This window comes from Drosophila santomea, chromosome 3R, assembly GCF_016746245.2.
Source record: "Drosophila santomea strain STO CAGO 1482 chromosome 3R, Prin_Dsan_1.1, whole genome shotgun sequence".
NCBI lineage: Eukaryota > Metazoa > Arthropoda > Insecta > Diptera > Drosophilidae > Drosophila > Drosophila santomea.
Genome location: NC_053019.2, coordinates 7,529,336 through 7,661,808, shown reverse-complemented (window position 1 = coordinate 7,661,808; position 132,473 = coordinate 7,529,336). Strand labels below are relative to the sequence as shown.

Below are 132,473 nucleotides of genomic sequence, written 5' to 3'. Positions count from 1 at the left end.
GAAAAAAGCGTTTCCGACCATATAATGTATATATATTCTTGATCAGGATCAATAGCCGAGTTGATCTGGCTGTGTCCCTCTGTCTGTCTGTCCTTCCGTTGAACGTCGAGATCTCAGAATTTATAAAAGCTAGAAGGTTGATATTAGGCACGTAGACTCTAGATTTGCAAAAAAACTTTTTGCCATGCCCACTCTAACGCCCACAAACCGCCACCATCTGTCAAGCCGACACTTTTAAAAATGTTTTGTAATTTTTTCATTTTTTTATTTGTATTGTAAATTTCTCACGATTTGCCAAAAAATCTTTTTGCCACGCCCACTCTAACGCCCACAAACCGCTAAAAGCTCTCAGTGCTCTCCTTCGCACTTCCACTAGCTGAGTAACGGGTAGCAGATAGTCGGGGAACTCGACTATAGCTTTCTCTCTTGTTTTATTATACTTACAACTATTTAAAACGGTGTCTTTCATAATGTATTTTCTCTTAATACAATAAAACGAATCTTTTTTAAACTTCAACCGTTCTCAAAACTAAGAAAGCATCTTAGTAAAGTAATCTTGCAAGCATATTTCAATTATTGTTGATGCTTGTCCCGCCAGCTAATGAAAAGTCTTTCGTTATTCTGAAAATGAGAGCGACTGCGAGGAAATCTCTGGTCGGTTTATTTTAAATGGGCCGTAAAAGATAATTTTAATTTTTAATCAAACATATGCACTGCAAAGCCCGCACCGAAGAGGGCCAGCATCCACCGCAGATTTTCGTGTCAAAGAGGCCGACGAAAAACATGTGAGGATGCATATGCATCCTCGGATTCAGCGGATGGCACCGCTCGACGTAGCACATCTTGAGAGGTAGAGAGCCACTACCACCGCCTCCGCATCGGCGGTATTTAGCCTTAGCTATATCACGCATTATACTCGCATGTTCACGGCCATGGCACAGCCAAGCTAAATTCCTAAAAGAAGAAAAGCTTTCATTATATTAGACAAGGTGTGAAAAAACTTTTAACAGCGCGTAAGCTAGTACTAGATCTCCAAAATTGATAGTCTAATAGTTAAAATGGTTTTATTCTTTTTTAGAAATGGTTACTATTAGGTTACGATTTTACCGCCTTTGTACACTTGCAGCGGGAATTTGTATTTCCGTAAAAAACCTACGTAAAAAACAAACAAAAAGGGGAAAAGAAATAAAGAAAACCCAAAACTGATAAATAGTTGGAATGTTCCAAAACTACAAGAAATTCATCGTTTAATTTAACCTTTATTCATTCATTTTATTATTTTCTTTGACTACGTGTGTTTTTATTAAATATATGTTATATACTCTTGTTCAAAGGGAAGGGATTGGTAGGAGTTATTGTAATTTCAAATAGGAAATATTCTAGTTTGATATTTTCGAATATTTTAACGTCCTTTATCTACATAAGACTATTAAACATGCTTATATCAAAGACAACAACCAAAACTGCTGCCCATATAGACACTGCTTGCGAGAACTGCTTGATACTTTGTTGCTGCTATAAGGCAACATGTATATAAGCACCAGCAACATTTTCTTAGAAACTAAAGGATATCTTCAGAATATGTAAAATGTTCTTTTCGCTCTGGATTATTTCAACTTTCAACTTAAAAATGTTGCGTAATATTCCTAAAATGTTGTTAAATTGTTAAAATATTGAAGGCTTCTCCCTTAGTATCTTCTATGTAGTAATCAGCTCTCCCGTTCAAGTATAATAATCAAGGCCATTGAACGTATTTCTAAACAATACTTATTTTAAACATACAGAAACCGGTGGACTCTCGGACTAAACTTCAAAGATATCCGACATTTTAGTTTGGTTTTGCGTGAGCGTGAACCGACTAAAGTTTTGTATGGCGCCTCTCTACAGTTGTTCCTCAATTAAACTTTCCCGTGGCCAATGCTCGCTTTCCCCTTAATTTCCCCTGCATGGCAGACACACAAAGCGAAGTCTGAGTAAACATGGCGCAAGTAAACAAAAATATCTGGAAGACACAATTATACGCACGCAATTCGTCAATCAGAACCACATTTTTCTTTTATTTGCTCGACGGTCATTAAAAGCCACAGCAACCTGAGAATGGGTGAACAAATGTAATAAAAGTGCCGCAAGGCGTGCTTCTTTTTTGCTTCGAGCCTGAAGTCTAGGGGAAATAACTTTTATTGTGTTTGGGATTGCTTTGTTCCGAGCTGAGGGCTTTCCTGGGCAATTATAATTCTGTTAGATTGAGTTGCTCACTCTGCATTTTTCTGCTGCAGTCCGAATCGCTTGAATGCCGATATACGTGCACAAAAGGTAAACTAATTAATTGATTAATGGCCGCGATCACACGCCTTATCTCGCGAATTAATATTATTCAATTTTAAACTGACTTAAAGTCGTTTTCACCACAACTAAGAGTTGTCGCTCTATAATGGCGCTCATTAATTCTCCCCGGCCCCAACAAAGTAAAAGAGGGCTATAGAGAAAGAAAGAGAGAACAGTCAGCAAGATCCTTTTGAGATCTTTATCGCCTCACCGATCCCTCTTACCATCGATAGTCCCCGAATGAATCAGTTGCCGCTTGTCACATGCGCCCAAGTCGGGCCTCAGATAATACCAATTGATCGCATAACTCAAATCTCGGCTCTCGGACTCCGAAACCACCATCCTGGTCACATGAGTCCCACAATTAATTGAGCTGTTAAATGTAAGTCTCGGAGAAACGAAAGGGAAAAATTAAAATTGACATCCCAATTAATATTTGGCTCGTTTGCATGTCGGGATCCAGAATACTCGGAACCATTTACTGGTTCTACAGGTTTTTCCATCCTCCGAATCCCGCCAAAGACTCTGTCTTTCTGGCAACCGAATCGATTACAATCAGCTATGTAGGTGTGGATATTTCAATTTCATTCTCAGCTTACTCCTTTATTGATAAACTTCAGATCACAAAGGCAAATGAGACAATAGGTCTATTAAGTGTATTTATTATTTTATGCATTTTAATTCATCGTTAAATGAATTGCAAAAGAAAAATTGCATTTTATTTAGTGAATTGAAATTGCTTAATGCATATAACTCCCCATTATACATGTCCCAATATAATTTTAGGCAAAAATTAATTTTGAATAATAAAATAACATACGCAAACTAAAATGCTTGCAAAGAGATAACATCATAGGAAATTTAATTAGATGATAGTATTCCCCCCGTTTGCTGAATGTATCTCATAGATTAAAACATTTTAATTACACGCATCGCTTGGTGGGTTTCTGGGTTTTCCCAGCTTGCTGACTGATATGGATTTGTTCCACGCAACGTTCAGGGGATCAAATATGTATAATGAAAACTTCAACGCCATCGAGGGTTCCTTACCTCTAAAGGAATGCTGCCAGAGTTTGGCTGGGCTTTGGGCCAGTCGTCATCGCCGTCATCCACCAAGATGGTAGGCATTTAAGACCGACACAAGCACACAGACGGGGCCAGTCCGAGAGTATCCTTTTCGCTTCTTTTACTGACTCGGCCTCCCTTCAGGGGCGTAGTGCATGATAAATGCCGGGGAATTCGTCAATGTCAAAATCAGACTGTTACAAAGCAGCCACGGCGTCCGCAGCTCTCCGAAGGGAATGAAATGGGGCAGGGGCAGGATCCGGAGCTGGAGCAGGAGCAGGAGCTAAAAATGCGTTCAGGATGCGGGCAGGAGCATCGCAAGCAACGACAGCCGCTCGGCAAACTGCCGCTGCGTATCCGGAATGCCATTTCAATATTATGCATTCAATATACCTTATATATCTGTAACATTTTGGCCTTTACATGGGTTTGCAATTTCTGAGCACCAAATAAGAAGTCACACTGCAACCAAAAACAAAGTTCAATTGCACTAATATATTAACAATTTAGTTAATAAAATATTTGATTTTAACGATGCCCTAATTTTATCATATTTATCATATATATATTCTATTTCTATAAATTATTCTATTTATTATGCATTTTTGTAGTTCGACATAAAAAATTTGATAAAAACGAATGAAAATGGTTCATTCATTCTCACAGTGCGCTAAGACAGCCCCGAACATGCGTATATGCAGGCCATGCAAATGCCAATGCAAAATGATCTAGCGGAAATTATGCTGACTAATTGCAGGTGATTAATCAGCTCCTGGCGCCCACACACAACAACAATGGCAATGTGAGGCGGCGTGTGCAGTCGTGGCTGTTGAGTAACTGGCTAGAATTGAATTTGATATGCTCCATTGGCACCTTACCTCACGTTAGCCCGAGTCGGGATAAAGTAATTAAATAACTCAGTGGTGCAAAAGTGTTTTCTATTTGTATTTTTAATTTGACATGCCAACCAAGCGGGGTTGCACTATAAGACAACGGAAAATTGATGCCGTGCTAAGTGAAAATTAATAAATGTAATAGAGCACCAGTAATCCGTTGTATAATTTGAATAGTATGCTAATTTTTCCCTTTAAGTTACTAACTATTCTAAGCACAAAGCTATTTTCTATTCGTAGCAAATATGTATGCTTTTGTTTTTATTTTTAATGTTATTTTTTGTCCTAAGCTCGAGCATTAAAGTTCATCTCAATATTAAACAAATTTCCACATTAGCACAAAAAGTAAATACTTTGTTCGGGCAGAGCGGACAAAAAACGAAATAAGCATGTCTATTGGCGAGTATTTTGACAAATTGCCCGATTGGACATTGAAACATTTTATCTGCCATGTCGTCGATGCCAATGGGAGCAGTGATGCGGGAGGAGGGTGGATTGTGGGCGGTGGTTTATGGGTGGGTGGCCTGCGAAGTGGGTGAGATCTGACAGGGGATGGGCTATGGGCGATGTGCGATGGGCATTCGTTGGGTCAGTGCGTGGCATTTTGGTCATTTATATGAACACTCGTCCTTTTTCATTGCCAGTTGGTGTCCCTGCCTTGTTCCCCCAACAGCGCCTTCTCCCTTACTTCCCCGACCTCTCGCTATCTCTGTCTGGGCACATGTGTGGACCTTCCAAACTCCAAACCAAACTCAACCGAACCGATCCAGAAGGGCCGCCTTTGGGAGCACATCATGGCGAATGACAGATTAGCAAAGTCCCAATGGACATTTGTAACCAAACGGAAAGTCGAGTGTGGGCGGTATGTACACTGAAAAAAATGTACTTTTATTGGGATAATGTTTATAATTAGGTCATCAAAATCAGCTTTCTATATAAAAGCAACCCATCAACCACTTATTTAAGAAACATGACACAAAACTCTTAATGAAAACAAACAAATATTATAAGATCTCATTTGTAGACTTAATTGAATAATCTAAATAAGTTTGTTGTAGGAATATAAATTGTAAAAAATGTTATCATTACAATATATACATATAATAATTAACCAAGGAATGTGTACATATTTTATTTAGAATCCTACTTGAGTTGATATTCATTTAATTCAAGAGATGCCGAAGCACATTTAAAGTGTGTACACTCTAAAGTGTATTATGCATTTTGTCCGAGTGTCGACGGGTGGGATTATTTAGGGCGGTTGATCCGAGTGTAATTTAAATTGCCAGCCTGGCCAGAACGCAGCGCTTTTGACCGCTGCCCACCTTGAGGTCCCCGGAGACGCTCGCCGGTGGACGGCTCTTATCGGCCGTGATTACTTTCTAATCCGTGGCAGCATCAGAGGCAGTCGCTCCGCCGTTGACACAAACAAATGGCCAACAGGCAGTGGACGTCGGAATGACAGGGCACATCAAACGAGCCAGAGTGAAAGGTATTAATTGCCGAACGGAGTCCAGGTAGGCTGAAAGGACTTGCGGTGGGTGAGAGTGTTTTTAATGTGAAAACAATTTCAGCAAATCCAAACTGACTCAAAAGAAACTGCCGCCAAGCGCACAGGTACACGTGGAAATTGTTCTTCTCTTATTATGACCAAAGTGGCCATAATTATTTTGATGTTGCTTTGTAATTAGTGTTCGATCGGCTGAATGAATGACCGAGCAGGGGAGGAAATCCAGGCGGCGAAAGGGAAAGTGAATAATTGCATTTCATGCGTGGCTGCCTCAACAAGGAAATTACGCACTCATATCCCGTGTATCGAAAAGTGAAATTCGTTTGGGAACAACTAATTGCAGTCATTCGGTGCACTTGCAAAGTGGCAAAATGGCCGACTTGAATGTAATGGCCGAAGAAAATCGTTGTACTTGACACAAGGCAACGACTGAAATTTATGTTATAGAGCTGTGTTATAGAGCGTGTTATAGAGCGAGTTTAAAGTAGAAAATCTTATGATTTACACTTTTAACGGACAACATTTCTTTATAATATCATTATGTACTTAATTTCAAACAATTTAACACTTTTTTTTCTTCATTAGTTTTGAAAGTATGGATAAAAACGACATAAATTGTGATGTTCAGTAAAAAGGCAGCTCAACTTTCTTTTATTACAAAATTATTGAATATACTCTTACTTTACTCAATATAATTTAATTTTTATATATAAAGTGTGGTAAACAACCCACGATATTTAAAAAAAGCCTTTTTAAAAATAAATACATAGCATTGGCTGAGTCTCCTCCCACACGAATCCACATAGGACCTGAGAACATCTGCCTAAATTGAATCCACCAAAATGTATATGGTGCCTAGGCCAAGGAGATCTCCTTCCATTTGAATGCGTATCTCGTTCGGCGGTTGAATAATACTAGCAACTCCCGTTGACGAGCACAACAAATTGCATTGCAACGTCTCATACTATCAATGTCGGCAATATGTCAAATATAACAGCAGTCAGGTGAGGGGCCTCCGGGGGATATAGGCAGACTGCGTGAGTGGCAGCCACGCGATGCCAAAAAGTAAAAATATCGAAATGGGAGATGAGAGATGAGGGATGAGGGATGCAGAAGCTGCGACGCAATGGCAGAGGCATAAAAATTCATTTTGAAAACTTTTGTACCCGACACGCGCTCCCGCATCCCAGGCACAAATTAATAATGACGCCAACGACGACGACGGGGCGACGAGGCTACATGGATATGAACCTGGATGCAGTCGGGAGGGCGGCAGATTGCACCTAAGATGAAAATATTCTTAACTTAGATATTCGTGTACTTACTTCTGTACTTACCTTCAAAATTAAATTCTAGTTGCATTTCGTTTTTTACTGTTCTTGGTACTACAACATTTATATTTAATTATAATTTTATAATAATGCAAATAATACTTCCATAATTTTGCCTTCAATCTGTTCTTTAAGTTTATTATACAACACAAAAGTGTAATATATGCAATTAAATCTGTAAATGTTTCAATTTTGAAACTAATTTTGATACTTGGACCATTTATCATTGAACTTGAAGTTTCTAGGGAATTCATACTTTTCCTCATTAACTGATCATATACCAATATATCATGGACTATTTTCTTTATGTACAGGTCCGTGTCACGCAGTCATACCTTTCAAATATTTAAATGCGTTTCTGACATCAAAGAGCAAGTGAATCACTGTCTGATTTTTGCCATTGGTTTGTTTGAGTGACAGCTCGCTCTTAAGGAAGCTTTGAAGTGGAACCTGGGCAACCGTTTAAGATATAATTAAATGTGTGCACAAAAAAATTGGTTAAGAATAAATGGAAGTGAAATCTGTTTTCAATATTCAAATGCCAGGGGCAAATGCCAAACAAATGACAAACACAATTCCCCATTATATGGAAAATGTGTTAACAGAGAAATCAGAGAAATTGACAGAAAAAAAAACAAACAAATGAGGGTCGAACGATGGAAAGAATCAAAACTTTGCCCACTGACAAACCTCTCAACTCATTGACATTGGAAGCAACAACGGTCAAACAAAACCAGTTCACACAGAAATTAGATTAATTTGGGTAATTTGAAGTTTCGTTGTAATGAGTTTGGTCAGTCATTTGGCTTTGTTGTCTTTATTTTCAGCGTCCTCGACTTCGTTAACAATTTCCCTGTCCCCCCGCCCAGTGAAAATACATCAGTAGAGCAGGCTCTACCCAAAGTTTTATTCATCTAAAAATGTTTGTCATAGCGCCGCCTTAGATGCTGCTGCTTTATATTTATTTGTCTGCCTGAAATGTTGGAGTTCCCCATTTTTTGAGTGCTCGAGCGACATTAGTTCCGCATTCAGGGACTCGATTCTCGACTGCAGTTGCATCTCCTTCTCCGTGATATCTGGGGAGTCGCGGGGAGTCACAGTATTTTCGGCGGGGAGGAGCGAACGTGTTTCTTATTATTTTTCGCTGATTAATCGATTGTCGGCTGCGTGTCGCTGGGTCTCCCTGCCTCCATATGTCATCCCGACTGCAGCGCCCAGTGATTCAGACACTTGTCACTGGAAAAATGTAAACATGAAATGCATTTATGTAGAAATGTAAAAAATATCTGCGCGAAATACAAACATCCCCCGTCATCTGGGGGAGGATGCAAAGTTGCTGTGGGTAAAAAATGGGTTGACATGGCGCGTCTCAGTTGAGAGACCCGCTCGGACTGGATTGGAGTAAGAAAAATGAAAATCTTTAATATTACCGAATATTTTCGGAGAAAATAATTGAATCGTGTCAAGCAGCCACCAAAGAATTTAATAGTTTGTACTAGTATATAGCTTACAAAATAAATATAAATACTATTATTTGTGTTTTACACGTAATATTCCTTAGCATTTTAATTCTGCTTTTGTTCTCAAGACTAAAAAGTTTTGTTGTGAATTAAATAAATCTCGCCGTTTTGAACACAAGATATTTCACATCTAATAGTGATCTAAATTCGTGTTAGTCGTATTCCCAGTTCCTTTGCCAGGTAAACCCAAAAGCTTGAAATTGAGAAAATAAAAGCAATTCCCAAATGTTACATTTTTGCCAGGAGCAGGCCGCAATTTGAGCCGCATGGATTGGATTTCTTTAAGCCCTTGGCATTGGCCTGCTCATTGTTTTCCGAGTGGCGTGGCTCCGGTTCCCAGTTCCCAGTTCCCAATTCCTGGTTCCCAGCCCCTTCTCCGTACTCTGCCCTCCCTGTTGGCTCTGTGGAGCATATACACACCAACTCCCTTGGCTTCAGATCCCGGCTGTCGGCCCGGTCTTCTGGGCTGCTTTTGATGATGATGGCATTTCCTTTGGTAGTTGCGTACGTCATAGATTAATGGCAGCAATCCATCAAAATCACTCGATGGACACGACGAACAACCGAAAATTCGGAAGAAGCAGCAAGTCCGTGCAGCAGCTCTACAGGAGCAAGTGAGATGGGCAATAGGGGTGAAAGGGAGGGGATGGTTTGCCAGCTTGCCAGTCAAAAAAAGGCACACAATTTGGGTTTTTGTTTACGGCGTTCTTGTGCTTTTATTCTTCCCAACTCCTGGACTGTACTGTGCATTTTTTATTAGGCTTTCCGACCACCAAAGCTTGTATTGGCTTTAAAGATAAATAGGCATAAGTAGCATATTTTTTCAGAAATATTGAACACTAAACTACATAGATTTTAAATATATAGGCGAGGATTCCATAAGTTACTATAGACAGCACATAGAAACATTTACATCCAGTGCTTATAAATAGTCTTTGCAACTGAAACTTGGACCACAAATCACGAGATATTAGTCAATTTCGTAATTTCATGATTGATATAGTCGCGCTCAGTAAAATAGTACGACTTATTCGTGGTGTGGAGTGGTTGACCCTATATCCTTCTGGATTTAAATCAAGGCGACAAAGTGCATCGCCCATGGGATGACTTCGTGATCAATCAATTGCCGGAAGAGCTGGCATCTCGCGGCAAGGTCCAATGACAGCACTTCTATGAATAGATCTCGGATCCCAGACCATCACTAACACACTTACCAACTAGATCGAGGCACACCACTTAGCATGAATCCGGAATTAGTCAGCTAAGGCATCGACATCCCCCGAAGTTACTTGAGCTCGGCCATGCTGGAGAAGAAAATCGGGAAAGTGGGAAATTCTGGGGAGCACTGTCGTTTGCTTGCCACGTTCAATTAACATCAAAAGTGTGACTGCGACACGTCCTCGATGCTCGGCGTGATCACTGTGCCCCTCTGCCTCTTTATTCCCAGACATCTGGGAGTTTTATTCAAAACTCTTGTCTCCTGGCGACGGCAGTATCGGAAACTGATTAATAACCATTGTCGGACCCGGTCGGCATTCCCTAAGTGTGAGTTCATATTTCCCGATCTTAGTTCTCCTCCTGTACTTTGTGTACTTTGTTTCGATCTGCGCGGGTTTTGTTTTCTCATTAGGCAGCTTCCCACCAGAACACGATAAGGGAACACATAGGCCTAAGTAAGGAACCAAGTTATTTAAAGAAATATAGGAATATTCATTTGATTATTCATCTTAGTATTTATATTGTTTAATAATATAAGTAGTTGTTTACTGTATATGTGCCAATACTTAGGTTTTTTAATTTATTGAAATAGTATTTCGTAGTTCGTATAATAGTTTAGTTGGGGGTTTAATAAGCGTCTTTCTTATGAGTCTCTTGATATCGACTATCATCTATTGTCAAACCAAAGACATTATAATAACAAGATGCGTAACGGCCATAAATTGGTTTTGCACTATGCAGCCACTTTTTTGGTGACGCTCTCTTGCTCTCTTTTCGCTCGCCTAAAATCGAAAGCGTTATCTTGCTTGTATGAGTAAAAACAATAAAGGAGATCGTGTGGTTGTGTGCGTGCTTATGCTAGAAGACGATTTTAGGGCCGAAATCAATTTTGATTTAAGAAACAAATTTGATTAATGTTTTGGTCAATTTCGATTCGTAACTCTTATGGTTTGAAAGAAGTTTTTTATACCCGTTACTCGTAGAGCATTTCATACCACCCATAATTGCGCGCTTTTTTAAAAATATCAAAATAAAATATAAAAAAATAATTTAAGTGAATCTTATTACATTTAAAAAATAAATATTTCATAAAAATAATTCATAATCTAAAATATTATTTATAAAATAAATAAACATATGAAAACTTTTTATTGCAAAATTGATCTTATTGATGCACGAAGTGCGGACATAAGCAGCGAAGAATCATTGTCGTCTTATATTTTTCACACGTCGCACGCTGAATACTCTAATAAAAACTATGCATATTATTATGTACATAGATTGTGCTATTATTATTTCTATGTTAAATTTAAATAATTGTTATGTTAAGGCAATGCAAAACTATAGTTTTTAAGTGGTGGCAATTTATAAAAAATAATATAGATTTAAAGTCTAAGAACTTCTAAAATGAAGGGCATATTTTGTCATTTTTACAATACATGTGCATACGTGTGCACCAATACAGTGGTCAGCTGTCGCTGTATGCGTACAAGAGAGCTGCTGGCTCTAGAGCTCTCCGCTCTCTGGCTTTTGAACAAAATTTCGAGAGAGCCTGGAGCCACTTGAAAAGCCACCACGAAAAAATCGTGTGCAAAAAAATCGTATGGCGTTACGCATCTTGTTATTCTAATGTCTTTGGTCAAACCTATTCCCGCAAAACTAGTTATACCCGTTACTCGTAGAGTAAAAGGGTATACTAGATTCGTTGAAAAGTATGTAACAGGCAGAAGGAAGCGTTTCCGACCATATAAAGTATATATATTCTTGATCAGGATCAATAGTCGAGTCGATCTGGCCATGTCCGTCTGTCCGTCCGTCTGTCTGTCCGTCTGTCCGTCTGTCTGTCTGTCCGTCCGTATGAACGCTGAGATCTCAGGAACTACAAAAGCTAGAAAGTTTAGATTGGGCATACAGACTCCAGAGACATAGACGCAGCGCAAGTTTGTCGATTCATGTTGCCACGCCCACTCTAACGCCCACAAACCGCCCAATACTGCCACGCCCACACTTTTGAAAAATGTTTTGATATTTTTTCATTTTTGTATTGGTCTTGTAAATTTCTATCAATTTGCCAAAAACCGTTTTGCCACGCCCACTCTAACGCCCACAAACCGCCCAAAGCTGCCACGCCCACACTTTTGAAAAATGTTTAGATATTTTTTCATTTTTGTATTAGTCGTCTAAATTTCTATCGATTTTCCAAAAAACTTTTTGCCACGCCCACTCTAACGCCCACAAACCTGCACTTCTACTAGCTGAGTAACGGGTATCAGATAGTCGGGGAACTCGACTATAGCGTTCTCTCTTGTTTTACAAATTATTTTCAGAGTATTAAGTGTGTAACTTCCAAGCAACGCAAGATGAATTACAAATTTTGCAGAATTTAAACATTTGTCCTTCTATCTGTTTTGAGAATAAGTCTTAGTATAAGTGTATAATATCAAACATAGATAAGTTACTAAACAAATTTACATTTTTTCAAGTTCTTATGATCGATTTGGAAATATTGTGGGTGATTTTTAATAAATCAAGGAATACATTTGTTCCAAAGTTCTTAAATATTATACTCGAAGCTCATAAATTCCATATAATTGTTTTTTAAGTGCCGCACAAATTACATAATCACATCCAAAGAAAAGCCAAGGGCCTGGGAGTCGGATTCAGAATCGAGTTCAGAATTGGCTGGCTTCTTTTGGGTGTGGGCATGTTTTTCTGCGCTGGCCCTTTGCGATTATTCGTCTATTTTGGTTGATTAATGCTTTTATCACCGCATCGAGTTCATTCAGTGCCGGCAGTGCTTAATCTGAATGCCATCGTCAACTGATGGCAGGGCATTAGTTTTCCCGGGGCGTCCACAAGGGGAGGGGAATCATCTGGGGCTAGCCAGCGGAAGTTTCATTATAGTCGCCCAAAGAAGGAAATGAAACGAATTCCCGCTCCTGCGAAGCGCTGAAATCGATGCGTATCTCAAGCGATGATTTGCGGTGTGTGTGAGTTGAAAGTTTGTGAAAACCATAAAATAATTAGCACTTGATTATTATTCGGGGAGCGATGACTGGACGAAAGTTTGGCAACTTCGCTTAAGTGCCGACATGGGTGACATCGACTTAATTTGCTTGCCAGCTCCTCTGAAAACTATTTCACTGCAATCTAAAAACAGATTTGGACTTTGCGCTGTCAGCAGCAGAAAATTCAGCATTTCAGCAGCTGAGATTTTGGGGCGTTGTGGGATGCAAATTTCTGCGCAGCAAGATGGATGCACACGTTAATTTATCAAAAATATCCACACCCTTCGAAGTGTTTTTCCGCGTCGCCTTTGTTCTTTCTAATAAACCTAAGTGCAACTTGCAAGTCGCGACAAAAGAAGCCAAGACAAAAGCAGCGAGCATAAAAAATTAACGTCAAACAAAGAAAATCCACCATTATTATGTGCCACGCACACTTATACAAATGCGAATGGGGGAAAAGCGGTTTACATTGCTTTACGGGGGCGGATCAAAACGTTTTTGCTACAGGTATATAAAATCAGTTGCTCTATATACTTTTTAAAACTTTGAATAAAAAGATTACACAAAATGTTTAATATTGGCAGATGCTCTGCCTTGATGCGCAATACGGATATTTTGTTTTGGTCACATTAGATCCCCGGTTCTTTTCAAAACTTCTAAAACCACCCAAGAAGGAACAAAGCGTAAAAAAATCCGCTTTTCATCCCCACAAGGATATTCTTTTCGGGAAACCATAGTTCTCTGTTACTTTTTTTCTCCGGGAAAACAAGGGTGACATGATGGACAGACGTCGACGGTTTTCATCAGCGGTCGTCATCTTGTGTCATCGTCAGACGGGGACTTGTACACCGAAAAAAAAAGTGGTACCTTATAATTTACCGAATAAGACATCGGTTAATCCATGAAATGTTTTTGGTTTGATAGTCAATGGGAAAACCAGCTAGTCAATGTATACTAATATACCAATATGTAAATAAATAATTTAGCATAATAAATGTTTATGTTTTCGAAATATTTTTTCCCGGTGTCACGGCTTCTGCAGATACTCACGCACACACAATTGTGCGTATGGCGGCCATTGGCATTGGCATCATGGTGGTGCTCCGGTGGTGCCATGGTGGTGGTGCTGTTGCGATGGTGGTGGTGGTGGTGGTGGCAGTTGTGCGTATTTTTGTGTCACATTCCAATCTATATCAATCTTGTGTTTGCAATGACGGATGGCATTTGTCAATGTCAGACATTTTCGTTTTCCATTTGAGCCTCTAATGGCATGCCCGTCTGCAAAGGCAAAAAGCCGGAAAAGGAACGCGAGCTGGGTCCTGTGTGTTCTGATCCTGTTCAGTTATGCCCTGGGCCTCGAAGTCACTCAGCCACTTGCCAAAGTCGTCGCCCACGCCCAAACCGCCCAAACCGCCCACACCGCTCACCCCGCCCAGCACATTCACCACCCAAACACCCTCGACGCATGAGTTTGACGAATGTAATGTCAAATATTTTCCTTAGCTTCCCTCTACATTTTTTTATTAAAGGCATTTTCGGAGAATTAGAATTGGCTTCTCTGGGTGCGTCCCCGAAGCAATGGGGTAATTCTTTGGTGTTGGGGGTTGTTGTGTTTGCTCCCCTCTTCCCAGAACTATGTGTCTTTGCGAGTCAGCGTGTTTGTACCGGAAATCAGTTAATGTGTTTGCATAAAGTGCTTTCGATTCACAAATATTTGCATTCTTATGGGAATTCCAACTCTCGTAGCTGGGGAACGTATTCAGAAAAGTTAAAATATTATGAAAGGATTTGGAATTTTAAAAAAACCAAAGAGGGACTACTTCAAAGGCAATTTTCTTTCTCCCTAAAAATACGTAATTAGAAGGTGTGTACTGAAATATACATTTCTTAGTCTTACTTACTTTGATAGTATTCTGCATCTTATATTATATTAATATTATAACATTTATTCATTTATTCATTTGAAAGTCTTATTAAACAATTAAGAGAATATAAAATGATTCCCTAGTCTCCTCAATGTTGCATGTTATGTTTCGCCTTCAACCAAAAGAAGGCTCGTAAAAATTGTATACCAAGCAAATCTTCATTACACGTCACCTCTTGAAAGGAGTTACTCGCAACTGATTGGAAAACCATTAATCACAGAGCTAAATGTTTAATTTAGCAGGTCGGGCAGGACAGCCGCCGTCAAAACAAACACTCGACATCATTCAACATTAAGTAATGATAAAACAAGACCTGCGTGTCCCTATAAAATATGAAGAACAACTGAAACAATGATGAGGTTGAGCTGAGTAAACAGAAACCACCCGCCAATGTGTCAGCAAGCAAAGGGAAACATTCCAAGCCATGCCAAACCAAACCAAACCAAACCAAACCAAAACCAAAATAAAGCGAACCGAGGAGCCGCCGTTTTGTTGAACATCATTAATTACAAAATACAACGAGCAGAGTGGTCAGAATTAATGAATGCTTATGAGATGCCACTGCAAAGATGTGCTAAACGCACGTCCAGCCCAGGAAATACGGTTCCAGTCCGGTTCAGACCCATTCCAAGGATCCGTTTCGATCCGTGAGCAGTCGGACGCAACGGAAATTAATGGACTTGCCCGAAATTAAAACCGAAAAACAAAACCGAAATGCATAAACAATTGAAAAGTGTGTCGACGCACGACGAAATGATTGGGTGGGTTATAGAACTCCCATATCGAGGTACCGTGTTGTCTGCCTCGTTAGAGACTTTCTGTATCCTTTAACAGCACTTTGGTAGACTCCATGTCGACTTTGCGTTTGTTTGATCACCTCGAGTGGAGCGGAGCCGGCAAGTGGAAGTGGAGTTGGGTGATTGATGAAGCCCAAACGCGAATTTCACACCCAGCCCGATATCGCATACAAATCGAATTAAAGACGGAGCCCAACGATGGCTAATAAATTTCCACCGAATATTGATAAATGACTCGCCGACCAGCAATGCAAATCTACAACCGAAGAAACCGCACAGTTCCTACCACAATTAAATAGGTGTTTATAGTTTTGGAGGTTTGAATATGTGATGATGGAACAAAGCTATATTAAAAATGCATGATTTTGATTGGATGTAACTAAAAGAATTACGAATAAGAAAGTTCTAATTTTGTTGGCAGTGCCAGCTTGGTTTCGCCAAGTGTAGCGGGATCGAGAGCCTATAAATAGAAGGCTCTGATAAATGATGTGCCGAAGAACGGCTTCGAGTGACGGGGGCAATTATACGAGGAGCCAGCTGAGGCCCAAATGACAGGTCGATTGAGTTAACGTTAACGCTAAACGCTAACGCCTGCCGACTTGGGAGCCGCCAAGTAGATGAGCGAAAGGGAGGAGCTGCTGCAGCGGCTACCAGCTAAATCTGTGGCTATTTCTGTAGCAGTGTTCGCCTCGATCGGCCCACGATCGATCGCCAATCATTAATAATCCATTGAAACAAGGTCTTATGGCAGAAGTGGAGATGGCAGTCTTTTGTGGAGAAACTCGAACCAGGGCCAAACAGGTGTGCCTTGCCCATCTTCTGCACTACACTTCCCCTCAACTCTCTGCTGTCCGGGTATCGTGGGCTTTCGAAATCGATCATCGTCACGCCGCCGCTCGAGTCGATTAAACTGAGCGAATTTTCATTACCAGAATTCATTTATTTCGCTCAGGAAAATTATAATTAAATATCCCGTTGATTGTGTTGGCTGATCGGTTTTTGTTTTCGTTGTGCGGCTTCCAATTTAGTGCCTTGGCTACAATTAGAGTGGACTAGAACGGCCAGAAAGGCGAGGACCACACACACGCACAGTAATAGAGATTGTTCGGGGGAATGAGACAAAGTGGAATGTGGAATCGAAATTAGAATTAAAATCTTATAGCAACCTAAGAAATATCTTGCCATTACTTTCCAAATATTCTAACTACGTTAGTATATTTCGAATGCAAAATATATAATATTTATTGCTTCACAGTGAGAATTGTATTTAAATTCCATTTGAAATGGAAAATGGAATGGAATAAAAATGTTCTTGGACAAACTATTATAAAAAAGATGCAATTTTGAGTGACTCCTTAAAATCTCACATTTTACTTTATTTCTAAGTACGGTGTGTGTGTACTCAGATATTTTACAAGCTTAAAAGCTTTAAACGGTTATAAGCAATAGAATATAAAAACTAAAAAAAATATTTACCTTAATTTCTTAATTTTTTTGTTTTTGAGTCTAATATAAACTAAAAACTGTTTTTAAAATAGGCAACCTGTGTAAAGATATTTTTTTGTTCCTAATTGTAAAATTGTCTAAACAGTTTATTTCAAGCCACTATTTTATAAATGCTAAGATATTTTCCTAACTTACAGTCGGAGTAGAGAGAATCCTGGGCTGTACCGATTGAAGCGGCGATGAGATGGAAACTGATCTACTGCTTTCGGCACATCCCATTCTCATCACCATTTGGCGTATCTACACCCATTCGCATCTGGCCCGCCAAAGTCAAAAGTCATAGGCCATAAATCACAGACAGACAGTGGGCCACAAAAGATAAAGTCAAAACACAAAACAAACAGACACCCAATATTCTGCCCACGCGGTGAAAGGATGTGTGCCAAGTGAAGTTTTATGACGGTCAGTGTCCTTCGACAATTGACGTTTTGAAGGACATAGACTACCTTGGAGAAGGATTACAAAGGATTGCCGAACCAGCGAACGGACAATATTTGCATATCAATTTGCCACGCATCCAGAAAATGTCAAGGACATTCTATTCGAACACAATGGGTGAAATGGGTGAGAGTAAGTCGGGTCGTAAGGGTGTCAAAGGTTAAGGGAAGGCGAACGGAGAAAGGAGAAAGGAGAGCGGTACCATAAATAGGACTGCTGCAATTGAAGGACATGTGTTGACGGGGTTTTCAAGAAGCGTTTTAGGTTCCCTTGTGCCTACACTCAGATAAATTGCCCGCAATTTGGTCATTGTATTTGGGCCATGCACCGACTGTTAATGCAAATGGGAGAGGGTTGGGGAAACTTACTTTCGTGCCGTATAAAATGGTTGCACATTTGCATAATTATGGTAATTATCAATATATATTCATTAGTGTGAGACTGATGCTTAACTTTAATTCGCTTTTAATTAGCCCCATAACAATTACGCTCGACCAGTTTCGGAGGCAACACTTTGTTTCAATGAGTTTTGAAACGCATACATTTACATATTTAATATTCGTAAAGTTTAAAAGAACTAAAAAAGTCTGTACCTCGGATGAATTCACATGCGCCGTAAGTAATATAGTTAAAGCTAAATGCACATAAAAGATTTTTATTTTTAGTTTTAAAACACACGAAATGAATAATGTCCATCGCAATTATCTCGCTTATCTAACTAACTCAGTAGCCTTTGTCTTAGGCCACCGGGTAACTTTTTGATTTATTAATTTTCCTTTTCGATTCAGTGGACTTTATGCAAATCACACGGATTTGTTTCGTAATTAAATTTAAAACGAAGCAATCGGAGAAGAGACAGAGAACCCAAATCAGCCATTGACCTCATGCAGCTGGAAAATCAGTGGGAAAACTGGTTTTCCAACTCATTTCAGCTTGGTCAGTCCGGCGAACAGGCCATACATTTTCTACCTGTCAATAGATGTGCGCTACCTTAATGGCATCCAAAAGATAAACCTGATTTTGTGGGCCCTTGCTTTCTACCTTCTCCCTTTCCAAAATGGCTGACCCGAGAATGTTGAATGCACTTGCCGACCGCCACTTAAAAGGCAGTTTTCCATAATCGCTCGAATTATTTAGCAACAAAAAATAAAAATTACTCGGCGAATTAGGGCCAAAAACACGCACTAAATGGGGAGTGGAGTGGAGTGAACTGGAGTGTTGCCTTTACTGTGGGTAATGGTTGTGTCAACAGCAACCGAACTGCTCCAAGCCTGCCGATGAAGTCATTAAAATTTCACCCTTATTATGGCTTTTAAAGTGATTGCAAAATGAGCTGGAGAGAGGAGGTTCGCCGATGAAACGTCTTCATTAAACATGCATCAAATTTACGATTAAGTAAAAAGTGCACGCACATTTTCCGTATGAAATATTCAACCTGCCTTCCTTTATTTTTCCCTTTTCCTCTTCTGGCTCTGCGGAAGGTGCAAGGAAGCAATTTCCTGTAATTGCCACCATTCTTGTTAATCACGCTTGTATAGACCATACAAGTATACAAGTATAAGAGGAAGGCAGCACATCCAGAAGCATCCAAGGGGCATCCAAGTGCAACAGGCTAAGTCGTTTTCTCTCCGCTGTCTTCTAAATTCGCGATTAAATATTTATGAGCTGCTCAGAATGCACACACCTGAACTCAGGCGGGTTATTTCTGTTTCGGATGGAGCTCCGACAGACAGACAAGAACCATAATTAGGGTCCTGATTGAGAAGATAGCCATACTTCCGTTACACGACTCCAATCGAACGCTTTAGCAGCTCCAAATAGTATGAAATTATTCTAAAGTGGGCCATCAAAAAATCACTCATGCATCATTTATGTTTTTACGCCAAAAATATCTTATAAATTCGAATGAAAATGCTTTAAAACGTTTTACATTCTGATCTAATCATTTAAACTTGATTGCTGCCAGAGCAAAAAAACACATATTATTTAGGTCAATTTATATAGCTCCCATGTTATTGGAAGTACTGCCGTTCATAACATGTAGCTTGGAAATTGCTTTAAAGGGCAAACAAAGAGAAAATGCATATTTTCAGAAGCACTTAAGTCAAAAGTTTTACATTTATCAAGTTTATGCTTCGACTTTTACCACAATTTGTTCATATGCAGGCACACAATCAAGCGACTTCCTTTGGTGGCGCTCAAAAGCGTTGCTATTAATTGCTCCAATCAAGAGATGCCTTTTTCTTTGGCTAATCCCCGTTTTGGCTCGGCTTGGGCTTTGGCTTTGGCATACACAATTTCACACCACAATTTGCCACAATTAACGAACGATCGGCAATTAAAGTTGCATTACCAGTGACGGGCCTCGAGTTTCGAGCGGCACCTGCGGATTGGCTGGCTGCATGGATAATGAATTCCATGCCTCGTCCGATTCACCAGCCATCAGGCCATATATGTACATATGCAGTGGATCGTGATTGCCTCTGATTGCTGCTGCAGCATCAAAAACGAGTTAAGGCCACCGCCAAGTATTCGGTGGACTTTTCGCAGTTTCTAATGATGATGATGGAGCAGATGGCCTCGTGGGATGTCCTCAAACTCGCAGTTCAGCAAAAAACTGACTGGAGGTCAAATGTACGCACATTTGGCCTAAAGATCAGTTCATCTAAAGGTTTTGAAGAAAACTCAAGGAATTTGATTGAAATAATGTGCGAAATATTATGCTCTTAGGCGATACAAAATTTGTAATTTGCAGATGTCTTACCTCACAAATTTGTTTGAGCGCTTTAAAGCGATTACATTTAGTTTTCCCATCTCGGCAACCACATGTTGCTGCACCCACTTAGCATATTAAAAAGTAAGTTAACCCCGCAGCAAATCTCGCAACTCCTTTTGCAGGCAGCTAAGATTTATGGAATTTAATTTCCTGAGCTGCCTTCCCGGCTGCCCGGCCAACCGTGGAAAGTGGAGCCTTGTAGGGTTCTGTGGGATTTTGCGAGGGTGTCAGCAGTGTAAACAAGGATACAAGGATGCAACGGATGCGTGGCCATGTGAAGAGTGACACGTAATATTCGCCACAACCACAGGCTGCTGCTGTTTTTGCCTTTGCTGCTGCTGCTGCGGTCGGCACATCTGCAGTCGGCGCACATGGAAAAGCGATGGAAAACGGAAAATGAGGAATGGCACCGCCACCGACCAGGACGACCCAATAACATTAGCCAACGGCAGTAGCAATATTGCCAACTGTTACCTAGGCACAGGATCACAGGGAGGGGTTGGCCCTCGCCAGGAGACAGTGAAAGTGAAAGTGCGCCTAGCCAGGTCGCGATGGCAGGCAAATTTCATGCACCATTGCGTGACAGGCAGCGACTCAGCGTGGGAGGAGGGGTAACGTGTGCCTGCAAGCGGCGGGGTATCGCTTATACACTGCCAAAAACGGGGACATGCTTAAATGGTAGAATGGAATTGAAAACTCTAAACTTTGTGAAAAGAATTATTTGTATATTTTGATAAACAAAGTTGTTGCGCGCTTCTAAAGCTAGTTTATACCAAACTGTAATTCTGCCACACGTTCAAATAAATTAATATTTTAAAATCTTCTTCTAATGAAATAAAAAATGTTTATGTTTTATTTGTAACGTATATTCACATTCTGGTTAAGAAAACATTTAATTGTGGCAAGTGGGAATTCAAAACGCCCGTCGTTGTCCTTGTTGCTGTCCTCTCCTCGTTAATGCCACACATAAAAAGGGAAAAGAGTCGCAAGCAGGAAGAAAGGGCAGGGCAGGGCTGGGCAGAGCAAGGCGGAGCTGGCAAATAATATATGAGTGCACTCACTCAAACTGACTAAATTCCCTGTCCCACTCGCCTGGTTTTCTTCGGGCTCCCCGCCCCAACATCACTGCCCCACCAAAAAAGCCGAACTGAACTGAACGGAACTGAACGGAACCGAACCGAAAAATGTTTGCTCTTGATCGATTGCCGTTGAACCGTAGCGGAGGCAACGCACGCGTAACAAATGCAATCCTCCTTAAAAGCAGAAATGTGTCACACGTTGGCGATACACTCCGCCCACGGCGGAGTCCCCTTGCTGGAAAGACGTCCAATAATGGCTGAATCCTTTCTGTGCAACTCCTTGACTGCGTCACCCTTTCCCAGTTTTTTTCGCCCCCATTGTCGCCGTTGTTACTGATGTGTACTGGCAGATCCTTTTGTTGCCTTTTTACTATAAACTTTTTGTTCTCCGCTTTTGTTCCAGAAGCTTTCTCCTCGGCTTCTTCTGCTTCTGCAGAAAACAAAGATAAATTGGTTAATTTCCCCCACCCCGCACAGTCAGACATCAATCGAAGTTCCTGCCTCCATCTCGCTCCCTCGGATGCTATCTCCCTCACTCTGGTAATGGACTTGACTGAGCTTACGCAATATTCTATTTCCCTGGATATTTTTTCAGTTTGTTTCCCACTGTGTCCCCTATTTTTGGACGCTTGAAAAGGACACAGAATTCGTTGTCCCATAGTTAGTTTAATCAGGTAGAAACATATCCCAAGATGCTATTTTCTAGGTTTTCTTATTAAGAGAAAATGGAATATATCTCTAAGATCGTTTAATGTAAATGTATATTGAATAAAACTACTTGAATTAAAATCAAAAGGCGCCATATTTTAATTTCTTAAAGTAGTTTCTATAAAGTGAAGCAGAACCCAAACCATTTTCCATGACATATTTTCTGAAAATAACTCATTTCCCCTCTTCCTATTTTAATCATAATGCATTGACTCGTAAATGGGAGTCAAGTCGGTGATAATTAAAAGTCAATGTCGTAGCACACAGGCAGATACTTATCAATGAGGTGCAAGTTTGCGAGATGTATTACAATCCATAATCGTTGCCAGTTACGATGGCAATTCGTCACTCAGTTTGAAGAAAAACAGTAGAACAAGTTGAGGAAAAGCGAAGAGTGTTATCAGGGTCAATGGTCAGGGGTGTAATATGGATATCTCTTCAAATAGAATTCTCAGGTACCTCATTTCTGTACGCCCCTATCCCCATCCATAAAGGAAGAATTTCCGAAATCAGCTACTGTCGGATTTCCTGGTTCTTGTGAATCTGCTCCAGAACTCCTTGATCGACGTCCCACCTCCTAGAACAAAAACAGGGCAAGGAAAAAGACAGAAAGCGAAACGAAAACTGAAATACGGCTGCATCATTAAATTTAATATGATACTCATTTAATGAAATTGTTGCCGATTTGTTTTGAAAATACACGCGCTTGCTTTGCTCTCCGGTTTTTTCCCTTTCCCCCAGGAAGCCCCTCCCTCAGCTCCTTTGGGCTTGACGCCTCCTCCGAAGAAATAGGGTGGGGGCGGTGAGCTTGTGTCCCCTTCCCCTCCACACCTTAAGGCCAGGCTTTGGCATCAGAAACAGTTTCAGTTCTTGTTTCGGTTCCACTCTCGTGCCAAATGCGGGCGCCGTTTGGGGGTGGGGGTGTTCTGAGAGAGTGCAATATTGCGAACATGGACCGATAATGACGACAACGTCATAGCCATTGACGCCGACGTGGGTTCGAATGGAAGTATGCACTGGCCGCAGGCTGAGGACGGGTGAAGAAGGCTACAAGGAATAGGTACACCGCCGGTGAGGAATGTCCCTTTTCCTTACTAAAAGTATATTTTATTTTAGATTTAGATTTTTAAATTAAGAAACTTAAAAGTGTGCCAATGCAATAAATTGAATACATTTAAAATGGAACATCGTAATAGCGGAGTACATACTAAGTGTTATTTTGAAATCTTATATTTCAAAAACCTGTACTTCACAACACTTATTTCAAAATTGTTTTAACCCTTCCAAATTAAAAGTCGCATTGAATTGAACTGTAATACCATTGAATATGTTTTTATTCCATTTACATAATTATAAATTATTATGAAAAAACCCTTTTAGAAACGAATAAGTGTTTATTATCTTAGTGGCTACACGTTAATGCTAAAGCCAGCTAAGCCAGCTAAGCCAGCTCCTACTGTTCGAATTTCGATACGGGTTTCTCTCAGTGCGTTTTGGGATCGTAGTTAGTGGCAAAAATCATTCTAATGACAGCAAAACGCAAAAAGCTCTGAAAGTGTTAAGTGGCTGCTCATTAAACTTTATGTACTGACTTGCTCTTCGCCGGCTGTTCGGTTCGGTTTGGATCCGTTCAGCCCGGTCCGCTCCTGTCCCGCTCCTCGAAGTGTGATTGTGTGGAGTGTGTGTGGGGAGGAGGTTGGTACTCGGGGATGGACCTTAAACGATTGCCCGACCAGCGTCATTAGCACTTTTAACCGCATATTACATTTAGTAAAGCCTTGATTAATGTGCTCGCACATCATTTTTGTGCATTTGACCAGCTCCAAGTTCCGGCTTCCGTATACGAATCGGTATCTGGGGCTCCCAACGAACGGTCTTTCTTTTGAAAATCGTATCTTTCAATGAGTCGCAGAGACAAATGACACGTGATTTTATTTGATTTACTTACATCTGCAGCTCAATTTTCAGTTTGGCTTCTGGAGAGTCGAGTATCTCGTTCTCCCGCTTTTTGTCGCTGGCCTTTCTTATGGCCAACAGTTCCAGTTCCAGATACAGTTACAGATACAGTTCCCTGCTTCTTCATTCGGCCCATTATCCGAAATGATTCGATCATTAGCGACGTCGTTCCTGGTCGCAGTCCGGATTGTTGTGTTCTTTTGGCATTACGGATAATTACTGGAATGTTGTGACAACATCTTCCTGCTTTGTCTTCAAATTAGTTAATTTTAATGGCCAGATATATCGCAAAATAAGATTGAGACATATAGGGAAATGTTGTAGGCGAAATGCTTTATTACTTCTTCGTTTTATGAGCCTAACAGTTGAGAGCGATAATTGAAGTTGAAATCTGAGCCAGAGGTTTTCATTTTGTAAAAGGAAATGTGTTCCCAAAGGAATTATATAAAAATTTAAATATGTTTTAATAATGAAAATATGTGTAATTTGTTTCTTTTAATTTTTGATTTATTTTTTTTAAACAATAACACAGTTTTAGTCTTCTTATTTAATTTAGAATTCAGGTAATTGGGATAATTCTTAGAACGCACACAGCTATTTAATATTAATAATTAATTATTATTAATAAGGTGCAGTTGCAACATTGCAATAAAATGCAATGCAAGCAGGAAAAATACATTTAAATTACCTTCTTTAAAATAAAAAATGTCGTTTATTATTTGAAATGTTTCTGAACTTAAGTTGGCATTTATAAATATATGCATTATTTTCAGTTTTATAGTTTTGTGATATAAAACAATCAAGGTTGCCTTTAAAATGGAAATTTTTTCCTTTATAAAAAATTTAATAACATATTCATTAATATAACTTTAATCATACTTAAATAAATGCATAAATAAGTAAGCATAAAAGAATTAATAATTTAATATCGAAAACTTACAATACATTTTTTTTTATCATTATTTTAATACGAGGGCTTTTTTGTGAACAATTCAAATAAAATTCATAGCGTTTAAAAATATTTGAAATATGGAATTCTACGATAACAACAAACGAATCTTATCGAACTATATTACCATTCATTTTATAAAGAATGAAAAACGTTAATTGTAAAAACATCCTTGCTAAGAAAACTATAAAATACTTTAAAAATTCAGCATCTGCATTCACTTGGCGGTTTTCATTTCCGCTCCGCCGACGGCAAGTGCACGCCGACTCTGTCGGATCGCAAGCAACCATTTGCCCCAAAGCCAATACATTCTACTCACACTAGCACTCGCACTAGCACTCACACTAGCACTCACACTAGCACTCACACTAGCACAACAACAACAGACACTGCAATAGGAGCTGTCAAAACGGCGGCCATATTGAAAGTCAGTCAAGTATTTCGAAACTCGGAGGGGCGGAGCCAATCGACGCGCATGCGCATGGGTCAAGTGCGCGTGTGAGCGAGGCGACAAGTGTGTGCGTAGAGTGCGTCGCATGCTGAGCGGCCATGCCACCGTTATTTCTGTATCGCTGTGTTTTTGATGGTGTGGACTAGAGCGCCTTGCCTTCGACATCGCAATCGCATGCGCGTCGCACGGCTGAGAAGGAGGAACTGCACAGGTCCGCTCGAGGGTCCGGGTTTCAGGTCCGGCAACGAGGTCTCGAAATCGAAATCGAATTCGAATTCGAAGTCGAACTTTCGCTGGTGTGGGTGCGCTCTCTCCAGGTGTCTGTCAGTGTATTGGTGGTAGGCTGTGCTGGTATTGGTGCGATCTCCGAATTTTCATCTTCGAATGACTTTCGAACTCGATTCAAAACCAGACTTGGATTCGGTGTTCGGTTTGGTCCCATAACTGGTTTGCTCTGGGCCCAGTTTACCTGCCTTTCATTCGGGTATGTCTGCATCTGTATCCGTCTCTTTGCATCTGTGAATGTGCCAAGTCCAAATGCGACTCCAATTTCGCGGGATAACCACTGCAGTCGGTTAGGCGGTTGCCCGAATCGCTTTTGGGGAGGTAATATTCTATTAGGAGCTCATTTGGCTGATTGCCATCCAGGATGTGTAATGGCTTTTTTGCACAATTGAATTCGGCACTGAGAAGCAAGCAAATGAAGTTTGTTCTCCACTTCTAATTATCGAGCAGTCGCCCTTTCATTGATTTATGGGAATTGATGGATCGAGAGATGGATCGATGGATCGATGGCCGATCGGTTGATGGATTGTGTGAACCCGGTCTTCAAGCACTTGTTCGCTCGCATCACATCGTATCGCGCTGTCTTCATTATTAGCTCGAGTGGATTTCTGACATCTTGCTTTGTTTCCTACAAATTCTCAACCGGTCTCAATTTTCTTTCCGTAATTAATGATTTATCTTAGTTTTCTTGAAGTGTTGTCTTAATTCCAGCGAAGTGATTATTGATAGTTTCTCCATGGCGCTCACTCGATCCAAAAGTGTGAGATGTCTCAAGTGTCTTAGTATCCATCTCGGGTTGCCCCTAGGCAAATGGTTCTATTAACGAATGTTGCAGTTTGCTTGTTCGTAGATGGCGGAGGTCACGGGTAGATTATTAGCTTTTTACATCTATATTTTTACCTCCCGATATTAATGGTCGTTTTAAGATATAGTTATAGTAATATAGTAATGGAATTCTTAATGATGAAAAAACAACACTCTGTATATTATTTCTATTTTAGCTATCTATATTATGTGGTGGTACCATGCTTCCCGTTTCGACTTATATAGAAAAGCTTTTGGGAAAATTTCACGCAGATAACTTAAGAACTGACATAAAAATTGCGTCGAAACGGAAAATATCTACCCTGCTGCGTTCCAAACATCTGTCTGAAGTGTATACCCTCTGGAAGGGTATACAAATAGAAATGGGTTCTAGCAAAATAAAAATACAAAATTTTTTGTTATGCAGATAAGAGTTCGATATAGAAAAATCAATTTTAATAAAATATCTTAACAATTCGACTAACTATATTTTAAAAATAATTATATTTATAAAATTATAAGTAAAAAGTAAATTACTAGTAAAAAATCTTTTATTCGGTTTTACAATGGTTCAATTATTTTCTATTTTATAAGAATTGTTTGATAGATTTTGTTCAAATAAACAACAAACTAACATTATTTTGTAGATGCTCTCGCAAATTATGTTTTTGCTCAATCAGTATGGATAATTTGGCAGAAATTAGAAAACTGCCTCGAAAATATCTTTGTAATAAGCCATTCAAATCATTATCACACCCCATCGAATATGAGACTCACGACATAAGTGTGTACTATTTAAGATCCATATCTCTTCACTCAGTGGACTAGGTAGGATTCATAATGAAATTCTATTTGAGCGCCAAGTAGGAACCATTTTAATTAACTTCAGCAGACCGAAAACCAAATAGAAACTCAAACTTGTCAGAAATTTGTGGGAAATATGTGTTCCCTCGATGTTGCTGATTCGGCCATGGAAATGCCATATTCACATTCGCATCCGTGAGTCCAAATTGGCAGCTGCTCAAATCGGTGGCTATTTATGTCATCTAGGGATGCGTTGTCATTGCCTTGAACACCTCTGTGAGAAAGCTGACATCTCTTCCGCCAGCAGCCGCATACAAGGATGCCTGCTGGGCATTTTCCACACTGAAAATTCTGCCTAAATTATTCATGTTATTCTGTGACATAAGCGTGAGCACATTCACTGAATTTCGCGATTACAAATGGCTGGCGATTACGGCAACAATGAAATTTCAATTTGTTTGAGCTCCTGACTGGCTCAAAGATCGGGTTGAGTCAACCTGAAGTGAGTTTATGCGGGTGGAGCAGCTGCTGATCGTGGTCTTCGGGTCCGGGGCTCAGGTGTCTGGGTTGGCCATTGGTCAGTGCTTTGTTAATGCCAATTGATTAATCGCTTATTATGATGTCAGATTAATAAGATCGTTTCAAAAATGGTCCGCAGTCGAGGCCTGCAAAAAAAAAATGTTTAGTGACTTTAACCACGTGAAAATGATATATCAATTCAGTGCTTACCCTCTGACGTAATCAGTGGCCTTAGAAAATCTCCATTCATGCGATTAGTGTACAATAAAGATCCCTGGGGATATACAAAAATTATTAGTTTAATACAAAATAATTAAATTAAAAAACTTACCTTCGCTCTTAGGAGCTCCAGACAACTAGGATTCACTAAAATAACCCATCCTAATAATAGACGCCTCGTAATAAATTTTTAAATACTATATTTTTATTATAAATATTACAAATAAAAACAAAATCTCATTTGTAATTTAATTATAATATTCTTTATGCTTTTCGCTTTGCAGCCCTTCCACTGCGTTCTCCGTTCACTTCTTCACACTAACGTTTAAATTTTATTTACAACAAATTGTTTAGCTTCCACATTTCGTTCCAATTTCGCACAAATGCTTGGGTTTATTTAATGTTTTAGTTTGTTTCAAATATATATATTGTATTCAACGCTTTCAAATTTTGTTTCTTGTGAATTTCTACTTTCTATATATTTTTTTCTTTTCTTTTTTTTTAATAATTTTCATAATTGAAACTTAAATAATTAGTTTCTTACAGAATGAGGCCGAAAGTTACGTATCTGGATTGAGTTGAATTTTGCTCTCAAGGTTGTTTAGCCAATACTTCGCTAAGTTTTTTCAGATTTATCTTGACTATTCTGTTCTATTGCAAATCACAAATCCTTTCACCTGGGATTGGATTGGGAATTGGGCTGGGAAGGGAAATGGGATTTCTGGGGAATTTACAAACGAAACACTCTATAAAGTTACATGTTTTGTATTAGGCTTGTTAAATATATATATCTACATATAAACATATCATACTTTATAGTTTTTCATTCCGTTCTCCTTTTTTTCTCCTTCGTTCCTTTGACTTTGGTATATGGATTTCCACAGATGGCGTGGAAAATGAGTTTAAGTTACGTACACATACATTAATATAGTTGTTAGGCAAATATTCATATATAAATCGTTCGGTTGCTCTTTCAAAATGGGTTCCCTAATTTCTCGTATAATAATGCATTTTAATTTACTACTTTACAGGGGTTTCGTTAGAATTCATTGTTTATACATTTATTTTGTGTTCCTCTGTTAACAATTTTTATTTCTCTTCTTCACTTGCCAATTGATATTTTTTTTAATTCGGTATACTTTATATCCTTTTCGACCTAATTCGATTTTTGTTTTTTGCAAGAACTAAAGATTGCACAAGAAATTACATACAAAAGAAAGTACAGAGATAATGGGTATTTAAACCAAAAAAAAAGAGGAACTCTCCAATCGGTTAAGCTTAAATATCCAGTTGCGAGTTTTCTAAAGTTGAATTGCCGTAGAAATTTACATACATCTTTTTTAGGTTGGCCAATCTTTTGCTATTTATTTTCATTTATAAGCTTCTGCCAGTTTATGGGTTTTACTTGTATTATATGTGCAAAACGTTTAGTTTACTTTAAGCAACGCTCTTTCGTGGTTTTGGTTTTTTTTTGTCTAAAAGTGCGACATTCACCTAGATCAAAGTTTTCTGTTATCATGTTCAGAGCTATTTAAAATGTATAGGTTTCACGAACTATCATGCAATGGATTGTGATGCCATTTGTTTTTTTTTTTTATTTTTATTGGATTTTACTTTATATTTTTGCGCTAGGATTGCTACAAACATTGATTTAGTTTAATCTTTATGTTTTAGGCTTAGGTTTTATGCTGGGGTGTATGTATAAGTTATTCGTACAGTACTTATGACGCGTAGAACTAATGTTGTAGTATATATGCTTCATATATAGTTATTTATATATTACTCCTTGCCTTCAGCTTTACTTGGTATCATTTAAAGTTATTCATATATTTATGTGTATATATACGCATTATAGTTAAATATAGCTTATTTAGATCTGAGGTCACATGAGTTGGTTTTGTTTGAGTTTTACGCTTTACTTGTATCTTTATCGTAATCGCTATCTTTACGTTTATCTTATTTCGCTTTCTCCACTTGCCTTTCGTGTACAATTAAATAATAAGTAGAAAATAATAACAATTAACTAAGTTGTAGGTAGAGTTCTCAGCTCTTCTCTTTGTTTAGTTTAGTTTAGTTTAGGTTTGTTCACGCGAAGTTCAACGGATTGGATAGTTAATAGATAGTCCTCAGGGATCGAAGTAAATTCATTGCGCTCTCCAAACTAACGTAAATTTTATTTAGATAGAAATTTCATTTAACTGGGTAGACTCCGTCGATCCTACTGCGGACTGTTGGGTGGCGTTATCTCGTCGCCTTCTCCTCCGGATCCCGGCTCGCCCTTCGTCTTGTTCTCCTTCTTCCACTTCATGCGCCGATTCTGGAACCAAATCTTTATCTGGCGCTCCGTGAGACACAGGGCGTGGGCGATCTCGATCCTCCGTCGACGGGTCAAATAGCGATTAAAGTGAAACTCCTTCTCCAGTTCTAGAGTCTGGTACCGGGTGTACGTCTGCCTTCCGCGTTTGCGTTCTGTTGGTTCCAAGTAAATAAAACAATTTTCACAATTAAAATCAATGCAATGCATGACCGGCCACCAAATCAACGACAACAAATTCTACAATATCTACAGGTCCACTATAGTGCATACGACAACCAGAGCTGGAGTAAATGTATATATACTTATTTATTTATTGTTGTCTTGTATTTTTTTGTTCTTTTTTTCTCCCGGAGAATCGGACGAGGGATCAGGGAATGGGTAACCCAAAACCACATGAAGCGAGGCGCTGCGACTCTGAAACTGAGGCTGATTAAAAGACAACCTTACCGAATTCGGATATTTGTACTTGTCAAAAAAAAAGAGAAAAAAAAAACAGAGCCTACAACAGGTCTGTGGTGAGAGGTAGGAGGCCGAAGAGGTGTCTCCGATAGGAACTCCGGGTTTGATTTTCAAGCCATACCCTTTTTAGAGGTATAAAGACTATAAGGGGCATTCAGAAAACACTTATGAAAGTATAGCATAATCATAAACCGTTTGTAGGTTTCGTGTAATTTTAATTGGATTAGTATACCTAGGTTTTTTGTACTAATTAAATTTATATGTTATAAATTCTATATAAATTATTTTATTTTATTTTAGCTTGGAGCAATCATCGTTCGTTTATGCCCGAATTTCGGTTTTACTTGTGGATTAAACTCGGCGGAGATTTCATGGGCATCAAGCGGCGAGCAGACAAGGTAACTAATTATGCCCCAATGCGGTCTGTCCGTCGTTCATCTGCCCGTCCGTCCTTCTGTCCGTAAAGCAGAGAGGTATCATGCCGCTGATTCAGGCAAGTGCAGTTTCACCTTCGAGTCCCGCTTCAGCCCCCCGAGCTTCTCCCCTTTGGACGGTAGCTGAGCATAACTGTAAAATAATTCGGCATAATTACGAAGGCTGCCCCTCCTCCTCGAAAGAGCTCCATTTTGAAAGCAACCAACCAAATGAGTTCGGCGCCTAATGACACTAACTATAATTATAATTTCGGTAATGACAAAAAAAAGAGCTTCGTGAAAATGTCGGGAAAAAATATGTCAAATATAATACGCAGCAGCAAATATTATAATTGTCAATGGCGAAGGTAGGTAATTGAAATGGGTTGCTAGCGTGAGAAGCCATTATTCGGGTGGAGTTTTCCCGCCCGCCTATCGACTGCTTTTCCTGAGATGGTTTTTTGGGCTTGGAAAATGCCCGGCCGGAAATTGAAAGGCGACCACAGCACAGCAGCATTGGCATTGCGGTGGCTTTTGAACAACCACGCCAAGCGGCAATCAGTTGAAGCCACTTCACCCCAAAAACGCAGCCCCCGAGGTGGGCAGTCTTAACTATTTTTTAATAACATCTTCAGCATTTGTCTTGCTCAACTCGCTCGACCAATTTTTTCTATTTTAATATTTTATTTTTTTTTTGTGTCTTCCATCTCGGGCTCGAGGTCATTACATCATAAGCTTTTTTATGTATTTTTTCTTTCGTTTTTTTTTTTGTATTTTATGCGGCAACCATTAAGGCGCGCGGATCCAAATCATGTAGAACAGGGGGCGGAGGTGGTGATGTACACAGGGGACCAGCACAGCGGTGGTCAGAGCAGCTACCTTCTTTTAAATGACACGGCTGATGCCATGTCTATAACCCGAGGCGTTCGCATTTAATCATCATCATTTAGACGAGTCGCTGTGCCGGCAAAAAATCTTGAAAGATTTGTGGCAAAAAGCGTGCGTGGTCATCCCCCTCGCCATCCGCATCCATCCTTGCAGTCCGCGAAGAATCCACGAGGCGAAGTCCAAAGAGTTGAGTATTAGGTGCGGATTAAGAGCGGAATAAATGGGTTGGACTTTCCCCCCAGATGATAGATAGCAAATGGGAGGAGGTACAAGGGCGTATGATATTGGAAAGTATATAGTATACATATATGCAACCAAATATTTAATGTATATTTTATTTTAAACATAATCGAATACCAAGGCTTGCAATTATCACTCACTTTCCAAATCAAATACACTTCACTTGCGTCAGCCCATTACCATTCCTGTGCTTCCCATCTGATTACTATCTTATTCTCCAGCGGTACACGTTCAGCACATGACCATTTCCATTTCCATTTCCATTTTCATTACCATTTGCATTTCCACACCCTTTCGACGTACAGAAGCTTTTGCTAATAATTAGCAACACAAAGCTGTACGCCTGCCCCTCATGCATTGCAAATAAATGATTATTTTAATTGAAGAAAACACCTACAAGTTATGCACACAAGACGTGCATCTCGCCGGAAAACTAAATACACTCGAGGGGCGGAGATTATGTCTGGCAATGTCTGTGCATTGGCAATTTAAGAGCGGGCGCTCTCAGAAATTTGTTTTTAATGATATATAATATTTCCATCACTCAGAATACAAGAAGAAACATTTGTATAAAAAAAAGTAAGGAAGAACCATGAAATACTTGTTTTTCTATATACTTTTAAGGCGAGTGGTGATCAGTTAGGGCGCCCCTTTTTTCTGGGCAGGAGCTTCGAACTCAGCGCTGAGAAATTATTATAAACGCATTAATGGCGCTTTGGGAAGGGAAGCCAAGGGCAGGGGAAAGTGGAACCCGAGGTGGAGGTATCAACAACAGAAATATAATAAAGGTGAAACAATTAATATGAGGAGTAGCGATATATGTGAAGTAGCAACGTCAAACCTCAGAGGTTCTCCGCTCCCCTGCCACGCCCCCGCCCCGCTGTCCCTCCCCCTCCTCACCCCCCCTCAGACGGCTCATACATCTAAAGTGGCTGAGTGGTTGACTGGCGTACCGAGTGGACCGAGAGCATTAATGCTTTTTGATATGAAAGCGTATTGTAATTAAATTGCGATTAGGCCACCATTTTAACCATTTTACTCGTTTATTACACTGCTCCGGCTCCATAATGGATTTTATTTCATTTGCTTCCCCCTTCCCCCTGCCCCTCCGTCGTCCACCAACCGGGCACACACAATTACATTAGCGGCAGCTATTGGCTGTACGTGTGTCGGTTAACGTTTAAAGGAAATCATTAAAATAATTGCTAACAACATTTTATGGAATTCGTTGAAGCAGGAAAAATTAAAAAGCATTATTTAATAGCTGAAAAAATTCTATTTTATAATGCCCGCAGTGAATTATTATATTGGCACGGATTGCTTTTTCATCACACACGCGCTACGCTGTGCGGAACTATAAAAACGGCCAGCATCGTGCGAGAAAGTGGAAAAAATGCAACAAAAAATTCTAGGGGAAAATTCAGGAAAATAAGGGGACTCTTGGCCTCGTTATTTAATATGTAATAAATGTTAAATGGATTGGTGTTTTTTCTATTACTGTGAACTTAGAAGATAGAAGATATTTCCAATAATTGCTTATTTTGCATCCAGTTTCCATTCGTAAACAGACAAAATGGAATGGAATTACTGCTAATAACCTCCAAATAGATGACTTGGCCCCAGGTTAAGGCTATATCCATTCGCAACTGCAGTTGGGTGGTCGCTGCAGCACTGGCAGTTATCTTGGCCAAAAACACACTCGTCATGCAACAAATACAAAATGCATTTAGCAGCAAGCAAAACGAAACTTAAACAAGTACAAGCCGTCGAGCAAAAAAAGCTCACATCAAATGCGAGTAAATGTTTTTTTAATTGCGGAAATTACAGACAAACGCAAGCCGCCGCAACAAAGCTGGAAAATTATTATTATTTATGATCGTAAGTTGATAAATTTTTCATTCAGCTGAAGAGTGTTCGTGTGTGGCATTTTGTAAAAAACAAGACGAATACCGGTGCTTGATGTCACTTTATTCTCCCCGCTGTTCTGGTCCGAATCTGCCAACTCATTCGATGACTTTGTGCCAACTAAACAGAGGGGTTAAGGGAGGGGGCTTCGGCGAAAAATTGAAGTGGGTGCTGCGTTCCAGCGAAAAAGTTTTCCTCCAATTTGATTGTTTTGCATATTTGACGTATTTTTTCCGTCGCTAACTTTTCACTTGATGTTTTTTCACAACCTTCGGGGAGTTTGCCCAAAAGGAGCAGGAATAAATTCATCCCAAAATCCTTCTGAGGTTTGATGTCATCTATTTCACTTTTTCCCTTTTTTAATTAAGTTCAAGAATTTTTGTTTTTATTTTTCGAGGTAAGAGCAACAATTAAATATTGCCATTGACCATTTGATTATTTGTATGGCAGTCTTTTTTAATTTCCATCTGGATGCCCTTTTACATCTGGTTATATTCTCAGGAGACCCGACAACGTTTTTAATTTGGGACTTGTTAAGCACTTAAGAGGGTTAAAAATCGACGAAAGTTGATAAAAAATGGAGTCCAAAATCAAAGAAGAGAGGAACTAAAAGGATCGCCAAGGAGTTGACTTGGGGCTTATAAATGCATTCATTTCAAGGAAATGTGTAGGGGGACCTCAAACTTTATTTAGTTATCGTTTAAACAAAAGCAAAACGTGAACTGGAGGGGAAACGAAAAACTATGCGCGCCATCTGATTGTTGTTGCGGGCTATTCTTTTTTCGGCCGCTCCGCTTTCTTACCACCGTTTCGGTATCCTACACTTAGAAAAGTGATGGTCAAAACTAAAATATATTGTACTCAAACTGGGTAAAAATGCGTTTCTTACTTATTTACTATATTATTTACTATAAATAAAGCAAATGCGCAGTTCAAGAAAGAGTTCGGAAAACAAAAGATGCGCTTTTCCCAGTGCATGCCCTCCATTCCCCCATTTTGGATGCTCACTGGGGCCATGGCTACCCATGTCAAAACATTTGACAGCTGACTAAAACACGCTATGCGAGAAACGCGAGAGAGAGCAGGCATTCAGTCAGGCTTATACTTATATCAAGTATCCCTGAGCAGCTGAAACTTCCTTCTCTCTCTCCCTCTCTCCCTCTCTCTCTCCCTCGCTTGCCATCCCGCTCTCTCTAATGGCCGCTGGCCGGCAGCCATTGAAACATGTGGCTGACACTGACGACGTCAGGATGTTGGGGCGGAAACTGGAGAGGATGCCCTTGTTCAATAGGAATTAGGCTAGTGGGCCTGGGTAATCGTAATCACAACTATGATGAAAGCAAATAGGAATGCAACTCAGTTTCAATCGAGTTATTTAAAAAAATATAAGGCATTATCACAAGCGGAACTAAAACTTCTAAGATGCGCAAACATTTAAAAATCATTTTATCATTAGTACAGCCTAATTTTCTAAGTTTCAAAACTCTTTTGTAATGATTTATAGTTGCTGTATTGATTTAATTAATTATTAATCGTTGTATTATGTAGTATATATTTTCTACAAGTTTGGTTTACATATATGTATACGAGTCTTAAAAACAATTTTACTTTCGAAAATGTACTTAAATGGTAATTTTCCCTAATTGAAATAATTGCAAGGGCTTCACCTTCGGGACCTGCCGTCCTTTCTCCCAGTCCAGTGCATAACCTCAATTAATATTTCATAACTAGTTAGGATATGCCTGCATTCCTATTCCGCCATCAGATACATTTTAAAAGGAATCGAAACGCCGAACCGCGACCGCAGGAGGCCCAAGAGCTTCCTCACTTCATTGCTGCATGAATAATATTCGTAATTTGTCAAAAGGTTGGCCAAATCCCAAAATACAAAAACAGCAGCGGCCCCAAACAGAACAGAACAGAACAGAAGATGAAGAAAAAATGGAATGCGAAAACAGAGCTGCGATTGAGCCACATTCGGGATGGCCCCGAATGCCTCTCCCATGTCCAAAACTGACCCATCTCCGAGTGCTGGGCCCCCAAGGACCTTTGGCGAGCTGTTGCCATTATTTTTCGCTCCTCAGCTGGCCACAAAGCCAGGGGCGTGCGCGGCGGCGGGGGCGGGGTCGTGGAGAAAGGGGATGGTTCTGCCAAAATAAAAGCGAAATTTCCTCTTCGCATTTGCTGCGCTTTATTAAACTTTTCCACCCAGTGCTACAGAATGTTGGAAATCCCCAAAGTTCCTGTGTCATTTTTTGTGCTCCACGTTGCTCAAATTTTTTGACAGACCCTGTCAGAGCAGAGGGGTGAGTTTTTCTATATGTATGCGAATATATTTAGAAAAAATCTTCACGCACTTGGCAAATTATCTTTTGATCCGGCCGCTTAAATTGCCAGCGGCACAAAAAAGGTGATGGTGTAGTGATTGCAACTACGAAATAGCTGGTATCCTGTGTTTTTTAATCCTAAGTAGGATATATTTCCGCCAAGTAGTTTTGGCTTAAAATCATACAAATATAAGCTAGTAGAAATATAAGATAAAAATTTAAATATAAGATAATTGCATAATAAATGATATTAAAGAAGAATACAGCCTTCCACAGCTACAACGGAACTTCGGTATAGGGTATGTATGGCAGAGGAAAATACGTTAACACAATTTCACTTTGGGTGGACACATCTAAGCCGGGCCAATCGTCTGCCTAAGTAGTTGTCCTCCGTCCTCCGTCCGCCGCCCACTGTCGCTCTCGTGCCATCGAAAAGTAGTTTGCGCGCAAATCCTCAAGTTAAGCAAAACTCTCCAGGACATTAAGTGCAGCGCCAACAGACAACAAAGTCCAAGGATGGAAAAGTTCGCCCTCCGCTCCGTGGAACCCGGCAAATGCCAAACGGATGATGGCCGGGATCAACGTTTTACCAAAGCCAGAGCAAAAGTTTTTCCAGCAGACAACGTGCAACTTTTTGGCCAGCGAGAAGTTCTTTTCATTGTCTTGAACCCCACTCACTGACAGCTTTCAGGGGCAGAGGAGTGGAAACTGTCGCTTATAATGCGCACAATGAAGTGCACTTTTCCCGCTCGTCCTGGCCAGAATTGAAAAGTGCTCAGCTTTGGCTCTGCTGGCATAAATATTTCCATTTTGTGTAAGCGAGAGATTTCCCCGGCAATCTCAGTGAATCACAATGAGCGCTTCTGACAGCGGCAATAAAAAATGCATTTACTCGACAGCAACTACACCAAACTTTAGGTACCCAATAAATGCACTGTTGCCAATTTAAATGGTCAATCTTACTCGCTCTATAGGTTAAAACTTCCTTTTTTAAATATTATTAATTATTCAATTTAGCACATGGTAAAAATGACCACAAACACTATTTCACTCTTTGAATAATCTACGAGATTTAAGGGGTATTTGCTGTATGTGTGGAAATGAAAGCAAAGGAGGCCAGCCAAACACTTGTTGCAAAAATTTGTTGACTGTCGCTTTAATTTATGACCCAAAACTCCAGCATCAAAAGGACTTGGCTTGGAGTGCAAGTTGCCTCCTCTACTCGCAGCGAATTATCAAATAGAAGAAAGACAAAAAAGGGGAAAGAGGCGGAAATCGAGCTGAACTTGGTAAATATCCAAACAACATTAGGTCGGGAAAGCCGACTGAAGGGCCACAGAGTTTCCAGGTCCCATTGTGCTGAATGCCATCATGAGTTACAACTTAATTGAAACGAAGCTTCGTTTCCCCACACTTTTTTTAGCATCGGAAGACGCGGAGCAGACTCTTCTCGCCTTGCCCAGTCACGATCGGAACCTTTGTGGCACCTTTATCTTTTTATTTGTTGCCTAATGCACGCTTGAAAAATGTCCAGGCGTTAAGTAGTTGCAATCGTGTTACAGTGGAGTTGGGAATTGGGCGAAATATATAGGAATTTTATATAGAAACTAATGGATTTTGCTGGCTACACAGGGGCTTTCTAAACTGATAACGGATAGGCATCTAACTGGAAAGTTAACCAGTTGCTCTCAGTACGGAAAGGTATATTTAAAATGTGTGTATGGTATCCATACACTCAAAATGTAATTATTATTATATCAGGTTCATTTTTCAAAATAAATGAATGAATACAAAGTCCAGGGGTAACTGAAACTTTAACCCAGACCAACCCTAGCCAATCCCTCAACGTAGATCTGATCCATTTCGCCAGGCGCCTGAGGCCGTTGGGCAATCTTCGATTATTTGTCCCACTGTCTCCGAGTTTTTATGGGCTATGCAAAATGCAAAATGCAGCGAGCACGGAGGAGGAGGAAGCGCAGCGCAGGCGAGGCAAAAACCTAAGCAGAAATAAACTCGTATGCATTTAATCATCGTAACTTAAGCCCGGGATCATGTTGTGGCACAGTGAGAATGCCGCAGTTGCCGCCGCGGGAGATGCAGACCGAGCTTTGGGCCAACTCCAGCTTTAATTCTCCAGGCTCCTTCCCCCTCATCCTCTCTGACCGCTTAATTTTTAATAAAAAAAGAAAGAGAAGCAAAAAGTCCAGAAAGGAGTGTATAATAAGAGAAAAGAGGGGAAAACTTCATGTCACCGCGGAGCCTGCCTTCCATCGCGTTATTTTTTGAGGCGCGTTCTTTTTATTTTTTGCACCGCCGCGCAGGATGAGGGAGGGGATTAAGACGACGAAGTGGCCACTGCGGAGTGGTGCTATGAATGGAGCCTCGGCGTGTTCTGGAGATTAATAAATTGATGGCATCCATTGCACATAACGTGTAACTAATGGCGCTCATCAATTCTGCTTTACATCTCAATCTGGCTTTGGCGAAAAAATACAGCCGGCTACAAACAAAAAACCACAAAAGCATCTAGAGTACTGGGTACGGGTAGAACTCCTTGGACTCCGCAATGACCGGGACAAGCGAGCAGGTCGGCTGGAGGGCGAGGAAAAGGAAAAGGAACCGACCACTTGAGGCCTGCTTTCACTTTCTCCGGGGAAAGTGGCGTGCCAATGAAATTCTATATTTGGAAAGGACTCGCCTGCCTGTCTTTACACCTATTTTGCTGGAAAGGCGGGCACCCACATCCCCACTTATGCAACATCCTCTAAGCCCAGAGCAGAACCACATGCAGTCTGTGTGCTCTACTTTCCAGCTACATTAGTTACGCCTAGGGTTTTCGCAAACCTTTTTCTTGCAGGATTTCGAACTATTGTCAATTTGCATTAGCTGGCAGGACCGCCTCCTGTGCTGCGATCTTCTGGGCAAGCGGAACCCAAGGAGCAGCTATTCCGCCACCTCTTTCGTCTGTCGTCTTTCATCTGCCTGCATTCACCGATTTTCGGATTTGGGAAATTCGCAAATTTGAACAAATGTCAGGTATCGGGTTGTCTTTGCAGATGGATTACGGTTGATGTCAAGCAATTGGCCAAGGCAATAAAGTGAAATTACCCGGACGTGTCAAGGCCAATGCAACGCATTCAAGAATATTTAAGGTAAGAGTATTTGCACGAAGCTAAAATCGCTTTGGGGTTTACAAATTTATTTGAATCTGTTAAGAAACTGAGAAATAGTTTGTTTGTTCCATCTAAAGGTAAAATTGAAGTTTGCTTTCTTTGAGTCAAACAAATTATTATTGCATTTTATAATACAGAATTTCAAAAAACAGAAAATACATAATACTTTCGGGCTGAGCCTTTTGATTTAAATATTTTTCGAATTTTAACTACACATTTAACATGTATAAATGCGTACTTCTTTTTGATCTGCTTGAACTGCTTGTATGACTGCTTGCGTATTGATCTCGCATTAAGCAGTAAACACGCTATCAAGCAGGGGATTTCGACTGCTTTGTACTGCATTGCTTCGCAGCACGAGGCTCGCTGTAAAAGTTATAGTATTATTAACATTAAGGTAATACAGCTCTAGCTGTTGTATGCACAGTTAAGATTCTAATGGGAACTACGACCAATTCTAAACAGGGAACTAACTACTTCAACCCACTACGATAAGAAGAAGAAAAATTCCACTTAATACGTTTCGTGGAATTGTCGATCACTTTCCTTGACACTTACCAAACTGACTTCGCATCCAGGGATACAGTGGAGACGGCATCCCCGAGGACTGCGAGTTCGGGTTTTGGGAAGGAGGCGTGTGTTGGCCAGGATGTCCCTGGTGCATCTGTGGAGGACCCTGGCCCTGGTGCATCATGCCCTGAGGGGGGGCGCCCACCGGCGGAACTCCCGACTGCTGCTGGTACATGCCCATGTTGTGGTGGTTCTGATGGACCTGCGTTTGAGTAAGATTTCAGATTAGTGATATTGCTATTTCAGAGATATATCTTTTAACCATCAACCAGAAAAGAGGTTAGGTTTTAGCGGATGTTGAGGTAGGTGACAAGCGCCATGTGGACTCAATCTTACCTCTGTCACGTCGGGAACTCCCACGTCCGTGTATCCCAACTGCAGGTGCGAACGGCAAAAGCGGCATTAAAAAAGATGGGAAAAGCGTTAAGTGGTTGGCGAGATATGCGTGTGGTGAAAGGATTTCGGTTTGGGAAATTAGTTAAAATAAACAAAATGTAACCTTAAATGTGCCAGGAGAAAGGAAATAAAAATGTTCTAATAAAGAAAGTTTCATTGCTCTGTGTTGTCAAGACCTCAGGGAATTGGGTTCGTGTTCATGTTATAGAAAGCGAAAAAAGTAACTTGTTTTTATTTTTTATACAAATTTTAAGTTCCTAATACAAAGCATTATCACCGATCATTTTGTGGTGTGCCAATAAAAAACATAAATAAAGAATGGTTGCCCCAAAGCCGTGTGCCTTAACCACAGTAACCCATCAAAGGTACAACATAAGATCTGTGCTCACCTGCGCCTGCGGATGTCCCATGTGATGGGGCAGCGTCATCTGGGCGTTCATATGGTGGCCGGACATCTGATCCACCAGCGGAGGGGATCCGCCCTCGGGAACCATGCCCAGTCCGCCGACGGCCGCCTGCAACTTGCAGCTGGCGTAGACCACGGGCTGCTGTTGCTGCTGCTGCGGATGTGTCACCTGTTGCGTCACCTGCGGCAGCTGCTGCTGCAGTTGCTGGGGGGCCTGCTGCGCCTGCTGTTGCTGCTGGTTCTGCGAGGGCTGTTGCTGCTGCTGCTGTTGCTGCTGGGGCACACCCAACTGACCGTTGGTCTGCGCCTGGGGCATGACCCCGCCCACCTGGCTGGAGGGGCTGTCCGGGCGGGAGTAGACCTGGTGCTGCTGCTGCTGCTGGTCCATCCCCTGGCCATTGTAGTAGGGCATGCGATCGTAGGGCGGGAAGCGCGGATAGGGCATGTTGCCCTGGTGATTCGCGTTCTGGCTGTAGTGGTGCATCTGCTGGGCGTCCAGGTCGGTGACCCCGTTGCCCGGGTAGTGGCCATGATGCATGTCCGCCCCCATGTACGAGTTGGTGAAGTACGAGGTCATGCTCTCGCAGTTGTTTGTACTCATCGTCATTGTGGCAGCTTCCTCAGCGTCTGCTGATCCCGCCCCGAGTCCTGATCCTGGAGTGAACGTGATCGTGACTGTGATTCTGCTTAGTGGCTAGTGACTGTGGTGCTCCTGCCTCCCTGTCTGCGTGCTTTTAGCTTCCTTTCTTATATACAAAGTAAACTGGATGGTAAGAAAGACCCAAATTAGAATATTGCTTTGGATATGTCAAAGATATATTTATCCCTTATTGTAGCTTACTCACCTAAATTTACTTTGAACACTTAAGTACAATGTACAGTTGCGTAGCCTAATCTTAGTTAGTGTGTAGTTGTGATGTGAGGTATAAAATGATTTCCGCTTTGCTGTTCCTCTATTTGCTGTCTTGGCCAAAAATGACGAAATTAACCTGCCTCTCGTCTCTCGATTTGGTAAAAACCTCGTCTCCTTGGTGTTCTTTGATCCTTAAGTAGCCTTATCCCCTAGTTGGTATTCCTCAATTTTGTTTTTGAAACTCTGTAAATAATTAAAGGCGAGATTTGATGTTATTTTTGGTGTGCTCATCTCAAAGTATCAATGTATAGTGAATTTTAAAGTGGGATTTTGGCGATTTGATTTCACATGTTCCCTAAGATGGGAGAAACATGTGGAGTTCGCATATAAATTGTTTCTTGCTCGCATGGACGAGTTCTTAAAATTATTCCAAAGTCTCGGCACTTTGCAAGCGGCAAGAGTTTGTAGGGTGTGTAAATTCTGCAGATGTTTCTTTCAAGATTACCGATTATCTTTCGGCATATTGATTGCCAGTGCGAAACCCGAATTAATAAAATAGATATCTTAAAAATGTTTCATAATAACCGATTTGTTATGTTGTCATGTTATACAGGAATTTATACACAACAGTAAGCCCACTGACAACCCTGCAGTCGCCGTTTGATGCAGAAAATTGGACAAAGTCAAGCCAAGATGACGTTCTGGAATGTCCTCCGAGAACTTTTGTAATCCCCAAACCAAGGATCTTCCACTGGCATGCGATTGCCCCCGTTTTCCCCGATCTTGCTCTTGACAAGCTGACAACATTCATTGAATTTATGAATATTAAATCAATTGTGTTATCCCCTTCTGACCTGACATCCTTCCGGTCAAAGTGATTTAATTTCCTGGCTCATTATCACGAGTCTCTGACCTCATAAATCACAAAATTGCCCGCTCCAACTCCAGTTGGACGATAATCCAGACAGAAAGAGGGAGACGAAGAAACACGTTCCCTGCCGCGCCATGCATATTCACATGTCGTCCCGCTCGCTCCGAATTGAGTCTGCGGTGATGGTGACAACCCTGCCGAAAATCCACAGCTAACTAACGGTAACTTGCTGTCGGAAATGAAACTTCCCCGACTTCTATAAAGCACGAAGGTCCAAACAAAAAAAAAAGGGCATAGTAAAATAAGCGGAATGGTAAACTTTAAAGTATTTCAGCTTGGTCCCCTTCCTCTCCTTGCATTGTGTTCGTCCTGCATTCTCTGCGCTTCCTGGTTCCCCTCCATCCGCCACTTTTCCTGGCATTTCCCTTTTGTTAACGAAATAATTTTCTTGCCTCCGACGCTGCCAAAGCCAAAAGCTTCCCTTTCAATTACACATTTCCCAATGATGGCGATTGAGCGGGAGTCTGAGCCTCGGGATGGGCAAAATGGCGCGAAAGGACAATGGGTGCGGCGGAAGGAAGCGTGCGTTCGTGGTTGTGTGTTGAGTGCTCTCATTGTGTACATATGTGTGTTTGTATGTGCTTTTGTGTGTGTGTTTGTCGAGGGCCAAACGGATGCTGGCAAATCGCTGGACTCTTCCCCGATCTCTGTCTATATCAGGCGTGTGGGTGGATAAGCGGTGGGGCGAGGGGTAGAATCAGGGGCCAGAGCCTTGGGGTAGGCAAAGAAACCCACTCAAGCACAAGCGAGATGATAATAATGTCTGATGTGTGTTTTGTCTGTTCTTCCTGTTTTTGCCGCTGCTGCGCCAGCGGGGGAGTGGTGAGGAGTCACATGCCTGCTCGGTGTATGATTTATGTTCGTCTGATGTGATTTATTCAAGCGAAGAAATTGCTCAAATTTGATTTGCCGTAAATGATTTTGCAAGCCTAAAGCGAATATCATTGAGTTTTCCGCTAGCTTACAACTTCAATAATTACATATTTATAAAATAATTCAAAAACAATTGTACTGATTACACATTTATTCCTTTATGCATTTTATTTGAAGAATGTAGGTAAGTCTTACAAAAATGTTTATAAATCTGTTTTCCGCGGTGGCGCAAGATTAGCAACAAATTGAAGGTAAAGTTTGTAATAAAAAGCGATCCTTCCATTTAAATTCATCACAAAATTAAAAGCAGCTCCGACGCCACCTAACGAGAATTCCAGAAACTAACGCATTTACATGACAATTGGCAAAGCTTCGTCAGATTTGACAGCCTGAAAGTATGCCACGTACAATGAAGGTCTGGTAGCGCCATCTACCAGAATGTCAGCGAACTGTCAGCACTCAAATTGAAGTTGACGGCTGGTACAGTGGAGCCCAAGCATAAAACTGCACCAACACGAAGCTTGATACAGCAGGCGTGCATACCAAAAAAGTTAGAATAAACTATAAATACACTTGTTTTATGCTTTTGAGATCTTGTAATTTAAATATCTGCTAAGTTATCAACGAAACATTAGTGTTCTATAAATAAATTTCCACTATGTGTAAACTTAGCATCAATCTCTAACAGTTTTTAAAAGTATTTTATTAATTTATTTTTAGCAGGGTATTATTAGAAATTGGCAATTCAAGATAAAATCATATACATTCGTCCCACTGTGCAATGCCATTGCTCGTGCATTTAGGTTAAGCCGAGACAGGAACCATAGTTTTAAGCCCAGCCCACTTAGCTACGCACACACTCGCAGTGGACACACTTCTGCACACACAAATGCACAAAGTGCGCATGCCATATGGGCAGACCCGTTGCCAGTTTTAAGCCACACACCTCGACAACTGATGGTCCAACCCATAGCGGATCAAAAGTAGATATGTTGGCCAAACGGAGGACCAGTGGACGGGTTATCCATCACTCACAGCGGAGATTTCACCCAGAATTCCGTTAATGAGCACATCAACACATTCCCATCCAGCTCATCCACTCCCACGCATGCGTCGTCCCTGTCTAACCAATGTGTCCGGAACCGAAATGAACACAAATGAAACGACATGAATGACTTCTTTCTTCGGCCATCAACTTCAACTTCAGCCTCAGCCATTTTGATTTGCGACTGCCATCGCACAGTTCAACTTAAGGGGATGAATACTAGGCGTTCGAAGTATTTTGGAAATGGCAAACCTTTTTTCAATTTGTACTTTTTTAGTATCTCGGTATCAACTAGAAGTTGCAATGTATACTTCTATAGTATCTCAGTTGTTTGAGTTTGGTTGGAAAACGCTTTGACAGAATCAAAAAATATTAAATAGGTATTTCAATGTGTAGTTAGATTTAAGTATCTACTCTACGCAATACCAGACTTTTAGGTCGCACTAAGATAAGGCCTTCTTGCCTTCTTTTAATACCTTTTTTAACATTTTTTTTTTTTTTTTTCAGCTTTTAACACCTTTTTTAACATTTTTTTTTTATTTTCAGCTGTTAGACGAAGGAGTCGCCCGTCAACTAATTATTGAATAAATAGATATTTAAATGTGTAGTTAGGTTTAAAAATCGACTCTACCAGTTTTAGGTCGTACTAAGACTTTAAAGTCCATATGAAGTTAAAATTGCCTTCTTTCAATACCATTTCTACCTTTTTTTTTTTGCATTTTCAGCCGTTAGACGAAGGCGTCGCCCGTCAACTGTCAGTTCATGTTCTCGTTCTGGTTGTTCCTGTTGCCACCGCTGCTTGAGTTGCCATTGTTGTCGGCATCATTTGAAGAAAGGCGTCCGAGAGGAAGCGGCAACAGTAAACCCATAGCAGTTAGTGCGTCTCACCTTCAGGTGGAAAGGGGGAGGTGTTGTGTGCCGGGAGGATGTCTCTCAATTAAAGCGAGTCGAGAGAAGCGTTCTGCTCGGCTGCTTCGACCTCTGCCGGCGGCTTGAATTGCTGTTTTGCATTTTATTTAAATAATAATTGGCTTGACTAACTTTTCGCAGCGGCAGGAATGTGCAGAGGGGAAAGTTAGCAAGAGCTGGAAACGTGGGAGGTGGAACGCATAGCAGTGGCCTTAAAAAGATTACTCTTTCCAATTAAGGAAAACACACAAGAAACTCTTCGAAATGGAGGCGCTATTTCAGAGAGTACTCGAGAATAAATCAAAGATTCAATAAATGCCATGATCAACAGTTCACTAGTATTTAGAACCGTCGACTGAAAACTGCTTGTATGGAGGGATTTATTGCATATTGAAACGTATTTTATTTTAACAATGACCTTGGAACCAATCGTACTCAATCCGTGTCTCACTTAGAACATATATACATACATATGTATATTCAATATATTCACCTGAAGAAGAAGACCGCGAAGCACGTGCTCTTTAAGGGTCCGAAAACTGCCAGAACAGTTTATTGTGCCATCAACTAAAAGAGCAAATAAATTTTTATTACCACTATAAATTTCAGGCACTTGAAGCAGCCCACCAAAAACAGAGGCAAACGTAACCCAACAACAGAAAAAAAGCACGAGAAAACCCTACAGAAATTGTACAGAGGCGTATGCCCAAAATTGTTAAGGGGCATCATCAAGAAATATGTTAAGGGTAAATTTTAAAGTGCTGGATACCATTGTGTTGGAGGTATTTTACCCCTCCAATGCGACGCCACTGTGCTGCAGGCCATGGTCAGGTTCTGGCTCAGCCTGCAGGAGGCTAAACCCACGCGATTTGGCGACGTCGACCAGACAGAGACGCCAAGAACAAGAAGTCGAGGGAAAGGAGGGAAAGGAAACCGACGATACGGAAAGAGGGGGATTTGGAAAGGGGCATAAAGAGCGGGGCCAGGGACCATCGATGAGGGGTCTTCGAGGACGAGGCCTGCATGTTTCTCACATTTATCTTACTGCGAGTGCTGCGTTTTATTGCGATTGGAAATTGAGCTTGTCAACGCGGCAGCGGGCAACGCATGGCTAGTTATCGAAACCAGAGGCGGGGAGGGGCGGGAGCCCTTGAGGAGCGGACGGGGGTTCTGCGAGAGGGGTACGAGCTGCAGGGACAGCTGGTCGAGTTTTTGGGTTCCTGGTTCCCTGAGATAATAATAAAAATGTCACTCTTTGGCGATTCTCCACGTCTCTGCCGTCGGTTCATAAATATAGTGCTGCACTAGAAAAAGTAGTTAGCACTCCCATACGATTAAATACAAGATGTTAAACGATTTTAAAAAATACGCCATCCAGTTTTGAAAATTAGAAATGTTTTTAAAGTTCTAACATTCGGAAAGAGATTCGGCAGAGCTGAAAATTTAATGTGCCGTATTTGTTACAGTGGCGTGTCAACTGTTTTTCCCTTTTCTGCTGCATTTACATTTTGGCCATGATCCTGGCCAAGTGGCAGAATAAGGCATTTTCCTGGATATTTAATTGGCGCATATTTAGCATTTACTAATGGACATGAGGCACAGTGTGAAGGCACCTGCCCCAAGTCAGCGGCTCCCGGGGGAATAAGAAACGGGAGGGGTGGAGCGAAAGGAGGGGGCTCAGACAGTGAGCACACACAGAAATGGACAATGACAAGAGCTGATAATAAATCTAATTGACACATTTGCAATGGTTGACTCCCCGTTTGCAATTCCGCCGAGAGATCGGGCGAGGATCTGGATCCCAGATCCGAGACGCGAGATGCAATTAAAACTGCAACTGCATTGCTAATGATCGTGGCAACTCTCTCCGTCTCTCTCCGTCACAATTGCGAATTGTGTAAGAAAAAGCTGGAACAACTTGACAATCTACACGCACACACGAAATACATAAATTTCTGCGATCATATCGAATCATCGATCAATCGGGCGCTGCGGACAGCCATCGATGGACCGTTCCTGCCGCGATAACACCGCAGGACCTCAACCGCCGCTGTCTGCTGCTGTCCACACTCGACGCACTTGAGGCACTCGGACCACTCGGGCCACTTGGCCACTTGGCCACTTGGCCACTCGAAGCTCCCAGAGATCCGATGCCATGCCAGTGACATCCATCCATGTTGGACTTCATCTGTTGCCGTTGATTGGCAGGCAAACGGCGGAGAAAAAAGCTGGTGGAAATTGATTGGCAAAATGAAACATGGCCAACACATTGGGCTCATGTTTGCGATGGCAAAAATGCCTTCATTACAACGCGCAATGCGTAAAACGCAGGCCACGCATGCGCATTGCTTTTGGATGCTGGGATGTTTGGATACTCGGATGCTCGGATGCTCAGAAGCTCAGACGGTCAAATGCTCAGATGCTGACTCCTCACGCGATCCTTGGGATCCAATCCACTATCTCCGTTTGTCACCGCAAAGCCACTCGTTAAGTGCAGTGGTTGGCTCTGAAATATATTGTGCTACAATTGAATTGTTAAGTGCCTGGCCATCGGACCGGGTTGCGTGTGAAAATTATAATTTCCTGACCAGTTTTGGTTCCAGGGCTGCTGCTGCTGCTGCTGCTGCTGCTGACCCCAGCAAACAAGAAACAAGAAAAAATAAATAAATACATTGTATGTAAAAGGAAAAACACAGAGAGCCAGCACAGCAATGTTGTCAACAATTTGCAAAGGTTTTTATGTCGCTGCGGTATCGCAATCAACCACGCGTAGAAACATTTAAGTGGAAGGTAATTAAATTTCGTTTTATGACCACTAGCCGTACAGAAACGAAGGGAAATTGGTTGCGCCACGAAAATAAATATTGTTTAAGCGCGGAAAGTGAAATTAGTTGAGCTACAGCCAAGGGAAAAAGAGTTGAAAAGGTCACCAAAATTGGTTGTTAGCAAGGCGCAAAATACCGATTTCTCTCTCTGATTTCACCCGAATACTTTAAGGGAAAACTCTTCGCAAGAACCTGTCCTGGGAGACCCCGCTGGTTTGGGTTTACGAAAGCCAGCGGGTGTCAAAGGTGAAAGTGCAGTGCTGCAATGGTGCAATGGTGCAATGGTGCAATGGTTGCATAAGGATTGACGCAGATGATGCAACACCCGAAAAGGACCTGGTCAGGTAACCGCAATAAAACGCGCAAAATTCCCGAACTCCCTGCCTTGAGCATAACAAAGAAAATAGAGCAATTAACCTGGCCTACGTGCTCTGGGTTTGGACCAGTCTCAGAGTCACAGGCAACTCTGTAATTTGCTTAATTGCCTGTTAGCGGCAAAGATTATCTAGACTTGCTTTTCCGAAAATGCGAAAATGTGACCCACGCAACTGAGGGACTTCGCTTCGATCAATTGCGTGGAAAAGTCACAAAGTCAACACGTAATGTTCCTTCCCTAATTGAGGCCAAAAAGCTTTGATTAATCAACTACGCAGCAATCTATTACACGTTGAGTTTATTTGGCCAGAGTCATCGACAATCTATCAAAACGATCGTTTTCGTAGATTTGTGTGTTCTTAGACTACATCAGCGCTTTAACTCCCTAGAACTACTCACATTGAGGCCTTTAATACATTTAACCAACTTAAAAACAAGTAGCTTCTGATATCGTTTTGTTGCGGTCTTAACCTTCTTCGATTATCTGCCGTCGCATTAGCAGTGTCAACTTCATCTGCCGCCATGTGCTCCCGTTTCATACTTTATTTACTTATTCAAATCGTTGAGACTCCCTCCCTCTGACCCACTACCACTTTCCCCGCTCTCCTTGGGAAGCATTCAACTTTGCCGCCTGACACTTTTGTGACAGCGACAAAAACTTTTGTTCTATTTTCCGCAGAACAGAACTGAAACGAACAGAAGCCGGCGACGAGAAAACCCTCGACAGCCAGGCAATGCAGGCAACATTGCAAAAATGCTAAAACAAAAGGCTGGAAAAAGTCTATATGTACGAGTATAAGACGTTTCACCCCCCAACTCGTGGCGAATGTCATGACAGGCTCAGTGACTTCGGGACCCGGCAACCAACTGAATTGCTGACTAACAGCCTGTCGCGAAATATGAGTCCATTTCAGCAAAAGAGATACCGCAGCGGAGCGAACTGCGATTCTGGATTCGGTGGGTAATCGCACACAAGTGCGAGCTATGAGGCATTCTGCTAGGTTCTACTTTTATCTAAATATTCGACCAAGCTTAAGTTTTTTTTCGAAATATGTAAATGTTTGAAAACATTTCTTACTTTCACAAATTAAATATTTAGACAATCCAACCATGATGACATACAGAGCTGGTAAGTTTTATTCTATATTCTAAGTCTCTATAAATTGGAGACATTATTTTAGTTTTCAGATGATACCTTTAGTTGTAACTTTGAAATTCAACAACGTGCATCACTCAGTTATTTTTTTTGGTGCAAACTGTTCCGAAAACAGTCCAAAAGGGCTGCCTGGTGACAATGATGATGTTGCCCCAGGGCCTGCCCCGTAATCCCCAACTGAATCCTGCTGCCGGCTTTCGCACCACTGTGCGTGCACGTGCTTAAATACTTTGGCATTACCCACCGCCCACCGCCCACCGCCTACTGTCACTCCCCCCTGCCCCACCGCCCATGGAAGTCTTCGGGATGTGACACAAAATGCCGCCATCGTCGCTGGCTGTCATCATTGTCTGCTTTAAAGATTACACAAAATATTTGTAAAAATACAAAACAGAACAAGGGGTCCCTGCCGCGGTGCGGGCGGGAAAATAAACTCGGAGCTTTACAAAAATAACAACTGCGGAGGCAGAGCCACAACAGACAAAGCGAAATCAAAGAAAAACAACGCAGCAAAACGAGAATGAGAACGAGGAATACACGAAAATATTTACAAAATATTTTCCACTTCAACGAAATGGAAAACGCGACCGCCCCAGTAGCCGCCATACTGCCACCTTCTGCCGCATAGCTTCTGCCTGCCTTGAGTTGACTTGGCTTTTGTCTGCCCATTTTCCCATTTCCCATTTCCCACTTCCCATACCCACCCCATTGCGCTCCACTTCTTTTTGGGATGTCTCGCAACGGCTCGTTGGCTCTTCTTTTTATCTCCAGTGATGCCAGGACCTTGGACTCCAATTACTAGAGACTGATGTGAGTTGAGATGTCCCAAAAGTTAACTAATGCTATTAAATACATTCAGTACGATAACTTTACTTTACTTTTTGTTGCAGCTTAGAAGACTTTTAAGTATTTTAATTACTTGTATACACATATTTATAAATGTACTTAAAGCTGAAGTGGATTGTTTTTAAAAATGCCAGCTTGCCATCGCTGCTTCTCACCGCTTCAGATTCGGCTTCAGCTTTGCTGCGGCGCCGACTGCCAACGAGCGTGAAATGCAGCAGCAACGCAGATGCAACTGCAGCAGTTGCACATAGCAACAAGAAAAGCGAGAAAAGCGATCCGAGCAACAACAAATTGCTTAAGTGAACTTGACTGAGAAATCGGCGGCAGGAAAAATGCGGAGCACAAAGTGCGACAAAACGCTACAGCAAACGAAAGTTGAGCAAATAATATAGATGGATCTGAATAGGTCTGGCACACTTTTTTTATACACATTCGAGTGTGTCTACATATGTGCATATACTCATAATTGGAAAACGAGTTTGTATTTGATTTTAGGTTTTCTGTTGTCTGGACTGAAGCCTGAAGAGGAATAGAACTAATAAAATGAAACATTAACTAGAATTAAACATTTTTAAATTAACTTTATCTGGCATATCAAGAGATTAAAGTTGAAAGTCAACAAAAAATAAAAAGAAGAGAGTAGTTTGCAGTCCACAAAACCTTAATGCTCCTCCAGGGTTAATCCCTTTCGGAGCACATCCCCCACACATTGCCCTCGGGGGACTGGAAACTCGTCCTCGTCCTCGTCCTCGGACTCGCCATGATATGATAATTACATGGCGCCACAAAATAGAGCCCAGGGAAAAGTGGAAGTGGAAATGGAAATGTGAAATTCATTTTCATTTAGCGCTGGCCGCAAACTTCAACGCGACCACTCAAAATATGAAATGGAAAATGTGTGAATATTTTATTTGCTTTCAGCCAAACTCCATTTTCCCTCCGAGCCAGATTGTAAGGCACATGTGTGGCAGCGGCAACAACAACGAGCTATGTCAATGTTAATTTAGCCAACGCCACAAAAAGAGTAAAAAAAGAAGCCGAACAATTCCATTGGGCATTGTTAGCTTAGGCAACCTCCTACTCAACCGAAAGCCAGCAGCGGCTGATTTCACATGTGGCTATGTCAACTTTCATGAAATTAGTTGGCAACATGACGAGCTGCCAGGGAAATGTCGCCGTATCCGCCACGAACACGCCCCTCCGAGGGGCGTCTCTACAGCACTGAGAGAAAATATTGGCAACCAAAGGTTACCAAACGAAATTTGTGAAATGAAATTTAAATGTTAAATAGGTATATTTTATACCAAACTACACTCTCTCAGTCACAATAAGCTAAGCATAGTAAATTGTATTAAAATATAAAACCCTGAATACAACTCATTGTATTGCGCATTCTTCTCAGTGTTAGGCTGTAACTTTGGCTAATGCGCAGCTGACAACGGGCCACCAGCCGACACCTTGGGGCAAAGTAGTTTTCGCTGTTTGGGAACCAAAACCAAAAACCACACTGAGCCTGCGTCCGTGGGGATTACAATCGTAGCCGTGAGTGAGTGCTCATATATCCATGTGCCGCACTGTACACGTGTTGCAGCAACGCCACAAAGCACCGCAGAACGCAACAGAACGCACCACAACGACCACGCTGACGGCCCTGCCTGCTAATTAAAAAATTTCCCGCACCTCGTCACCACCCACGCCTATTTCCAGTGCTATTTTCTCCAGCCATTTAGTCTAATTATTACAAATGGACGAGGGGCAGGGCGCTACAAGAGACAAAATGAATGAAAACTGCACAGAGAGTTTTCACGAAAATGCACTCACAAATTCATTAAAGTAATTAAAAGGCCATTTGAATGCTTAAAAACAACTCAGTTGTTACTACAACTTTTATTCTAAAACTGGCTAACAGTGGAACCTGCTCACAGCACAAAGCCAAAACATTTATGACTGCAGTCAGAAGATGTATTACATTTTAGAAAGTTTAGATGTATTTATTACCTATTTTATTAATAATGGATTCAGACTGCACGTGCATTTAAAGGTCCACATTTTTCATTTTAATTTATAAGAAAACAATGGATTTGGACACACTGTTCTATGTGTTGGTTCCAGTGAACTTTGCCGTTGTCTCAGGAATCTGTTTTTCCTGCATTTCAACTTTGGCGTGACAAACACTAACTACTTTGCTCCCATTCTTTTTTCCCCACCCTCCCAAAATCCAAACACGAATCTGTTTAATCGATAAAAGCATTTCAACTGCAATTTGGCTATCGCTTAGTGCGAACATTTAGCAGGACGAGTAAGCAGCCGAGGGGAAGGGTAGCAAAAGTATCTAAAACTACTTTGCAGATACAATATGGTGGCAAAACAGCCCCCACACACTGAAACCGATAGAAATAACACTAGCTGAGATTTCAGATCTCTCCTGTAGCCCCCATGGGAAAATTCAGCACATTTCGAAGGCCGAAACTGGGCTGTAGGTATTTATTTTTATGCGTGTGTGCTACAGTGGAAATTCAACTAAGTTAAAAGGAAATTTGTAGCTGGAACACATTTAATTTGTATTAAGTGTGTCTGAATTAAATTTGTTATGCACCCGTTTGAGCTTCAACTGAAATATGTAACTAAAATGATTATCTAGAGCACTTAAAATCATTTAAATTATCAATCAGCAGCGACAAAATATTTCTTTCCGTGCAGAAAGGAATTTTAAGATCCATAACCGAAACTAAAACTGGCCAGGCACCCAGCCGATAAGGTTAGTCCAGTTTCGACTTGGTCCTCCTCCTGACCAGCTGCCATATGGATGAATACAAAATACGGCAGGCAAAAAAAAAAAAAAAATTGGAGGTGGAGAAACGAAAATGGCATTAGAACATCGTAATCGCAGGCACCACAAAAACCGGGTGGATTTTTCCTCGATTCTTTCTTGTTCAAGCCATGCTGTTCGGTTCGAATGGGAAAAACAACCCCGTCCAAAATGGGGTAACTCAGTGCACATGTACATGTATGTGTGCGATATTGTGGGGTGGTTTTCCTTTGCCGCGCTCGGGCTCAAGTTATCCCATCTCCCAGTTATTGAAGTTTTCCTTTCGCTTTTCCAAACACAAGCGGGGAAATTGCAAACGCATTTAATTACATTGTTCGGGGGTTAGGAAATGAGATTGAAAATAGTTTACTCTACCGTGAACTGTTCACTGTTATTGAATCTTTCCGTAAAGCGTTGAAGATTTACCTGAAAAAGAAGAAACAAAACATATTAAATATTACATCCATATATGGAAGAGGAAAAAAATAGCTTATAGTTTATTTTCTATACATTCGCCCAAAGCCTATAACAATTATCCACTGCTTCTTGGTAATTTTCAGCTCAATTGGCTTCGATTCAAACCAATTAAATCATTGGCCAGCATTAATTTAGGAAAGTCACTTGCAGCCGAGAGAACACATCAACGGCAGCAAAAGTCACAAGAGCGCAAAAATTACTTAATTAGTTGGCCAGCAGCAGAAAGGAGGAAAAAAGCGGTCCACGGCAAAAGTGTAAATTGAATGAAATATTCATGCGAAAGCGAAGCCCAGACTCCTGCCTTTCTGCCTTCCATCCACGGTGTCCACCAAAATTGGCAAGTGCGAATGCCAGGCTGGTGTTTTATTGAATTGAAAATCTCATTATCACCTCGCTGCATTCTTCGAATGCATTCGAGGGGGAAATCGGTGCAGAGGAAGCTGGGTTTGGGACCAGTCAGGCCAACGCTCTTGGCAGATACTCGCAGCTAATTATCGTAATTATTGCAAATTTACAAATTGATATGAAATTGATTAGTGCCCCTTGGACGTGGATGCTGGACTGGGACTGGGACTGGGACTGGGACTGGGTGCTGTGGATACAGGTGCTACAGGTTTCGCATCCTTCTGCTCCAAACTGGTTTGTTATGCCCAAGTGCTAGCCTCATTGAAGGTGCCGAAACGGACAGGGAGAATCTCTTTGAATATTATTTAATATAAATAAGTTATTACATAAGAATCAATACCTTAGTACTGCGAATGTTGTTTTCTTAGCCTTAACAGATTTTTAAATTAATTGCTATTACTAGTCGTATTTACAATATTTATTCGACCGTCTAAAACTATATCGTGAAATTACAGTATTACAGCTATTCATCTGGATCCAGTTCAGCCAAAACAAAGATCTCTGATTTAATAATAATAATTTTTAAAAATTGAGAGCAATTTTTAAAATCTGTAAATCCATACTGAGAATGGCGGCACTGTGGAAATCCCTCAATTTGTCCACTCGACTGTCACATTGTTTGCCTCCATTGAGCGGGAAGCAGGCACAGTAAATTTTCATGGCGAGAACAAATTTTTCAATTAAGCCATTAATTCACTTCGCGCCACACAAATGCAAACGCACACTGACAGCACACAATCGAAGCCACACACCAACACACACTCACACACAAACACACTCAATAATTCGCAGTGAGTTAAAGCCATCATCATCGTCTTTGATCATCACGAACCGCATCCTCGCCGCCGTCGGTTCTTCTGTCGCATTATTTTATTAAGCGAGCGGAGTCTCCTTCTGTTTTTCTCATCCCCATTGAAAGGCCGCCCTGCCACACCCCCTGCGCCCCTTTCGCTGCGAATTCCGCTTGTTGTCCACTCTTACGCAAATTTTATTCATGTTCGTCTCCTCCGCTTGGCGTTCCGTCCCCCGTGTCGCTTTGTTCCCCGCCTCTTTAGCTTTGTCCCCGAAAGCTGGTTAAGAAGGAAATAAACAAGTTTTCGGTTTACTGTTTGAAGCAAGAAGGCAAAGAGGCAGAGCCAATTTTCAAGAATTTTGATTTGAATTAATTGAAAGCAACCGAAGCACTTAAAGATTCGTATGAGCGCAATTTCTCGGACCTTAGAGCTGATATAATTTTTAAAGATTTGTACAGAATCTTCAAGCAGGAGGAGAGATATTTTTTATATCCTAACATAAAAGAATCCAGGTCCTTGTAACGCAATCATCCAACAATCGACCGCCGACCGTTAATGATTTTCAACACCTTTGCAACGAGCCACTGCTGGTATCCCCGCCTCTTTTACACCGCATGTGTCTGTCTCCCTCGCTCTCTGTTTTTGCTGCCTTGGTTGTCGTCGTCATATTCATATCGTCATACACCCCGTGGGTGTTCATGCAAATGGTTTACTTTTCACCTGCTTCCTTTTTGGCCAAAATGCCCCGCAAGTGAAACGGTGTGTGTGTGTAGGGGCTTATATTCTGTACTACTCGTAACTATGTAAAATATGTAGAATGAATATGCGTGCCGTTCGTGGTTGCTGTTGGTGGAAATTGCATGTTATTAGCCGCATACACGATCCCTTCCACTGATAACAAAACCATATTTTATTTATTCTCCCGATGTGGCTTACTTTTTTATACGAAATTTGCGAGCTTAGACATTTTATTTGCCAACAGCCAACAGCCAACAACCAGCGACCCACGAGCCACGTTCAAGGGGGCGGAATACGAGTTTCGGCCGCAACAGTGTCGCAGCATAATAAGAAGACATTATACCAACAACGGTGGCAGCAACAACGGCCAAACGGCAACAACGGTAGGCGAACGAACAGGAGCGGTGGAGTTGGGGAACGGACCCCTAACTTGCGTGCTAACATGCAATTTCAATGTAACCAACCAAAAATGCAAGGGGAGCGGGTGGGGTGGTGAAAAAAAAAGACCCAGAGCTGTAACACGTCTATAAAGAATTGGGAATAAGTTCGAAATAGCAGCGAGATGTAATGACGAACTAAATCGCTAAAATCAGAAATTGAATATTTTAGACTTCAAATTAAACATAGATTTACAAAGAAATTCAGCAAAACACACAGCTTATCGAATTTTCAATTTCTCATTGCAGCTTCGCCTCCTATTGCCTTACACATAACGAATATAACGTATACGCCACGTGTAACGCAAACGTATCAGACAGTTAACCGTTTTTGGTCCTGTATCGTTGGTATCTCAGAAAAACCCTCTTTCTACCCACCGTCAGTATGCGTGGGGGGATATCCTCTGCGAAATCCTAACCGTAGCCCGCAAAACTTTTCTGTTTGTTTATCATTAAGACATTTTACACTTTACACGGTTGCCCTTATAATCTGCCTGCTGTCATATGTGGATACTACACATACTATCTGTGTGTATGGGGTATTACGTGTATCTTCTGTGTGAGTGTGTGCGGGATATTGGCGGCGCCCGTCGCCGTTGGCTGTTTGTGGAAAGGATTACAAGGCGGCCGCAAACAACTGCGACTGTTAACTGGTGGCAGGCTAACCAAACTTCAGCCACTTCTGCTCCACTCCTGCCTGTGTGTGTGTGTGTGTGTGTGTGTGTGAGTGTGCTTCTTCTCGCTCGCACACCTCCTGCTCTGCTAGCTGGCTAATTACAATAATTTTTCTAATGTCGCTGCGGTATAAATTTGTAACGTGACGTGGCGATAAGCATCTCTGCTCAGCGACGGAGTTCGTCGGGCCGCAAAACAACATGACAATTTCCAGAGCCTTGGAACACGAACATGGAGGAGCAACATGGAGTTGGCCAACATGGACAAGGTGGCCATCAGCCTGAGAAGCAGCGGCTCCAGCAGAAGCCGGCCTCAAAGAAACTAAAACAGAGCCTCGGCCAGAAACGTGTGCAGCGATAGACATCAGGCGAATCGCTCGGATCGTTGTCAATCAGCGGCCTCAGCCAGGGCATACACTCTCAGAAAATAACTACTAAGAAGGAGAGTTGAGTTTTTAATATAAAAATTGATATTGGTTCGTTTTATGAAGCATATTAAAGCATATTATTATATGTAGGCAAATCAATTTAGTTTCTAGCATGACTAGAGTTCTTTGATTTGTTTGTCTAGCTAAAGCTCAATCCGAAACTCTTTCGCAGTGCCCAACTTTATTGGAAATGCACAATGGACGTGCAGACCGCTCAATCGCTCTACGGTCTACGTTCGTACCGCCCAACTTCCCGCCCGAAACGCCCGTGAGTGTTGGCAATGTGCGCCGCCGGTGGCATTTAACCGCTGTAAATGAGTTTATCTGGCGCAATCAGCAATTTTCGGTATCCGCTTTTGTGATGTCGCTGCGCATGTGCAGTTGAATGTTAATTAATTGAAATGTACTCGAACTTACAGCGCACAGCGGCGAAGAAGACAGCGCCAGAGCAACAACAATGCCGGCAGCCCCTCCCCCTTTCGATCCCCCCCACCGCCCCTGTGGGCTCCCTATTGACAATCGCGATCGCCGGGCGATAAGCAAATTGCAGGCGCTGCAGTTCAAAGGAAAACGACAATTATGCGCCGCACTCAGGTCTCGTTTTTTGTACATGCTTGAGTTTTGGTTAACTTCTTGGGGCTTTGGGGCTTGTGTCGCGAATCGAAACAAAAGCCTTGCGTTGGGGCAAAGGCTACAAAAAATGGCGATCAGTCTGGTAGCAGGGAAGTCGTCGCTTCATGGAAAAGCAAATTAGCTATGAAAATGTCGAGCAACATAAAAAGACTTGAAGTAACGCAGTTACTAATTTTTACTAATCCATATTTATTAAATACTCGATTATTTATCAAGGAGTCGGACTATAATAATACTACGAATCGCACAATGAACACCAATGGAAACTTTCAGCGGTCTGGAAGCTTTGGAGCGCACTCACATGCTCCATATTCTGGGTTCAACCGGATTACATAATTCCCCTTAAGCCCTGTCCGGCTCCTTCTTAACCCCATCCTACCCACAACAATAAGGAAACAACAGCAACAACAACAGCGAACAGATCATGGAGCCTACGTCCACTCCGAGGCTAATTAAGTTATTGGCTGCACGTTGGCAACTTGTTGCGGCATTTGGTTGACATTCGAGTGCAATTGACTTAATCCCCAGTAAGCTGTGGCCCGATGTTGTTGCCGCCAGACTGCAGAGTGCAGCTGCAGCTGCCACTGCCACTGTGCCACTGCCACTGCCCCAAAGGTGCACTATTGTGCACTCGCCTTATTTGTACCGACAACACAACAGCAGCAGGAACATCCACGACAGCGGCAGCAGCAACTGCAACAGCTACAACTGTTGCCACTGCAACAGCAACATGAGCCAGTGGATCCACTGCGTTGGCGGTGGATTCCCTCCGCTTTTCCCCTCCTTTCCGGCCTTGTATGTTAATTTGTTTTGGGATCTCCTCAGCAGCGTCTAGTTGGGCGCGTGTCATCATTAACGTGGCCAACATACCCGCGAACTCCCTTCTCCAACTCCGGCATTATTGCCTGCCCTTTCACATTGTTCCCGCTGCATCTTGGCCAAAAGAGAGCTCAACAATGGCAGTTGCCTTAATGGAAAGGCTAACACCCGCGGCAACAACAAATGACCCGGGTAAATAAAATAATAGGGATGCACATCTAAATTTTAGGAGGGGCAGACTTGGAAAAGAGGTAAAAAAATAAACTTTTAAATTAAGAAAGATAATCAGCAATCATAGAGAAATGTTTATAATAAAAGAGAGGTTTTAGGGTTCACTTTAAAGTACTAAAAGTTCGTTTTAGTTAAGGGAATATATTAGTAAATGCATGAATATTCAGACAAAACGAAGTTTATATATACTGTCCATAAGTTTCGTGCCCGTCTCAATAATTATGCCGCCCAAGAAACAAACTCCACCTTTTAAACCACACATCAGCTCATCAGTGCTTTTCTCCCACATTTGATAAATCTGCGAGTCCGCAGCTTTAAATTAAGGCAAATTAATGGCTATTCACGGGCAAAAGTTAAAATCAATGGGAACTAGTTGGCCGACTGAAATCTGGGCCAGCAGAGGAGAAATAGCGAATAATATCGCCGAAATGTCGAACGGATCTTCCCAAGCTGCCGTCGGCGCTTTGATTAAGCGCTGTGACATTTCTATCGCTTGCTGCAGATAAAGGGGAAAAAACACAGAAATTGAAATTGAAATTAATGCCAGATTGATGGCAATCGCTGGACGACATCGCTTGTCGTTCCATATTAATGGACACCGAGAGCGCCGGAGATTATCTGGCCATAGCCTTTGATCATTGGTGGCCATGCAAAGAGTGCTGCTTCTCGAAGTGATTTTATAATAAAATAAAGCGAAGCGCATAACATGGGTAAACTAATTGCAATGCCGAACTGCAGCTGACGACTGCAAGTCTGACTGCATTTGCATATGGCAGATACTTATATTACAGCGAGAGGTTAACAAACGACTTGTGACACTGATGACTTCATCAAACTTCAATTGGGATATTAAAGAATGAATTCTGTGTTCATGTTCTCAAACAAACAGGGTAAAATGTGTTTTTCAAATTGGAACATAACCATATAAACTACATTGTAGTGCATACAGTTTGAAACTAATTGTATTGTCGGACTACAACTGACAACTGCATGCATCTATCTGTATGCCGTTGGTAGATACTTTTGTGGGAGCGAGAGATTATCGGACGACAGGTGACAACGACAGCTTCATTATAATGCAATTAGTGGGGCTTATGGCAAAATTAATTTTTAATACAACGCGCTGCGAAAACTGCAAGTGACAGGAGTCACATGAGAGGACACAAAGGACTCCCACATGGGACCCACACAAAGTACCCCCTGTGCAAGCTCAACTTTAGCTGACAGCCTGCACTTGTCCGCCCCAGGCTCTTGGCTCCCTACTCCGGCATATATATTGTATATATACATATAAGCATATAGTAGTCGGCAGTCTGAAGTCTCCAGTTCGAGTTGTTGGAGTGCGTGTGTTATTCAATATAACAGCATGTTGAACAGCACTAACAACAAGCAACTGCAGCGACTTCGAGGCACGCTGCAAAATCTAACGAATATGTAAACGATATGCTAGAAAAATGTCAGTCAAACTGTCGCTTCCAACACACGCGCAGCAGCAGCAACAACAGCAGCAGCAGCAGCAACATGCATGGCAGCAACAACATTTAGTCACTTGATGCTTATATTGAAAATTGTTCTCTGCACTGCATTTTGCAGTAGTTGCATCCGACGTTTACTGCTACGTTGCAGTGAAAGAAAGGCGCTCAGATAGTAAGGGTATTTAAACACAAAAAAGTGCTCTTAAACAAAGTGCATATGTAAATATGTTTATACAACTTAAAAAAATTACTTATGGGAGGCATCTTCAGAAAATACAATACATTACATGACTAGTTAAGGAAAATATGTATTAAATAGATATTAAATCATCATTAAGTAAATGTTAGGAATGCAGAATATGGTTAGATAGGGTTTATAAGAACACTTAATTCCTCATATTTGCTTATTTCAGGATTTTGGCTTTTGGTTCAAGTTTAAGCTATAAATAAAGTATTCTGTGCTTTACTTTCGATTTTCGCCCAGTGCAGTCGCAGTTCACCTCAGTTTTGATCAGACTTACGGCCAGAACCAGCTGTAGTCTGAGCTCTGGGGCAGGCAGACGACGAGCAGAATGAAAATAAAAAAAATAACGAAAAAATAAACACATTTATGGAAATTTATTCATAGAACTTATGAAACCGATAGACAACAGCAACAACATGAGCAACAACAAATCCAGGGAAAAAGCGCCTGTCTGACGGGGTCCCACAAGTCGACTTGCCGCCCCCTCAACCGCCCCCACAGCCGCCCATTTTGCACCGTTGGTGGCTTGTGAGCCTGGTTTAGTTTCGCCGAACAGTTGTCAGTTTTTTCTCTTTTCCAGTGATTTTTTAGTACTGTTCGTGCGCCACAGCCTTGGGCTTTGAGGGAGGGGGGCGGTGGGAGCTTTGTGCAACGGGAGGCGTTGAAATGATTGCCACAGCATGTTATATTTACTATATAAATATGCGCACGAGCAACAAAGAGATTGTTTTTATCTGTCTCGGAATTGTTTGCTCAATGAAAGTGCCGTACAAATAAAGAGCGTGGTGCGAGATGCAATTTGTTGATGATTTCATAAAGGGAAACGCACCAAAAAAAAAAGGGAAAATTCGTTGCACAGTGTTTAAAAAACTGCCAAAAATCTGCTATTAATTAAGTTGTATATTTCAGTGAATAAATCGTACAACTTGATCCGTATCCTTATAGTTTCATTAATTTTATACAGCTGTTGCATTAAGTTTGAAAGTTTTCAAAGTAATCATGTACACAGCAGCTAAGGCATAACCAGCTATGATTCCATAATCTTAGCTTGAAATCACGACTAATAATGAAAGCTATTCAACTTAGCTATGAGATTTAATTATTCCTCAAAGTCTAAAAATATGCTGCAATCGTTTAATCAAACAGTACCCGATAGAGATCTCGCATTCGATAGTCCATAGGATTTTCCGCTTCTCATTACACGCTTGGAACATTGAAACATTCTTGTAATTTTTTTTATTTGCACTAGCAATTAAATTAATTGTTACTTGAATACTTTGACGCCATTCAGCGGCACATCATTATTACCCGGCTACACGGATACGCCAGTTTTTGCTGTCGTGTGTCTGTGTGTGTGTGGCGAACATATTCATATGCCAGATGAGAGAAAACTAAAAAATATGCGCGAAATTGAGAGCGAGAAATGATTTATGGCCATTGCCAATTGCAGCTGAGCGAGCGAGAGCGAGAGCGGAGATGTTGCGGGGGATAAGTTTAAAAATTGGGGAATGGCAGCTCTCCGTCTCGCTCGTTCGGTGCATGCCCCTCTCGCTCTTTCCCTTTCTTATCTGCCATGGTTGCATCTGCATCTGCGTGTGCTAATTATTTCATATGTTTGGCGGATCTCTCGCTCTAATTGTACCTCTGTTCCTCTCTTCCCCCATAAACTAGGTGCCATTCCGCGAGTTTCCCGGTTTCATTTGTATATTTTGTGTTTGGAGAACAACTTGTTTGATTACCGAGGCACTGAAACGTTTGAACCACGATTACAAATCGCGATTTCCGATTACCCGGTGCTAATTTGCTTTGTAAAACGACGACGAGCGAGCCGAGAAAGATTTATGAACTGCTTTAATGATCTAATTAAATTGCAACTAGCCGTGAATATCATTCGACGATCCCCCTCCATCGCAGTGGTATTACTTTTTTTTTTTTCCATTAATCATCGGACTGCTGGTGCTCGCTTCTATGAGAATTATTCTGATTACATTGAATTATAGACACGCGTTTGTGCTTATTAATTTGATTATCAACTATTATCTCTTCGACTTGGTATTGGCTTGGAATTTCATTGTATTAGGCCGTTTAAAATGAATCTTCATGAATACTGTATTTCACTTCATTGATTGCGGCTAATTGTGTGAGAGAGTAAACTGGAATATGACGACAATTGAAATATTTTTGCAGCTCTGAAAACAAGAGCTTTTAGGTATGCAAATCTTAAATGAGTAAGTCATTTAATTGAAGCCTTTGGGGAAACCAAGTGACTTAAATATGAAGCAGATTTAATAAACATAGTTTAATGAAATCTATTTTTCAGAAAAGTAACTTTTTAAAAATAATTTTATTAAGATATTTACAATTTAACCCTAAATATGGTTGGTAAAAGATTTATTAATATTTACCTTAGTTTTCTGTGATTGTTTTCGTGTCTTTTCTATCGATATATATAATTGTTGTGTAAAAGTCGGTGCCCAAAATATATATTCATGTATATTTATATTTATTCGTGTGTACTTTGCCCAGCTAAAATGTTCATTGATGTTCATCGCTCACTTTATATACACAGTTTTGTTCGGATACTTCGAATTTTCCGGTTAATATATAATATCACAAATTCTTTTTTAAAAACGTAGACGTTTTGTAAGATTTACACTTAAATTACTGCTTAAACTGTTATATTTAATGCCGCTAAATATAATATATGTACAATCACAATTCTGGCGAGCTAAGCATATTTGTGTGGAAACGATGCGAATGTTTTGAGATTGAGATTGGGTAAATGTTTATGTTTGTATTGATATTTTTATGCTGGGCTTTACACTCGTTTGTTTTTGTGTTGCGGCTGCTGATGGCGAACTTTTTGAATTTCTTTAGGTTTTGCAAACGATACAGAAGCAAAATTAATAGAATCCGCGCCACCACGATGGCAATCAGAACGATAAACGAAAGGACGAGAAGATGCAAACGCAAATAATTTCGATGTTGGCGCGACGCTCTGCGTTTTCTACCCATAAACCCAGAGGTATCCGTATCTCCGCTGGCTTTCATACAGGTCAGAATCGAATTCAATTTGCCGCGGACCGTCCTCCCGGACTTATCAGCATGGATTTCTTATCGCCGGAGCTCAGAGAACGAGCTGAACGAAAATTGGCGATCTCGGTGTCGTCTCCTTCGCAGCCGGAAAGTTCAATGCTGCTGCTGGCTATCAGATAAGCCCTATTTTGACTAAGGCTTAGTGTTGCAACCGGAAATTATGAAAGAAATCAATTTCGTGCTTTCGGACTGATGCTGGCAACATGCGCGATTTTCGGCGAATTTTCCATGTCATTTTCAGGCGGCTCCACCATGCGGCACTTGGCGCCCGCTCATTTTGCGCCAAAATATTTGCGAAAAGGTCGGTTATGTCACTATTATCTGGTTCTGGTTCCTGTTCCTATGCTCCCTCTTGTTCTTTCTTTTGCCTCTTGGTCTGGCCCTCGTCCTGAGCAGGCAGCCAAAGTAATGGGGAAACCATCGACTTTACGAATTTATTTTTATACTTCTTCAATATTTCTTTATCTTATTTCTTTGCGGGTTCGCTGGTGTGTATTTCTATGTTCGATATTTGGGAATTGGGAACGAACCGAACGGAACTAAACGCGTAAAACGACGGCAAAACCGAAAGCAAAGTGCGAATCGAGCGGCGGCGGCACGTCTATTTGGCACGTCCATTCATTCACAACTGAAACGCCAGTGAATCACAATGAGCCCGGCTCGTAAACATCGCATGTTGCCAATGGCTGCCGTCGGCAACATGTTGCTGCTGCTGAGCAACATCAACAGCGCCAGCAGCAACACGGCCAGCATCGAAAATGATAAATGGCGGCATTGTTTTTGTGCAAACACACACTCTCGCCGGCTGGAGAACGCAAACACAGTGCGGGATGGGTAACTAGTAGCTCGTGCAGTAGTTCTTGCGCCATTTCGGGAATCGTATTTATTTTTTACACTGAGAGTGATTTAATAAAGTTAACTGCAGATAATTTATTATCTTATTAATTTGACGTTTTTTCAGCACAATTTTTAATCTTTTCTAAACTTAATGCTTAGAATATTTTCTGCACCAAAATCTATAAAGTTTTTGCTCATTGTATGCAGTAATATTAAAAGCATATTATATAAATGTATGTGCTAAATATAATAATGTATAAGTTTTGATGTGTTTATCAATACTGTCCCTCCGACCTTTTTTCCAATTAAAGTAATGGAATCCTTTATTTATCTAAAATACATAATACATATTTAAGTATACCAATTCAGAATATTCTTTGAAACCAAGTACTTTTAACACGTATCCAATAAAAAGTTGTATAGAATGAAAACTTGTATACTAAATAAAATAATTTTGCAGACAATTGTTATTATACATTCCCGCGCACTGTGCTCTTCAGCAACATTTGTTGCCGCGCTTTGGCCAACTTGTTAGCAAAAATGCTGTCGGCGAGCAATGAAGTATCTTCGAAATAATTATTACATTTAAATAGCTGAAGTTACAACTTGAGAGTGGACATTTATAAATGGGCATAAATTAAATACACACTAAGTTTAATAAAAATTATGTAAATAGTGAAATAATTGCTGTGGAATATAAATGTTAACTAAATAATTGAGAGCTTTGCATGAGGAAAATTTAAATTTCATATAGAAATTCTTTGTCGTTTTTAGATTAGCACTTTGATTTTTCGCCGATAATTGCTGCCATGAATATATAATAATTCAGTAGCCACGCAGGGTAGGAAGTTGTGTTTGTTTAGTAGCCAGCGAACCCTTTTTATATATATTTTTGTTTATGGGAACAGGCTGAACTTGAATATTTGTTTCGTTGGGCTACATACAGCAACAACATAATCACAAAAATTACCGCCATGCATATGAAATACAAATATCCCCCTCTCGGAAATCCCCCCTCGAAGAGCACGCACACAAAAAAATAAATAAAAAGCGGAGAAATAAGATTTATGGCTTTTGGCGGCGCAATTGTTGTTGCCGCTTCTATATAGTAAAAAGTTGAGCCGCAATTGAAAGTGAAAAGCGTGGAAACGGGGAAGTCATCGAGAGTGTCGTCGGTCAGTGAACGCCGAGGTCCAAGGACCTCTCTTCCCTCTCCTTTCCCTATGTCAGTGGTATGGCTTCATTACGCCCTGAGGTCCTGTTCTTCTCCTGCATTCAAATCTATATCAGATTTTCAATATCCCTTTGCATATATTTAAGCGCTAATTGCGTGAAGCCATAAATCTAAATTCTGTGTTTTATTCAGACAGAGACGGCACGAAGCCGAGCAGGCCAGACAGAGACGGACAGATGGAGTTGATAACTTCATTTAATGCATTTGCAACGCACCAACTAGCAACAGTTGTTGTTGCCCATCTTTTCTCGTAAAAAAAAACTTAGAGCTGCAGATGCCAGGAAAAGGTGGTTAGGCCCTATTTATAAGACCCATTACATTTTAAAATACGAAAAGCATTTTGAAGATAAATTCTTGTATTCCATTTGAAATTTATTAGGAAATGTAATAGTATGTAAATAAGTAAGTAGCGGCAAAACATACATTTATTGTCTACTGTCGGTCTTTATATTAGTGAGATAAATATTAAAATGTTCGAGAGGGTTAAGATTCAAAATCAGAGAAAAATCAATACCATCTTTAACTATATTTCCTCTCTCCTGTTTCACTCGCATTAATTTAATTTATTTCGGCATCTGTTTCGAGCACATTTAACATCCATTAAGCGCTGCAATTATATTGATTGCACGGCATCCCAGTACACAGCCCATCCCTAATGCACTTCCCCACCCCTGAAAGGACACCCTCATTGTGCACATCGTCCTGTCCCCTGCTCAAAGCAGCGCCGTTCAATCAGGGCCACTCTGAAGCGGGACGTCATTAGCCATATCCTGGATTCAAGAAGAAACTGCCATGCACAATGGCCAACGACGTATCAAAAACAATTTTCGCCGCAAAATCCGTTGAATTGAAATTTCAACTTAGGGAAAAGGGTCCACTCCCACTGCCACCCTCTTCCAAATCCGGACACCCTCCGTCGACCCACTGATGTCAGGCCAAAAGCTGACAAAGACGAAAATCAAAAACGTTACGTGGTCCTGGCAGCTTCCACTTCAGACCAGGACTCGAAATTAGAGCCTCCCATGCAACTGCTAATGGGAGCACACACACAGTGCCTCCAACTAAAACACACGCACACATGTCCACTGCTACAGTCAGGGGCAGGCAAATACTGATGAACAACAAAAATAGGATATCAGCTCGGAAAATTAAACTGAATTTAACTAAAAGCCATGAGTCCTTGTGAAACATTCATAAACTTGTGTATACATTTAATCCATTAAGTTCTAGAGATATGTTCTAAAACTGCTACATAAAGAATTAATATGATAGAAAGCACGTCATTGATATTCTGTTAATATTCCGTTTAATCCCTATTTTTTTGTCTTCTTGACTTAATTTAATCAGTGGCTAAATTTCTAACTATGGGCTCCTGCCTGTGGATATCCCGCATCCATATCCAGTGTAGCAGGAGGCTCAAAGCGAGGGGCGAGGGGCGGGGAGCGAGCGAGTTGACTGGCAAAAGATATTCCAAACTCCCATATCCGATCCGCACACACTCGCACGCGAACACACACACACACACACACATACAATCGCACATTCCGGCTCGCATTCGCATATGAGTATTGAACGACGAAATGAAACGCACATAAATCAAAATGGCCGGACAGCGGACCCAGCGACGGGTCCGTTTTAGACTGACAGGCGGACTCCGTTGCCTGGAACAGGGGCGGCGGACGAGGGGGAAAACTCCGGGGACGGGGGAAACTTTGGGCGCACGGGAAATGAAACTGAAAAGGGAAAGGAAACGGCATTTTGCTGCCGTTACCGCTGCTTCTGCTTCTGCCTCTGACTTGGCCTCTGCTAACGGTTTGGTGGTTGAGTAGAAGGGGATAGAGGGCAGGGTTGCCCGAAGGGGGTGGCGAGTCGAGGGGGTGGGCCTGGAGGCAGGGCGTCGGCGAGGGGGGTGGTGCGGGCATGGATGAGTGCGCGCTGCTGAACAAATGAAATGACGACGGGTTGACTGCCTGTCAAAAGAACAAACATGGGCGCACAAGCCTCTGTCGCCGTCGCCGTCGCTGCCTCAGTCGGCGTCGATGCGGCGTCCGCGACCTCGCTGTCTTGCACTGGACAAAAATGGGTTTATTTACTTTGTATTTAAAAAGAGTGTATTCCAATTGAAGTTGCACAAATTCAACTAACATATGGAGTTAAGTGGTGTTTTGTGACAGAAAATCGCTTAAAATACATACTGCTTTATTTGTATTCTCAAAACTTTCGTATTATATCGATCAGTATGTATAATTTATTAATTGACTCGCCTGAATACTTTTCGTGCAGTGCAGTCGCCATAGGAAATCAAATGAAATGAAATGCACACATGACGAAACAAAAGCCAAAAAACACAAAACACCAAACCGAAAACCGAAAACCGAAAACAACAGAAGCAGCAGAAGCGGCCGAAACAAAAAATTATCAACCGAAAGGCCGCTGGCAACAAACAACGAAAGCAAAACAAAAGCTCGCAAATAAGCAAAGAGGAAGAAGACGGGAGAAGCCATCATTGTAATCATCACCAGCAGAGGGTTAAGGGTCCTGCCAGTGGGGGAGTATCGGAGTGGGGAGCCGGGGAGACGGGGAGCTGGCGAGCTGGGAACTTGGGCGCAGGAAGAGCTGGAACGAAGCAGCGGCGGCAACAGGAACGGAACAGCGGGCATCCCAATCCTGACAGGCCCTGTCTGTCGGTGTCTGCGTCTGTGTCTGTGTGTGTGTGTGTGTGCCTGTGTTAGTGGTAGTTGGCAGAAGGACGAAAAGGGGGAAGCGTGGGTCCTGGAGGAAGGCCTTGTGTTGGTCACATTTGCGGCTTCGCCCTTTAACCGCTGAATATTAATTAACGCTAATAGAATTGTTAGGAAAAAGGAACATTTACTAAGTGCTAGAGTGCGGCCATTTGGACAGGATTGAGTTTTGTTTTGATAAGAAGCTTTGGTAATAGATTTCTAAGAAAGTGTATTCCCATTAATATATAATTACATTTTAGCACAAAAGGCAAGCAAATTATTCAATTCCTAATTGGAATATTTCTTACTGGAACAAATACCCCTGCCAAGGTAGAGCGACATCTAACAACAATTTAGTGTCCTTACCCAAAGATGAGAGCATAAGTCAAGCGGGATGATTACACTGAATTACGAGCCGCACCTGTCATCGATTCGGCCACAAACCCCTCTTCGATAATAATAATATTCCCCGAAAATTAAACACACGATAGAGAAAGAATGAGGAAAACACCACTGAACACGCCCCGTTTCAGGTCCGAAAACATCAATTGGAAATTGAAATGTTTCTATTGTAACGAATATCAGTTTCGACATTTTCCAAAGACAGCGAGGAAACCCAAAAAAGAGAACAGCCGAAGGACATGAGAAGAAGGGGCTGGACATGCTGCCCTGTCCTGTCCTGTCCTTTTTCTCGATCCTGTTTTCCCTGCTGGTGTTGGCAACGCACATGTTCCAATCTAGGCGCAAAAAACTGTACATGAAATGATTACCCGAGCCGAACTGAACGGAACCGGGAAAAAATAGAATAGTATTTCAATTTTAGAAACGTGTTTCGGAGGGCGAAAAAAAACATCTTCAAAACACGAAATGGAAATTTTTTCCCGAAACTGGAGAGGGCGACTTGACTTGTCTTTGCCGGATTTTTGGACACTTTCTAGTGCGTGTGTATCGGGAAAAACACCCCCGAAAGGCAGGAACGGAAACTGAAACATGGAGGCACGGACACGGACACGGACAATGACGGATGAGTGCTGTCATTATGGCGGCAGCGTCGAGGGCTGAAGTGTGTCTAAAATCGAGCTGACGAACTGTCACTCACTGGCGCACTCCCTTCGCCAGTCGGAGAGATTTTGTGGCATCTGGAATGGCGTCTGTCCATCCACCAGAAGGCAGTCACCAGATACCAGATACCAGATACCAAATACCGGGTACCGGATAACAGATACCACGCACCAGATAGGGGGAGGATTTTCTCAGATTGATTGCTGCCGAAATGGATGAAACGGCAGCAACATGGCCGCCAAAGATGCGATGCCAGCTTCTCCGGTTAATATTCATAAATACGGCAGTCACGAAAGGTGCCAAACTAGCAACCGGAAAATGGAAAATGTTAATTGTATGCCACGCACTCAAGTTGAAAACGCACGCAGTCGAAATGGCAGCGATTGGAGTTGTGAAAATGGATATGAAAATGGAAATTTGTATTTTACTCATGGAGTATTATTTTCGTCTGGAATTGGGTTGGGCTCTTTTCGGCCTTAAAACAAGAACACAAACTTTAATTGGTTGCGCTTGAGAGACACTTGGATGAGTTGAGGTTGAACAATGCGTAATGGGTTATTCTTTCCATGGGAGTCGAGTTAGGCCGTTTTTGGGGTGATCTGATAAAACTAAAGTCAAGGAGATCAAGATCGAAATATCTTACCACAACCAAAATAGTCAAGAAAAATATATGCTACCTGGAAAGAGAAAAAAAGAACAGTTCGTTAGCCTTTTGTATAAGATTAATAATGGACTTATGAAATATTTTTAATGCAAAGTAACATTTGGTAGTTATCTCCGTTACTCAGTTTGCTACTATTCTAAAATTGAATTTGAATACATTCTTTTGAACTTATCTTATTAGTTTAGTCTCTTAACAGGCAGAATCGGTGTACAGTACTCGAACTGCTAAAATGTTATTGTTAAGAAGTAGAAACCGTTTTTTAATTTGCACAAGTAAAATGCACTTAAATATTCGTCACACGCTTACACGTGACCGAAGGAAATTAAAGCAGGAAGGCCGTTCCCCCAGAAACCTTTCACAGCAACCCCTTAACGATGTACTCCCAAATGAATCAGTGTGCCAAGCCAACGCACGGCCTAAAATCAGTTCAAGAAACTCCAGTTCGAAATAGCGCAAAACAACAGTCGCCCGAGCCGAAAATGGTCAACTCTGGGTGGGAAACTAAGGATGGAGTTTTTCGTCCTTGGAGGTGGAGAAATGGCGGGGCTAGAACCCGCGCCATACATGAGTTACAATATTTTTCAATTAGAAATTATTCTGTTGAAAGTAATTCGATTATTTTCACTCGGCAGGCGACAGGACTGCCGACTGCCGACAGCCTTTGGCCGGTGGCTGTTGTCAGCATCCGTTGGGCGCAGGAGCCAGGACTTGGGGCACAGGACCTCCCCGAAACTCTGCACAGAAGCTGGCACAGAAGCGAAAAAAATGCAAGCAAAAATGTTTGCAAACAATTTTCGATTGGCGCCCCCGGCAAAGGTAAGGGAAGTAAATATATTTTTCTGTTCAGTTTTCAATTTCTTTTCATTTCCCCTTTCTTCCAAAATGAATTATTTTCCCCGAAAATGGAAAATCTGTTGCTGACAAAGTTAACAGTTGCCGGATAATGATTTCCTCGTCGCAAAACAACTAAAGTCACTTAAAGATCAAGCAGTGAGAACTTAATCAGGGCTTTGCTTCCAAGATCATTCAAGGGAACCCCTGGTTGAAGTGTCTTCAACCTTAATCGCTGATCGTTCATTCGTTACAAATGTCTCTGGCACTTCATAAAACAAATTTATGAACTCGCCGCACTCGATCATTGATCTCGACATCTTCATCAGGTGATCTGGATTCAGCACGAATGTGTCCCCGAAGAAAACACTTAAAAAAACAGAATTGAACGTCCTTAATACAAAAAAGGAAATTTCTAGAAATTATTTTGAGCTATTCACATCAAATTTTAAAACAAATTGTTGTTTTGCGGGTGTTCGAGTAAGTCAGTTTTTAAAACAAACTTTTGTTATCAGTAGAATGGGCATATTAAAATCAACCGTTTAGCTTTTAGAGTTTGAATTTGTTCTAAAAAAAGGATGTTTACAAAAATTCAAATTGTATAATTAGTTGTCTCATATATTTTGTTAATAATTTAAGTGAGATACACAATATTATATAATTTTAAGAAATAAGTAATAGAAAAAAAAGATGATTGATATAAGAAGTTACCACACACAAAACCTCTGTGATTCTGCAGATGTTTATGGAGGGAAACACATATTTTATGCGCTTATTTAGTCCTTATTTATTCAAGTGCACGTCTTGTTATAACTCAATTGTTTGATCCAAATTCCATGCAATTGCTCCCCTGTTTACCCATTGTGGCGGTTCTTTCCGATCCGAGCCCATTCGTTATTGCAACTGGCCAAGACTCCTTCTCCTGCTGCCAAAGTCGGACTCTGGGCTAATGAATTTAATGCAACTTTCAGCCGCCTCAGGCCGCTGTGCACTCGCATGGGTCTTTGTTTTTGCTTCTGTTTATGTTTCTGTTTCTGTTTCAGCGTTTTTGCCGACTTTTCATAGCCATTTGTGTCTGACGTTTTTGCGCCCGAGTTATGCGTATTTATGATATACTGAGTACGTTTTTCTGGTTCCCCCCTTCCTCACAAAGTCCAAAGTCGGAGGTCTGGGATCTGCGCATGCACAAGATGCCGGCGACTATGTTGGTTAACCTGTTGCGTTGTTGTCGGCCTTTTTTGCGCCTCATTGTTAGCCGGGTTTGCCGTTGGCGACCGGTTTGTGACATTTTCTTGTAAGCCACGCACCTTCAAGTCAAACTTTATCTCGCTCATTGCGGAATGAAGTTGTTACAGTTTTTCCCTCCCATCCGATCCGATCCGATCCGACTTGAGTTGATTTTTGATTGTCACACAATTGTGACATGAAATGACGCAATGCACGAGTTATGCCCCGGTGCCCTCTATATTCCACTTATGTCCCGATGTCCCGATGCAAGATAATCAAGATTGGGTCTGGTCCAAGGTTTATCGGATTGTATTTCAAGTTTCGCTTGCTTTAAATTTATGGCCATTAAATTTAAAAAAATATAAAATAAAACCCGCAAATATATAAACACACTTTAACTGGTTAAAAATATTGGCACTAATAACTTTGACGTATGAATTATTATAAATTATGAATTGTTAAACAATCGATGTTTCCCGTACATCTTTTTTTGAATGCGTCCCAGCTCCTTTCCCATTTTTATGAATTGCAATACTCCAACTCGCGACCCTTGGCCCTTGGCCATGACCAACTCGGTAATCCAATTTGGCCTGGAACTTCCTGGAACCTCTGTGTCCGCTCCCATTTCGAGTTCAAATCGATTCATTAAAACTGACCGAGGAAAGGGATCGATTTTGGGCAGCGGCCAAAGACACAAAAAAAAGACAGATATCTAACCAAAATAAAAGAGCTGACCAGACAGAGACGCCAACCCATAATCAAATCCCAGGCATACACACACATACACACAGTGGGCCCGAGAAATTCGCAGCTTGGGGTAATTTTGTAGGCGTTCTTACTCAGATTAGGTCAGGAAACGTGCTTTGAATAGAGGACCGTCTTCTAGCCTCGACGCGCTTCTAAGACATCTAAGCCATATCAGAATCCGACTCAGAATCCGAATCAGAATCAGAATCAGAATCGATGTTGTTGTCCTTCCTGTGTGCGTGCGAATCAGTTAAACTCGTTTTATGGCCAGAACGGGGGCTTCACTCGGACACATGGCCATCTCCTGTTGGCCCAATATATGCATGCAGCGCACATAAATCACTGTCAACCATAATCATTTAAAATCAATCAAAATGCGAACGCTTTGACTGCAGAATTGCCGGGAATTGGTCGAACGTGGCCAAGTCCCACCAGCTCGACGTTCCAGCTCCAATCGGAGCTCCAATATCTCTTCTCATCGCACACACATGTGCATTAGCACCCCTCTCCCCCCCCCCCCCCCCCCCACCCCACTGGCCCCTAGCAGACCCTGCGCTCCTCCCCCTCCCCCAAAACCCCTCTTAACCTCCTATCAAACGTCTATGATCTCGCGCAGTTGGTCAGTTCTGGCTGTCTGGACTCTTGGTCGAGGGTTGCCTGGAGTTGAAGCGATTAGTGGCGCAATCCCTCTCCCATCCTACCTCCCTCCCCTATAGCCGTCTTTATCGCTCACCCACTCCTCGCAATCTTTGCCTCACTGGCCGCTGGCCGCTGGCCCGTCAATTTTGTGCAGTTTTTACGCGTGTGTCTCAACCTGTCCGGAATGGCCCAGCTCTGGTGAGCGGCGAATGTTAGAAAAGCGCACACATACCGGGGTATTAGCATATCGATGCCCCTCTTGCGCCCCGCCCCCTTCCCCGAAACTGTATGCAGTCGGGGGTCCTGGTCCTGGTCACCCCCTGCCATCGACATGGGCTGTTGTTTACTGGTGTCTGGAACTGACTTTGGCTCGAACTGTGCGTCATGCGTCCATCTAGTGACAGGACTGCACAGTTGCACAGTGGGGTCTGATACAGATACAGATTCTATACTATTGGCAAAGTTAAAATAGGTAAGAGTGTGCAATCGGGTTATGGTAACGTTCTAAAGATGATTTCATTAGTGAAAGGTTGAAAATATATCTCACAATTCATATACGATTTATAACAATTTACCAAAGTACCCCATAGTACCATCAATATCGTCGCAGCATGAAGCGCTCTGAAATTTTGAAGTTCTGATGCAGTGGCGTTGCAGTTATAAGCTGTTCTTTTTTGGGTGGTCTCTACCAGTTCGCCTTATCGACACGATGACGGCACCAAACTAAATTCCTGCAACGAGGCGCAAATTGCGCTACAAATTATCGATAGATGGGCGATAGGCCGGGAGCAAGTTAATATGCTAGTGCTAGTACTACACGGCGAATCGCCTATATATCCATATCCCATGCTTATCGATCCCATCTGGAGGTGTTCGTTCAGGTCGTATCTCTTTCCCGTTTTTCCCCCAAGCAGATGCCAGTCAATGTTCAATGCCTTGGCACCTGTCAGTGCGAGTGTGTGAGTGGCCGAGTATCTGTGTGGGTGGACCTACATGTATATTCAAACATACTTAAGTATATACATATACATATGTATATCGTGTGAACTGCTGCATATGTTAATGTTCCCCTGGCCTGGCCGCCATATTCCACTATTTGGCTCGCCCCTCTTAATTTGTTTTTGTTTCAGTCGGTTTCTTTGACCGAAAACTTTTGGCCAGCGTCTTTTTGAAAATTACAGTGGAGACTACACACAAGTTTCTATTTAATTTTTTTTTTTTGCCTTTTTGAATAATTTAACTCAAAGAAATTCTTTGAGTTTACCTTTTCGCCTTTGCCTCTGTGGCTTTGCTTTGGTTTCCCTGGCTGTGGTTTCATTTCCAGCTCCGGCGGCTTTCATAATAATAATGGCGATAAATCATAAAAATTGCACCTTTCATTCAAGTCGAAGTTGGAGTCGGGGCTCTTTGGCCCTTTTGGGCTCCCAGACTGAGTATTTTCCCTCTTCCTGTCTGAGCGTCTAATGATAACTTGCACATACATTTTCAAGACAACAAATAAAACTTAAAATTTCGTTTAAAATAACTAAAAAAAAGGGTTTCAAACAGAATTACACATATATTTTTAACAAGGAACTCGGAAAACGACTGCTAAGTTTTCAATCGATTGGAAGACACGGAGGCACATTTAACATTAGTTTTAAGCGAAACGAATTGTATTTATAAAATATTTAGATATCGACTCCTTAAAATCGGACCAATTTTTTTGACAAAACGTTGTATTTATAACAATAGATAATCGCATTTTTTGAGATATATTTTTTCTTTGATATTAACCGATTTAAACAAAGCCAAAGGAGACATATTTTGGGACTTGTTCATATCATGGCGCTTAAATCGTGTCGGAAACTATTCTTTTTCGGGATGCCGCACAACTTTTGGTGTCCAAAACAAACCATTTGACTGAAATTTTGGTTAACGTGTGTTTCGTGTTGTTGCTGTTCTGGCTTTTGAATTCTGCGTGTTTTGAATAAATTTTATGCGTTTGCAGTTGACATGACATGTGCGTGCAAACATTTTTCATTTCCCCATTTTGTATGCCACGCTAGTATTTCAAAATATATTCGTAATTAAGTACAAACAAAGCAGGCGGCGCAGAGTCGAGAAATATTATGCTCCAAATTGGGTTTTATTGTGCCCCATATGTTTGCCCACAAGGATAACGATCGACGCCCGGCTCATTGCTCTAATTACAGGACCCGCTCCTTCATAATCCGGATACTGGATTCCTGTTTAGCTTTGCGTGCGGGAATTTCATTTTGATGTGTATGTTTTATAATTGAGCAGCAATTAAGATTGTAGTGGGCGATGTGACGCGTGTCAGGAAATTTGAGTGCTGATTTTGAAGAGTATTTATGAGTACTTGTGAGTTAAATTTAGATTAAATCACATTCTTATATTTTAAAGAAAGAAGGTAAAAAATGTAGAACTGTTCAAATTAGTGTTGACATACACATCTTTTTTTTCAGCAATATCACTTTCCATTTCTCTCCTTTTGTTCTGCAGAATCAAGTATTGTTAAATAAAGTCTTCATAAATAATCCGCACCCGCTATTATTTGTCAGAAATCGCTTCAAGCCCATATACTAGATCCTTTTCAAATTTATTATCCCACATACAAAGTGCCAAATCAGCCATCAACGCTGGGTGCCAAATGGGTTTTCTCGACCATGACAAGAATTTGTTTAAACAAAAAGAGCCAGCAGGGAATTAAGCGAAATTGTGTGTTTTAATTATGACAAGAGCGGGAAGTTGACAGTTTTAGCGCTCTGAAAGTGTCACGGTTGGGAAGAAGCCGATGTTTATTATTTAGAGGGAATATACATATGAAATAAGCCAAATATTTTAAGTGTTTTGCAACATGTTTACGAGACAGGCGGATCGGAATACATATTTATAAAGATTTCTTGAAAAGCTCCCCCGAAAATAAACACAGACATTTTGAAAGGGACCGGGATTGATTTATGGCCCCAAATTGAGGAGATAGCTCCCCTCCATCGCGGATTTTATTGGAAAGGTATCAACTTGGGATCGGGCCAGCAAGTTGATTTCCATTCATGGACAGCTGCAGGAAACACATGGAACTAATTTTTAATAATTATTTAAAGTGCCCCAAACGCTTGCTTAACCCTCGACTGCCCGCTCGCTGTGCACGGCACCTTGAAATATCTATCTCGCGTTCCTTTTTTATATAAATAATTTGTTGAATTCATTAAAATAAACGCTGCGCATATTCGTATTCCCTTCACGTTTTCACGTTTTCAAGTTTTCGGTGGTGACCTTACCGCCCCCAAAAATGAAAAGCAACTCTGGTTTTTTATTAAAAAACCAGAGTTTTCCCTCCACTGTAGTATTGTTTTCCGTGCTAATTAGTTGAACTTTTCATTGTAGCTAATTAATTATTTGACACGCTTATCTGGACACTCAGATAAAAAGTCAGCTGTCTTCTTCGGCCCTTCGCCGGAAGTGGTTTGGATGGGGCAACCTTTCGCTTCCGACTTTTGAACTGGCCAGGCCACACCTCCCGCTCGGCCATAACAATTAAAATCCAATAAGCAGCCAATCCATGTAATTCACTTAACCAGCCCAGCCAACCTCGGGCTTTCGCAGCAGCGGTTCTAAGGCCATAAAATCCGTTTTACTGCCGCCTAAGAACCTTTCATGAAGTGGATGTGGATGTGGATGTGGAAGTGGAGCGGGGAGCGGGGTCTGGGCCACACACTTTATGGGCAACTGCCAGCTGCGGTCTGTGCGGCAAATGGCGAAATGATTGCTTTTTATGACCTCATAAAATTAGATACAAATCGCTTTGTCGACGTTTATCTTTGCTCTGTATAGCCATCTCCTTCTGGCACCCGTTTCTTCCCCTCTCGTTCTTTCCCCTCTCCTGTACACGCCTCCTTATAAAATGTGTGCCAAATGCTTGTTGGGGTTTCGACCGGCCAACTGGTTAAGTAAATCATTTAACGCTTTTTTACTTCGTGTGCCTGTGTGCGGAAATTATCACTGTGGTGCTCACTGTGGTTGGCTTTATGGCCTTGACGGATTCTAAATTGGTAAGGGATTTTCCTTTCCATTCGGTTTAAGATGACGATTTTAATGGCGTTGAGTATAGCTGTGCTTACTGGGGGTGATATTCACCACTGTCTGTGGAGATGTTAACAAGTCATAGTTATACAAATTATGCTACTTTGATTGATGACATTTTGTAAAGCTTTCTATTTACCTATTCCATTTAAAAATGTACATTATTTACTTATTAAGATAGCTCCAACATATTAGGTTTTATAAATTGGTTAACAAACTGGCCCAATCTGATTAAAGTATTTTTTCTCCTTTCTCTTAAATTTATTAATTATTCTTCATTCCTTCAACGGAATAAAAGGTCTTTATTCCAAAGAAGTTTAATTGAATTCATTACACTTAAACAAATATCTGCGCCTATAAAACGGGTGCAGAAATGGGAACGAACCAGAGGGGAGACTGGCGGAATAAAAGGGGGCTCAGAAAATAATAATAAACCGCCGCTTGAATTCGATGCAGACACGGGCGGATATTTTTTGACGTTGCCCAAGGAGAAGACATGCTGTGTGATCCCCCTGCCCCCCACTTCATCCCCCGCAGTCGAGGGGCGTAAATGGTTTCGAGGCTGCAAAGGGCAGCCAAAAAAAAAAAGGAAAGGAAACCCGAATTCTCTGACGCAGCTGGAGGGCAGAAGCAGTAACAGGAACAGGAAAAGGATGAGGATGAGGATGGGATGAGGACGAGCACCAGCGACACATCCTTTGTGCCAAAAGGTAGCCGCGAAACAGCGACAACAACAATGGTGGTTGCAATTTCCAAATGAAAACTTTTTGCATACCAAAAAAAATATGGAATAAATTGAAGAAAAATAATCCAACTCATCGCGAATTCTTGGCCAATCCGTAAGGGATTTCGCACATTTTTACATTTTCCACGGTTTTGGTTAAAGGTGTCACAACTTTAATATCCGCCATGGCTCGAATACGACAGCTCTGGCCGCCACCAGGAGAGATCGGAAGCAAAAAAACCCTACGACATGTTCACTTTATATGTAAATCATCCCAGAGCAACAAGAACAGGATGCAGCACCAAAGGGGAGAATGGAGAATGGAGAATGGGGTGGCTTCCAGGATGCGCCGTAGGTGGCCAGCCAGCGGTATGCAGCGACCGCAGAGGGCGCCGTAAAAGCTTTTTGTGTCAACGCCATCAACGCTGAAATCAATTCAGCCGCCGTCGCCAGAGGACCGAACCCAAAGCACCCCATCCAAATTGCACTACAAAAATGTCGGCTAATGCAGAAAAGCGGTCTAGAGGTGGTTAGAAAGGAGGTAAGATATGCTTATAAAAGATATTCTTATATACGGAACTGCGAAATAATTTAACAAAGTAGATTTTACAACATCCATTGAAAGGATAAATAATCTTAGTAATTGAAATTGCTCCTTATTTTTCGGAGTGGACCCAGACCCACCGGACCATCGTCTGCTCCTGGCATTGTTGATGATGCCAAGCTGAGGTCCTGTGGACAACGACGACAACAGCATCGAACAACGGAGGACACTGTTGTGCGTCTTTCCCCACCAGCCGGAGTGAACTTTCACCTACGCGTTTGACTGCACAGCAGGGGGTCCAGAGCGAAAGAGATGGAGCCACAGACAGAGACGGCCAGAGAAAGAGATGCCATCAGCAAGTGTCAATAGCAAAAGCGTTGAGGGAATTATGAAATATTTTATTAAAAGCGAAGGCGAATGAAGATGGGGATGGAAAATGGGCTGAAGAGAGAATGCCTTGTAAGCCTTGTAAGGGTGCAAAATTTCTGTGGTAATTGTTTCTAAATGAGAGCCCAAATGAAAAATGCAAATTAAAGTTTGGGAGCTTTAAAAACTTACTTTAATGTTCATATCTGGTGAAAACGTAAGTAATGCAATGTTTTCTATTTACAATGTTCTTTTATTCTGACGTTTTTTATATGGTTATAAAATATCTCCCTATTTCTCAATCGATCTCAGTTTACTATCTATCAAACTCAGAACCCCTCTCAACCGTAAGCCCCATCAAATCAATAGCCATCACCAAATGAATGCATATTGATTGGGAATCATTCAAAACCCAAACAGAATGACCAGCAAAATCCCGATCCGGAATGTGTCAACGCCAATTCCAAAACGCACAACAAACTGTCACAAAATAGGGGCCCAAAGCAGAGGAAATATGACAAAAGGGGCGGAGTGCCCAGGCGTACATAATTTATTGCTGCCATTTTCAATTATTTAATCAATAATATTAATTTTCGTATCATATTTTGTCACGGCCAATAAATGGGAAATTTGTAAAACAGGAGCCAAAGGACGGACAACGACATTTCACTCATGCAATGCATTTTACACACACACGCACACGCGACTGCGGGGAACGGCATTCGTGTTCACACATTCGCACATGGAAAACCAATTGTCCTGAAACAACCCCACAACACCCCACAACCCCCTCCGGCACCCGCAGTTGCGCATTTCATTTGCATTTTGTGCAGCGGCTGCATTTTCATTTGTCATTCTGGTTCCCCCACCTCCTGGAAATTCCAGATTCCTGGTCAGCCCCAGTGAAATTAGCCACTTAAATTCGCCGCCCACTCCCATTTTTCATTAGCAACAATTACTCAAAGCGGATGAATGGCTTGGTAATTCGCAGGACTTTTTCCCACCAGCGCAAATTAAATTCAGGACAAAACTTTCCCTTAAATGCTGAGTGAGGAAAAGTGTAAATGCATCCTGGCAGCATGCATTTTTCCACTCGATACGATACTCGTTTTTAATCAAATTGTCAATCGCTGTCGCTTGTTGTCCTCGCTCGACTTGTAGTCCGAGTGTCCTTCGAGCGAGCCTCTGCCTCGAAAAGGGGGTCTCTGGCCCCTTATTTATGGCCAATAAACTTCAAATGTTGCATTGGAATTTTTTCATTTATTGCCTGTCGCCCCACCCCCACCATCACCCTCAATCGCACTTCGAGTTGTGTTGTCTTTCCGCCTCGAGGACAGTGTGAATTTAATTTTGCGTAAATTGTAGCAACAGAATGAAACTGACAAAATACTTCGCACGACTCCGGGACATTGGCAGAGAATGGCTGGCCAGAAGGAATTTAATCTAATTTCGGAGAAGGGAAATTACTTGAATTTACATACAGATTAGGTTGAATTTGGCGATGGGAATTTCTTTGATGAAAATTGAAATGGAAGTAAACTAAATATTTGAGTTTTTATTGGTTAATAGTGTTCAACGTCTTACAATTTATATTTACCAGAAATGAAAGAAATTAGTAATTTTTCCGAATAACTTCTACAGAATTTCCAACGATTCCAAATTGCTTTGCATATGTAAGCCAAATGAAAACGGCAGTACAAAAAATAAATTAAGAATTTCCAGACGCGCTTTGACCCAAAAATTATCGCAACTTAGGAGGTCGTTAAAATTATCATTAAGTTAATGGCCATATAAATAATAAGGACACAGCCATTGACCTTGCTACAGTTTGCTGACCACACGCCTCTTCCCACACCACTTAATCTGAGAAAACGAGGATTAGGGATCGGTAGTCATAAAACCCTGAATAACTTGCCCTTTCCCTTGACCTTCGCGTGGTTCCGAAATTACATAAGATTGCGATGGGCTGCAATTCAGGGACAAAAGTAAGGAAAACTGCAAGAGTGTCCTTGCCATTTGTCCTTGTTCCTGTGTCGCCGCTGTGAAACTGTAACTGCAGCGAAGCGCTTGCATAAGTTCTATTCTCTCGGCAAGTCAATGTTTTGCCTATTGATATCCTGCGAAATTCCTAAACGACAATGCCAACTTTCTCTTTTTTTGTACTGCCTCTAATCCGAGTTGGCCTTTTGTCCTGAACACTTTCGCCTCAAAAGGACTTGATCCTTTGTGCAGGCGAACAAACAGGTTGCCTGCCGCTCAAAAGGGATTGAAGAGAAGAGCAAGAGAAAACTGTGGTACACGGTGAACAATATCGTAATTTCGAATAATTTACATTTGGAAATCGGGATTCGGTTTGGAGAACACACGTTATTAAAGAATTATACATTTTTCAATTAAATGCGATTGAAAAATAATACTTAGTAAATTTTTTTGTGATCCATTTGCGTTGTAGCGGTAACCAAAGAAAATATAGTAAAATTCTTGATTTTTTTGGAGTGTACCGATTGAGAGAGATCTCAGTGTGGCTCAGTCAGCGGCCCAACGAAGATGGATTGTGTGTGAAAATCCTTTCAAATGATTTGTTTACCAACAGAGCCGCGGCTGCCTCAGCCAGTAAGCCTCCTCTGTGAAGGAAGTTCTTCGTCGACCACTTTTCCTTCTTATTCCACTGGCGCATCCACATCCACAACTCCTGCCGGCTGCCTGCTGGTTCGGAGCGTTCTTATCCAGCTCTGGCAGCTGTTGCATTTTCCACGCATTTATCAGTCGATGCCATGTCCATGTCCTCCGCATCCACATTCACATCCACATCCACATCCACATCTACATCCTCATCAGCTCTCTGGGGCCGTGGACAACACATATTTCAATGTTCGTGACTCGATTTTCCGCTTACGTTTTCATTTCGACCCGTCTTCGCTTGAGGTCCCCCCCCTTCACTCCCCTCCAACTTGAGCGTTTTTATATTGCGCGATTTAATTTTTATTATATGCGCCTTGGTCAATCGCACACCTCTCACCTCCCCACCTCCACAGCTCATTCTACCCCATCACCTTCGCCTTGGTTTATCGACAAACACTTTGGCAACGAAGCCATCATGAAATGGCAGTCTTAGATGGTCGTGCAGGGGCGTGCCATAATGGGGATGAATGGAATGGTTGGAGTTGGAATGATTGCGCAATCGAAAACATTTGATTGTATTGTGGCTTTTAGTTTTTCCAAGCTGAATTTCAAAAGCAAAAATTGCTTTCATATTTAATAGCTTAAAACTGGAATATATTTTTACCCAGAACTTTCCGATTTTAAGATAAGTGTATATCCTGTATATACAGTAAATTCGTATTAAAAATCTTTAACAATTGTATACACTTTTAACCATACCATCACACATACCTCCCACTTCTAAACATCCATAGAACCCCCACTCGCGGCGCCTCTGACCACATCTGGTGGCATTTAGATGGCCGTGTGTGTTTTCCTCCTTTATTTCCTCAGTTTGGTAAGCTTTCGTCCGGGAAGTAAAAACATGTTTGTGCCGCGTCTGGATGTGAGCCTTTAACCCGATTCGGCGGCTCAGCTCCGTTAGCTTTTCCCGACTCGGGATGGCATGGGAGATGCCGGGAGTTCTTCATCAGATCGGACTGGTTTTTGGAGTAAGGACAAGAGGTTCAGTCACTGTTCACCTGCCCGTTGCGGCTTATTAAAGCCAAGAAAGCCAAGCCCCCATAGTCACTACTACCTACCTAATCGCACTCGTCACTTGTGTCCACGTTGTGTGCGCCATACTCACTCCTCTGCCGGCCGCTTAAGTGGTCATAGCTCATAAATGCGGTCCGGGGCAATCTTCAATTCATTTACATTTTTATTCACGCAGATTAGGAGTATCGGGCAGTGTCATCTGCTTTTTGGCCCTGCAGCGGCTTTATGCTAAGAGCTGCCAATAAAGCAGGGGCGTGCTGAAGGGGGCGCTGAACGGGGCGGCATCACCTTCGACGCGCTCGCACGTTCGCCAAACTGTTGCAATGTCGCAAATTTTTATCGCACGTCTACAAGAAATTCAACGCGTGCACATTCCGCATTCAAGATGCTCACACAGCATCCAAAAAAATCCTGTTACAGTGGAATTGGCTAGTGCTTTTCTTGCTAAAAATTGATACTTTGTAATATCAGCTGGAAATAATTGAAGTTGATCGACATCGACTTGCTTCTTGATAACATAATGTTTGTGGGAAAAGTAAGAGTTTCTTGGAATTGAAATCCTTTTGACCAAACACTTTTATTCAGAGTTCCATCTGCCTGGCCCACGGTGAGCCCATCTCTTCAGCACGACGCTCCTCCAGCACTTTGGCAGCCTGGCTGCTCGCACTCGTACACAGCTGTCTGTCTATTCAGTGGTCTTGGTGTTGGCCAAGAATCGGGACTCGAGTCTCTTGGCCAGACTGAGTTGGCAGGCTGCCGGCCTGGGAGATGGAGATGATGGTCTGAAAGCAGGATGCTGGCCGGGAGAAGGAATCGACATGGCTGCAATTGACTAGCGCTTGTTTGATTGCATTCGAGGAGCAGTCGAAGCAGAAGAAGTCGAGGAAATCGCACCTTGGTCCGGGTCTCAGTTCCATCTGCGGATGGTAGTGCCAATGCCAATGCCAATGCCAATGGCATTGCCAATGCGATTGCGATTGCCTGGGAGACTTGGGTTTGTCGGTTTGTCGGCTTGTCGGTTTGTGTCTGTGCCATTTCGCAGGAATAAAGATGTTAAACGTTTTGCTGATTCGTGTTTTATGAACTCAATTTCAATTTATAATCTCTGTTGCCACTCACTGGCACTGGCTCTTGCTGCAACCAGTTTGGGGCGTTTTAGCCATTGTGTTATCGCCTAGGAATACACATGCCCAATTGGCCGCAGCCCCGTGTCCTCTCTACCGCACCCCCGAAAAAAACCCATCGGATCCCCACATTATTCTGTATCCTGTCACTCTATCTGTGGGTTACTTAGCTTTGCTTCAGTCCGCTTTGCTTCAGTTCTCCTCGGCTCAGTTCTGTTCTTTTGTCCGTGGCATTGTCAGGTCTGCAATTTTAATGTTGACAGAAATCAGATATAGCCAACTGCTGGAATGCTGCCTGCGCATTTAAGGTATTCGAAATGTATCCCATTCAGCTACCCGTCCCATAATCCCCCTCCCAAGTCCCATTCCCCCCTATTCAGCAAATGCCTTACTTGGTGGGACAGACAGAGATGGCATGCATCGGTGGCAGGTCAGTCTGTCCCTCTCTTTGGCGGTCTGCAAAGTTGTTGCGTGTTTACCTGCAATGACAAAGAGGTGAGCATAGGAAATTAGTTCAATTTGCTAGATGCATAACTAAGAGATCATATTGGCGGTGGGCGATAAGGAGTGGCTATGATTGAGTGTATAAAAAGGATGTACTGCTTTGGCTCTACAATAAGTGAGATTGTGCGATATATGCGTAGATATGGGTAGATATATGGAATAAGGCCTATATAATGCACTGATGTTTATATAAAATGGTTAGTTTAATATTCCTCTGTTTGGGCTTTGAGTTTGGGCTTTGTTGCTTGTGCGTTAGTACAGTTTATGTTCTGAACAGCTCACAGTTCTACAAATACTAGGTTTAGTTACCACCCATTAGAACATTGCATATTCATCCCTAAATATGGAATATTAACCAGAACCAGAACCAGAACCAGAGACCGATGCTCCCCTTTCAAATTCGAGTCACCAGAAGAGAAGTCATATTTCACAGACGAAATCATTCCAATTAAGTGCAACATGTATTTTAGTGGCGCCACCGATGCCCCCGTGGGACCTTTGACATACATGGCAACCCGTCTCCTTCTTGCCCATGCCCCCTGCCTCCTCCCCTTGCCCTCCTCCTTCACTTCTCAATTCCTCCTGCTGCTTGGGAAATTGTGTAAAAGATTCTGTAGTCGCTAGGCAGTTGTGAAGATCTAATTTCCCCACAAGCTGCTTGTAATATCCTGTTTGCCTTGGGCCAAAAGGAAGTGCAAATGCTCATAAGGACATTATATATGTGTGGTTGTGTTCCTTTGACACTTTGAAACAATCTAGCTATTTCATATTTGCTGACATCATCTAGTTGTAATGCAAAATGCCAGCCTCCCACACCATCGCCTGGGACTTGGTCCTTTGGGGTTGGGGGCGTGGCATTCGCTCGAGGGTGGTTTCCGACACTCGTGCTTTCCCCCTCGCACTTAACTATTGACGCCGTTGACGTTGACAGTTACATTGATTTATGGTCCCGCTTGGACCTCTTTTTTTTTGGTCCTACGATAACTGAAATCTTATCCGTCAGGCTGGTTTTTCTCCCCGCAAAGTTCGCGCTGGCCGGGGCTTTTCCTCTAATGAATATCATTTGAGGACAATTAGTTAATTGAGTGGCTTATCCTGGCTTATCCTTTTTCCTTGTTTTTCCTCCTTTTTTCCGAGGTGCGTACGTCTTATCAACTGGACTTCCACCACTCACCGTTTACCTTCTCTACTGTTTTCCCCGCTAACTGACCGATCCCCCTTTTCCACTCCCAGGAGCATGGGGAAAATGGCAGTCGATTGCGGTAACTGCAGCACTTCCAATGCCAGCTGATGGTTCTAGGAAAAGGGTGAGGAAAAAGGGAGGCGAAAGTGTGTAATGAATTATTACCCTCTGATAAAAGTGCACGAGCTGTTGTTTTCTTTTTTGTGGTTTTCCGCCTTATGAATGCCTTTTTTTCGGGCGATGAAAAGCCAGCTTTAAAACTGTGCTAAAAGTGCCGAAGTTTGTCCAGCTGAAGAGTGTCTAATTCCCAGCTGAGAAGCTTTTAACATAAAATACATATCAAATGGTTGAAGAGCGTATTTCAATTAAATTGAACATTTAAAGAAAAAGGGTGTTAGGTATGAATTTAAGAAATAATTGCGAAACTTTCTTGCATTTGCTTAATATAAATTATCTCAAATAAGTCCCAGCATTACCTAACCACATGTTCAGTGGCTTGGTAGAAAGGAAATCCGCGTATGGAAAAAATCATTGGCCTCCGCTGGAATCCTGGCACTCCACCCATCCTCCGTCTCGGATCGTTTAACAAGTCATCCGCTGGGCTCGGATCGGAGCATCCACTCTGCCTTCCATTTGCTAATCACTTGCAACATTCACCGCTCCGGGGTCTAGACAAACACTTCAATTAGAAAAGACCGCTGCTCCCTCCCCCAGAAATCCCAGTGCCCCCCCTTACCCGACGGCCCTGTGCGCTCACAAATGAATTCATTTTGTTTCGGATTCGATGAATCAGTGGGCAATTTTTTGTTGCTTTCCGATTGCCTGGCCTCCACGAATAGGTGGGCGTGGTCGAAGCGCAAAAAAAGAGAGGGCGGCAGAAGATTTGCGGATGTTAAATAAAAATGTGGAATGAACAAAATACAAAACGCAACAAAAGCATCAGAAACAAATGGACAAACGATGCTGCACCTTTCTAGATGAACTGGCAGTCGTGAAGTGCACTAAAAAAAATCATTTGATTATTTGATCATTTAAATACGATTTATTAATACGAATGTGGGTATGGTATGGTTTGATGTAATATAGTTTTAAACATTTATCGAGTTTACCTACCTACCTATAATATTTATATACCCACTTGTTTTAATTGAATTGCAAAATGGATATTTTTATAATGAACCATCAAAACTATTCCATTTTTAAGGAAACGCTTAATGCCAGTATTTTACAAAAAGAAAATGTCTGCTGTGCATTTTGTGTCCAACTAATTTCATATTTTTACCTATGCAAAATATATTTCTTGTAGTGCAAAGTAAACCGGCCGCACTAGCTGGTTGGGATTAAGTTGTGAGTCGTGATCTCGGCAAGCACTGGGCAAGTGGATGGGACTGAGCTTCACTCTGAAGACTTCCAGCTGCAGTTGCACATGAAGTTCGAGTTGGAGTGGGAGTGGAAGTGGGATTGGGAGTTGCGACTTCGGGACGAGTCCGAGTCCGAAGAGCCTTGGAGTCTGGGGCTTGCCCTGCCCGCGGTGATTAATCCACGACGTCCTCCGCGCTCCCCAACTGCTTCATGAAGGTGGAAGATTCTCAACTTGAGATACTTTCGGGGTTAAGATGGCTGTGCAGTGCGAGCAGCTGGCCCTGGCTTTGGCGATATTTAACCCGTGATTACAATGTTTGTAAATTTTTCGCTGGCTCGGCCTGACTTTGCTCCTCTCGAAGAACTGGGCTTAGTTTATTTTTTTTTGTTTCTGCTCTGGGTTCACCTTGCGGGCCAATTTGTTGTCGAGAGACTGCTGAGAGTCTGGCAAAATGAAGCTAAATTGCCGCAACAGGCGGGGTGAGGAGCTGGAGGAGCTCATGCTCCTGGTAGTTGAGCAATTTATTATAGCCGCAAATTGATTTTTATCTACGCCTAATCGATTGTTCCTAGGAGTGACTGGGAAATGTGCAAGAGCGGGACCAGCGAAAATTATTTATGTTAGTTCACACGTTGTTTTACACGTAATTTATTAACTCGCCTTTCTAGTGCAAACTCTCTGACTCTGACCTTGGGGGCAGTGTTGGAAAATCGCTTTTCCGCCCGTCTTGGTGTGAAGGTGATTTACAATTTATTCCGCCCCCTCTCGAACGGCTTCCATGCATGATACTCGTACGATAATTGCGCCAGTCTGAGCTGGCCAAAAAGATATTTATGACAGAGAAATGAGCGCCAATTGCCGCAATTACCAGCGCGTGTTTGGCCGTCGGCAATGGCGGGCTCAAACGAGTTTAGATTTAGTTAGATGGACTAAGTGCGCAGACAGGGATCTATTGGGGCTGCTTGAGGAGTTGTCCATGGAGTGGTGGTAGATGGAGTTGATTTGCTAGGAATTTGGGCGATCGGCGGTGAGATATTCCTTTGAAACGGAGTATGAGAGTAAATGATGATGCCTTTCCGTGCTATATACTTCAGTAGGTAAAAGTAGGTAAAAAAAGTAAAGTCTTTTTTCCCTTTAGAATGAAAATTATTATTGAAACTGTAACTGTAGCGCCTGACAACTTCAGACTCGGCCAGCAAATCGATACATTTTCAATATCCGCAATTGTAACATGTAAATTCGCCCACGGGGGAAATGTAAATTTCGGGGGGATGGTGTGGAGACTCAAAGGGACCGCAGAAAAGCCAGACCGCAGCGTTGTGTTTTATATATTAATTTGCGAACAATCGAAAATCGACATGTGACACGCGTTCGCTGACCCCCTTTGTCCCCCGCCACTGGCTCATTTTTGTGTTTTTTAAATTTATGCGTTACGAATTGCATTTGCAATTTTCCCCCTTCTTATTGTTGTATTGCGGCTGCTTTTGTTGTAAATACAACATCGATGAATGCGAAATGAGGGAATCGGAAGAGCGAAAGGGCGAAAGGGAGGGGCAATATCCGTTCGAGCGAGAGGGAAAACACCTTCCCTGCGTTTGTCACAAATAATAATAATAATCGAGGCAATGAGGGACCCCGAGAATCGTTTCTGTAATGTACGGACTTGTATTCCGGTATACGTACGTACATACAACGCTCGTGGTTCATGTAACCGACCTGCATCTGTCTTTATGTCTGTCTCCCTCAGTTGGGCCTTCCCTCTCCCTCTCCCTTTCCCTTTCCCACTCCCTCTTACACTCCCGCTCGCTCCGCCCGGGACATATCAAAAACAATTCCAGCTCATCAGCATCATCGTTGTCAGCCCCTTTTCCCCCGTATGTATATCCGTACATTTTATACTTTTTGCCTCCCCGACATTCGCACACGCCATAAATCAATGTTCGATTTTCCCAGCAACAACAAATGGAGGGAAATTCGCAAGGAAAGAGAGGCAAGACAGGCAAGGACACAGGACATTATGTTCGCGCCATGTTTTAAATTCTTTTTTCCCGGTCTGCTGTTTTGCTTCCTTTTTTTCGCTTTTCGCTCGCCTGATTTTCAATTCTCGTTTTTGTGCAATTTTTTTTTTTTTGCCCTCAGCGCGTGTTGCATTTCATTTCATCTCATGCGTTACACACATTTCATTGTTGTTGCATTGCTCAATTCCATTTTCAATGTGGCAGCCGCGGTGGAAATGCATTACGTTTTCCTTTTTTTTTTCTGTGACATGCGGGGCGCCACGAAAAAAGAAGTGCAGGAACATAGGGACAGGCAGTGGAAATCGGAGGCCAGGTATTCCTATACGGCAACCCAAAGAATATTTGTGGTAAATTTAACAGATTTCAGCTGTGCAAGACGCTCAATGGAAAATAGTTCTGGAAATAGCTCGGCGAAAGCAGAAAGTGAATGGTAAATAAAGAAACACAAAAAAATGAAGAAAGTTTAACATACCAGGCGAAATATTTAAATGATATATTGTCTTTAAGCGTTACGCAGTGCTCTACTTTTAATGTGGAGTTGAATCAAAAATTGTTGTGATAAAGTAATTGAATATCTCCATTTTTACCGCAGACAATGATGCTAGCTTGAATACTATAGTAGTAATGGTATATTTCCATTCTAACCATATACCACTAAATTTCGAACATAACATCCAAATGGTCATCTTCAACAACTTTCTCTTAAAAGTTCATCAAAATAATGCACTATGACCCCAACGATTTGTGGCGAAACAAACCAAAATATGTAAACAAAGCCTTTTCGGCACTTGCTGGGCGGCAAAACTTTCGCCTGAGGAGCAGCTGTTTCGAAACTTTATACAACTGTTAATAGACCTACAATATACAAGAAAGTAATCTAAAGAAGTCCGATCGGCATTTTACCTGCAGTGGCCTGAGCGACACTTCCCGTCGAACTGAAACCTCTGGAAAGTGGATAATTTGGGGGAAGAGAGGGAACGAAGTTCGGTTATTTGCGATACTTTTTCCGCTTTGTCGAGGACCGTAGTTTTCGCTTTTCGAGGATTATCGTGGACAGTAGCTCAATGGGCGTTATGGGGCACATGTTCGCTCGATGCGGCCGGTGGGGGGAGATGACGCGGAGGGGGCGGGAAAGGACTTAGATCCATTGGCCGTGTCAGCCGCACATTTGGCCAAGTCAACTGGACACTCTGTTTATGCTAATTTCAAGCAATGGCCAAAACTCATTTGCCGACGGAAAATCGCACTGGGGTACTATATACTATATCGCTTTTCTTCCGGGAAAATTATAGCGCTCGAATCTCTCTCGACTCGACGCTGCGAAATTGCCAACTAGAGATGCCTCCAGTTTCGGTCCCGCCTTAGGAGCCAAATAAAAAAGCATTTTCCGTATTTTCCACTTGCTGCTCTTCTCCATCGACTGCTTCCTCTTATTTGGGAGCGTTTTGGCTGGCGCTCGAAAATGCTTTACAAAAGCCCCAAAATGACAACAATGGGGCTAGGAAGTGGGGTCAAATCAAGGCGTAATAAATTATTACACTTAAGAGAACGGCCTTCGGGGTCAAGAGAGTGAGATAAAGAGCCCGCATAGCCACATAATAATAACGCAATTTTCAACTAGCAATAAGCTTTGGGTAAATGACTTCATTGCTGTGGCAACTATAACATTATGGCTCTTTGATGGGCCCCCATTCCCCATTAGGCCAGTCCCGATTCTCTTAGAGACTCTCGACATGCGCAGTTGTTGGGGAAACTCTCTGGCTCACTTTCTCTCCGAACACCCCCTACAAGTGCCACCATCCTCACAAATCTGCCTGCTGTCGAAAAGTGGAGGGATCCAACAAGAGCCAAGAAAAAACAATCACCAACAGAACAATAACAACCCGTACTGTGGAAGCCAATGAGGATTCGAGTGGCAATATACAGAAATTGATGTATTTGTAATACGAAATTATCTCTGCCTTTCAACTTATCAAACTAAAATATTTCGAAAGTTATTTATTCTAAGCTACTTTGTATCAATCCTTTTGATTTTAAATAATTGATTTTAAATAAACATAATTGTGTATGAATTGCGAGTGCCATCCGAAGTGCTTTTAAAATCCATTTGATCCCATTGTCGCGTGTGGCGATTGTCGTCACCATGGCCATCATCATCTGCACATTTATTTGGCTTGGGAGTGTGCTGCATGTAAAGGCAGCTAATAAAATTAAAATGCCATATTTCAGCCGTTGATAACAATAAGTGCGCTCAAGTTGCCCTTCAGATGCTCCGCCCTCCTCCTTTCGCTGCGATCTTTCCTTTGCCACTTTGCCACTGCGTCTGGCAAGTAGGAAATTATTTTTTGGCACGAACGCACGAACGTGCGGCCTTGCCGCAAAGTGTGGCGCCCCAAGTGTGGGGTACGATTTTCAGGAGGGGGGCGGTCGTCTGTTGATATGACAAAGCAGTTGAGCTGAGAAAAAATACCTGTGGAAAACAGCCTGCAAGGAATTTTCCTAGATATTGATTTTGGTGTCAACGCCGACGGCGCAATTCTCTCAACCGAAAATTATGAAAATTGAAAACACATTTTTGGAAGGGGACTGCTGAAGTTTTCCTAATTTCCCAGACAAGTGCGATATGCATCTAGCAGACAGGAGGAAATGATTTATGCGGACTTGATTTTTATTATTGATTATCAGCAAAGGCCTAAGGGAATTTTCTCCTGCACTGCGAATGCTATCAGTTTTGTGAAAATTATTATTATATTTGGAGATAGGTAAAATCAAATTTTAAAGGTAGACTTCGTAACATAATTTATGAGTTTCGGTTTCCAGCTTTTGGTTTTTAAAATTATTTTTCGTTATCCTTGGCAGGATAATCTATTATTGTGTGTTTTTATTTTTTTTGTAAATTGATAATATTAGACTACTTTCCAGCACTTATTGCCCCAGTCCGGGCTTGTAATTAAATTAAAATTCTTTTCATATGACAAGCCAGGAAAGCAGACACACATACACTGAAAGAAAGGCAGAAAGGAGTCAACAACAGGCTTTCGGGTCCTGGTAGTGGCAACCCATGTGGCTCTGTGTGTTCACTGCAACTTGAGCTCGTTTTGTGCAAACTAAGACACGTTGTCAGCATTCATGTCACCGAAAGAGAGAGGTGGTCCTCCGGGAACGAGAGGGGAGAGTCGTTGGGAATGAGGGGGAAAGCCCTTTCAAGTGGCTTCTGATGCTGGCCAAAAGATTTTTCATTAAAATTTTCCCTTCCATCACCTAATAGTTTTCCTGGAGCCAGAGAAATTTTGCATTGTAAGTGAAAACATGTAACAATTTTCCGTTTTCGTTGGAGGTTTGGGGTTAACAAAGTTCGGGTCTTTGAATTGGATTTTTCTTAACTTTAAGTTTTTAGTTGACTAATAGTTTACACAATGTTGCTTAATGTATTTATAAAAAAAAAACACAGAACTCAATACCAAGTGATTTTCTTCATGAAGTGCTATTTTTAGGCGGATGTCTATTCATGCGTCCTAATTCTACCCCAATTTCTTTGAATTTTTAACATTTAATTACAATTTTCCTTTTCCACTTGCTGCTACTTGCTACTTATTCCAATCTAAAGTCGCACGCGTTGAAATGCTCTCCCCTTCCGAATTTCCGTAATGGACTTCGCGGCGTTTGGACAGCGCTTAAAGATCGCACTTGCATTTATCGTTGAGGGCGAAAGCTCCATGATGAGGCTTCAATCCGGCCAGACGCCACCCCCCCGTAAGTGGGGCCAGGGGGATGGAGGTGGTTAGCCGGCCCGGGGGAAACACAAAAATCTTTTTACGTCAGTTCTGCTTGTCTTGCTGCCTGGCATTTTCTTGCGTTGTTACCTTCGGAGCGGGAACAGTGCGAAATGCTTGGTTGCGTTGTTTCCCCAAACCACCCGCTCCATTCTTACCCCCACCAAGTTGCCACCGCCCGTAGCCTCCCCTCCTTTGGGAGCTGTCGAGTTGGCTTATTTCTGGCCGCTTGCAGAGATATGTACGTCCGAATTATAACCAGATTTTCAGGTTCTTATTATGGGTCACATTTAAATTGAAATTTAATTTCAGATAAATATAATAGCTCAGTCTGATATCAAGTATGGCTTATTATTGTTGTAATAGAATTTTTTAAATGATGTTTTTTTATTATTGTTGCTCAAATAGCTAAGAAGGTTTCAATTAAAAAAGATTTCTTGCATTTCTTTGAAGCTTAACTTTTTATTTAAATGCAATTTCTGCCCAACGCTAAACAACATTTATCACATATAGACATAGCTATATTTTTTGGAATTTATTGTTAACAACACTGCCTCCGTTTCGTCTGCGACTCGCCGGCAATTTCCTTTAGCGCAGAACAACCAACGAAAGCGGAGCGAAAAGTTTTTGCGAAAAACGTTAAACGCAATTGTCCGTCCGTCCGTCCGTCCGTCCGTCCGTCCGTCCGCCCCATTGTGTCTGTCTCCCTCGCGCTCCGTCCGTCTCTGTCTTCCCTGACTGTCTGTCTGGCTGGCCTCGTTCATCCTTCCGCTTCCCGCACACCGCCTCCCGAATAGCGATTCCCGCTACCCGCTACCCGCTTCCCACACAGCCCCCATCCCACCTTCTACTTCCCGCTTCCCAGTGCCCGCCCTCGGGCAGTTTAGTATATAACAAGTCAGCGTCAGCTGCTCCTTTCCGCTCCGCTCCGCCCGCTACTAGGAACTGTATGAGCAGGGCCATGGCTGTAGCTTCGGCTATAGCTACTGCTGCCACTTTGTCGGCTGCCTCGAATACTTCCATGTTCATTTTACAAGTAAAACGGAAATGACAGTTCCGCAGCGACTCGAACATCTTTCGCTACTCCGCTTCTCACGTCTGGTTTCTCCGGCTCTCGGGTTCCCCGATTCCCCGATTCCCCGATTCTCTGTTTCTCCTATACTCCGCTTCTCCGCTTTCCGACTCCCCCGATCCTACGCTCCACTACACTGCACGGCCGCGGAAAGTGAAAGAAACCTTTCTCGCATAATAGTCTGTCAAAGTGCTCCGGTTGCTCCTGTGACGCGCAGCTCGCCACTCTGGAGCACTTAGCACTTGACAATCTGCAGAAGTAATGGATACATATACAGATATATTTACAGATACATATACGGAAGTAAACGGTTAGATAGGAGAGTATATGCAAAGATATATCACAGGATCGACGGGTTTCCAAAGAATCGTGCGCTGATTTGGAGCTACGGACTTTTAGGCTTCAAAAAAACACATATATAGTAGAGAAGTACCGTATCCAATTATCCAATTACATCCCAAATATTCTATCCTTTGCAACATTATTCATTCACCAAAGTGTTTTTAGTTTGCCAACTGCATAAGCCATTGCAAGAGCAGTAACCTAGAAGCATGCCGTGATTTTTACATTTACATAGTTTCTTCTTTAAGGGTGAAATCAGCCATCTAATTTTTCCAGCCTCGGATTTACTCGAACTTATTTTCTAATTATGAGTCTAGGGCCCAGAAATCTGTCAGCTTTCTCACTCGCTCACTCGCTGAGTGATTTATGGCTGCTGCTGGAAAAATGTCAAAATATTTGTTGACCACTCTCTCTCCTCCCAAAGATTTCCCCCGCCAGCTTATAAACTTGCCTATACAATATCGAATATTATCCAAATCACTTGGCAAAGTTTGCCCTCTTCTCAATGCCCCCGCCACCGCCCCGCATCGTATTCTTACTCCTGCTATTGTTTGTTGTGAATTTGATTTATTTATTTATTGTTGGCTCTCGTTTTGTAGTCGCTAATCGCCAGTGGAGCGACTGATTAGCGTAATTTTCCGGCTGCTGAGCGTTTGGATTGCTGCCCTCGATATTAGTACGAAAGTTTGGGGCTCTTTTTTGGCATTATTATTCTAAAAACTTTTCTGATACCAAGTACGATTCCCCATTCATCTTAAATAAGAGCGAGTGGGAAAACGGAGTATTAAAATTGTTGAACATTGCGTACCCATCATAGCAATAGAGACAATATTTAAAAGTCGAATATTCACGAGCTATAGAAATAAAAGGAATTCATGAATATATAAATAAAGAACTTTTGCATTTAAGTTTTCTTCGCATGCTAGAAGAAAATCATAGGGAGCACAGCTACCCATTTGAAACGGATCTTCTCCTCTGGGTTCTGACTTCTGAAAGACGCCCACACATGTTGCTTCACTTTGCCAAGCCGCTGCTCCGTGCGAGCGAGACGGCGAAACGAATTAATGAGATAGAAAATAAGCTAGGGGTATTCTTAAATGCTAAGCGATACCCAGAGGTCGGAAGGGAAAACTTATTTTGGGGCATCGGCGATGCGATGTCAACTTCCAAGTAATTTGCAAAAGCCTGTCACTTTTTTCTTTCTGTAGTTTTGCGACTTTGATTTATGAGGTATCGTCAAAAAACAAACACAATGTAGGGAAATACATATGTGACTCAAGTCTTCCCTTCATTGTGGGCGTGGCATCTCATCTGAGTGTGAAGGTCAAACTTGTTAACCGCCGAGAAAACAATTTTCTATTTCCGCAGTCGCAGTCGCAGTTTCAGTTTTGTGACACATGCAAAACCCAAGCAAAAGAGGAAAAATAAAAGGTGACAGCCCAAAAGCTCCACAAAACTATGAATAAAGTCGCAATCACACACGAATAAAAGTGGTGAAGAAACCGTAGAAGCGGAGATGAAACAAAAGTCCATGTTATTCTACCGAAAGAGTCAGAAAGTCAACTTCACATGCCCGAAAAGTCGCACAAAAATAATCCCAAGAAGTTTTTGCGCTCAAAAACATGAAAACGTTCAACACAATGACAGAAGGTGCGGGGAAGGGGGTTTCCAGAGGGGGCGGCTTAGCATGTCTTACGAATGAGTGAAAGAGAACGCAGACGTTGATCACAAAAGGAAAATGTCAAAGTTCTTCTTTTGCGGTCTCCGATGTTCCTTAAATGTTCTGGGTAACAATTTTTGTTCAGTTTCTTCGACTTCTGTTTTTTGGGGGTTAAGCCTTTTTATTCTTGGAATCAGCGACAGGGGAATTTCGCACCGAGGAAGGCGACTTTTGTTTTCAGCACAGTGGATTCTTAGATATTATATCTTTCAATATCCTGATCAGGCAGCTAAAATCTTAAATCAAGCTTATTAATACGCATATAAACCATCAAATATATTAGCTTAGTTTATATTCTTAAAGTTCGATAACTCACGTTTCGATCTTAATTATTTACTTCAATTAAAAAATGTGAATGTCAAATATAAAGTAATATACGAATATTCTATTCCAAATAAAATTATACATTTGTAGAGGGAGATTATTCATTATTAAAACTAGATTTTCTCAACCTTCCACCCTAATTTTCGATAGTTTTTAAAATTTCTTGGTGGAACAGGTCCACCTCCCCCTGACTTACTTATTTCCTCAGCCTTTCACGCTTCTGTTAACATGAAAAGGAAGTGCACGTCAAAGCTTAGACTCAAACTACGAAGCGTAAAGGTGCAAGTGAAGCCAAAATAACAACATTCATTGCAATTGCCACCCAGAGCTGGATAGAAGAGCCCCAACCTACAGAGAAAAAGCGCGGCAGTAATAAAAAAACAATGGATTAAAGGGCATCCGTAGCCAGCAATGCGTGCCAGCGAGAATTTGTTAAACAATTTCGCCAGAGAAAAAACGAAGGAGAAAAAAGCGCGGCTTGCATAAATGAATAAATGACTGGCAAACGAAAAGGGAAAACTGAGTGGAAAACAGGGGGTGGAAGGCGGAGAACGCGAAAGCACAAATTACTAACAATTAAATGGCGAACAAAGTAAGCCAAGCTGAGCCAAGCCGCAATTATCACATCACTGGCTAACTGAAGACCCCTGGAAATCCCCCGAAAGCCCCACAAATGCACACAACTAAGAAGAGGGAGCCAACTCTAATTTATGAACTGGAGCCGAGGACGGAGGTGATGCACTGTGGAATTTTGCTATTTATCCGCTCTTTTCGCTATAGCATTTTCACTTTGCTTTCGAACCGTCTTCAAAGTGAACAGCGATTTGTAGAGATGCAGCGATAAACAGGTAATGAAAAAGAGGAGGAAGGGAACATGGCCATAAAAAATTTGTAGGCCTAACAGGTGCTAACTGTCCGCGCGGCAAATTTCCGGGCTAACAAGTAATAACCATAATATCCCGAGGCCTTCGAGTTTTCTCTCCTTTCAAGCCACCCCTTCTTGGCAACCACTTTTTTTCCAGCCAAATTGACAACGATCCAATTTCATAATGAAAATTTTTGCCGCTGTCAGCCTTCAATTGAATTGGATATACAACTAAGAAGCAAGCGAAAATGCAAAAAAACAAAAAAAAAAACAAGAAAAACTGAAAAACAAGGGACGGCAAAAGTTTTGCAGGCAAAAATAGTCCCAGGGAGGTTATATGTACACTCGTATTTGTATACATAACCCCCATGAAGAAATCCAGCTGACAGGCCGAAGAAAGAGACGGGGATAGCGCTGAGAAAGAGACTGTTGGAGGGAGTTTCCCCCATCTGTGTGCTGCTTTTGCTTTTGGTCTTGGTGTTCCTTTATTTTTTCTATAGTTACATATAGTATATCGAGTAAACGAAAAACAAAAACTTTTTTCCACTTGAGTAACTTAAGTGCCAATTCCATCGCAAGAAAAAATAAGAACCGAGAAAACAGCTACGCAAACCAAAGCCAAACGCCAAACAAAGTTGAATTGAACAATATTTGGGAATTGGGGGGAACGAGCGAGTGGCTGTGCATTAAATTGATGTGAGAATCGATTGAAAGCCAAATGAAAGGCTGCTTAATGAATCTCACTCAGATTAATGTGCGCCATGGGAAAGCATTTAAATATCCATAAATACTACACTTGTTGAGGTACCATAATACGTGGGCTCAAATATTGTTGGAGATTCGGAATTAAATTTTATATCATACCAAATGTATAAATAATAAAAAAGGCAAATTACTCCATAAAAGCTTCATAACGCTAAAACTCTAATTTGACTATCATACGTTGATATATTTTATCGTATGTGTATATAAAATATTCGGCTTAGTTCGCTTAAATTCTTTATTTGACTGAATCGTTCGGAATGAATGTACAACAATACATTTAACATTTATTACCCAACATTTTATTTTTGCTTATATCCTCATAACACCTATATAAAATATATTCCTTTTTTTATTTAAATAATTTAAAAGTTAGGATTGAACGATTTTATTATAAATATATTCATTCATTTCAAATTTTACTCAATTCTAAAAAATAATCAACGCAATAAACTTTGGCCATTTAATAAACCATCAAATAGAAGGTATTGCTTCTGCAAATATTTTTTTTTGCTTTGCCGTCGGTAAGTTTAATCTCGTATTTATTAAGTGACACAAAATTATATGAACTAGGGTGTAAAATCCGAAATAATTTCAAGGCTGAAGATAATTTAAGATTTTAATGAGCTTGAAATCTTAAATCGACATTTTATTGTTTTTACAGAAATAAAATGAGTAATGGCCGCGCGAATCAATTTGCAAAAAAATACCCAAAAAGGGAGGCACACACACAAACACACTCGCACAGAGGCGCACAAACACACCACAAATACAACAATAGAGAGATGAGTCGGCCATGATTTTGCCGACGGCAATTTCCAAATATCCTCGATTTCAACCATTGCGGTGCGGAGTTCAAAGTGAAGAATTCGAATTCGAGTGGCGGATGCCAAATGGCGAAAGCCGACCCGAAATGTGAATGTGAGTCGGCAGACAGACCCTGTGTTGAAAAACTGGAATTGGTCAACAGCTGCGCTAAGAGAGTGCTCTCTTAAATTATTCTGCTTATCTCTTAAGGGCAGCGCACAGCTGTAAGCAAGCATCCAGAACAGGACCTGCCCATGATCGAAAATGTGGATAAAAACAACAAAAAAAGGCATATATGCGGATGTTCGCTAAAATAGCAGTGTTATGAAAAAAAGCAAATAAAATTCCACATGACTTTGAAATAACTTCACTTATTCGAACTATTATTATTGATTATGGTGTAATGCTTTCTTGCATAGCCTTCGTTACTTATCAGAATTTGCGCTATCAATTGAGGCACTATACTGATCCAGTTGCCCAGTCCTAGAAGATCGAGGATCAGGAACAGTTCCAACTAGATTTGTAGGGGTCATGTAGCCACTGCCAAAACCACCTAGTTTTTAGTGGGTGTATCAAAACCCGATCTTATAAGCTTATTACCCATTAACTATAAGCTAACTGTTTAGTACTTTCACCATATTTGCTGAAATGTATGTACCTTGTAAAATTGTAGTTTTTAAGTCAAAGGAAATACAAATAATATACATTGTTTAAATGAAAACCATTGGCCCAATAATCAGATTTTGACTTTGTCTTTTTGCCTGACTAGTTCGTTTCTTTTTTTATCGGAATTTAATTCCATTGCCAAATTGAAAAATACCGATTACTGCCCTCGGCTGACTCGCATATTGATCGAGTGTTTTGATATTAACATAAATTCTCCGCTGCCGTATTTGTGGCACGCAACATAAAGCTTTCGATCATTTAAGGCAACCGACAAGAATTAGATTTGGCTTTGGTTATTTTCGTCTATTTGGCCCATTCGCACGTTTGACCCCCTTCAAGGCAATCGCTTTTGGCCAAACAATGGTAACGGGCTTGGGCCAACTATCGAATTAAATTCGCAACACTGCAAGAAAAATATGGGTGCAAACAAGTTTGAATATTTGCAATGATTATTTTATTTAAATAAAATTTTTTGAATTTATCATGATTTATAAGTCAGAAATAAAATTTTTTCTTAGCTTCTTCCAAAGATAAACTTATACCTTTTAAAAGATTTTAGTTTTTACCTTTGGGTTGATCATTTATGGTAATAATGCGCAAAATCTAAGCCAAAGAAATGTACCTATGGATTCATTTTAGTGTCTGTGTACCGAATGTTAGCGTGATGCCCTGTGTGATGCCCTGAAAAACCAACGGGACTCAGACTCCTAATTAATTAGTAAAACTTTCAAAGCCGATCCATTAAGGCTCCATAACGAAGACCTTCGCATTCCAACGCTTCCGCTCCAGTATCTCAGTTTCTTATGCTGTTTCTGTTCCCTGTCAGTTGGTTAAGATATCGGTTATACATACGTGCATATGTATGTATATAGTGTATATACCAGTCCCATATCGATTTCAAATTGCGAGTCCCAACTCGCACGGCTGGCGAAACAGAAACAGAAAATAATTAAGTTCTCAAAAGATAAAAATCATGTTAGCCGCAGATCAATTAGCTGATTTTTACCATAACCCAGGCATATATCAATTTTTCCTCGCCAACTCCACAGCCTCTTCTTCTTCTTCTACGACTACGCGATGTGCCCGAGGTGACGCCCCCACCGCCTTTACCACCGCCCACCTCATCCTCCGCCCTCTAAAAAAGTGGTCCGCTTAGTGCATAAATTTGCATATGAGAATGTCTGGAAATGCCTTTTGAAGGCTGTTGAAATGTTGCTGTGGATTGAGTAGGTCAGGCGGCGGGGAGGCGAGGGTGTCGAAGGTTTCTCCGTGGATGTAGCACCTGCTTTTTGGCCCGGAGCAAGACACTCGAATGGCCAAGAAGGAGCCTCGAATGGAGCCTGATACTGGACATGCACATGCTCGGACGTCAGTAACTCATTTATCGCTTAACTGGAGTTGCCCCTCCAGACTCCTTTTTACCATGTCCACCTTTTGCACGGGAAACAATATAATAAAGTTGTTGACTTTCATTCTTTGGACGATTTTGTCTTCCAAAATATACAAAAATAATTACCAAACTAATAATACAATTGGCTTCTAGATTGCCCAAAATTTCAACAGCACGTTCACACTAGCAACCAAATATTCCATACTATTTGGAAGCAAGGTCACACTGTGCAATGTACAGTATCAGCAATTAAGTTATAGATTAATTTAGTCATTCACGGTTGCAAAATTGTATTTGAATAGCATTTAAGATCTTTTATTTCTTACGGTGTGCTATCAGTTTCTGTTTCGATTTCACTGGTCTTATTTTATTTTATTTTGACAACGAATTTGCATGCGCTGGAAATTGTGTTTTGAGGCTTGTTAATTTTGACTAAAGTCGCTGCAGTTACGTGCTGCGTTCGGTTCGGTTCTGTTCCCAATCCAAATCCCATATCCCAGATCCCAGAGTCGCGGCCCATTGCGTGACTGACCCAACCTGAGAGACTTACGCATGCGCGCGCTTACAAACGCCAAACTGAGTTTCACAAAAAGGCAGCAAAAAAAATATAGTGAACTGGTAAAATCAGCAAACAAAAAAAGACTGCCAAGGCAAACAAGTAAAATGTGAAACAAGAACCAAAACAAAGTGTTCGATGTTTCCGTTTCAAATTCTGTGGAAGAAGACATTTGCTGAGGCCCCAGAGTCTGTAGGTCTGTTCCATTGTGGGACCAAAGCGAGCCCAAACCCAATCCCAAACCCAATCCCAAACCCAGAGTTGGGACAGTGGTACCTCTGGACGAAGACAATTGGCGCGCGAACAATTGTTCGGTTCGTTGTTTGGATTTGCTTTGGTCTCCGCTTGTTGGACATACGAAAAATAAGAACAAGTTCGGTATTTTGCTTTAAAGCACGCCTAAAGAACCTCCAGCCAGTGAAGTTCGTCCAAACAGTGGATTGAATGGCAAACAATGCAGCTATGTTAATTGTTAAATTATCAATTGATAAATGTTGAAACCGATAACTGATAATGGGTTCATTTCGAGTTTAAGCAAGTGTCTTTAAAGCTATTAGTATTTCGAAATGCGACCGTATTTTGCCTACAATAATAAAGAAACTCTGTCTTTAAACAGATTAAAATGTTGAAAGCAATCAATATATAAGACAAATAACTAAAAGACAGCCTACGTAGGTTAGGCATTAATAATTGATTCTCTTCTTTATTTCTCATTTTTAAACCTATTTTCTAAAAATATCCCTATTTATTCAAGTGCCAATTCTAGCCACATTAGCCCCCACCACGCCCATCGTACTCATCTAGAAGCTCGGCCAACTGGCGATTGTGGCGCAGATAAAAGAAAGGCACTTGAGCATTATATCGGCGAAGGCAGGCAGAAAAGCATTCTGCACTCGAAACGGCCAAGAATCGCTTTGGGCTGAGCCCACAAACAGCAAAATGGGAGAAAACGGCGGAAAGTGCCAGGGTGCAAGGGAATTAACAATTCATTTTATTGTTAAGTATGCGGTCGGGCGGACCTACGGACCTACGGACCCACGGACCCAAAAAGGGGGAGTTCGGGGTGGGAGGAGTGCCAGCCTCTTTTTAGAGCATCTTGTTAGGCCCTGTCTGCGAGGTCTAAGCGCTGCGCTTCCCCCAACGGAGCATCCAGCCTCATAGTTAATAATGCGATAATTTCATTTTCATTCAAAGCAAATCGAAGGCAGCAACAATAACCACAATAAAGGCGCAGGAAAGCAACAGCTACCGGATTACGAGCCATGAAAAGGAATAAATAAAAGCGTTTTTTTTTTTAGGAGGGGTGGTGTGTTGCTGGGTTTCTTGGCGTGTTGCGGCAACATGTTGCCCGGGTGTTTTCTTCGTTATTTTATTTCGTGGAAGGAGAGAAAACCTGATGCATGCGCAAAATTTAAATTATGTTGTTTTGTCGCATGTTTCGCTCTTCTTCTACCAGCTGCGCTTTGTCGTCGTAGGACTTTTATGTTGTTGTTGTTGTAGTTCTTAAAGCATTATCAATGAATAAATGAAAACGTCTTTTGTCCAGTGGAAATTGTCGTTGCTGCCGATGTTGGCATGCAACTTGCAGAGTGCTCAACATCTTCTTTAAGTCCCTGTTTTGTGTCACAGCCAACTGTCATTTGTACACCGAATCGCGGTTTCTTCTGTCCTGCGTTCCCCGGCGATATGTTCGATTTGCATAATATCACGGGAAGCACTTAGGATTAATAGCGAGCGCCCCGTATGTTGCGGGTTAAACATTTGTGTAGCGAAATTGATTCAATTTGCGGCCTACCTTTTGCGATGCGCGGCTAAATTGTCGTTATCCATGTGGGTAATCCACCTTTGTTGTCCATTTACTGCTGGGTTAATCCATTATTGCACTGCAATGGAGAGAAATAGGTTATTCAAGTTGTGGCTTGCATTGTTTAGCACGAAAATTAACGCCTCCGCTTAGTGGCGCCACATGTGGTCGGGTAGCGGAAGCACATATGTATGTAAAATTTCGTGGCAGAGAAATTTCGTTTTCATCTTTCAAATAAATGAATAAAAACAATTTTGTTGGGAACTTCTTAAAAACAATTTTAAAAGATTATATATAAAGGAATTTTAAAATTTTGGTTCAAATCAAATGGCTATTAGTTCAAGAAATAGGAAACGTAAAATCATTCAGGGCAATTGTCGTTTAATGTAAATATCCAATTTTTGTTTATAGCTTATGCTTTAATATTAAAACTTCATGTGATTTTCATATTTTATATCGACGATTACATAACACACAATGTGTATCTTATATAATATTGATAATTTTTCTACTTGAAGAAAATATCCCACAGCAATTATTTCGGGTATCAGCTGAAAGACAAAAGATTCCTACGTTGGCAACTTTTGACATTTTCCCACCTTTTAATGTCACCGAGTCGCTCCGCACACAGAACGCAGGGAAAAAAGGAACGATCGGCAGCAAAAGAAGAACACTAACAGCCAAAGTGCCCAAGTACCAAGAGAAACAAGGAAGCTGACCACGGCCAAAAGAGCCAAAGACCAAGTGGCAGGCTGTCAGGTTCAGTTTCAGTTTCAGTTAAAGTATAAGTTTGGGACTCAGGCTTAGGTTCAGGCTCGGCTTCGAAGCTGCTGTCATATCCTTTTGCGGTAAGCTACTGAGGAGAAGGGGGAAGGCTGGAGGAACGGGTGTTTGAGCCCGTTTCTCATTCATTTGCGCCAAATGTCATTATTGTTGCTCGTTTGTTGTTGCCTCTTTTGTGGCCGCTGCTGCCTCTTTTTGTGGCATCTTCGGGTCTTTTGTAAAACTCCCTCGTTAAACAGATTATTTTCACACCCGACTTCTTGGCTTGGCTGGCTGCTGCCAATTTGGTAAGTGAATTGAATGGAATGGCCCAGACTATGCACTGCAGCTCACTCCTTGCAGGCGTTAATAATGCGATTTCAATGCAGTTGATTGCACTGCAAATAAATGTTGTGTATTTGCATATTGTAAAATAGCCGGACACGTGAATTAACTAAAATAAATATCAGAAATTGGCAATTTTGAAAAAAACAAATAGAAGAAACTCATGTTTTGTGAGTGTGATATTGGTACAATCATAACATAATTTAATCGTTATCAAAATATTTATTTACTTTGGATTTGTATTAATTATTATTGGTATACGTTTAGGTATAATAATAACAAATTTGATCGGTGTGTACAAAATGCAAAGACCTCAAAGCGCGAAGTGTTTTCCTTTTTATATTTATTTGGGGAGACCTTATGAAAGCGACAGAAGGAGTGACACATGTATGCACCTGGTTTAGAAGGTTGCGGTGCCAACAATGGGCAGGCTTCGATTTGGCTTCGAGTCCGCTGATTGTTAATTGCGCAAGTATAAAGAATTACCACAGCTTTGGCTTTTAGTGGTCCGTTCCAGGATGAGATTTAAGAATCGATGAGTAAAATTAGATAAATCATTGAACTTTGATCAACTTTGGTTTTAGAGATTAAAACAAAGCTAAAGCTTGAACTAATTTTGAAAGAGACTGTCGGTTTATTTTCGAATTCCGCTTTTCAGTATATTGCCAAATTTCTCTTGAGCATGCCAATGATACGGCTGCTCCCCTTCCAATCAAAATAGTTATCGAAGAAGAAAGTGATCGCAGCTGAATTTCAAGGGGAGGGACCCCCTCAAATTATTTTGCACTCAAGTAAAAGTCTTGAGCAATTTTTCCGCAAGTTGCTTGAAATTATTTTTGCGGACACGCTCTGCCGCACGTAGCACTCTCGAATAAAAGCGATGGAGAAGCAAATAAACCCTTGGAATTCGAAAACATTTTATGGCATTGGAGGGGAGTGGAGGACCACCTAGGCGTAACTGTTCCCAAATTCATATGCATAATATTTGCGCTATTTGCGCCGTTTGTTTTGATCGCGAAAATATTTTGCGCTCGCTGCGTAATTGTTGAAAGTCGCACAAAGGAGGGCCAACCCACCCAGCGATGGGGAATCTGGGGGGATCGGCGGACTGACACGTGAATGACAGATCAGACAACCAGCTCACGCCCAACATCAGAAAACATCCATAAATATTTTTGTCATTTAGCCCCCGGCAGCGGCACTCGCTGCGATTTATGGCCGAGAGTCGTAAAAAACCGTAAAAAGCCTTCCCCCGAACCGAGAGCATCGTAAAATTAAACAGCGAAAATAGTTTTTGGCCGCTTAAGTCGCCGTTTGTGATCGAAATACTTAATTAATTGGTCGAACCACCGTATCGATCGATGGATCGCTGAATCTGATCGTGGGTGGGCCACCCATCCCCAAATCGGAGTGCGTTCGTTTGATTTATGCAGACAACGCAGACACATTTAATGAGCGGCATTTGAATGCGCAGTCGCCGGTGCCCAAAACCAATTTTGCACTTGTAGCTAAAAATAAATTCCGGGGAACGGAGCTTGCACTGACTAAATGCAAAGAAAAGCAGTTCCGATGTTTGCCAATCTCGATTGATAGTCTTACAAATAATGTTCCGTACGCTGTCATAATTGAAAACTTTCATTTGGATTTAGATGTAAAAATATTTCACTGTTCCGAACGGGAAGAAAACTGATAGCGCCAACCAGCGGTCGGTAGCTGAACTACGGTACAAACTGAGGATGAAGGACATTCACTACGGGTTCATGTCCCGACTAAAGGATAATAGGGGGAATGCGCAAGGGACCTAGTCCTGGCTAAAGGATAATAGTTCTGAAAGTAAAACAGAAAGCTGTGGAAAATTCAAACGCCACCTATTGGAGCAATTTGGTGAGGATTTTTCAAAGGATAACTTGAGAGCACGCGATTTTGACCGCGTACAGTGGATCCTGAAAATCGCGTTTTTTACTACAATACAAAATGTTCTAATAAATACTAAGGAGCGCTATATTAATTTTAAAGCAAAAAGTTCAGCATGTCATGTCATATACACCATCGTCAAGCAAAACAACAGATTTCTCCTTAATAACAAATATTAAAAAGGCTTCTAAATGATTTGTATACAACGACGAAGAGAACTATACCTCACACTGCAATATGAGTATAACAAAAGAAGCCAAAACGTTGTAAAGTTCCTTTTAATTTAATGACAGAGCCGACACTTAATAAACAATAATCATCAACTCGAGGCAAGATTATCTCGATCTGCAAGTGGAACTAACTCCTCGACTCTCAAACGTACTTATATTTTTCCATGTACATATATACTTTTTAGCAAAAAAGAAAAACAACCAGTGAATCCCAGGCGTTCATCCTATATTTTTTGCTGTCGGTCTTGTGGCAACGAGATTTGCATTTTGATGAATAGCAGGCGAAAGATGGAGAACTGAGCTGAAGTAACCTGTAAGTCATTTTCGTGACACTATCTGGAATGGCGGTGGGGAGATTGGGGGGACAAAGTGCCGCAGCAACTTCTGGTCTCTTGTGTGACTTGAAATTTAAATTAACCTTTGGTTTTTGGATTTTTTCATTCGCTTTTTGTCTCTTGAGCTCGGGTAATTATTTTTTCATTTTGCGAAAAAAGACCGAGTTAGCTTTGGTTGGATGTGAGTTATTGTGCAAATTAAAATGAACGATGTGTCGGTGAGGTCGCCTTTTGTTGTCGTAGCGCCAACGATAAAGTCCCCCCTGCGGACCCTGAACCTGAACCGCAAGTACGATGTATCTGGCATTTTTTTCTATATTTTTCGTGTTTCTATATGTTGTTTGGCTGTCTAGCGCGCGCATGATGTGACTATGATTCGTGTTTTTCGCTCCACGCCATGAATTTGCCCTGTCCATTGCGGTCGAGGCGATAAGAATCTTTCCCGAGCTCCCAGTCCGCAGCGGTCCAGATGAAAAGCTCGACCAGCGAAATATTGACTAAGTGTCGGCGGAGCAGGAGGACCGTCCAACCTGACAGCGGTAAGTGATTAACTCTTTACATGACTCCATCTTCATGGTCAGCGCTTTCTGATTCAATCTAAACTCACAAGACAAAAGCGGCCATTTCGGCGGGTCTTTTTTTTTTTTGACTGGTGACTCAGTTTAGAGAGTGCCGTTATGTGGTAGAACTAGTTTAATCGCAGGTCGGCCATCTGGATTTATTAATTGCCCAAGTGATTGTAAGCTAAAACGTGGTTGAGCGGGTAGCCTAATGGAACTGAGCCGAATTTTAGTTCATTAAAAAGAAAGTGATAATATAAAAAACTAACCTATATACCAACTTTGTTAAGATGTCAGTGTTGTTAATATACCCTTTTAAATCTAAAAGAAAAGTTATGTTTTGTCCTTGTATATCAGTGCAATAAGTTATTCATTTTTGACATCGAAATCCATGATAGATTTCCTGAAATCAGTTTTTAAAGTTCTTAGTTCAAACTTCCGCCCGCATTATTAAGTTTTCTCCGCTCGATTTATATAGGTTTAACTTGTAGGTAGTACCCTGCAAACATTTTCCGCCTCTCTTTCTCTTTCTGTTTCTCTTTCTCTCAGTCTCAGTCTCAGTCTCACTTCAATTTCCATTTTGGGAACCAATTGAGACTTGGAATTTGCCATAAATTGCATGTGCGACAACTGTTCCTCTGTCTGTGTGTGAGTGTGAGTGTGATTGTGTGTGGTGTGGTTCTCTGTGTGGGTGCAGTGGTGTAGGTGTGATTGAGATTGTGTGGGTGGAGAGGAGAGGAGGAGTTGCGGATACAAGCTGAAAATGCTTCTCAATGAAGCCAGTTCATTTAAGTTCAACTTATGATGCGGCAGAAATTTACAGACAATGTTGGAAATATTTCAAACTCAATTCCGAAAGGGCGACCCCAAATGCTTAGGTGTGTGTGTAAATGTATATCTGAATGGGTGTGTGTGTGTGGGTGAAGCTGGAAAATATGCAAACTTGGTTTGAATTTTGAATGACCTTGGCATAGAGGAAATGGCAAAAAGCATTATTTAAACTTAACAAGGCGACAACTGGGGATAACCCCTCACAGATACACACACACGTACAGGGGCGGATTGTGTACCTTCATATGTATGTATATGTGTGGGAGGGAGAGGTTTCTATGCTCGTACGGTTGATGGTTTCGGTTGAGTAGCAATTTGTGCCGAACTCAATCAGAGCACACGGCAACCCATTAGTCTCCTCACTCCTCCGGAAATTTTCAGCCCGAAAAAGGAGGTGTGGCGTCACACACGCACACAGCCCGAGCCAGGAGAATAGCACCAGAATCTCAAAAAACCATCTTGATGTTCAACAGCTTCTCTAAAGTAGGAATTCTAACCCTTTTCCTTTCAGGTCAGTTTAATACTTTCAGTAGTGTATTTTTAGTGAAAATGTAACGTTTCGAAATGTCAACATTTTGTTGCATTAAATTAAGGATATATTATATTTTAAGTTTCCGTTGTAAACAATAGAGCTATTGTGTCAGCCGCAGCAGTAAATACGTTTTCACATGTTTGAGCCTCTGTCCCTGCATGTATTTTGCTAATTTACTAGACAGAAATACGCCTTTAACCCACCTAGCTCATTTATTATATAAAACACAACGCCCAAAGTGAGTCGAAGGGTGGCGAGCGGGGGTTAAGGAGGTGGCCGGAGACAAAGGACAGGGCGACAGGGCGACAGGTTAACTGGCAAGGCAGCTGCTGAGCCTGATTGCAGTCCTTGGAAAAAAGGAAGTCGAAAAAGCCGCAGGATTCATCGGCGCCATCGTTGCGTCGTCCTCCCTTTGGGCTTTGAACCCTTTTTTTTGGCTTAGCTCCTGCTGCTTTTTGATATATGTATGTGAATATACATGTGTGTTTCGAGGGTAGCAAAGTGGAAAAATCGTGTTAATTTTGGAAGGCAGCGGGAGACGGAGATTTCGGGTATCCATATTATATGAGTTTTTAATTACCGAAATTAGTTGGTTTCCTTTGGTCGCGCCCCTGCAACTAATCTCCCTTTTTAAGCTGTGTAACTGGGATTTTTTTTATTTATTTTCTTAAAATATATTAAAATTTCTTCATAATGTTGAGTTCTTCTCGTTAAAACATAAATACATATATTATAGTTATATTCAAAATAGTATATAATTGCTTTTAAAAATAATACGAGTTTAAGTACTTCACATGAACCCTCTTAAAACATTCGATTTCACTTTAAATTAGATTTAAACGAGCAGAAGTACCAAAAATAATAAATTATTAAATGCAATTATCGAGCTTCAACAGGCATAAAATCAGAGCAGAGTTGCAAAATACGAGTGCAGCCAAAAGAGGAAAAAAAAGTTTTGTCAAATCAACTTCCTTCCGTTCCCGTTGCGCAGAAAATGAAAAATATCATATGAAATTAACCCTGCAGGCAGGCAGGAAAGTCGCCCCAACCCCCGTGAACCACCCCATTTGAAAAAAGGGTAGCTCAGAGGGCAGAGGGGTGGGTGCGCGATGGCCGAGGCAGACAATGTGGCAACAAATTTGTATGTAAATGTATGCAAAAGTAATTAATCATAGTCGCACATGCACGCGCACTCTCTCACAAAGACACTCGGCCACTGCGGACTTTACACAGACATGCATACCATGGAAGGACTCTCCCTCACACAGATACTTATATATATCTGAGCATGGCAATCCCGGTCGTTGGCTGAGAGGTGCAACTTGTTTAAAGGTTAACTTCATTTTTATTATATTATGACAGCACTGGGCGGGATTTCGGCTTGGAATTGGGCGCGAGCTAAGTCCCTTTGTTCAGCGATGCGAATTGGGGGTGAAATGAGTGAGTTTAACGCGGAACTAACTTCTTTGACCACCGTGCATAAAATTCGATTATACCTAAATTGAATAAATCATATGCTGAATGAATCACCGGAATCTTCAACGTAATGGCAGTTTTATAACAGTTTTATATATATAATATCATATATAAACTCTATAATCATCCGATTTTGATTTGTGCAAATCGTTGCATACTTTCTGGCGACCGATCATGGTAGAAGAAACAAAATCCAAAACTCATACTATTTTTAGATTCTAATTTATTAAAATAAAAATAAATTGATGGTATAATTAAGTTTTCTTCATTTCCGTGAACTCTAAACTAATTTTAAAACGTATCCTTTTAAAACCCATTTTAATACTTTATTGATTTGTTTATCACTTCGATCATTTTGAATATATTGTTTTGAACTTTTCTAAGAAAATACTGAACAATATGATTTGCGGACCCCGCACTTATAAATCGTTTAGCCTGCCCGCCACGAGTTTTATCTTCCGGAAGATCCCTTGCCCTCTTGCCCCCCTTTTCACCACCCAACACTCCCTTATCCGTTCCACAAAAAGGGTCTCAAGTGCAGTTGTGTGCGTGTCCGTGGGCGATATTGAAATTTGAGACCGCAGAGGTCGACAAATCCTTTGGCCCGTCGCTTGACAACATGTGGCGATGCAGGAGCATCAACGGCAGCCATTCGCCTCTTCCCTTTGGCTCCTGCCAGCTTGCCAGCTGGCCTGTGTACATGTGTGTGTGTGTGTGTATAAGTCGTCTGCGGGGTTGGTTATATAACGATAACGGAGGCGGCCATGATACCGCAGCCTGATTTTGATGCTGCCGTCGCTTAGTGCGACCCAAACGATACCGACCCGAGCAGACAATGGCGGTGGTGGAAAATTCGAGCCAGCGACACATGTGCTACGTTTCCATGGACGGCGAGGGGGACTTAATAGGTGGGGGATTGATAGTGGCAGGAGTGGCAAGAGTGGGGGTGGATCGGAGGCAAGATGGCGTTGGCGTGGCCGCTGTGTTTTGGCTTTTTTCCCTGCGCCCTTCTTTTTTCAGCTCATAAATCATCGCTGAGACGACACCGTGTTAAATTGGAACTTTTCCCATGCTTGAATGGAATTGGGTGAAAATATTAAATATTGTAAATATTTTATATTATAGTTGACTTTTTAAAAATTACTAACTCAAATATTGCGTTGAAATGAAGTCATTTCTTTTCCCAATGATTATATAGGGTTCAAATGAAATAGCTATAAGCCGACACAGTAAGCAGAAGAAACTTTCATAACTCACCTGAAAAAACACAACATTATATACAAATGAAGCAAGATTTTCAACTGCAATGAAGAACAACGTTTTGAGAATGGTTCTCTCTTTACAGAGAACACAAATGGTGTACAATTTTCAGCATTTAATTTAAGCGTGTGCGGAGCATGCAACATTTCCCCACTCACATGCATGCAAATCACACACACGCGGATCACCATCTATGATTCCCCCGCCGCCTACCCCTTGTCCGTTGACCAACCAGTGCTCCGTACAAGCCGAAAAAGCCATAATTTTCCAATTAAGCGAAAATGAGCGATTTATTTGCCATGAAATCAGTGAGAATCGCCGATAAAAATCTCTTCATTCTGTTGCACAGTTGCTCTGGCCAGCGGCAATTTGTGGGGGTGCAGAGGTGCGGAGGTTGCGGAGGTGGGAAATGCGGGGGCAAAGTGGGCAGGACCCGGCGTACGAAAATGTGGGAGGGAAGTGCAAGCGGGTGCTGTCCCGCGCAATTGTTGCTGCCTTTTTCGCTTTGGTTGCAGAAAGTGCAATGCGAAATGTTTGCCGCCGTTGCAATTATTTATTATGCCCACAGTTCGAGAGGTGGAGATGTAGCATTTTCAGGGAAAAGATTGCGAAAAAAGGCAGAGGCGTGGAAGAGAAGGGAATTCATTATAATAGTTTGTGGCGTTCAATAACACAACCTGCTGACCTAAGCTAAACAAATTTAGAGGCATATACATCAGTATATTTTTTAAAGACTGTAAAATAATCAACCATCCCTTTTCATAGGCATAATTTTGTTACAAATAACTTTTATAAGAGTTCTTGAAGATTGAACAAACAAGAAACTTGAACCCCCATAAAAAGTCCAGGCATACGGCTCTGTTTAGTGGGGGTTTTGCAGCAGCAGCTGCTGTGGGAAGGTTCGTAGTGTTGACGCTGTGGCTACGGATGACGAGGTGGCTGTGAGTGTGGATGCCACAGTGCCTGAGCCACTCAACCCCAAAAGGGGTTGGATAAGCGGGGGCAAACAGCGTAGCTTGCTCTTTTTTTTTTATACCCCCTTTCAGGCGAGAATTGGATGTCCCGGGCTCTGAGATTACAGTGCTTTTATTTTTCCCCGCACGTTTTCCGTTGCAACTTTTTATTTACGTCTGTAATGTGAAGTGGAAAATTGCTGAATATGTGACAGACTATACAAAAAATCAGTACAAGTGTTACACACTTTGTGGGAAACACTGTGCGTGCCAGTTAATAAAACTTAAACGAGAACAAGCTCTGTTGAAACGTATAAAAATAAAATATTCACCAAGTATTCACATCTTCAAATAATAAGTAAAAGTAAAAGTAAAGTAAAAAACAAAACACATAAAAACCTTCAGATTGAATCAACTACACCCCCAAGTCAGCCGTAGCTTGTTCATTTTCATTTTATGTAAGGGCTGCAACACCTCGATAAATGCTCGAGCAACAATCTGCGAATGGAAGTTGCATGTCCAAAAAGGGACATGGCTATTTAGCACCTGTGAGCCGCACTTAATTAGAAATGCAATTTTGTGTTGTTTTTTCGGCCACACGCCAACACCTTGAAGCAAACCGAGACTTTGATGCGAAGTAGCGTGTCCGCGGACTGTGCCTCGTTTTGTTGCACTCACTGTACTTGGCATTTTGCTCCACTGACTAATTCAATTGTGCGGGCAAGCAAACCCCTCGATTGCTGTGTTTCCCTTGTCTTTAACCCATGGAATAGCTTTGTTTATCAACAACTTTTCACTAGCTCACTCGTCTGCCACTTCCGTTTCTTTTGTTTTTGTGGAAAGGGGCAAGTAGAGGGGTTGCCCAGGTGCCAAATGCAATTTGTGTTGCATTTTTAATTCATGGAAGACTCCCCTCCAAAACTTGTCTCGCAAAGTGCTGAACTGGGTAAAGTTGAATGAGGATGTGATATAAGGATTAGTTAGTGCATGGATATGTGTTAATAGATGGGCATTAAACAAATAAAATTGTATTTTATTTCTTAGTAGTTTCCTTTTTTATTGGACACCAAATAATGTGCGTATAGTTAATAAATTACATTTTTTGAATCTTGGAAAAATATGAGTAGTAAAAGAAATACGAAAAGTTAGGGAAAATATTGCTCGCCATGAAAATGAATTTATCTTATTCACTGAAATGTCAAAAAAGGTCAGTGCTCTCGCCGAGAATTCCCCCATCTTGTGAGTGCAGGCAATGCATTTGCATTGGCGCCAGTTGCAAAATATATATGGACCGGGGGACTTGGAGTTGGGAATCGGCAATTTTTCGGACACACGCATTTTGCAGAGAGGAGTTCGAGTCCTCAGGTTCGAGTCCTCGGACCAGGACCGGGCCATAAATTAAACGCATTTTCCGCACACAGAAATGCACAGGGGCAGCGGGAAAAGCAGAGCGGCGTGAAGTGAACTGCACAAAATTTCCATTCTCGTTTTATTTTCTGTTAATTTGGCCGTGGCAAGAAAAAAACAGCCTGTGGAAAATGAGGAAATGCAGAGTGCAGGAGTGCAGAGTGCAGAGTGCAGAAATGTATGAAAAATTAATTTTAAAAATCGTTAATTGAGTGTTTATGGCACTGCACACACAAGCGAAAATATGCATTTGATATGGCATTTTTAAGCGCATAAATATGAAAGCATATTAAATGTGAGAGATTTACGACTGCCGCCAAAGCCTTTAATTATTTTTAAAATCATAATTACTTTTTGAAAAGGCAAATGCGTCGCACAACTCAACCACAAATAATAAACTGTTTGAATCAAATGTCAGTCAGCCAGTTGACTTCAATTTGCATAGGCAGCTAAATCATTTTGTCGTGTCTTTCGAGTGTTAGTGCAAATGTGCGCAAACAAGAGCAAACAATATTTCTCACATAAATTCACACTTTAACCAATTTGCATGCAATCTGCGGGGGTGCAACAACTTTTCCCAACTGCCACCGAACTACCACCGAACTACCACCCAACGCCCCTGTCTGGGGGGTGAAAATACGGAGAGCTCTCCGTATTTTGCGCATGATTGTCGAGGAAATGGGGAGTCCTGCGGGGGTGGCCGACTCATTTCTGCTGCATTCAGTGCGAACTTTTTGCATATTTAAATGGCTCTGGTCTGGCAGCCAGAAAACTGCACGAGTGACTGAATGAGTTTGAATGAACTCGCTGCACGGAAAAAATACAAAACCAAAACACCAGCAACCCAACACAACACAACACAGCACAAACCAAAACAAAACAAAACTCTTTGGGACTGGGGCCCACGTTGCGGCAGAGTTTTTCACTTCCCTCTTCTCTGGACATCGTCACCAGCAACAAAATCGAGAACATTTCATTTTCAACGCAACCGAAACAGAGGAGGTTTTCAGGAGGAATTGGAAAATAAATGGGGGGTTTACAAAAATATACATGCCTGGGTGTATTTTTGAAAATATATGCACCCGAATGGAAAGAAACAGAGGGCCACAGTGCCATAAAAATAGTTAATTTCTTGTAAAAGAAAGCTAATATCTTTGATTGCCAATACAGTATTGAAAAAAATGTAGAAAAAAGGTACAATTCCAAATAGATACTAGAGAAAATCATGACTGTGAAAATATTTTTACTGGTGCTTACTTCTACAAAAGACAAAACAAACTCATGCTAATTCAATGCATTTATGAATTATTTTATGACAACCTCTTTTTATTTAATATATCATAAGCCAAAGTCTTCAATTACTGTGCATACCAAGAGCAAAAACGTTAAATTCACCCGTTAGCTTTAGGACTTTCCCGTTTCATTCGCATATGCATATATATCCTTTTTAGCGAGGACAACCTACTAGCCAAGCTATAAAGCCCCTTCCTTTTCACCCCTTTTAAGCCTTCCAGGTGCAACTGCACTTTGCCATTGTACGAACTTAAATCAAAAGGTGACTAAACGAGAATTTCCTTTTTAAATTAATAAACTCGGTCGGTCGGCTGACGTTCGCTTTGGCCTAAGAACAAGTTGGTTTGCCTTAGTTTGCCGTTGGCTTTTGGCTTCTGCCCAGTCGCTTTTGCTGTTTGCCCAAAGGCGGCTCAAACTTACCCATTAACTGCGTTCATAAATTCATTTTTGATGGCAAAGTTTTCTGACGTGCACTTTTTTTGTTGGGTCGCAAAAAACTTTTTCTTCTCAGCCTGCATTCGTTTTTTATTTATTTCTAAATATATATATATTTTGATAATTGCTTGGCAAATCATTAGTGGCAGATACTTGTGAACAGAACTCACCTGAAACGAGAGCAGATAAAAGCAGTGATTTATTAATTATAATTTTTAACCAAACTATTGATTTATGCAAAAATAATAAACTACCTAATTTACGACTCTGGTTGTTCAATTAATCAAATACAATCTATGGGTAATTAAAATTCTACCAATATTCGTGTATTTCGTATATTAATAATAATCGAGTGTGTATTATTAAAGTGACATTATTTAACGAATTAATAAATTCAAATATTAAAAATTTGTTTTCTTTCCTTATCGAAAGAGGAATATTTTGAAGCGCCTACCTTCAAACAATAAATCTATAAGTTTCATATTTTTTTTTCTTATTTATTCTTTTAAACTAATATATTTGTTTAATGTATATATGTATATATTTGTTGTTTAAAAATTACAATTAGGAAGTATTTATTTAAAAATTAAGCATTTTCTCAAGGACAATTCGCATTGTATGTATTCCTTGTCTTTCGACGCAACATTTGCAGTTCGGTTCAACTACCCCAATCAGATGGTCGTAGATTGTTGGCCAGGATACCAGGATACGGGCCAGCAGGACCACACACTCGCCTGCCAGCTGATAAATATCACCCTCGGCGAAAGAGACGGCCAAATGGGGCAGAAAGAGAGAGCGCCTTGGCTTCGGTAGGGCGCTTCCAAGGAATGCCAAACGGAATGCTTCTGAAGTGAACCCGAGGGCAGTGCACATGTCCTGGGCCCAAGTGTTTTAATTATAAAAATGAGATATCGCAGGACTGCTGCGCAGACATCTTCGATATAGCTGGGTGTCCTCCAACCCTCGGCATTGTTGGCCAAACTATGCGAAACGCGTGTCAGTTGCACGAGCCTTCTGTTTGCCCCCGAGGGCAGCAAAAAACCAGCCGCGAAAACAGCCGGAAGGAAGCGCATGTTGACTGAGTCCTCGTTCTCGTCTCTCGTCCTCATTTTCTGACTCGTTACTACTATCACCATTCCCTGACTTATCGGACCCAAATACAGGCAATCTTATCACAGACAGTTTGAATGCAAAGCCCGCCAAGGAGCAACCCTGGGGTTAGGGTTCCAAATAGAAGGACTGCTCACGGAACTTCTAACTTCATCCAGCACATGGTTTTACTCACTTATGCGCTGCATTCAGGCATGGAACTGGCGATGGGTCGTTGATAGCACCCAGCAGATAATAGTACACGCAGAAAATACTTTAAAAATTTTATATTTAAAAAATGATATATTATATTTCACACAATTCGCTGACTGCACATGGCATGAATTTAAGTCCTTTTCAAAGACCTCATCTCGGAAACCTTATTAATTATAGCCAAGAAACTCATCGCTTTGTAAACTACAAAGCTACTACTACGGAAAATAAATTTAAATGAAGTTCCCAACTTTAGGCTGACGCCATTTGAATAACGACGAAAATCACAAAAGCTGAATCGCAGGACTCGGGCGAAAAGTCACCGAAAAGTAGGCAAAACGGAAGCCATAAATGAAATTAAAACAAAGAGTGGGGCCGCTAGGGTGGACCCAAAGTTCAGGGTGGGTTCGCTGGTTCTTCGGATGGATTTGGCCGTGGCCGTGGTATTTGCTGGTTCTCTAAGGACTGAAAATTAGGGTCACTGGGTGTGTGTCGCTCATTTTTTCCAAGAAGGTTTTTCGGGAAAAACATTGCGTAACACAATCGGACAAACGAGGATGGGAAGATAGCGCTGAAAGGAGGGGGGTGTGGGGATATAGCCAGAGATACGGAAAAAGCCAAAATATCTAGACCGAAAATTGGTTAGCAAGTGGAAAATGTTGCTTTGCTCGTTGGTCTTATTTTCCCTCTTATTTTGCTTGTTTTTAGTCTGCGGCGCCCATTTTTCCATTTTCTGCCGCGGCGTTGACCAAAAAAGTTGAAAAAAGTTTCCGCCTTTTTGCCAGCCCGACTTATATACATATGTATATACTCGTACATACATAAATATATATATTCTTTGTTCGGACCCATTCCGTTGGCCATATTTATATATATGTCATTCTCTGAACAACTTTTGTTGTTTGTTTTTGGTTTTTGTTTTATTTGACTGCCCGCTGTTTTTGCCATTTTTTATATTACCACGCCGTTTATCATTTCCCACTGCCAAAACACACTTCCCCAGCAACAGTCCCGCTCGCACAAAGGCTCCCACTCTGTTCGCTATGTATTTGCATATTTGGAACATTTTTGGCATTAGTTACCCAGACTTCAGCAGGTAAATAAGACGATTCTCATGCGACTTTAATTTAATTTATTAAAAGGACGCATAAGGTCGACTATGGCAGCGATTTTCCCGCTTATTTTCCCGATGGGTGGTGCGTGCCATCCTTCAGTTTGCCACTCCCCCAGAAACTCCGCCCCCGCAACCACCTAGCTAATGGAAAATCTAGCTGCCACTGAAAACGAATTCAAAGCAGGGGAAATGCCTCCAGACTGCGTTTTGTTTTCGTGTTGGGTTTACTTCGCTCTTGACATTTCCTGCTGCCAGAATCGGGCCTTCTGACTGCGAATCCGGCTCTGCTCCTTGGTTTTCCTTGGCTCCGACTTCTCTGCGTGTTTGCATTTGACACATTTAATTCCTGGCCCGGCACCACACCCCCCTAACCCACTCCCCCCTCTACTCGGCGCCTGACGCTGACATGATTTATTAATTATGAGCCAAAACATGAAACGAACTTGAGCTCTTAATATTCGACCTTTAAGCGAAGGTTTTTCGCAGAAGGTGCTGAATGGGAATGGGAGTATCTTGAATGAATATTCGGTTTCTTCAAAAATGTAAATAGCATTTTAGTCACATTACCTCGTAGTGGACCGATAGCAAGCATATACAAATCTTGTATAACTAAACCGTTTGAAATCACAATAAATAAATACTAATTCCCAAGACAGTTTTCCAACCAAAACTCATTAGGCAGCAGTGAAGAAAACAGACGTGTTTTTATTTTCACATTTTAACCAACTACTAAAAAGCGAGTGACCCGGCGGCCAAAAGTAGAGGCCAACAGAAGAGCCAGACGAGACGACAAAGAAGAATGTTTTATTTTCGAAAAATTTAATTTTGTAGAAAAACAACAAAGAGGCGAAGCCACGGAAAACGCGGGGATCAAACCGATTCAGCATAGAAAACAACTTTTTGGCGCTGCACGCGGAACGCGCCAAGCGAGATAGATGGATGGCTGTGGGGCCAAGATTTATGGTTGATCAAGAATTTCCCGTACGCTGCATGCGTTCGCGTTTTCCAACCCAAAAACTCCACCTTCCCCTTATTTTTAGATTTCCTTTTCAATTTCGTTTCGGCTTTCAGTGCGATGCACCCATCTCAGTCAGCATCTTCGTGTGTTTTCCCATTTCCCGAATTGCATCTAAGCCGGGTGCGAAGAAGAGAAATGTCTCTTGGGTGTATTCATAATATGGCCGCACCATAAATATGCCGCTTTTCCTACAAGACATCCGATGTCGGTGCAACGGGCTGCGGCCAATCGAAAATGGGAAAACAGGAGCGTTGGAGCGGAGGAGCTGAGGAGCGGAGGAAAATCAGAAAACTGGGCGTACGCCCGTCGACGCCTTGACGGATTGGACGGATGTAGCCGGCAGAGGCAGATGTAGTGGCCGTAGCTTGTAGATTCCAAGATGCAGATGGGGACGCACTGCATCAAGTGGCGATCGCTGGCAATCTGATTGCAGGCGAGTGTGCGCCTGGTTAATTGAGAAACTTGTTTCACTTGGCCGCAGCCGTTTCACGGCCTGCACGTGGCCAACGAAAATAGCAAAACTCGTTGTCACCAAAGTTGGGAGGCAGTGGATAGGGCCATTATAGTTTTTGGTACATGATATTTCAAAAGAAAGTAATAAGCTAGGGAGTCCTGGTGAACATATCTTGGTTACACACTCAAATGGCTATGTTTTAATCTTTCAACCACTCCATTTTAATCATTTATATTTTATTTATTTATTTATTCCATGTTTTATTTATTAAGTTGAATTAAACTTTTTCAACTTAACATGGAACTTTTGTAAATTATATATTTTACCATAGAGCCAGACCTTGCTCTTTGCGTTCTATGAAATGCATACAAATAAAATATTGATAATAAGTTCACTTAACTGCATTTATCGTGTTTATTACAAACTACCTTTAAGTGGTTATATTTTCTACCGATATGCCATTTATTTTAATTTCGATACTTTATAATGCTCTAAAGAGAAAAGAGTTTAACCAGTGGATAATTCAAAAATCACATATTAAAAGTCCCGAAACTGACGGGAAATGAACTCTGATATTTTTCGAGTTTAAGAAGTACATTACATCGAGTTATTTATTTTCTAGTACAAGTGCACTTTTTGGCCCATGGTGCCAATGCATTGCAATAATCTTGGTGCTTGTCTTGTGTCGCAGGAAGTGCTAAGCGGAATGTCTTAATAGTCGCGCAGGCATTGAGGGCTCTTCGAGTCCTTTGGCACACACACGTATGCAAATTACAAGAACTAAGCTAATAACACGTTCCCCAGACATCTGAAGTGGGACGAAGAAGGGCGGAGGAGCTGAGATATTTTAGTTCTCAAGAGCCGAGAAAACGGGTTCGATGCAATGTCACAATTTGAGCCCATTGGGTTGGGGATTGGCGACTGGGGATTGTGATTGGGGATCACCACCTACAGATTCGAGATCCTCCTTTTTTTTGTGGCGCAGTGAAATTCATAAAAATGCAAATAAATAAAATTGAAATTAAAAGTTGTTGTGCAACAAAGTCGAAAGGTGATAAATCAGGTGACAGAAATTAATTGAGTTATTCAACATTGGAAGCATCGGATATCAGACACCTGCAAGAGTGTGTAGATACTTGTCGTCGATGTTGTTATTGGTGGAGTCCCCAGATCCGGCTGAAGCCGCACCTCACACAAGAAATAAATAAAAGGCCGGAGAATCGGCCAGAAGAAACCGAAGCCGAGGCCGAAGACACTTTGCCAAGATTTGCTTTACTTTTTTCGTTACTTATTCACGTCCTTTTCCCATTTCCGTGGCTTGTCGCTGGCTGATTTTGGATTAATTTGTTCTGCAGCCAAGTAAATCCCCCACGCCCGTCTGCATTGCAGTCCCATTGCGTCACAAAAGGTATAAACGCCGAGGGCACGGAACCAAATCCTCGAAAAAGTGAAGTATATTTGGTGAAGTAAAGACGACAGTCACCTCTACCTGGTCGTTCTCGTTGCGATTTTGCGACTGTGCGGCAGGTTTTCGCCTTACGTTTTTTGGTTTTTTTTGGTTATTTTGGCTTTTTGCAACGGAATGATATATGAAGTATCTCATGGTATGACATTAACAGCACACACGAACATGTAGTTTTGTAATTTATTGAGTTTTCAGATATTTTGAAGGCATTAACATTGAAACAAATTATTATGATTATAAGATTTATTGCCGCCAGCCAGCGAAAACACACGAATAATCATCTCAGATGCAGATACCAGAAACCGCGGAAAGAGACGACACCGCCGAATGGACAGAGAGAAGGAACAAAACATATCTCATTTGAATGAAATGCATCGCCGTCCCCACCCGAAAACACCTTTGCCCGGCCCTCCTTGATGTCACATGCAGTTCTATCTTATCTGCAACATTCTGTCGCCTGCCCATCGTTTTTGCAATTTGATGGATTGAAGAGCATTTCGTTGGTTGTGAGAGTATTTCACACTTCTCCCTCCTCCTTTGCGAGATAATTTCAACCGAAAGTCGTTGCGAAAAAGGGTATACTAGATTCGTTGAAAACTATGTAACAGGTAGAAGAATACGTTTATTATGGATGTTTCCACAAGCATTGTATATGTTTTTTATGTTACAGTAAACCAAATCGTATATCCAAATATATAGACCATCAGGGCCATCAGACCATTTTGTACTTTTTTCTTTTGTTATCGAATTTATTTACCATGAAATAATTCTGTGTATAAGCAGAATATAAAAGAAGCATTAGCAAGTTAAACATAATCATCTTAATGAATATCAACTAAATACTTCCCTCATTCCCATAAGAACTAAATAAATGGAATAGAAGACTTCTTGGCATCCTTTTTTCATATCCATGCAAAATCAGGGCATTTCATAGATGATTTAAATGATGTCCGATTGCAGGCACTTACCACAGAACTTCTTCCCAGAACCAAGAGCCCCAGCAGACCCATTTGTTATTGCCTTATTAACATTGATAATCTCTGGACAGTGGCCAGCTAACCAAATGGCATTACCCAGACTCAACTTGGCCAACTTTGTCTGCTGGTGACCCACGCATGCGGCGAAATCAGAATTTGCCATCGAAGCGTAGACGCGACACTTTTGGCCAATTGCGATTGCAGCCCGGCCGCCAATTGCATAATTGGCTAGTTGAAATGCGCAAGTGCGAGTGGTTTTTTATTGCGGATGCACTGGCAGACGATTCAGCGGCTTCGATAAGGTAAGCGCCCTGTCTGGTTCTTGGCCAAACACTTGCAAAACTGTTAGATGTATTCAACAAAAACCTCGAAAAATGAAAGACAACTCTTCAAGTATATGGAGCATTCAAGAACAAAGGATCTTTCTGATTTCATAACTGATAATAATTTTAACAGTGCCTAAGTTCCTGATTTAATTTTCTCATAATGTATTTAACACTATTTCATATTTGAAACACTGAGAGTATTTCAATTTGTTTGAGTGTAGCACTTGCTTTTCTAGGTTCTTGAGCTCTGAGGTTGGCGGCTTTCTAATCGCGTTTATTGATTCAAAGACAGGCTACGCGGACACCTGACCGCAAATGGCTTGGGCCTGGTTTTTCTCGGGATGATGTTTGGGTGCCAATGCCGGCGGCGTTGCAACTTTGCGCCGGACTTCATAATTGCCACAAGTTGACGCGCATCGCACGTGGGGCTATGTGTTGGCATTAGACTCTTTTTTATCACACTTTTATTGCTTTTTGCGCCAAACGTCTAATGCGATTCTTCATAATTTTTACAGCTTTTTTATCGCTATTTTTCCCTGTTGTCTTCCTCCAGCCAAAATGTCTTGGTCGTGGAGTGCTGTTTGTTATTATAGCCTCGAGTTTGTGTGTTGTTGTTCGTGGGACTTTGACTAATTGCAGTGCACTTGCCACATGGAGTTGTTGCCGTTGCTGTCGCTGCTGTCAGTCAGCTTGTCCAAACAATTTGTCATCTTCTGTGTCACGTCACAAATGGGTGGTGTTTGGGGTGTGTGTGTGTGCAGGTTAATTTTTATTAGATTTTCATGGAAACCCTACTTTATAGACAAGCCAGCCATCCAGTCGTTGTGTGTCTGTGGCACACCGTTTATCACTTCCTTTGACAATTTACATGCTAATCAGGCGCTGGCTCACTTTTGAAAACAACCAAGTCTCAGGGTAAAATTGAGTCCCATAGTTCCGTAATTAAGTCGTCAAATAGAATTGAAACCTCTTTATTTAGTATTATCTTGCAGAAATAATTCACAATATATATATATTTATAATTAGATATGTTAAGTTTAGGTAATGCATTTTCTAAAAGCTTGAAAACTTTCAATTTATTATGTCCTAGGAAACTTGCAGTAAGTAATAAATATTTCGCAATTCCTTAATCTCAGCGCGATTCCTGATTTTTTTCGCCAGCCAACCCGTGGCCAATCAACTTCAGTTTCGTTCAACATTTCTCATCCCTTTTCCTTAAAGCTCAGACATCCCATCCACCAAGTATCGACCCTTGGCTAGAGGACCTCATAAAGCTTTCGGCTCGAAGGAAACCAATTTGTTCTGCCGTTTGATTTAAACGGTTTTATGGCCCGTCCTGTTGTTTTCACTCCATGTCTCAGGACTCCCTTTCGGTCTGTCTGAATGTCGGGATGTCGGGATGTCTGAATGTCTGAATGTCGACGACCACGACGCGCCCTTAAGTATGCCACTCACAGGGCGCAGAGTCCCAGAAGAACCCCTCGAAACCACCCACCCACCCAACAACTCAACCACCCGAACGGCAACCGACTTCGACCACTTGGGACTTTGGCAAATTGCAGCATATGCACGGATGATAAGGACACAGGACAAGGGACATTTCGGTTTCGCAAGACATTTGGTCAGAATTCAAATATATTTGGGTATGTGTGGGGGCTTCCGAATCACCCCTCCGTCCTCATTTTTCCCCGTTCCTCTGCGTTGGGTGCAAATGGCAGCCGTAACGGATTAATCTGTTTTAAATTATTTTTCCTTTCGCAAATTCAGGGATTTCGGTTGAGCAGGGAGAGGTGAAAAAATACAATCTCTACTTGGGTTGGCACAGAATATGAAAATTAATATATATATATACTGTGAATGTATAAATAAATATCATTCATAAAAAGTATTATCTATGGAAAGTTTGAGTTGTGTTTTTAAAGTAAATTACAAATTGTTCTTGTTTTTAGCCCCTTGTTTAATTGCATCATCGAACTTTTTCAGTGTAAAATGTGATTTTAGTAAGAAATGAAAATGTCTGGAATGGCCAAATTTTTGGGCATCTGGTTTCGATCAATTTCTGTTAGAGTGCCCTGCCCCTTTAATCCTCCAACAATGAGCGCTGTCTTTGTCACGCCAAGCTCTTGCCTTCTCCCTCTCCCTCTCCCGCACACAACCTCACACACGACGGTGTAGAGTATCTGTGTGAGGGTCTCTCGTTGCCAGACAACGCTTTGCCATCAAGATTAATTTTAGACGAGAAAAAAGGAAAGAAATAAGTCAAAATGATTAATGGGCCTTAATTTTTGTTGCTGTTGCTGCTCTCTTCTTCTTTCCTCGGCACATGCATCTGTATGGGCAGCGGATTTGCCCTCTCTTTCGCTTTCGTTTTCCCTTTCCATTTCTATCTTCCCCCCCCTAAGTCACCACCGGCCGGAGGTTTAGTTTTCGGCTATCCGAAATAGTTCCGAAAGGTTAATGCATCATTTCTGTTGTTTGCAACCATCTCCGCCATCCATCCCTGTCCCCTTCTTACGCACCAGCTGTGCGGATGCCACCATCTCTTTCACACCCCTCCTCCATCTCGCTCGCACCCCTTCAAAGACGGCCATGCATGCTGTCGGATTTTGGGAATGGGATTCGGAATGGAATTGGGATTATGGCTGCTGTTTCTGCCGCCACCTTTTATGCTGATATCTCCGATCCAGAAAGGGTATGCATGGCGTCTACTACTTCGTGTCCTCGGAATGCATTTGCAGATACGGAAATTTGTGCGCCACATAACTAAAAACTATCAGCCAATATATGTTGTGCTATTTAAGAACGTACTATTTAACTATGCTAGTATCGAACTTAGCTCATGTCTATTGTTTTCTAAGGAGTACAGTAAGGAAGTGCTATGCTCTTAAACGTAGAAAAAGTTAAGAATATAAGCCTTAAGCGAACCCCCAAATGTAATTTTGTTGCTCTTATTTGAATTAAAAATTATTAATCATACAATATAGATAAATGTTTACCCTTAAAGTATTTTTAATGTTTTTTCTTTCTTTTCATCTTTGCAATGATTGAAACCGTTATCAAAACGAAAGCACAAATATTGCGAACGGATTTTGAGTTAACCCGATTGTGTATCTGTATGTTTGGCTTCATATTCCAGTTAAGTCTTTCCAAAGGTTGTTTTTTTTTTTGGTTTTGTTTTATTTTTTTTTTGTGTGCGCTTTTAATTGTGAAATTTCCACGAAATTTTGCGAAGCGACATTCAGTGAGCTGATTCGTGTTTTCGAGGCTGACACGATTCCGCCAAAAGACGACCTGGCGACGTGGAGTTGGAGTTAAGGTGGAAGTCGGATTTGGACTTGGATTTTTTCAGGGGTCTAAGTGGCAAGACCGAGATCGGGGTTGCGGTTTGGGTCAGTGAGCAATCCGGACCGCATTTGTGTCATTTGCGACAACTTTGACATGTGTGACATTGTTTTTTCTTGGCTCTTTCGCTACATTCGTTTCCTATATATATTTCGGTTTTTTTTGTGACATTTTCGTGTTGTTTGTCGACTTTGCTTTGCGGCTTGCAGCAAACAACAAACGAATTATTTCATGTATTTTATTTGGCTTTTTTTTTGTCTCGGGGCTTTTAGAGTTTTTTTGTAAGCGAAACTGAGGCAGACTTTTGCCCATGGCTAGTTAGTTTAGATACATACTCGTAGATAGAGATACGCGTATGGGTAGATGTGAGTTCCAGCTTTGTTTGACTTGAATTTGCCGCCCAGGTTTTGAACAACATATCGCAGTTCTCCGTTTTTTCTTGGACTTTCTTGACTCATTTTTCTGTATTCCGTTCGACAGCTCGTGCTGCTTTGAACAATGAGTCGTGTATGTGCGGCATAAAGCGTTTGAAATCCAAGATGCAGATCTAAGAACAGATTGAAATATAGCGGACTCGAAAGAACAGCTTGAGAGAAATACGAAAAATCTGTAGCGTTCCTAATTGTTGGCTAAAAAATTGAGGAAAATTCCCAATTTTCAAACTGCTATTTGTCATATTTGTTTGGACATCTTCGACTGCCGGCGGCACCGCCACCCGCAGCTGAAATATGCAAATATTTTCCACATATGTAAGCATGTTTACCTCCCACTTTCTTAGGTCCCAGGACGTTTCGCTCGACTTTTCTATTATATTCCCTACCTCTCGTCGAGTTCTCATCCTGGGGAATCTGCTCAAAAAATCAAGATTTATTTCGATTTTTTATGACTTATTGACTTCTTCACACAGATAAATCACAAAATTTTCTCCATTGTGATGTGTTTGTGAAAATATTGGAAGTGAATGTGATTTATGGTGGAAGTGCACACGTGGTGGAACAATTCTCACGGTGGGCATAATTGAAGTAGAGAAAAATAAAACATAAAACGAAAATGGGATATTGTGGGTGACCTGATAAATAGCGGAGGTCGCCAAGGCTAGGTAGACGTATAATTCTAATATTTTGTTGTTCTCTTAGGGTAGCTATTTCATTCCTTACGTAACTGTTATTAACTATACATTTATGTAATTATTAATTATACATTTTAAACTATTAAGATTATGTTAAGCCGCTGACCAACTTTTTACTGACCAACTACTTACATATGTAATTAGGAAAAGTTCAAAATATTAAAATTCATGAGTTCCCACTTGGAGAAGCCTGTTCCCGCCATTCCACACCTCTGAATCCCTTGGCGCAATGCACCGAAATCTAAGCAGAATCGCCTTTGATTTATATCCACACAAACAAGAAGGCAAACATGGAACTGAACTGCATCTCGAGCACACAAAAATGATTTGATTTATTATGAATTTCGTTTTCAGTTGAAAGTAAAAATCTTGAACTGCATTTGGGGCTGAAAGGCGAAGTAAGCCTATATACGAATCGCTGGACTGTTCGATTCCAGATCGACGACAACAATGCGAGCTCATAAATAATAATTTGAGAGAGTGCCGAGCAGAACGATGTTGGACATCTAAAAAGAAGGCCGTGCCCAGCCGAGTCGACCCGCTCTAAGCTGTAAAAACAGGTAACCTTCAAGGCACAGATACAATGGTTGCAGACAGCGGGACGTGGATAAAGCCAAAAGTCATGTACTGCGACTCCAGCGGCTTAGCGTCTCGAGTTCAAAGTCAGATAAATGGACTATGGAGATGCGTTTGCCGAGATATGCGCACCAAATTGCCACTGCGAAGGACGCATATTAATTTTTATGACCGTACAAAATGACGATTGCATAACCCGGAGCCAGTGCCAGGTGACTTCGACTTCGACTTCCTAATGACCGTATGATTTCTGCTGGAAAATCCTCGATTTTACGACCCCGTAACAAGTGACAAAAAGGAAAAGTATCATAAAAATCAGCAGGTTTTCACTTTCGGTTTCGGGCTTGTGGTTCCTAGTTGTTGTTGCGTTCTCAAGGACACTTTGAGCATTAAAAAATAACATTCTTTTGCGAATTTCTGGAAGGTGTTGCGAGTTTAGGTAGTTTGTTTTTCGGGAATTTCCCATAGTTTCGTGAGTTTTCATTTCGCTTCCTGCCGCTTTCCGAGAGCGTTTTGCTTTTTCGGTGTGCGATTGGTGTTTTTTAGTTTTCGAGTTTTGAGTTTTTGCGTTCCTTGTCGCGTATCTCTTGGCCATAAATCATTGTCACCCGCTTCGGCGCAATGTCACTGCGAGCGCTTCCCGCTGGGTTTCTGGCCCCCGACCCTGGACCCTCCCCGGTTCCCTGCTCCTCACCCCGATTTTCGACCCTGTTTTCCTACCACGAACCTACAAAAACAAGTATAAAAAAGTGTTTTAGTTTAAAATATAAAATACTTAGACTTTCTCCCATTCTTTCCCTTTTCCCGTGGCCAAAACGAATTGCAGTCACTGCAAATTGCCACCCCGCAAACATTTGACCTAACATTTTTGTTTTTCAAAAAGAATTTTTCGAAGTTGCAATGGGCTAGTATATTAAAATCTAGTATATTAAAATCCCGAAAATATAAATATATGTGAAATAATTTGTATAATATTATTATTTTTTCTTATTGTTTTAGAAATATATTGGAATTCTAATATCTTTTTTAATTCATTTTAAAAAGGGATTGTTAAACATAAAAAACATTTTTGTATCCTTAACTTAAAAACATTCAGAGAAAGCAATTAAAGCCAAGTTTGTGGTCCCATTGGTAAAGCGATAAACAAATTACCCAAGGTTCATCATTTCCGGCGGCTTATCAAAATTGAGTTCTCGAGGGTCTGAAAATGCTGTGGTCCCGACCAAAGCCGAAAATAGTTTTGGTGATTTAAAATAAAAAACGCTTATTTGCCGTTTCTGGGCTTTTGTTTTTCTAGAGACCATTGTGTGAAACTTTAGTTTTTATTTGGGCGGTTTTTGTTGTATTTAAATTTACTGGGCTTGCATATGATTAATTAGCCGTTTCATGTCGCCATCTATCAATGGGGGCTTAGATATATTTTTTAATTTCAAAAGCAAGTCAAACAAGTTTTCTTTGTGGTCGGCTGTTTTTGTTGAAGCTTTTTTTGGAACTGTTTTATTAACAACAATTTCGTTTACTTTTGTTGCTTAGTTTTGTGCTTTCGGATGAATCTCAGAGGTCATGATTAATGTTTTTACAAAAGAGTTGTCGCCATTGGAGTGCTGGTGTATAAATCTTTTTGCTGCTTTGCCATGAGTGTGAACTTGATTAAGAATCCGTTTAAAAGAAAGTTACTGCTCTCGTGTTTCGATATAGTAAAGTACATTGGTAAGTAAGGAATTTTAGGGTCTATAAAAAACTGGCCAAGGAAATTTGTATCTTTGAATTAGAAAAATACGACCTCTGATGTAATTGGGAATTTTCCATACAAACCGATTATTCAACCATTGCATCAGTTTATTTTTCTGCCTGACACTGGGCCATAAATCATAAAAGTTTTGCCGGGCAAACAGAAAGGAGTATATGATTTTGTCAGCTGTGTAACATTTCCAGCTGATTAAATCGATAAATTATGAGAAAATAATTTCATTTGATGCCAACAATTTGATTGCGCAAAAATCGAAGCTGGCAAAAATGCAAATAGAAATGTGTGAACAATAAGCCAGGATAAGTTCATTAAAGCCCATTGGACAGATCGGCAGGGATTCTTGCCAAATTATGGGACAGATTTTTAAATGTTTATTAAATTACGACTTAATTCTGCACTTCGGTGAGGCGCAAGTGCAATGAGAGAGCTGGAGTGGAGAATGAGAGAAAGGTAGGAGAGACAGACAGAGAGGACGACAAATATGCAAAGGCCAGACAACTAGGACAACAACAAATTCAGCAACAACAAGGACAATGCACTGCAACAATGGACGCATAAATTTTCTATGCGGAGAACCCGAAGTGTCCTGTTGGTGCAACTGTGTGTGTGTGTGTGTTTGCGTGTGTGTCTGAGAGAGAAATGGCTGCCCTTCCCCACCATTCGGAAGTGAAACTATGTTTCCCAGGATATGTGCAATAATTCAAAAACGAATTCCAAGTTCAAAGAGCCCATTACTCGTGGCCAGTTAAGTTCGTAGCTCCGTTTTCAGTTTTCCAGCTTCAACTCCCGGGATTCCTGAAAGCATCCCACCACCCCTCTCCCACTTTGCAAATTTATGCAAATGGCTAATAAGCCTGTCAACAGTTTGCAGTTTGCAGGCCAAATGAGTGATGACCTGGCTGTAGCTTCCGAAAAACGCCCTTTGAGTTATGAAGTGTTGAATCTGAGCATGGACAAAAAACTTATACCTTGCCCAATGCACAACGAAAAACAGATGTGGTATTCTTTGTACAGATACATTAATTTCTAAGCGGCGTATAACTTCAATAGATTAAGACAGGTTTATAGAACAGTAGGATCTTTCCGCCAGCATACATATATGCTGTTATTCTAAACGGATTAGCCCATATATTCTATTTCATTGAAAAATGTTAGATAGTAATGAAAATCAAATATATTAACCATTTATTGCAAAATAATGTTTAAGGAAACAAAATTTTACTGTTTTCAAAATGATAACATAATTTTTGTGGTTGCGATCAAATGTATTATAAACATTATATAATAATTTTTATAAATTTTTAGCATTCTTTTAATGAATTAGCTTGTGGTAATAGAGAATGCCTATCCAAAATCAGTCTTGAATATTATTTTGAATCAGAAAATGTATCGGTAATAATATATTTAGTATTTAAAAGGTGTTTGTCAGTTGTCTTGTATCCCCCTTTTGAATAAAGACATTATAATTCCAATTGGCGCATAAAATTGCTCCATTAATGAATAGGTTTTGATTTCAGTGAAGAAGGAGTGGAAATTGAAAAGTCGAGCCCTGGCACTTACCTCTTAAATCCAATAACGTGCGCTTATCCTTCAATCCTGCTGGCTTTGGGTTCTCAGCTAACGGTAGCTTGCACGTGCGCCAAAATAAAAACTTTGCCCGCAGTGGAATCGAAACTTTTTCTGCTCCTTATTCTTTTCCGTTTTATATATTTCGGTTTTTATAATTTATTTTTGTTTTCTCTTGTTGTTTTGGCTGTCTACGTTCTATTTCTGTTGAATTTGCTGTGGTTTGAGTTGTAAGCTACAGCTTTTGTTTGCTGCTGGTGTGTAGATATTGCTCGATTTACGGGGGACTAGAAAACGTTGTCGTACAGATTATAGTTTTCGATGCACGGTGCGTTTTTAAGAATAGTTAAACACTTAGGTAGTAGGATTTGGCTTGATAAATTTGAACTCTAGCTCTTCATTTGCAGCACAGTCAACCCAGATTCATGAGTAGTATTGCACAATATGTGGGTGAATTTGAATTTGAATCCAGACACCTGCCAGACACTCGAACATCATAAAAAGAAACGCGCGCGAAGTCCAATTCCAATTTTTCTGGCTGTTCGTTCGTTTGGTGTTTATGCGATGGCGCCTCCGATTACAATTACGATTACGGTTACGATTACGGTTATTATAATAATAATGGGTGTTTGACGATCTGCGCAGTGCGATGGACAGTGTGCGACTGATTGCGGTTCTAATTTTTTACGATTATTGTTATGATTATTTTTACGGCCTTTATGATCTTAGCGGGCTGACAATTGGGATAAGAGAGCGGTCGCGACGGCGGAGAGCGAGCGAATACGAATGCGAATAGTTCAGTTTAGTTCAGTTCAGTTCAGTTCAGCTCCGAGAGCCCAGCCCCAAGATATAGCCGCTATAACGACCACGGAATACGGGGCACCGAACACTGGGATCCCTCTCGCACACACACACACATACAGTCGCACGTGGGCTAAGTCAACGGTACACGGACGGGTCCTCGAGTGCTTTGTTGTGTGATGTTGATTTCTTTACGACTCCTATCAAACTAAACCCATAAAGCATTCAATTCAAAGCATATACATGTGAAAATCCCAGCGAGAACTCCATATTAATCCAGCGACGTCGGCGACGCGCAGTCGGCGGCGGCAGCGCAGTATATAAATAAAGTCTTATAAGAAACTTGTGAGCGAAAGAGAGCGTTTTATTTATGTCCTTGCGTCAGCGTCAGCGTCGGACGCGACTGCGGCG

The 132,473-nt window shown here is 41.4% G+C and overlaps 3 protein-coding genes across 8 annotated transcripts; all 3 read right to left on the bottom strand.

The window, feature by feature from the left end:
* Window positions 1-8,012: 8,012 nt before the first annotated feature.
* On the bottom strand, window positions 8,013-9,157 carry LOC120453738. The gene is made up of 2 exons (XM_039638570.2): window positions 8,877-9,157; window positions 8,013-8,360 (listed from the first exon to the last, which is right to left on the bottom strand). Exons 1-2 carry the CDS (start codon window positions 9,155-9,157, stop codon window positions 8,321-8,323), a joined length of 321 nt encoding a protein of 106 aa, XP_039494504.1. The 3' UTR covers window positions 8,013-8,320.
* Window positions 9,158-28,266: 19,109 nt separating this feature from the next.
* On the bottom strand, window positions 28,267-132,251 carry LOC120451545 (homeotic protein antennapedia). Of its 6 annotated transcripts, none has more exons than XM_039635327.1 (7): window positions 131,256-132,251; window positions 103,901-103,988; window positions 42,026-42,276; window positions 41,164-41,943; window positions 40,715-40,753; window positions 40,355-40,580; window positions 28,267-30,555 (listed from the first exon to the last, which is right to left on the bottom strand). In XM_039635327.1, the coding sequence occupies exons 4-7, from the start codon at window positions 41,785-41,787 to the stop codon at window positions 30,305-30,307; spliced, it is 1,140 nt and encodes a 379-aa protein (XP_039491261.1). In that variant the 5' UTR covers window positions 41,788-41,943; window positions 42,026-42,276; window positions 103,901-103,988; window positions 131,256-132,251; the 3' UTR covers window positions 28,267-30,304. The 6 variants fall into 6 exon arrangements, with proteins under 6 accessions (XP_039491261.1, XP_039491264.1, XP_039491265.1 ...); XM_039635330.1 differs by having other exon boundaries at window positions 40,367-40,580; XM_039635331.1 differs by lacking the exon at window positions 40,715-40,753.
* LOC120451547 lies at window positions 90,817-90,979 on the bottom strand. The gene has a single exon (XM_039635334.1). The coding sequence runs from the start codon at window positions 90,910-90,912 to the stop codon at window positions 90,817-90,819; it is 96 nt and encodes a 31-aa protein (XP_039491268.1). The 5' UTR covers window positions 90,913-90,979.
* Window positions 132,252-132,473: the final 222 nt, after the last annotated feature.

Bases quoted from the DNA above. Each gene is read 5' to 3' on its own strand.
- LOC120453738 (XM_039638570.2), bottom strand. From the start codon at position 9,157: ATGACGTACGCAACTACCAAAGGAAATGCCATCATCATCAAAAGCAGC. The intron at 8,361-8,876 runs GTAACATTTGGG...ACATTTTTCCAG, and splicing joins GGCCTGCTCCTGGCAAAAAT to TGACAAGTGTCTGAATCACT.
- LOC120451545 (XM_039635327.1), bottom strand. From the start codon at position 41,787: ATGACGATGAGTACAAACAACTGCGAGAGCATGACCTCGTACTTCACC. The intron at 40,581-40,714 runs GTAAGATTGAGT...ACTCAAACGCAG, and splicing joins GAGTTCCCGACGTGACAGAG to GTCCATCAGAACCACCACAA. The intron at 30,556-40,354 runs GAAAGTGATCGA...TGGAACCAACAG, and splicing joins TCAGTTTGGTAAGTGTCAAG to AACGCAAACGCGGAAGGCAG.
- LOC120451547 (XM_039635334.1), bottom strand. From the start codon at position 90,912: ATGTGCCCCATAACGCCCATTGAGCTACTGTCCACGATAATCCTCGAA.